General features: G+C 39.2%; 2 protein-coding genes and 5 long non-coding RNA genes across 9 annotated transcripts in view; 5 read left to right on the top strand and 2 right to left on the bottom strand.

The window, feature by feature from the left end:
• The first annotated feature begins 13150 nt into the window (after positions 1-13150).
• Positions 13151-14405, top strand: LOC131253971 (uncharacterized). The gene is made up of 3 exons (XR_009175396.1): positions 13151-13335; positions 13461-13661; positions 13750-14405. It is a non-coding gene; the product is annotated as an uncharacterized LOC131253971 (long non-coding RNA).
• An 18591-nt stretch (positions 14406-32996) lies between these two features.
• On the bottom strand, positions 32997-34354 carry LOC131253970 (uncharacterized). Its single transcript, XR_009175395.1, has 3 exons — positions 34162-34354; positions 33644-33785; positions 32997-33564 (listed from the first exon to the last, which is right to left on the bottom strand). It is a non-coding gene; the product is annotated as an uncharacterized LOC131253970 (long non-coding RNA).
• An 18938-nt stretch (positions 34355-53292) lies between these two features.
• Positions 53293-64929, bottom strand: LOC131253242 (uncharacterized). Its single transcript, XR_009175057.1, has 2 exons — positions 64842-64929; positions 53293-53487 (listed from the first exon to the last, which is right to left on the bottom strand). It is a non-coding gene; the product is annotated as an uncharacterized LOC131253242 (long non-coding RNA).
• A 13468-nt stretch (positions 64930-78397) lies between these two features.
• Positions 78398-82018, top strand: LOC131253968 (uncharacterized). The gene is made up of 5 exons (XR_009175394.1): positions 78398-78962; positions 79684-79759; positions 81454-81675; positions 81761-81861; positions 81947-82018. It is a non-coding gene; the product is annotated as an uncharacterized LOC131253968 (long non-coding RNA).
• A 76-nt stretch (positions 82019-82094) lies between these two features.
• LOC131253967 (uncharacterized) lies at positions 82095-82550 on the top strand. Its single transcript, XR_009175393.1, has 2 exons — positions 82095-82315; positions 82425-82550. It is a non-coding gene; the product is annotated as an uncharacterized LOC131253967 (long non-coding RNA).
• Positions 82551-92914: 10364 nt separating this feature from the next.
• Positions 92915-126502, top strand: LOC131254233 (probable LRR receptor-like serine/threonine-protein kinase At3g47570). Its single transcript, XM_058255228.1, has 6 exons — positions 92915-92981; positions 105900-106132; positions 107715-107836; positions 121479-122963; positions 123102-123733; positions 126117-126502. Exons 1-6 carry the CDS (start codon positions 92915-92917, stop codon positions 126500-126502), a joined length of 2925 nt encoding a protein of 974 aa, XP_058111211.1.
• A 16140-nt stretch (positions 126503-142642) lies between these two features.
• Positions 142643-144179, top strand: part of LOC131253966 (probable LRR receptor-like serine/threonine-protein kinase At3g47570) — a 3784-nt gene continuing 2247 nt past the window's right edge. For all 3 annotated transcript variants that reach the window (XR_009175391.1, XR_009175392.1, XM_058255047.1), the window contains exon 1: positions 142643-143395. Coding sequence is in view for 1 of the 3 variants with exons in the window: in XM_058255047.1 (XP_058111030.1) it covers positions 143134-143395 (262 nt within the window). In the remaining 2 variants the exon portion in view is untranslated. The remainder of the gene's footprint in view (positions 143396-144179) is intronic.

Here is a 144179-nt window from a genome sequence, read left to right as displayed (position 1 = left end):
CTCTATGTGTTTGTTAAAATGCTTATATGAGATTTATATTTGAATTGGTTGCTACATGTTGTTTTGACTAGCGCATATGAATGCCTATTGTATTTGAGTATGATTGGGACTACTACATAGTCCGAGCAATCGGTAACAATTCCTGTTTAGTGGCCAAATTAGTCTCACCACCTTTGATGCGTTCGATGAATCCAAGTCGTACGATGATTGTCGATAGTGGTACCATGTTGATTAATTCAGCGTACGCTCGTACCGGTCAAACTTGTCTAATAAACCGATTGACCTATTTTATGTTTACCATGTATGAACGCTACTACTTTAATCTAAGGTACCACTTACCAATGTAAAACCCGTTTAACCTTAATACTACGATCCGCTAAGACTCATGAGCTGGGCATGCTGGTATGAGACACCATGGTCGAGTTGCTGGCTTACGATGGGGTGACGAACCTCCCCGTAGTGACCAATGAGTAACCCAAACTTGTGAGCCGAATACGGTGGTACGGGACAATGTATTCGAGCTGTCGGCCTACACTGGCGCAGCCTGGCTATGGTCCTCAGTCGGGTTGGTGACGAGCCTTCGAAAATAGACTGTCATTTGGTAGGGCATTGGTAGAATGGCCTCGAGTATGAAATAAGCCTACCCCGGCGCATCCTGGTTGTGGTCCTCAGTCGAGTAGGTGACAAGCCTTTGAAAATAGACTGTCAGTTGGTAGGGCGTTGGTGGTTGTGACCTCGAGTGTGAATTAAGCCTACGCAGAGGTGACGAGCCTCCCGTAACAACTTATAGTGTAAACTCGTGAACTTACCTATCGTATGTAATAAACTACGATTGACGACTCTAGATGGATCATTGTTTGGGTTAATGATATAAAAGGAGGTACCTTAGCTTTCCAAACCTATTGTATGAATGAGTCTAATTAAGAACTTGACTAATCACGCACATGCACCGAATTTTCATGTGCCTTTGACGTTGGAGTTGAGCACAGAGGCAGGGGTGCATGCCACGATCGTGAGATGATGTCACAGAGGGAGTGTAGGCGAGGGCATGCATCATTAATTCATATCATCCTCGCATTAACCAGAGTATCTAGGAATGCTTGTTGTATTGATTTATCATTACTGCTTGACTGAATTGATAACATGTTAACCTTTGCCTTATAGCTCGACTGAGTTGATCACTCACTCCTACTCTGGGACGGTGTTTTAAAATACCAACCAGACTGTTGTAGTCTCAGATGATGACGAGGCTTACGAGATTGAGCCTGTCTTCTATGATGACGAGGAGGAGTTCTCCTACATGCAAACTCTCTGGCGGGTCTATATAGACCTAGAGTTGCGTATCGGGCTACAAGGATATGGATAGATGACATTACACTTCACCATTTTGTATATTTTGGAATTACACATACATTACAAACAAGAGGGTTTTTACTGACGAAATTCTTTTCGACGGTAAAAGTTACTTTTAGTGACGAGTGTTTTGAATTTCTGAAAAAAAACAAAAAGTCGTGAAGTTTCCTTTTAGTGATGAAATTAATTTTGTAGCTAAAGGTGGCTTTTAGCGATGAAACTTTTCATCGCTAAATGATGTTTTGAATTTTTAATAAGGCAAAAAACTCGAGAAGTTTCCTTTGAGCGACAAAATTAATTTCGCAGCTAAAGGTGGCTTTTAGCGACGAAAATTTTCGTCACTAAAGGGTGTTTTAAAATTTTGAAAAGATAAAAAAATCGAGAAGTTTCCTTTTAGCGACAAAATTAATTTTGTAGCTAAAGGTAGCTTTTAGTGACGAAAATATTCATCGCTAAAAGGTGTTTTGAATTTTTGAAAAGACAAAAAAATCGAGAAGTTTTCTATTAGTGAGGAAATTAATTTCGTATCTAAAGGAGGCTTTTAGCGACAAAACTATTCGTCGCGAAAGGGTGTTTGGAATTTTTGAAAAGACAAAAAAATTGAGAAGTTTCCTTTTAGGGACGAAATTAATTTCGTAGCTAAAGGTGGTTTTTAGCGACGAAAATATTCGTCGCTAAAGGGTGTTTTGAATTTTTGAAAAGATAAAAAAAAATTGAGACGTTTACTTTTAGCAACGAAATTAATTTCGTAGCTAAAGGTGGCTTTTAGCAACAAACATTATCGTCGTTAAAGGGTGTTTTGAATTTTTGAAAAGACAAAAAAATCGAGAAGTTTCTTTTTAATGACGAAATTAATTTCGTAGCTAAAGGTGGCTTTTAGCGAGGGATATATTCAATGCTAAAGGGTGTTTTGAATTTTCGAAAAGATAAAAAAATCGAGAAGTTTCCTTTTAGCGATGAAATTAATTTCATAGTTAAAGGTGGCTTTTAGTGACGAAGCTTTTCGTCGTTAAAGGGTGTTTTGAATTTTTGGAAAGACAAAAAAATTGAGAAGTTTCCATTTAGTGACGAAATTAATTTCGTAGCTAAACATGGCTTTTAGCGACGAAAATATTCATAGCTAAAGGGTGTTTTGAATTTTTAAAAAGAGAAAAAAATTGAGAAGTTACCTTTTAGCAATGAAATTAATTTCATAGCTAAAGGTGGCTTTTAGCGACAAACCTTTTCGTCGCTAAAGGGTGTTTTGAAATTTTGAAAAGATAAAAAAATTGAGAAGTTTCCTTTTAGTGATGAAATTAATTTCATAGCTAAAGGTGGCTTTTAGTGAAGAAAATATTCATCGCTAAAGGGTTTTTAAAATTTTTGAAACGACAAAAAAATCGAGGACTAAATTAATTTCGTAGCTAAAGGTGGCTTTTAGCGATGAAGCATTTCGTCGCTAAAGGGTGTTTTGAATTTTTGAAAAGACAAAAAATCGAGAAGTTTCCTTATAGCGACGAAATTAATTTCGTAGCTAAAGGTGGCTTTTAGCGACGAAAATTTTCATCGCTAAAGGGTGTTTTGAATTTTTGAAAAGACAAAAAAATCGAGAAGTTTCCTTTTAGCGACGAAATTAATTTCGTAGCTAAAGGTGGCTTTTAGCGACGAAAATTTTCGTCGCTAAAAGGTGTTTTGAATTTTTGAAAAGACAAAAAAATTGAGAAGTTTCTTTTTAGCAACGAAATTAATTTCGTAGCTAAAGGTGGCTTTTAGCGACGAAAATATTCGTCGCTAAAGGATGTCTTGAATTTTTGAAAAGACAAAAAAAAATCGAGAAGTTTCCTTTTAGCGACGAAATTAATTTCGTAGCTAAAGGTGGCTTTTAACGACCAAAATATTCGTCGCTAAAGGGTGTTTTGAATTTTTGAAACGACAAAAATTGAGAAGTTTCCTTTTCATGAAGAAATTAATTTCATAGCTAAAGGTGGCTTTTAGCGATGAACATTATCATCGCTAAAGAGTGTTTTGAATTTTTGAAAAGTCAAAAAAATTGAGAAGTTTCCTTTTAGCGATGAAATTAATTTCGTAGCTAAAGGTGGCTTTTAGCGACGAAACTTTTCGTCGCTAAATGATGTTTTGAATTTTTGAAAAGGTAAAAAATTCAAGAAGTTTCCTTTTAGCAATGAAATTAATTTCGTAGCTATAGGTGGCTTTTAGCAATGAAAATATTCATCGCTAAAGGGTGTTTTGGATTTTTTGAAAAGATAAAAAAAAAATCGAGAAATTTCCTTTTAGCGACGAAATTAATTTTGTATCTAAAGGTGGCTTTTAGCGATGGAAATATTCGTCGCTAAAGGGTGTTTTGAATTTTTGAATAGACAAAAAAATCGAGAAGTTTTCTTTTAGCGGCGAAATTATTTTCATAGTTAAAGGTGGCTTTTAACGACGAAGCTTTTCGTTGCTAAAGGGTGTTTTGAATTTTTAAAAAGACAAAAGAATCGAGAAGTTTCCTTTTAGCGATGAAATTAATTTCGTAACTAAAGGTGGCTTTTAGCGATGAAAATATTCGATGCTAAAGGGTGTTTTGAATTTTTGAAAAGATTAAAAAATCGAGAAGTTTCCTTTTAGCGATGAAATTAATTTCATAGTTAAAGGTGGCTTTTAGTGACGAAGCTTTTCATCGTTAAAGGGTGTTTTGAATTTTTGGAAAGACAAAAAAAATTGAGAAGTTTCCATTTAGTGACGAAATTAATTTCGTAGCTAAACATGGCTTTTAGCGACGAAAATATTCATCGCTAAAGGGTGTTTTGAATTTTTAAAAAGAGAAAAAAATTGAGAAGTTACCTTTTAGCAACGAAATTAATTTCATGGCTAAAGGTGGCTTTTAGCGACAAATCTTTTCGTCGCTAAAGGGTGTTTTGAAATTTTGAAAAGATAAAAAAATTGAGAAGTTTCCTTTTAGTGATGAAATTAATTTCATAGCTAAAGGTGGCTTTTAGTGAAGAAAATATTCATTGCTAAAGGGTTTTTTAAATTTTTGAAACGACAAAAAAATCGAGGACTAAATTAATTTCGTAGCTAAAGGTGGCTTTTAGCGATGAAGCATTTCGTCGCTAAAGGGTGTTTTGAATTTTTGAAAAGACAAAAAATTGAGAAGTTTCCTTTTAGCGACGAAAATTTTCGTCGCTAAAGGGTGTTTTGAATTTTTGAAGAGACAAAAAAAAAAATGAGAAGTTTCCTTTTTGCGATGAAATAAATTTTGTAGCTAAAGGTGGCGTTTAGTGATGAAAATATTCATCGCTAAAAGGTGTTTTGAATTTTTGAAAAGACAAAAATCGAGAAGTTTCCTTTTAGTGACGAAATTAATTTTGTAGCTAAAGGTGGCTTTTAGCGATGAAGCTTTTCATCGCTAAAAGGTGTTTTGAATTTTTGAGAAGTCATAAAAATTGAGAAGTTTCCTTTTAGCTATGAAATTAATTTCGTAGCTAAAGGTGGCTTTTAACGAGAAAAATATTCATCGCTAAAGGGTGTTTTGAATTTTTGAAAAGACAAAAAAATCGAGAAGTTTTCTTTTAGCGACGAATTAATTTTGTAGCTAAAGGTAGCTTTTAGCGATAAAGCTTTTCATCGCTAAAGGGTGTTTTGAATTTTTGAAAAGACAAAAAAATCGAAAAGTTTCCTTTTAGCAACGAAATTAATTTTGTAGCTAAAGGTGGCTTTTAGCGATGAAAATTTTCATTGCTAAAATGTGTTTTGAATTTTTGAAAAGACAAAAAAATTGAGAAGTTTCCTTTTAGCGACGAAATTAATTTCATAGTTAAAGGTGGCTTTTAGTGACGAAAATATTCGTTGCTAAAGGGTGTTTTGAATTTTTGAAAAGATAAAAAAATCAAGAAGTTTCCTTTTAGCAACGAAATTAATTTCATAGCTAAAGGTAGCTTTTAGCTACGAAAATTTTCATCACTAAAGGGTGTTTTGAATTTTTGAAAAAAACAAATAGTCGAGAAGTTTCCTTTTAGCGATAAAATTAATTTTATAGCTAAAAAACCACCTGTAGCGATGAAAATTTTCATCACTAAAGGGTGTTTTGAATTTTAATGAAAAAAGTTTTACGCTGTCTTAGAAATGTTCGTAGTAAGACTTTTACCGACGAAAATGTTTGCTGGTAAAAGTGTTTATCCTAAATCTTTTTCTCGACGGCTGGAAACCGTCGGTAATATTATAAAAATGTTTTAATTTTTAAAAATTTTTGTTAGCAAAAATGTGTGCGTGTATATATATGTATGTATGTATGTGTATATGTGTGTGTGTGTGTATATATATATATATATATATATGTATATATATATATATATATATATATATGTATATATATATAAAATTAAAAGGTAATATTTAAATGATTTATATTATCACATGAAAAAGAATATTGAGAAGTTTAGAAATTTTAACAATGTTTGAGAAAAATTTTGAGAACAAAATGATGCTTTTGAAGAAAAAAATCGGCAATTTGAAATTTTTGAGAAAAAAATTAAAATATGAGAAAATTTTTGAGATTTTGAAAATAAAAATTCAGAATTTGTATTTTAAATATTTTTTGAAATATTTTTTAATAAAAATGATATTTTGTTAAAAGAGAAAAAATATACATTTTGAAAAAAAAATGTTATTTTTAAAAGGAAATTGAAATTTATCTATGAAAAATAAAATTACTAAATTATTATGCACATCCACTAATTGAACCTTTAACTGTTTTTGGACAATCTGATCAGTCTAGATTGAAGAGTAAATAACTTCAGATGTTTAAATCAAAATTCACTCAAATTGTTGATTAATTTTGTTTGCCTAATATCTTTCTCATATGTAGCATGATCGGGGCAAGTAACTAGTCAAATTGAGGGTAATGATCAGTAAAATAGAGTGAATGGACCAGACATGTAAAATGGGTCAAATATTCTGGTCAAAATTGTGACCCAACTTATTGACCTCGTGAGAACCTAAGAATTGATGTTAGTAAGTTTTGTGGGCCTCATCATGATGTGTGTCGAACATCAACACCGTGAATTTGATGTGTCCCCTTTAGGTTATGAGATATCTCAAAAATCATCGGTAAATGAAACTCAAGTGGGCCATACCACCTAAAACTATGTGAAGACATCTAAAAAAATATAAAAAAACTTGGTGGGGCCCACATGAGTTTTGGATGCAGTTGAAACTTGGTTTGACTCCTCATCCAAGTGGGACACACATAATGAGTTGGTTGGATATGTGAATCACATTTAAGTAGGCCTAATATATAATTATGAATGTTTTAAGTAAATCCTTCTCCACTACATTTAGGTGAGTTACTCATTACCCTTACCAAAGTAAACTCTATGGGATCCACTTTATTTATTTATTTTATCCACTCCATTCATTCATGTTAACAAATAATTTGAGGTCTAAAAAATAAAAAGGAAGCATATCCAAAGCTCAAGTGGACCACAACACAGGAAATAGTGTGATTGAACCTCTACCATTTAAAATTTCTTAGAGGCTATAGAAGTTTTGGACCAAGCTGATGTTTATGTTTTCTATTCATTCATATATTGGTATGCCCAATATCTTTTCTCATATGTAGCTTGATTGAGGTGAGTAACTAGTCAAATTTGTAACAATGCTTTTATGATTGGATAGAATGAATGGATGGACGGGTTGGTTCGATGGATGATTAGATGGATAGCTGGGATAGATGGATGAATGGATGGATGGGATGCTTGGATGGATGTATGGATGGATGGATGGATGGATGGGGTGGTTGTATGGATAGATGGCATGGATGCATGGATGTTTTGATGATTGATGGGATGATCAGGTGTCTGAACGAGATGGTTGGATGTTGGATGGATGGATAATATGTTTGGATGGATGGATGCATGGATGAATGTTTGAATGACTGGATATATAGATGGATGGAATGGTTGGATAGATGGATTGATTGATGTTTGGATGATTGTATGAGATGAATGGATGGTTGGATGGGGAATGCAATGGTTGGATGGGGGACGAGATGAATTAGGCTCCGATGGGCCACTAAGGGACCAATAAGATGTATGAATTCTATCCACATCATCCATCCATTTGTACATATCATTTTAGAGTATGACCCCAAAAATAACGAAGATCTAAGGCTCTAATGGACCACAAAGTGGGGATTAAATTCCTGCCATTGAAAAATTTTTGGGGGCCACAAAAGTTTTTGATTAAGATGATATTTACTTTTTCACTTCATTTAGGTGTATATGACCATATCAACAGGTTGGATGGCAAATAAACAATATGGTGGACCCTAAAAAGGTTTCAATGATGGCCATCCTTAGCACCATTTCTTGTGGGGTGGTCCACTTGATACATGTAGATATGCATTTTTTAAAAATCTACTATAATCTAAAATGATATGAAAAAATGGATGGACAGTGTGGATACAATTTATAAGACCCGTATCCTAGTTCGTACTGTTCCATCAACTCCCGCGATCCTTCCCGTCGAAGTTCGGCAATCCGCGACCTATAATTGATGTTTGCGCGCGACCCTAAGTCATATCCTAAAGATTTGAGTCGGATTAATCTGAGACTTGTACTATTGCAACTGCACTGTAGCCGCGGTGCCAATGCAACGACTCGCGCACCGACCCGATACCTTGGCTGAGAGATGTGGGCCCGCATTCAGTTCAAGGAAAAACACCGTGCGTTTGCAATCTCAAGAGAATTTCTACATCATGTCCCATTAATTAATCACTCAAATCAATCAATCAATCACCTCATGTCAAGTACAAGAGCAACCCATGCTTTCTTTCTCCATAAGTCAAGCAAACCCCAAAAGTCAACAAGTCTCTCACCTCACCCATCACTCACCTCACATCCATCACCCATCACTCTCTCATTTCACAAACACATTTCCAAGCAACAAAAAAAATTACATGTCCAAGCTCTTCCAAGTGTTAGAAAAGGTGTTTTGTGTGGCCCACTTCCTCTCCCAAAAACCTTCATCCTAGCCATTAATTTCTCATCTTCCACCATCAAAGTGAGACACAAGGAGATCAGCTTTCCAACGAACCAAGAAGATTGAACGGTGGGTGCTTTATAGGCTAGATTTTTCATGTTTTAATGATGGGTCAAGTGAGGCCTACCACTTGATGGTATGGATCTCACTTGGACCCTAGATGTGGCTGATGGCCCACCTTGATTCTTATGATCATTTCATGATGGGGCCATTCTCCACGGACCCCATCATGATGTTTATTTTCCTTACATGAAAGAGGTCATTTAGACCGTCCATTTAAGGTGGAGCAAGAATCTCCACCGTTGATCTTTGATTTAGTGGGCCCACATGTATTGAGACCCACTTAATGTATGATTGAATGCAAGGGAGGGCTCATAGTGGCGGAACCCTCTGTCACATGTGTCTATTTCTCTCTCTCTCTCTCTCTCTCTCTCTCTCTCTCTCTCTCTTTCTCTTTCTCTCTCTCTCTCACTCTTTCCCTTTTTGTGATGATGTAGTTGTGTGGCCCACTTGGATGGACCCCACCTTATATATGTGTTGTATCCATGCCATCCATCATTTGGTGGCCCACTTGAGCAGGGCTTACCTTTTGTACTTGGAATGCCTAAACCGTCCAATGTCCCTAGACGCTGGACATTAATTGAAAACATAAATATTAGCTTTGGTTTAAAGTTATTTGGGTGGGCCACATGTGTAGGCCTCACCTTGATGTATGGGACTAATCCACACCATCCATTCCATTTTCCAAATCATTTTAGGCGTTGAGCCGAAAAATGAAGTTGATCTAATTTTCTGGTGGGCCATAGCATAACAAACAACATTTTTACCATTGAAATACACCCTAATGTTTTTGTACCCCAAAATATATCGAATATTGGGCTTGATGGGTCTGTCTTAGGCCATAAAAACCAATGGCTGGGTCGGATTCTCCTAATGCGGACCCCACATACTAAAAACATTAGAAATTCTATTTTTTTAAAAAAATAGCATGCAGCACCTGTTGTTGCTGACACTACAGCAGGACGCTGCTGCGTTTGACGGTAAAGCCAGGGATCATGGGTCCCAGCCATGGGCCCCACGTGATGTGTGTTGAATATCAATACCATGCATTTAATGACCCCTTAAGGCAGTGGGCCCCACCCAAAAAATCAGCCCTATCTGGAACTCAGGTGGCCCACACGGCAGGAAACAGTGAGGGTTGAACGTCTACCATTAAAACCCCTTTGTGGTCTAGAAGTTTTGGATCAATATGATATTTGTTTTTACTCTCCATCCGGGTCTGTGTGACCTCGTCAATAGATTGGATGGCAAATAAGCGTTATGGTAGGCCCTACGTGGGACCCGCCAATGATGTATGTGTTTTGCTCACACCATCCATGGCAGTGGATGCTGGAACCCACCATGGTGTATGTGTTCTTTCGCACCATCCACACCACTAGACGGTGGGTCCCAATGATGTATGTGTTCTCTCCACACCATCTATCCTTATGGGACCCACCATGATGCATGTGTTGCATCTAATCGGTTCAACCATTTTGAAAGCTCATTTTATGGCAGGAGCTAAAGAATGAGATGGATCTAGGATCAAGTGGACCACCCAACAAAAAGGCAGTGGGATTGAGCTTCTGCCATTGAAACTCTTTTGTTGTCACAAAAGTTTCGATCATTAGGAAATTTGTTTTCCTCTTAAATCTAGGTCTGTGTGACCATATGATCAGATTGGATAGAAAATAAATGCTATGGTGGGCCTTGAAATTTTAATGGTGGAAATCATTGTCACTACTATTATTTGGAGTGCGTCCAGTTGATCTTTTGATATGATTCATATATATATATATATATATATATATATATATTACATATTAATGTACTGGTGGCCGTCCTTTGAGACCCACCTTGATATATATAAGGTCCATATTGATGTACTTGTGATCATCCGTTGAGGCCACCTTGACATATATAAGGCTCATGTGATACGGACCATTAGATGTATTTGAGGCCCATGGGTCGAGGCCCAATGGGATGTACATAAGGCCCATTGTAATGTGATTCCACCGTGGTTTATGTGTTGACCTTTATAGCAGGTTATGCCTTGGGAGCAATGATGGTTTGATGCCCACATTGTAAGTACAATGTTGGTTAAATGTCCGCATTGTAACTCTCCTTAGGGCCCATTGATAGGCCCATACTTGTTGAGTATAGGCTGTCTAGGCCCATCTGCATTGTAAGCATAGTTCATTACTTTAGAACATGCTTAGTACAATTCCATGACTCATTTCATATGCATCATATGTATGCTTGATATGAGTAGTGACTGATCATAGCATATGCCATTGGGCAGATTATTTATGAGACTCACTGATAGGAGTTACTCACATGAGCATGTAGTATGCATAGTATTGTTGCATGACTGGACAGTATGATTCATGCATCTCGTATTTGTGTGTCATGATCATTGTACGCCCTAGCGACATCAAGGCCGTGGCTCCATAAGCACATCGTGGATAGCCATATCGGATACCAAAAATACTTGGTTCTAGCACTGTGGGCACTTAGGATGTCCTTGGGTGAAAGTCCCAGAACCTTTTTGGTATTAGGATCTACTCCAACGTCTAGACCGAGTGGATACACGAGCGCCCGAGTGCCGAATACCAGTAGGCCATGTCTCCCACTGTGTCGTGGTCGGTTGGAAGGGGGTGTGGCCTTATCCGCCTGAGGGGGCTATAAGCTAGGCTGAGTTTGACCAACTCGTAAATGAGTTTACTATCGATGAGACGAGTAGGTATTGACAGACTACTGGTTAGGCGGATAGTGAGGTCTCTTCCATTCGTTGGGCTATGTGGCTAGGGAGGCGACAGTTAGTGTGGAGTGTACTAGACCTCGGTGATATCCTAGAGAAGAACTGTACTGATATGTGTACTTGATGAGGACTGACATGCTTGTTTTGCATCACGCACACTACATCTGGCTATATAGGCCTTGCATTGAATGGTCTTGTTATGGCCGATAGCATTCATGCCTTGCATCATATAGCCTTGGTACGGCTGATTGTATTCAGGGACTTACTCGTATATTTGCCAGTAGAAGGATGAAGTGGAGTCCCGCAGTCACGGAACAGGAGTTCCAAGCTATTGTGTTCGCATAACACAAGTTCAGACATTACTTGATTGGGTCGAGGGTCTTTATTCACACCGATCACTTCGCTATCAAATAATGTCTGACCACTAACAATGCTAGAGTCACCAGGTGGATCATCCTACTTCAGGAGTTTGCGAAACCAACCTCTTGTGGAGAAACTAGTTGCTAATCACCGTTCCATTGTCATTTAGACTCAGCGCCCTTGGACAATGTGGTGAATAGTTTCTTGATGAAACGTCGGTTTTCTGTTAACGGTATTACTCCACTAACATTGCTCATTTGATTGTTTCAGGAATCACTCCGATTGGCCTCGTATTACTCTGATATTGTACACTTGGCACTCACCTTATGCACACACTTACACCCTCCCTCTAAGTTTTTATAAGCTTATGCATGACCGTTGCGTGCAGGTGTCGTTAGATCGCAGCAGCGTTAAGGCAGGAGCGCGTATCGAATTATTTTGGAGCTTTTTTATCACATTGTATTACCCTTTCGCACTGTAATTAAAGTTTTTGATATAGTGGATATGTGGTGATGTTGTTTTGTGACTTGGTTATGCTTGTGGTTATGCTCCATTACAAAAAAAAAAAGATTATACTAAAAATCTTTCTTGTAGGATCCCAGGACCAGAATCTGGCATGTGAGTGTTGGGATCCGAGAATTGGGCACTACGAAGGCTGTCGGCACTGGATTCGGCGATCGGAAATTTTATGAATCCGTTTTCTGAGTTTGGGGCGTGACACAATTCATACATCTCTCTGAATTGATGGACGGTGTGGATATAAAACACACTTCCTGGTGGAACCCATATAACTAGTGACATCACTTCAGTAGGAGTCTTGTAGAAAAAGATTGGCTACTCCCCCTACCACCAGGTGCTCTGTGGGCCCCACCATGATGTATGTATTTCATCCATGCCGTCCATATATTTTTCTATATCATTTTATGATATGAGATGAAAAAATGAGGTATATCCCAATCTCAAGAAACAATGTTGAGTGAACGTCGAACATTAAAATATTTTTAGGGGCCATAGAAGCTTTGGATCAAGATGATTTTTGTTTTTCCCTTGATCTGGGACTGTATGACATAATCAACGGATTGGATATCAAATAAACAGTACAGTGGGCCTTAGGAGGATTTTTAATGGTGGATATCTAATCACTATTGTTTTCATGTGGTGTGGACCACCTGAGATTTATATACCTCTAATTTTTGGGATCAAGCCTTAAAATAATATTTAAAAATGGATAAACGGAATGGATGAAACGCATATATCATTGTAGGGCCAATAGAGCATCGACCACTAGCCATTAATATCTGATGTGGTCCACTTGGGCTTTCGATCTGTCTCATTTTTGGATAATTATATTTTAAAAAAATCTTTTAAAGGAATGGATGGAGCGAATGAACCATGTGCATCACAGTGGGCCCCACAAAGCCCCTGATGGGGATAGTCCATCTCTAGGTCCATGCGGAGGCGAACCGTTCCATAAAAAATTGCCCCCCGCTCACGCCCATTTCATTTTCCCTCTCTGTTTCACTCCATCACCTTCCCTCTCTCTCTCTCTCACTCCACCTCCTACCCTCTCTCTCCATCTCTCATCTTCCAGCAACTCTCTCTCTCTCTCTCTCTCTCTCTCTCTCTCTCTCTCTCTCTCTCTCTCTCTCTCTCTCTCTCTCTCTCTCTCTCTCTCTCTGCAGGATTACCTCAAAACCATTATTCCTTTGCAGTTCATCACCGAGGGAGGCTTGATTCTCATCGTCAGAAATCCATGTAAGGAAAACCCTAACCGTGCATCTAATGCATCACCCACCTCCATGGTAATTTTCCTCTCTTCTTTAGTTCTAACATTTCATTCTTTTTTTAGTTTAGTCCTGAAACAATATTCCCCATTGACTCCAATCTCTCTCTCTCTCTCTCTCTCTCTCTCTCTCTGTTTTTTTAGAAATGTATGCATGCGTGAAGGCGGGGCATTTTTACGGCACCTTCTTTGTCTATATATTTTTTAAATTCTTTGTAATGTGGATTTTCAATGAATGAATGGGGTTTGGGTCTGTTTGGATGCTTGGAATGGCCATACATTCGGATCATCTCAAGTCTAGATGATCATCTCATTTTTGGGCTCAAGATGCTCCAGATGCACAAGGTAACTTGGTTAACTAACCTGATTTCTAGTTTATTATTACATATGAAAATGGTCTTCTAATGACTTAACTTTGTGCTGTGTATAATAGATTTAAAGGACAATATCTTAAGAGTAGGGGAAAGGAAGATTTCAATGCCATTTTTGCAAGGTTTACAACTTCAAAAGGGGTGTTTTGTGTGGATGTTGCTGATATTTATAATACAATCTCCCTCCTGTATTTCATGCATGCTAACTATTTGATAAAATGGCTCAATAAGGAGTGTTTTGTGTGGATGTAGCTGATATTTATAATACAATCTCCCTCTTGTATTTCATGCATGCTAATTGTTTGATGAAATGGCTCAAGAAGGAATGAGAAGCTAGCACTACTGTCATTAGGCTATGATCTGACTAATCCTTGATCTTGGGCATGTCGAGAAAAGTTTATCAAGATTGAGCAGGTTTCAATTTTTATAGTGATGCCTCTTATAATAGCTATTTCTTTCTCTATGTTCTGAAACACTTCTTACTAAGACTATGATGACACCTGTAACTTGATTGGACTGGCACTATGTGTCTCAACCTTAAGATCATGGGCCGGATCCTAGCTTATCTACTGAAGCACATGATTGCACAAAATTGGTAAAGAAAACTGATGAGCGATTGTGTCTTTGATTTTTTTAAATGATTGGCTCTCTCTGTCTTACTTCTGCCTACATTTACATCACTAAATCCATAAGGGCTCTTCCATTTACCATAGCCCTTTAGAACCTCATGATTGGCTCTCTCCGTCTTACTTCTTTTATAATAGTTAGCATGTTGGCAAATAGTTCTTTATGGCATTAGCAATGGAATTCAACTCAGTTCTAGATATAAGGCATTATATTGAATGGTCAATCAAAGTTGGTGTAAATATTTTTATATTGAATGGACAGTCAAATTTTGGTTTGGTGTAAAACTTGGCCAATTTTTGTATAGGACTGATGCATAGTATGAATCAGCGGAGTGGTTGCAGGTTTACATATCTGAGGCTAGTGCTTTTTTAGGATGAGGAGTGGCTTGAGCTATTAGTGAGATTGTAGTTGGCAATCTGGTCAAGTGAGATGTTACACATTTCCTTCCATGTTAGCATTTGGTGGTCCCTATTCCATATTAATTTAAATGGTTCTCTTGAAAGCACCTTTATTTCTTTCTTTGTTTTAGAGTGCATCCTAGAGACATTTGTATCAGATTGAATTGATGGAAGGATTGAATGTCATTAAAACATCTCAATAGGCCCTGCACATCAATTTGTAGGTTCAACTTATCCTAGGGACAATTGTATTAGACTATGAATTGAATTGACAAAATTTAATCAAGCGGAAACAGGTACTTATGTTTGGGAGATTTGCTTTGTGGTTCTCATTTCCATCCGTGGCTTGGTTTTATTTTCACTTCTCATTGGGCAATATGTAGGTTATATAGTACTAATTCTCATTTCCATCTGTGGCTTGGCTTTATTTTCAATTCTCCTTGGAATTACTATCTGTGGAGAAGCTTGGATTTGGCACACACATATGGTAAATGAGTGTAATCATGGAAATTTGTGTGAGGATATTCCTTTCCTTTCTTGTTTTACAAATTTAAGCTTAAAGCTCTGTCTTGTTGGATATTATGTTGCTGGTTCTATTTTATATTTGAATGTTGTCTATTTATTTATTTCTCTCTCTCTCTCATATATATATATATATATATATATATATATATATATATATATATATATATATATATATATATATATATATATATATATATATATATATAAGCTGATAAAGTAGACAAGACAGATTGTTATATGGGTGTTCCTTAACATACGGTGGAAGTGTCTTCTTACAGAGAAATTAGCGTTAAGGACCACCATCTATGTGATCTAAGATTCCCAACTAAAGGGAATTACATGAACATCTCTCTGATTGATTGTTGGGGTCATAACATGACAACCTCTCATGCATTTGGAGGTAAGATCATGTCCATAACATCTGGCTCTGATTTCAGTTGTGGCCTATTTGCTGAGAACAGGAATGCTTTTTGTTGGGGGTGATGAAACTATGAGTGGGGTTTGGAGCTTGATTCCTAGACATGCAAGGTTTCAGATGATTTCAGCTAGCGAGTTTCTGTTCCTGGCCCTTTTTGTTTTTAATTTACAGGATGTTTCATCATTTCTTGAATTGCATTCTTTTTTTTTTCTTGGAATGTTTTGAATTTCTTGAAATTTGAAAACATTTGTTTCATCATTTCTTCTTTTTATTGTCTAAAACTAGGAGTGTCTTCCATAATAGCATGTCTAAAAGTTCAATGATGTACGTTCCAGATGGAATTGCTAGACTTGCTTCATCTTCAAATCAGCTGGTATGCAGTTTCAAATTTTCTCTTATTTACATAACTTGGAAACAAGCCACACACATTAATTTCTATCTGATCATCTCTTACCTCTTGTCATTTCTCATGGTAGGACATGGAACATTTTGGAGATGTTGGTTCCTTGGATGATAATGTGGAATCGTTCCTGTCACATGATGATGGAGATGCAAGGGACATATTTGGTACATTAAAAAGAAGTCCAACAGAGCACAATATAGAGTCTTCAAAGGGTAATTAATTTTCTTTTATGTCATTTTTGGACAGACACTGCAATTATCTGAAGCCATTGTAAATTGGGGTGCAGCTTGGTTAGGTGGGGTCGTGTTTAGGGTCAACCTAAACCTAAAACCTAAAACTAAACCTAAAACCTAAATGTATTCTCAAATCCCTAAACCTAAACCTACACCTAATCCTAATCTTACTAATGATTCCTCTTTTGTGATATAGAATGAACCTTGTCGAAGCTCCATAGTTGTGTACGAAATCTTGGATAGTTCAATTGCACAAACTATTATAGTTGGCCTAACAACACATAGGAAATCTATATTTGAATTATATTCATTTCTTTATTTTTCAAAGGGGTTAGTTTTACTTGTTTTTAAAAGCTAGGAAGATGAAATTGTTCATCTTCATGCTCTTAATGATTTGAGTTTCATCAATTCCAGGGTGGATTTTGGGAGTTGGACAGAGAATAGGAGTGGAACATATAATAAGTGGGATGCAGTATCCACAACACATGTATTTCCATTGGTCCATGATATTTGTTCCATCATTCCTTGACTTCCTTTGTTCTGAGATTATAAAGATGAAAAGAGAATTGCTTCTTTTCACTGGCTATGTAGATCCATAGATCTGCTTGTATTGTAACTACTTTTCATGGTTGACTAAAATAAATGATGAATGCTTCCTTGTGTATAACAATGTCAAATCATATTCCCCAAACCTCTAACTTAAGGAAGTGTGGCCTGCCCAAGTTTTTGAATGGGTTGATTAATTCTTTCATCCCATTAGATGCACCTCACAAATATGTGTCTCACTTGATTTATCAAAATCACAAGAGATAGCCTTTGGATTTTGAAGTGGCCTACTCTTACTTACCATTTTTCTTTTTCTCCTCTCACCTGAATGCTAAGGAGACTGCACTTAGGATGTTTGTTTAACTTTTCATTATAGTGGAATCAATGTTATTATGAATCTGATCATCAGGTAGGCCATACGTGTGCAAAGAGTTTGTATAGAGTTGGTTTGATGCTCGTGTTGCCTGATTAGTGGCCCCATTTTTTACACCCAACCCTATAGAATGGGGATTGTTTCTTGTGTTGATGGCCTAATGAATAGTCTGGAAGATTGGATCTCATTTGTTCGTCAATAACTGTATAGATGGAATATTCCATTGTAGGGACTACCCGATGAATAGTCTGGAAGATTGGTTCTCATCCACGAAAAAATAGATACCTAGCTTGTTTTTAAGTGTATTAGCTCGAAATTGATGGAACAGATCCGGATGTGCGTCGGAGCTATCCGGATGTTAAGCGGGGGTCCCTGGAAGGTGGGAACCACTGTTATGACCATGATGAAGCTGTCCATTTCCTATAGACAGCATTGGAGTGGCCTGGCCATTTGGACAGGCCGTGTTTATGTATTAGCTCAAAATTGTTGGAGCAGACCCTAGTATAACCCTAAACCTAAACCTACACCTAAAACTAATACTTAAAACTAAACATCATGGTGGGGATGGTGCCCTCGACATCATGGTAGTTATTTGAGATCCAACATATTGGTAAGTTCATACAGACCTAGACTTGAAGAAGGAATAACACAAATATTAGCTTGGTTGAAAACTATAACCTATAACCTTAACCTAAACCTAAACTTAAACCTAAACCTAAACTGTTTCTAAGGTCATTCCCAATGGGATGAAGTGAGAACAAAAAAAAATATAGCTTGATACAAAACATTTATGGCCATAAGAATGCTTCAACGCTGCTCATTAAATTCCCACTGTTTCCTCTCGTGTGGCTCATCTGAGTGTTAGATACATCTCAGTTTTGGTTGTACGTCCTAAAATGAGCTCCAAAAATGTATAGATGGAGTGGATTTTTCTCAAACATTGAGTTAGGCCTCACCCAGCATGCTTGCGCATGAACTTCTTGGAAAGGCTTTTAGCAGGAAACCGGCGTCGACTGAAATCTCACTACTCATCAGGAAAATCAAATCACCACACTAATTTCTCTTCCTCGAGAGGGCCAAAAGTCACCTCGCCACCATTTCTCTCTTTCTTTCACTTTCTCTTTAAAATGTACTCATTCTAGAGTGAGCGGCAGTGCAAGCTCTATGTGTGAGTTTGATTTCGACCTTCGTAGCGTCACTCACAAGCATGAATCTTTTTACTAAATTTACAACGAAAATGGAAGTCATCTAAACCTAAACCTAAACCTAAACTTAAACCTATAACCTATAACCTATAACCTAAACCTACACTTATAACCTATAACCTAAACCCATAGCCTAAACCTAAACCTAAAACCCAAACGTAAACCCGATCTCAAACCCGAACCCAATTTCTAAACCTAAACCTTAACGTATTCTCAAATCCCTAAACCTAAACCTACACCTAATCCTAATCTCAACTCCCTAACCTAAACCTAAAACCTAAATGTATTCTCAAAGCCATAAACCTAAACCTACACCTAATCCTAATCTCAACTCCCTAACCTAAACCTAAACCTAAACTTGAAAACCCAAACCTAAACCCGATCCCGAACCCGAAACCGATTTCCTAAACCTAAACCTTAACCTATTCTCAATTCCCTGAAGCTATAACCTAAAACCTAAACCTAAACCTATAACCTAAACCTATAACCTTAACCTAAACCTATAACCTAAACCTAAACCTAAAACCTAAATGTATTCTCAAATCTCTAAAGCTATAACCTTAACCTAAACCTATTCTCAAATCCCAAAAAAATTTACTTATAACCTTAACCTATACTTATAACCTTAACCTAAACTTATAACCTTAACCGAAACCTATTCTCAAATCTCAAAACCAATACTTATAACCTAAACCTAAACCTTAACCTAAACCTATAACCTATACTTATAACCTTAACCTAAACTCATAACCTTAACCTAAACCTATTCTCAAATCCCAAAACCTATACCTACAACCTAAACCTAAACCTTAATCCATAACCTAAACCTATGCTTATAACCTTAACCTAAACCTATTCTCAAATCCCAAAACCTATACTTATAACCTAAACCTAAACCTATACTTATAACCTTATCCTAAACTTATAGCCTTAACCTAAACCTATTCTCAAATCTCAAAACCTATACTTATAACCTAAACCTAAACCTATAACCGATACTTACAACCTTAACCTAAACTTATAACCTTAACCTAAACCTAAACCTTAACCCATAACCTAAACCTATACTTATAACCTTAACCTTAACCTATAACCTTAACCTAAACCTATTCTCAAATCCCAAAACCTATACTTATAACTGAAATTTAAACCTTAACCTATAACCTAAACCTATACTTATAACCTTAACCTAAACCTATTCTCAATTCCCAAAACCTATACTTATAACCTAAACCTAAACCTAAAACTATACTTATAACCTATAACCTATAACCTAAACCTAAACCTAAACCTAAACCTTAACCTATAACCCAAACCTTAACCTATAACCTATAACCTAAAACCTAAACCCAAACCTAAACAGGATCCCAAACCCAAACAGGATCCCAAACCCCAACCTGAACCCGATTTCCTAAACCTAAACCTTAACCTATTCTCAATTCCCTACAGCTATAACCCATAACCTAAACCTAAACCTATAACCTATAATCTTAACCTAAACCTATAACCTAAACCTAAACCTAAACCTAAAACCTAAATGTATTCTCAAATCCTTAAACCTATAACCTTAACCTAAACCTAAACCTAAAACCTAGATGTATTCTCAATTCCCTAAACCTATAATCTTAACTGAAACCTATTCTCAAATCCCAAAAAATATACTTATAACCTAAACCTAAACCTTAACCTATAACCTAAACCTATACTTATAACCTTAGCCTAAACTTATAACCTTAACCTAAACCTATTCTCAAATCCAAAACCTATACTTATAACCTAAACTTAAACCTTAACCTAAACCTATAACCTATACTTACAACCTTAACCTAAACTTATAACATTAACCTAAATTTATTCTCAAATCTCAAAACCTATACTTATAATCTAAACCTAAACCTTAACCGATAACCTAAACCTATACTTATAGCCTTAACCTAAACTTATAACCTTAACCTAAGCTTATTCTCAAATCCCAAAACCTATACTTATAACCTAAACCTAAACCTCCGCCTTCATCTTTGTGATTTTTGTATTTTTGTTTATGATGTTAAGATTATGTGTATTTATGCGTGAATGAATGTGATGTGGGTAAGATTTTTTGTGTTTGGATGAATGTAGATGTTTGGATGGATTTACTAGTTTGGGTTTAGATGGATGTGAACGTGAATATGATGAAATATATTATATAACAGGTGTATCAGGATGAATATGATGAAATATATTGTAACAGGTGTATATCAGGAAATTTGTGTGGAATTTTATGCTGGAATATATATATTTTTTTAAAAGAGACTTTTACCTACAAAAATTTTCATAGGTAAAAGTTTTGTAAATATTTTTACCTACAAAAATCTTCGTCGGTAAAAATTTTTTACGTATTTTTTAGCGACAAAAATGTTTGTCACTAAAAGTTTTGTAATTATTTTTAGCGACGAAAACTATCGTCGCTAAAAGTTTTTGTAATTATTTTTAGCGATGAAAACTATCGTCGCTAAAAGTTAAACATTTATTTTTTAGCGACGAAAATGTTCGTCACTAAAAGTTTTGTAATTATTTTTAGCGATGAAAACTATCGTCACTAAAAGTTTAACATTTATTTTTTAATGACGAAAATATTCGTCATTAAAAGTTTTGTAATTAGTTTAGTGACGAAAACTATCATCGCTAAAAGTTTAACATTTAATTTTTAGCGACGAAAACATTCGTCGCTAAAAATTTTGTAATTATTTTTAGCGACGAAAACTATCGTCGCTAAAAGTTTAACATTTATTTTTTAGTGACAAAAATATTCATTGCTAAGAGTTTTTTATAAAAAAATTTTAGTGACAAAACAATTCGTCGATAAAAGTTTTTTTAGCGACGAAAAAATTTGTCGCTAAAAACCTTGCCTTTGCCGACAATTAAAATTTTTCGTCGATAACAACCTTTTGCATCGGTCTTTTAGCGACAAATGTAGCGATGAAAATTTTCGTCGATAAAACATTTTAGCTAAGAAATTTTGGCTTTTAGCGATGAAAATTTTCGTCGGTAAAGGTGGGATTTCTTGTAGTGATATAATTGTTTAACCTGGTAACGTTCATACTCTGGGGACTTACAATCACTTATATGCTTTATATACATATCAGTCTTTCACATGTGTAATCTAATTGTCTTTGGAGTATGATATGCTAATTTGGTATAATCCCACTCATGTTTAATGCACTAATATGGATAACATTTAACCATCGTCATCTATGTTGAATAAGTGATGCGTTGGAACTCGAGAGTTGAGCTTCTACTTGACCCCTGATTTTCAGGGCGTTACAAGTTAGTATCAGAGCATGATTTGGATTAAACTGGACCTGGGTTATGGTAACACGATGCACACTGACGTACTTTGACTTAGGAGGGTGCGATGAAACATAGAAATAGTTATATGATGCCCAATTTCGCCAATCAAAGAAAGTGACCGAAATTGACCATTGAAACTGGGCCCGTAGGCCTTAGTGATTATGTGAGATGGCCTCAAATCCTTTCACAGACTGTCAATCAACAAGTTTAGATGAGAATTTGGTGTGTTTTGCACTCAAAGAACCTAAAAGGTGTGAATATACGCGTGATGGGGCCTGAAAATGCTTCAAACGGACTCAAGGGCCCAAACGACGCAAGTCGGAGGGATTCGAGGTGGGTCCCGTACACATCCGGTGTCCTGGGGGGGATATCATCATCGGTTTGGGGAGGCATCCCCCACTGTCCAGTGACTGGGGATGGCATCCTCGAATTGGGGATGCATCCCCGATTTTGGACAGCGGGCCTGTCGGGCTGTGCCGGGCCGGTCGGGTCGGCACGTGTACATCACCGTGGGGCCCACAAAAAGGTGTGGGACCCCCTTTTCCTCCCCATTTGCTTCCTTTTCCTCTCTTACACACGTCTAAGCTTTCCAATCTCTCAAAATTTTCATTTTTCTCTCTCAAATCTCCCCTCTAATTTCAAATCCTCTTCTTTTCCATCACTATATACCCATTCTCCACCCTATCCCTCAAACCCATCTCTTATCTCCCTTAATCCCTCTCACCCTTAATCCCTCTCATTTGAGTACACAAACATTTCTTTGTGTCTCAAAAACCTCAAAGCTCAACAACCCCTTTTATCCCTCCATCTTGTTTCGCACAAATGGCTCTTTTCGAGCTCATGGCGGTGATTTTCTCCATTTCCACATTTCTTTCTCTCATAGGGAAGAAGATGGCTTCCACGGATGAAGCCGAGCTTAGCCATCATACCCGTTCAAGAAGGCAGAAAGGCATCGCAGCAAGTACAAGCGGGAGATAAGGACGAAGCAAGATTCGATCCCCAGGCTCCCCTCAAAAGAGCTCTAGTGGCGGATATGTCACATGGAAGGTTTTAAGGCCATAGGGTCCTCTTTAAAGCACACGTGGACAAGAAACTGTTTGGGCTTTACCCGGTAATGGATCACCTGTTGGACGCCGGATGGGGTCCCATTTTTGAAGGCAAGTCTTATGTGAATGAGAGCACTGTCTGAGCCTTCTACACCCATATACGAGAACCATCGCTACAGCCTTTACAGTTCAAAATTCCAATGGGAAGGCGGGAAGCCATAGTTGATGTTGGTTTGATAGCCTGAATCATGGGAATGCTGAATGGAGAGGTGCATGCTGATGAGAACTATTTCAAGAGTGCACATGAAAGAGATCGCTGCACGTGATACCTTTGTGGCCGCTTGGTCCACTGGAACCGCGGCAACTGCCTCCCAGGGACCAAGATGACTCCTGATTTCCGCCTACTCCACCACATATTCACATACAATGTATGTCCCAGGTGGAGCAACCGCACCGAGTTCATGCACTTGATGGTAGACTTCTTGTACTGTGTTGAGCAAGGAGACAACTTGTCCCTACCTACCCTCTTCCTAAAGGAGATATTCCTGACCACCTGTTCTACTAAGACGACTACTTCACTTCCCTTTGGCCAACTCATTGCAAGCTTGCTCGTGAGTTCGGCTACAGACTTAGCCCTGATGAGTTAGTGCCGATTCACCTTATCAATGACACCACACTCGCCAACATGAAGATTGGGCTGCGACAGCAACGTGATGGGTCTGAGGATGAGGAAGGCAGTGAAGAAGATGAGGGGAGTGAAGAGGAGGGAAGTGAGGAAGAGGGAAGTGATGAAGAAGAGGAAGAAAATGAGATAGAGGAAGAAGAGCGGGAAGAGATCGAGGAGGCCCAGGACACTGATGAGGGCTCTCCTCCTGTTACACATAAGCACGATAGTAATCGGGCTGCTTTAGAAGCCCGTTTGGCTCAGATTGAGGAGGGCCAGGATACCCTATAACAAGAGGTCAGAGAGACCTGAGCCAAGCTTGAAGAAAGCTTGGGCCTTCATGAAACAGAAATTCAAGAAGGTGTCTCGCACCTTGAAGGCTTTCCTGTGCTGCATGCAGGACAAGGGTGCCCCTCCTCCATCACCAGATTCGGACGACGAGTCATATGTGCAGTTGTCTCTTAGATTGCCTTGTTGCTAGTCTTTATTTATATTAGCTTTGATAGGCTTGGTTGGTTATTAGTGTGTTTTAGTGTTTAAAGCTTGTTTAGGTTAGCTTACATGCATCTTCTGTAATGATCCCTGTGAGGCTACATTATATGTATTGTGACGATTTTGGTTAACTAAAATGCATGAAGCTGCTTTTGTTATAGAATGTGTAGATGCTTGACACGTGTTGCACCCTATGTTGTATATAGGGAATGCCTAAATCTTACACGTGTTGCACCCTATGTTGTATATAGGGAATGCCTCCGAAAACCCCTCGGAGTACGACTTGTCTTACACTTGACGGATTGATTGACGGGGCATCTCTCCTGAACGGTAGCCATACGGACCCTAGCTTAGGCTCGAACTTTGAGACGATGCCGGATTCATAACCGGCCACTAGCCCCACCAATGGGCTAACACCTTATGCACCACCGGTTCCCGAACAGAACCCTGCGTCCACATCAATGCCATGCATACCTCAGTCAGCTCCTCCTCCTGACATGTTGGAGCAGATGATGCTCCTAATGCAGCAGTATCAGCAGGTTTGAACCACCATCATTGGGGCCCTTGCCCAGAACATGAATGTGGTCCCGCCTACACCACCTGCCACCCTGCTGGAAACCCAAATACCAGTGGTCTTTTTGAGCGCTTTCAGCATTTCCATCCTCCCACTTTTGTGGGTACTCATAGACCCGAGGAGGCTGAGTACTGGATAGATTGCATCTCTAAGATGTTGAAGCCGCTGCATTGCACTGAGGCAGAGCAAGTCGAGCTAATCACCTATATGTTTGAGCAGGAGGCTAGTTTATGGTGGGACAACATCCTACGATCAGTTCTCATAAGACATGTGTGGACCTGGGACACCTTTGAGACACTTTCATGGAAAGTATTTTCCCCTCACTTACCATAATGAAAAGGAGAGTGAGTTTCTCCGCCTCCGACAAGGAGGGATGACTGTGACAGAGTACGAGAACAAATTTACAGAGCTAGCCAAATATGCTCCTTTAATAATAACAGATGAACCGATGAAAATGCAGCATTTTCAGATGGTTACGGCCCTATATCCGCACTAGGATGTGTTGCGCTGGTATCCCCAATTACGATGAGTTAGTCAACATGTCTCTACGAGCTGAGCAAGATGAAGACAGAGTTTCACAAACATGTATACCAATGGGCCGGAGGCCTCAGCCCGAATTGCAGCACCGACCAGTCTTAGGTAAGAGGTCACATGTAGACTCGTCTCCCAGGCCCATGGCTCTGCGGTCCCGGCAGAGACGAACGAACCATTGGTGTACATACTGTAAGAAAGGGGGACACACTGACCCCTTCTGTTTTACCAAGATGAAAGACAATGACATCACCCACCTTAGAAGATCGACCATCAGCCACCACGTGATATAGCGACTCCACCTCTATGATCTGCACCACCAGCGTAGCCACTTTACCGACCACCTGTACCCCGAAATAAGTTGCCTCAACGACCTATGGCAGTATAACCAAATCATCCTCAACAAGCTCGTGTGCATGCACTTGTAGTTGAAACACCTGAGTCAGCAATGCAGTGCCTTTGGCCTTTGAGGTCATTGCCCACATTCAAGGTACACCTGTATTCTTATTGGTAGACACTGGGTCTATTAAACCAATTCATATGAAAGAATAGGCCTAACAATGGATTACTATTAAAAAATTATAAAAATAATATGGTAACTAGAGGTGACAAATATGTTATAAATAATAGAAGAGGGTTGAAACAAAAAATTTCTACAAACTTTGAGTTACCAATTGACTGGTCATACCTTTACATATTAAAGTTTAGTATTTGGTGTCTATTTAGAAATTATTTGTAATCATACTAGGAATTATCCTATGATTAAATTTAAATTATACATATATATATATATATATATATTTAATTATTTTTGTACAATTAAATTAGGACCCTTGAGTAGGATTGAGTTTCATAGTTTAATACTCCGTAAGCTCAAGTTAGTGGTAGACTACAGAAAAATATTATAAGTTTCTTATTCCCTTGTAAATTCAAGATTCATACTATGTCGAGGAGATGTCCCTCTCCTTTCCTTTCTCACAGCCTTATGTTGTTAACATTCCGAACTTCTGAAATATTTTAGAACTCTCGACTCTTCCTTCCCTCCCGAAGTTAATGAAACCGAAGTGCAATTTGCCCATAACCCCCTAGTTGTATGATCAAAATGGTGGCATACAAATATAATTTTAGGAGATTGAAAACCCTTCTAGTATAGTCTTTTGACTATGAGCACCATGAAAGAACTTATTATCCACCACGTTAAGCATAGGTTAGACAAGAACTCTCATTGAACAAGACCTGAAGAACAACCTCATAAACATGAGGCTTGAACCTCCTAATGAATTATAATACTCCTCAAATAATTAGAATTATCAGATTTTGGAATTTCAGAACCATATCCCTATGAGGCATTCGTGGCTTAACTTAATTCTCAATCCTGGATGATTACTAAAGGACTCACTATTTTTGACCGAGCAGAAGACCAAGATCCATTAGGATTAGGAAGGAATACAACGAGTTGTCTGCCTTGGTCAGGCGGGCAATCGATGTTTTAGATTTGAGCCTACCACAACTGTCTTTCCGTATTAGCCCAATCACAAAGAGTAGATTATACCACCCTTAGGTAAACTTTGTCATCAAACACTTAGCACAATAACAATGATTTGGACATTATTTTTAAACCTTAAAGGTAGAAACTTTTAAGGGGGGTAAATCTATATGAGCTAGACTAATGTAGTTATTATATACCCTAACACGTATATAAACCTAAAACCAACAAGATTAAACAAAATGAAATAATAAAACCTTTACTTAATACCCTTAGGCAATTTCGGGGATGAAATTGTTCTTTAAGGGGGGTAGATTGTAATGTCTCGAAAAAATTCGTACAAAGACCCAAGTACCACCTCAAGTAGATATCACTCAGGACCAAATCCTTTATGAATTAGACAAAAATTAATTAAGTGTCAAACTAAATCATTGGTGGAATTAGCTTAAACTACTTTAAATACGAACTGTAAGACCCAAAACGAGTAGAACTGCTGAAGCTAGGTTACCTATAAACCTATGATCAATCTCTAAACCCAGTTGCTCTTGGGAGCACTTTGTAACTCTGTATCGGACCTGGATCACGCATCGAAATTCTGATTACTGCGAAAGTATATGGTTATGACCGCCTCACTGGGCTTGACAACCATCTCGAAAATTAAGTCCTAATAGTATCCAAAAGCACACAACTTGAGCCCAGAGCAAAGTATGTAAGAAATGCGAATATCTTTAGAAAATGAACTCCAACTTAAGTGATTTGGGCTGTTCACTTGCAGGCCAAATCTAAGGTTTCAAACTGTCAGATTCTGACCCAACTACACCCTCAGATCAGGGAAATTTTCTAACACAGGTCAATGTACTTGTGGCCCTGATCGAGTGTCGATGACCCTTAAACTAAAACTGGTCCTCTACGGTCGATCCACTAATCTGATCAGACCTAAATTTTAACCTGGTCTAAATCCAATGATAAGAAACTTTCCCCAGACCGTATGCAGGAAATGAGCCTCTAGATAAGCTTCATTGGCCCGAAACAGTCGAGTTTTGGCTATAACCTAAGTATACCATAGCCATGGGGCCATTACCAACAGTTTTGGGCCTATATAAGGGCCTAAACCCACCCCATTTCTATTCCATACGATTTTCTCCAAACCCTAGGAGAGAGAAGAGAGAAAAGGGGAGAAAGGAGTGGAGATCGAAGGGAGGTCCTTAGAGTTTGCTGTCGTAGTTCCTTCCTGCTACTCCACATGTAGAATCACCTTTACATCTAGCTACACCGTCGAATCCAACTTCGATTTGGGTAAGAAATCCTAAACCTAATCTTGTTTTAGGAATCCAAATAGATGAATTGACAAAATAGCTAACCTATTCTGTGATTCAGGTAACCGTCGTTTTGTAGACGGAGACGTTGTGTATGAACCGAGTTTGATATGAGTTTACCGATGAAAGGTGCGGACTATAAATGTTTAGGTTATGATTTTCAAGGTTTTCAATGTCAATCAATGATTTATGACTGACTTGATTGTTGTCACATGTGCCTAGATGTGATGGTTTCCTCGTATTACACATATATATGAACTATGTTGATTTTTATGCATTCCATGTACTTGTTGAAATGTTTAAATGAATATGGAATTATGATTTATGTTTGCCATGTCTATTGATTCAGAATACATGATTGTTGTATGTGTGACAAGTCCTTGTGAAAGGATTTGTCATAATATATGTTATAACTACTTTATTACATGTATGTTAATATGTGGTCTAAGTGTTTAATAAAATGTCTGAATGAGAAAATACTTGTTGAAATGTATGAGGGCATTGAGATAGGATTCTCAATAACCTTATCTATAGTTACAATTTCCCTCATGTAATCTATCTCGTTGCTGCATGTTTTAAGGATGAATGCCTATGTATATTAACATGTACTCTATGTGTTCGTTAAAATGCTTATATGAGATTTATATTTGAATTGGTTACTACATGTTGTTTTGACTAGCACATATGAATGCCTATTGTATTTGAGTATGATTGGGACTACTATGTAGTCCAAGTAATCAGTAATAATTCCTATTTAGTGGCTGAATTAGTCTTACCACCTTTGATGCGTTCGATAAATCTGAGTCGTACGATGATTGTCGACAGTGGTACCATGTCGATTAATTCAGCGTACGCTCATACCAGTCGAACTTGTCTAATAAACCGATTGGCCTATTGTGTGTTTACCATGTATGGACGCTACTGCTTGAATCTAAGGTACCACTTACCAATGTAAAGCCCCTTTAACCTTGGTATCACAATCTGCTAAGACTCATGAGTCGGCCATGGTGGTATGGGATAATGAGGTCGAGCTGTTGGCCTACGCTGGGGCGACGAGCCTCCCCGTAGTGACTAGTGAGCAACCCAAACTCATGGGCCGAATACAGTGGTATGAGACACTGTATTCGAGCTGTTGGCCTACACTAGCGTAACCTGGCTGTGGTCCCAGTCGAGTTGGTGACGAGCCTTCAAAAATAGAATGCCAGTTGGTAGGGCATTGGTGGAGTGACCTCGATTATGAAATATGCCTACCCCGGCGCAGCCTGGCTGTGGTCCCTAGTCGAGTTGGTGACGAGCCTTCGAAAATAGACTGTCAGTTGGTAGGGCATTGGTGGTAGTGACCTCGAGTGTGAATTAAGCCTACGCTGAGGTGACAAGCCTCCCGTAGCAACCTATAGTGTAAACTCATGAACTTGCCTATCGTATGTGATAAACTAGGATTGACAACCCTAGATGGATCATTGTTTGGGTTAATGATATAAAGGGAGGTACCTTAGCTTCCCAAACCTGCTATATGAATGAGTCTAATTAAGAACTTGGCTAATCACGCACATGCACCGCATTTGCATGTGCCTTTGGTGTTGGAGTTGAGCACAGAGGAAGGAGTGCATGCCGTGATCGTAAGATGATGTCTAGAGGGAGTGTAGGTGAGGGCATGCATCATTAACTCATATCATCCTTACATTAACCAGAGTACTTAGGAATGCTTGTTGTATTGCTTTATCATTACTACTTGACTGAATTGATAACATTTTAACATTTGCCTTATAGCTCCACTAAGTTGATCACTCACTCCCACTCTGGGACAGTGTTTTAAAATACCAACTAGACTTTGTTATAGTTTCAGGTGATGATGAGACTTACGAGATGGAGCCTGTTTTCTATGATGACGAGGAGGAGTTCTCCTACATGCAACTCTCTGGTGGGTCTATGTAGACCTAGAGTTGCGTATCGGGGCTATAGGGATATGAATAGATGATATTGCACTTCACCATTTTGTATATTTTAGAATTATACATATAACTGTTTAACTTGGTGACGTTCATAATCTGGGGACTTACAATCACTTATATGCTTTATATACATATCACAGTCTTCCGCTTGCGTAATTTAATTGTCTCTGGAGTATGTTAATGCACTAATATGGACAACATTTAACCATCATCATCTATGTTGCATAAGTGATGCGTTGGAACTCAGGAGTTGAGCTTCTGCTCTACCCTCGATTTTCAGGACGTTATACCAATGCTCTTTGTCAGGATTGACAAGATATCGGCTGAAAACACTAATTGCATATAATATGTCTGGGCGTGTACACACCATAACATACATCAAAATTCCTACTGCTGATGCATAGGGTATCTTTTATATCTCATCCACCCTTGCCTTCGTCTTGGGACACTGCATGTCGCTCAATCTGAAGTAACCATCCAGTGGAGTACTCACCGGCTTTGCTGCATTCATATTAAACCGCTCTAGTACTTTCTCAATATACCGCGCTTGTGACAACCAAAGCTTCCTGCTGCTTCTGCCACGGGTTATCTCCATTCCTAAGATCTGCTTAGCTGGGCCCAAGTCTTTCATCACGAATGACTTGCTCAACTCCTGTTTTAGCTTGTCAATATTCTTGATGTCTTTTCCCATGATGAGAATGTCATCGACGTATAACAGCAGAACTAAGAAATCACCATCTAAGAACTTGCGCGTGAACACACAGTGGTCCGACTCCGTTCTGTCATACCCATGCTAACATAAACGAGTCGAACTTCTTGTACGATTGCCGTAGAGCTTGTTTCATCCCATACAAGCTCTTCCTCAGCCTACACACCATATACTTTTTGCCTTTGACTTCGAACCCCTCTGGTTAGTGCATATAGATCTCTTCTTCCAGGTCACCATGGAGAAAGGAAGTTTTAATATCTAACTGCTCTATCTTCAGATCCATGCTAGCCGCTAACCCAAGCAACACCCGTATGGATGTCATCTTCACCACTGGTGAGAATATCTCTTCGAAGTCTATACCTTTCCTCTGACCAAACCCTTTCACCACAAGTCTGGCCTTGAACCTCGTCTGTGAATTCTTCTGCTCAACCTTCTTTCTGAACACTCACTTGTTGTTAAAAGCTTTCTTGCCCTTAGGTAATTTCACCATATCATAGGTGTGGTTCTTATGTAAGAATTTCACCTCCTCTTGTATAGCTTTCGACTACTCCCCATTATGCTCGTCGGCAAGGGCTTAAGAATAATCTTTTTGTTCTCTCCCATCAGTCAGCATAATGTACTCATGCGGCGAGTACCTCTTGGATGACTGGCTGTCACTAGATGACCTCCTCACCTATGGCTTAACAGGTAGATCAAGTAGAGGTTGCTCCCCCGCTCCATCTTCTGTAGGAACTCCCTCGTCCTCTGCATCTTGTTAAACTCCCCCGTCATTAGGCATTATGGGAGGAATAACCAGATCTATGTCCTCTAGCTCACTTGAAGTAGGTTGGTTCATCTCTGACTTACCAAAGTCTTCTATACAGTGTTCTTTAAAGAAAACCACATCTTTGCTCCTGACGAGCTTTTTCTCGGTCGGATCCCACAATCTGTAACTGAACTTTTCATCATCGTATCCCAAGAACACACACTGCCTGATCTTCATATCAAGATTGGACCTCTTATCCTTTGGTACATGAATGGATGCCCTGCATCCAAACACCATGAGATGATTGTATGATGAAACATGTCCAGTCCACACCTTCTCAGGTAATTCTCCATTCAACAGGGCTAATAAAGACCCATTTATCAGATACACTGTCGTGTGCATTGCTTCTCCCCAGAACGTCGTAGGCAACTTCGCATGGGATAACATACATATGATTCTCTCTACAATGGTGCGATTCATTCGCTCAGCCACACCATTATGATGGGGGGTCTTCGGAATCATCTGTTCATGTCGTATACTCAGGGACTTACAATCACTTTAAGAAAACCTAATTTTACCGACGAAAATTTTCATCGCTAAAAGTTAGTTTTTTGTAGGTAAAAGGTTTTACCGATGAAAATTTTCGTCGGTAAATTCGTCGGTCAAAGACCATTGTAAAAGGTTTTTACCAACAAAAATTTCAATCATCGGCAACGGTAAAAAATAAGCAAAAAACTTTTACCGATGAAAATTTTCGTCAATAAAAAATAAGCAAAAAACTTTTACCGACGAAAATTTTTGTAGGTAAAAATAATGATAAAAATTTTACCGACGAAAGTATTCGTAGGTAAAATCATTACAAACCTTCTTACCAACGAAAAGTTTCGTTGGTAAAAAAATAAGCAAAAAACTTTTACCAACGAAAATTTTCTTAGGTAAAAATAAGCACAAAACTTTTACCAACGAAAAGTTTCATCAGTAAAAAATAAGCAAAAACTTTTGTCGACGAAAATTTTTGTAAGTAAAAACAATTACAAAACTTTCACCGATGAAAATTGTTGTCGGTAAAAAATAAGTAAAAAACTTTTACCTACGAAAATTTTTGTAGTTAAAAGCCTCTTTTTTTTTTTTCAATTTCCAGCACAAAATTCCTGATATACACCTGTTACAATAAATTTCACAGATATTCTTCCTGATATGCACCTGTTGTATAATATATTTCATCATATTCACATTCACATCCATCTAAACCCAAACTACGTAAATCCATCCAAACATAAACTACATTCATCCAAACATAAACTACATCCATCCAAACACAAACAATCTTATCCACATCACATTCATCCACGCATAAATACATATAAGTTTAACATCATAAATAAAATACAAAAAATTATTCATAGCCTATTTCCTTGTGGGGCTCACACAGCTTGATATTTTATTGGCTCTATTTTTTTTTTCTTGAAAAAGAATGCTCCAAATGACAGATGAATCATGTTTAGAACCCAGTGTAGATAATGTTATACCAAAGCACCCTCAATCCCTTGATCCAAAAGCCATGGTTTGAAGGTATTGGCTAAATCTTTGACCCTGCACATATGTTGTATCTGAAAATGATCCACCGCACTCAAAGCCACAATTTTAATGAACCTGCATAGCTCATGATCATATTACATCCAAATCACGTGTTGTAGATTGACTTTGGTCAGCTAATGTAGATCTTGTCTAACAAATCATCTCAATCCATTGAACCAAAATCCATCTATCTATAAGCTTAGTACAAAGACTATAGAAGCTAACTATCCTTTATTAGGATTAATCTAGGAGCAGTTCTAAACTTGCATAGTTCCTATAAAAGACTCTAGAAATACTAACATGGAAAACCTTCTTCAAGTGAAACATGTGCATAATATGTGGAAAAACTGTAGGGCTATCCCTACTTGTCAAATCTCAGTCAAAAGCATGTGTAGCTGAGCTGGGATGAACTGTCGAGCCTCTTGGAAGACCCAAAATAAGCGGAATAAAAAGGTAAAACTAAAAAAGAGTGATCATAAGGAAAGCATGATGCACATTGATTTTCAGTTACGAATTTGAGTTTATTAGTAGAAAGAAAAGGAAAGAGGAAAAAGAAAAGAAAAAACATCCAATGAAATGAGTAGTACCTACAACTTATCCTTGTAAGCAACAAGCAGGTCAAGTGTTGCTCTAAATACACGTTCCAGTGCTTCTCCGGGTAACGGGTCCGCAGGAAATGCAAGAAGTGAAGTCAATCCCAACATGCAAACTTTCTTATCATGTTCCCTACAATCACCATAGGACTATTGAAGCCATAGGAAAAGTTTTACAACATGAGGAAAACAATCTGAGAAGCAGAAGTCACCTTCTAAAATTAGCATGCAAACCACTTTTTTTAAACCTATTGTAGCATTTGAAACCAGAGATTAAAAACTTCTGCTACCACCCCAAGCTTTTGCAATATGCCAAGTGTCATTGTTGCATTGTAGTAAAAGAGCATCAGCAATCTGCAATAAGTTTGAAAGACTTATAACTTAATGTACCTTGTTCATCTACAATTTCAGCCAATACTAAATTGAATTGTCTTTAGTAAACAAAGATAAGCCAAAATATCCCAAGACATGCTAGAATATGTTGAAATGGAAACACAATGATATAAGGTACTTGAATTCAAACGCATTACCACTAGTAAGGAATTGTACTTTGAGAAGGAAACTAAAAGAACTGTAACAAGACTTCTAACTCCACAATTAACTTGAATTGTGTGTAAGGTACTTGAATTCAAACACATTACCACTTGTATTGATTTATTTCTCAAGTCCATAGATATGAAATTATAAGTCACCTCTACATGCCTTACTAGAAAATAAATGAAACTGGTACCTGACTCCACCTTAGAGAGGTCAAGAATGTCGTTGATAAGTTGCAAAACCAAATCTCCAGAAGATAGCATAACATCCAATAGCTGCCATTGTTCTTGATCTAGATTTGTGTTGGCAAGGATCTCAGCCATACTAACCCCGATAAAGTGAGATTTCATGAGACAGTTGCTAACATTTGTTTTGCCCACATCATTTCCTCTAATGAAAGGGATAAAGAAAAAAGAAAAGAAATATAATAAGTGAAACTTGTAGTCATCCAAAGTTCCAATCCAAATTTAGACAAATAGCAGAAATTGCAATACCTGTTATGTGAATTGTTTTATTCAGTTCTGTTTCCTTGGCCTTTTGCACAGCTATCTGCTCTCGAAGCCTTGCCATCTTTTCTCTTTTTATTACCTGTTATAAGATGAGAAACAATATATTATAGAGAAAATAAACCTTGCTACCTGCAAGAACATAGAGAAGAAAAACAAGAAAATGAAAACATGTTTCTTGAAACAACTTGAAAGTTGGACTAGACTTAGACCCAATGATATATACTTGGTTTTTTAGCGAAAAAATCAGGAAGAAAATGGAGTAAGGGTAAGAAGCTGAAAAGATATGTACTCCTAAAATGTAGCAATGGCATTTTAAATAGAGATTGAAGTTCATTCTAAACACAGGTTGAACCATCATTTGGCTCACCACTACCATAGAGTCTCAATTTTCAATACTTGGCAAGCAATTTATTTTATAGTTAAGCTCTGGTTTATGGAGGGGTGCTTTAGAATCTGAAGGTTTTAAAATTAGTCATACTAAACAGAGTAATATACTAAAACAGGCCATGCTGATGTGTCATTTCAGTGGAATATTGAAGTCTTTAATAGGCTTGGCAAACATTTGAACATTAATATATTACAAGTAATTCAAATCAAACCTGAGTTGATTTGGCACAAGCCTAAATTTCATTCCATTGCCAACATACCCACTAAGAAACAATTGAAAAGACGAGAGAATCCTAAAAATGCAAAGGAAATGGATAAATCATAAAAGCAATGCAAATGAAAATATTAGAATACGAGAGAATCCTAAAGATGCAAACGATTTTCAGAGCATGGCACCTAACATATTGTATATATCAGACACATTCAGGGTCCAAACTATAGATCAAATGATTTTCAGAGCATGGCACCTAACATTCTGGTATAGGCATTGATTAGAGTTAAATTTATGTTAACTTGTAAACCTAATAAAAGATGCATGACAGTCACAGATGAAAGTACCCCTCTATTTATGGTAATTGAGAATAGGTTAAGGTTTAGGTTTAGGAAATCAGGTTCGAGTTCGAGATTGGGTTTAGGTTTGGGTTTTCAAGTTTAGGTTAGGGAGTTGAGATTATGATTAGGTGTAGGTTTAGATCTAGGGATTTGATAATACATTTAGGTTTTAGGTTTAGATTTAGGTTTTAGGTTTAGGTTTAGGTTATAGGTTTAGGTTATAGGTTTGGGTTTAGGTTTAGGTTAGGTTATAGGTTAAGGTTTAGGGAATTGAGTTTAGGTTATAGGTTTAAGTTATAGGTTATACGTTATAGGTTAAGGTTTAGGTTATAGGTTTAGGTTTAGGTTAAGGTTTAGGTTTAGGTTATAGGTTTTGGGATTTGAGAATAGGTTTAGGTTATAAGTATAGGTTTAGGTTAACATTGTAGGTTATAAGTTTATGTTAATGTTGTAAGTTATAGGTTTAGTTATAGGTTTAGGGATTTGAGAATACATTTACGTTTTAGGTTTAGATTTAGGTTTTACATTTAGGTTAAGGTTACTGGTTTAGGTTATAAGTGTAAGTTATAGGTTTAGGTTTAGGTTAGGCTATAGGTTAAGGTTTAGGGAATTGAGTTTAGGTTTAGGTTAGGCTATAGGTTAAGGTTTAGGGAATGGAGTTATAGGTTAAGGTTTAGGTTATAGGTTAAGGTTTAGGTTTAAGTTAAGGTTTAGGTTTAGGTTATAGGTTAAGGTTTAGGTTTAAGTTAAGGTTTAGGTTTAGGAAATTGGGTTCAGGTTCGGGTTCGGGTTTAGGTTTGGGTTTTTAAGTTTAGGTTTAGGTTAAGGAGTTGAGATTAGGATTAGGTGTAAGTTTAGGTTTAGGGATTTGAGAATACATTTAGGTTTTAGGTTTAGGTTTAGGTTTTAGATTTAGGTTTATGTTTTAGGTTTAGGTTAAGGTTATAGGTTTAGGTTTAGGTTATAGGTTATAGCTTTAGGGAATTGAGAATAGGTTAAGGTTTAGGCTTAGGAAATCAGGTTCGGGTTCGGGATCAGGTTTAGATTTGGGTTTTCAAGTTTAGGTTTAGGTTAAGGAGTTGAGATTAGGATTAGCTATAGGCTTAGGTTTAAGGATTTGAGAATACATTTGGGTTTTAGGTTTAGGTTTAGGTTTTAGGTTTTAAGGTTATAGGTTTAAGTTAGGTTTAGGTTTAGGTTATGGGTTATAGGTTATAGCTTTAAGGAATTGAGAATAGGTTAAGGTTTAGGTTTAGGAAATCGGGTTCGGGATCGAGTTTAGGTTTGGGTTTTAAAGTTTAGGTTTAGGTTAAGGAGTTGAGATTAGGATTAGGTGTAGGTTTAGGTTTAAGGATTTGAGAATACATTTAGGTTTTAGGTTTAGGATTAGGTGTACTCAAATAGTTTCTATACATAGTAGCATCCACAAGTTTTCCTTTCTAATTTCTCTATTTCTTTAGAGGATAGATTCAAAATTCAAACTAAATGTAAATCCTCTAATGAAACATATTATCTATAATCCTTCCATTCCTAACATTAAATATAAAAAGGAATTTAGTTGCAGGAAGTGCGACAGAATCGGCGTAGAGTAGTTGAGATAAAAAATTTAGCCACATACAAAAAATATTGAACCTAGTATTATCTACTACATACTAGTAACATACAACCAATATTGGGGCACCATACCATAAGCTACAAGAATTTCATGTCCCCCTAAACAAGGTATCCTCCATTGATAACATATATATATATATATATATATATATATATTAAGTTCTTTATTTTCATTTACATTCGCAAATACATTCATCATCCATCCAAGAAAATTGAAACAAGTACTATCACACTATGACTAATAGTTGAAAAGGAAAATCATGCATCTTATCTTACCACCGCAATTGATGGCACATTGGACTGGCCTGGGGAACCATGTGATACATCCATCCCCAGGATGATTGTGGGAACTCAAGAAATCAGGGGAATGGAAAGTGAGTGTTCAACTGCAACTACATATGAAATTTAACAAATTACACATGAAGAAGAAGAAAGGCATCATCAAAAAGATATATGAGAAGACAACATGTATAGCAACTCTTTGTCACAAAATTTGTTTCAATGTGTTGACCTGGTTTAGCATTTATTCCTCACCAAGAAGATGTACTTTATGATTAAGGATATCAATTCTAGGAAGTAGATGTAATGTTAATAAAGTTATTGAGAGATCATTCTTAGTAATTGTCTTTCAAAAGAAAATTATCCATTATAAGAGGGCAAGTTCCCTGTTTCTAAAGAACAAGAAGATCCCTATTATGCCGAGTTTGTACATGTGCCACACGCACGCACACACAAAAATCCCAAATTTGGAAAATCCTAGTCACTAAATCTTCAGTCTTTCCTTTTATAGTTAACATCCCATAAATATAGCTAAAATTAAAGTAAATTGTACAAGGATAGGTGAAATTCCTTTTATAATTGTAAATGCTACAAGTGCAGTTCCTTTCTAGATGAAGAGTGACCAGACTAGGAGAAAAATAAACATGGAGAAACAGTTTATTTTAAGTCTCTACTCTAAACGATTGGTTTCACTTTAATTAAGCATAATACATCCAAACACAAATACACTAATCACAAATCAAACATTACTTAACTCTTTGTTATATTTAAGTATTGAAGATTGATAGGAAAAGATAGAGAAATCCTCATGCTACAATTTGAAAATATCATCCAAATATCTCACACCATTCATAAATGAACTTTCATTGGCAACCATTCACTATATCACATTCAATTGCCTCACATGTGCCAAGAAGCTTCTTCTATAAAAGAAAGACTTGCAAACCAAATCCCTATTTAAAACTTAAAAATAAGGTGTTACTATTTATACTAAAACAACTCATGAGCATGTTCCTACAAGCCGGGCTGGTGGTAATCAAGACTCTAACTCTTGATTATACCAACAGCTATATTCCCTAATGAACTCAAAGCCTGAACAAAGAACATGTAGCCCTTAGCTAAAGTATTTGGTTATAAGAACTGAAAACACCAGTTACCTAAAATGAACTATAAAGGGTCATTTGGGAGCATGTATTTGGTGGTAGTTGGTGTGAATCAGTAAGGTTAGTACATTTGGAAGAGTGTATTTGGTCCCATTTCACACCAAATACACTAAAAACCTCTTGTTTTATAATGGTCGTATTACCTTCACAGCTGATTGACAATTCTCAAAGAAATCAATGATGGAGAACATGCTTTTAAGCATAAGTTCTAAGTACAAGTCACCTAGAGATCGAAACCAGTATCTGTCACCTGACTCATTCCAACTCAGTCAGAATTGTTCAGACTCAGTCTGGTTTTGGAATGTGACTTGCCAATGTTAACAATTGTTTTGTTGAATTGATGGTTCTTTGCCATCTAAATAACACAAAAACTCACATCATGGCCAGCCACAGGTTGAGAACTCTGTTTTTGGTTGGTGGCCCAAGCATGGAAACATGAAATCCTCCATACATGGAGGGTTATACCCTAATGACTTGAGCAATATTAAACCCAACTTCCAAGTATAAAGAAGAATGGAAAATGAAATCCACACTCTTCTTCTTCACTCCGTCAAAGAGAAAACTCAATTTCATTCAATATTAGAAGTATCTGGATAGAACAAATGCAAGTATTTACCCTCAGCCTGAAATTTAATTAATCTAGACATTTCATTCCTACTTAGTTCAATACAGAGAACTACTCCCTAGATCTTGAATTCTCTTCCAAGTATCTCATGCATCAAATTCCTAGATATCCTTGAACATCCTAGAAGCTTGAAAGTTGTGGTCCTTTCCAGATAAACATTGTTATGAGTGATCAAGATCCCTTAAGGCAAAAAAGAAATGCTAAGCACTGATCTATGGTGACTACAACTATATCCTGCTTGGATTTTCCAGTTTCTTGGTAAACTGAAGCATTAGAATCGTGCAGGTGTATGATGACCCATGCATGCACAACATCCCACAAGTTCACATTATTCTGCCCATTTACTAATATTTAGATTTGTCCACTCAACAACTTCACCTGAGAAGTCGTTGCTGAAGATATAAAGGCCTTTTACCCAAGAGAAGGAAGAAGCTGTCATCACCCAAAGAAGGAAACTAATGGAGCAAGCAAGCAAGAGAGAGAGCGAGAGAGAGAGATTGAATCAGAAATCCCCAAATCTATAAGCCCTAAAATCCCCAAATCCCTAAATAGGGGTCCACATCGAATCAGGAATCTGCAAATTACTAAATCCCCAAATTCCTAAATCAACAATATTGAGATTGAGAGAGATTGAGAGAGAGAGAGATACCTTATGTTCAGTGTTCATGAATGAGTCTTCAATCGAGCTTTAGAGAGAGAGAGAGAGAGAGAGAGAGAGAGGGCGTGCATGGGTAGGGAGGGCATCATTTCAGCTCCTCCCTTCTTTAGATTAAACACACTCAGAGAGAGAGAGAGAGGTTAGGGGGTAGAGAGAGGATGGAATCGTGGGTAGAGAGAGACAGAAAGGAGAGGGAGGAGATTAGGGAGAGACAGGGAGGATAGAGAGGATTAGGGCATGCGCGAATTAGCTACTGACAGGTTGAGTAGCAAGACTCTCAACTGAAGTGACGTCACCAAGTTATGTGGGCCCCACCATGATATACGTGTTATATCCACACTATCCATTTATTTAGAGAGATCATTTTAGGATATGAACCAAAGAATGAGGTATATAGAAAGCTGGAGTGGACCCCACCATAGAAAATAGTGGGGAGAGTGATGCCCACCATTAAAACCTTCCTAAGGTCCACCGTGATGTTTATTTGAGATCCAACCTGTTCATAAGTTAAAACATACATTAAAGAAGGGAAAACACAAATATCAGCTTGATCAAAAACTTTTGTGACCCTTAGAAGTTTTTAATGGTAGATGTCATTCTCTCCACTGTTTTCTATGGTGGGGTCCACTCGAGGTTTGGATCTCACTCATTCTTTAGATCATGCCCTAAAACGATCTCTAAAAATGTATAGACGGTGTGAATAAAAAACATACATCATGCTGGGACCCATAAAAGGATGGACGTGAACCACATCTCGGTGGGCCCAAAAAATAATTATGAATGTTTTAATGGAGGGTAACCCCTCTTAACTTTTGTGTTTGGTGCTCTGTGGGCCCCACCATGATGTATGTGTTTCATCCATGTCGTCCATCTATTTTTATAGATCATTTGACAGTATGTGAATAAAAATGAGCTATATCCTAATCTCAAATGGACCACATTACAGGAAACAGTGTTAAATGAGCGTCGATCATTAAAAACATTTTGGGGCCTGTAGAAGTTTTGGATCAAGCTGGTTTTTGTTTTTTCCCTTAATCTGGGCCTGTATGACCTAATCAATAGATTAGATGCCAAATAAATAGTACAGTGGGCTTTAGGAGGATTTTAATGGTGGATATCCAATCACTATTGTTTTCATGTGGTGTGGTCCACCTAAGATTTATATCCCTCTCATTCTGGGGATCAAGCCCTAACATGATCAGTAAAAATCGATGAACACACATAAATCATGGTGGGGCCCATAGAGCACCGACCATCAACCATGGGGCTGGTGGCAAGGGGAGTAGTCAATCCTGAAAAGACCAAGCTATATGTCCTAGAGGGGGGGTGAATAGGACAATGCCAAATAAAACTTATAACAGCGAAATTAAAATGAATATGATAGCCAAAGTAAATTACAATGCAGGAAAGTAAAACAGCCTCAAAATTCAGATCTTGAGAGGTTGATACAAATGTTGTTCTAAGGACAACCTTACACCAAAAACCAGAGTTTATGGTAGGACAACCTTATTTCTAGAAAGATCTTTGTATCAAATCTCAAACCGAAGAGGAATACAAAAATAAATACAAACTGAATTGAAATAAATTGTAATCACAAATGTATTGTTCTAGGGACAGCCATACACCATAAAAATGGCAGGGCAACCTTGCTGGAACAACTTTAAAATGAAATTGAAAATCAAGCTGATAAAAGAATAACAGAAAATAAATTCTAAACTATTACAAAATTCTCACAAAGCTTGAATTAAATGATTACAACATTCACCACCATACATACATCCCACAAAAGAATAATTAAAGATTAGAAGTATAAATCATTCAACCACAACACAAGGGTTTATAGTGGTTCGCTTGTGTGTTCACCAACTGTTAAACAACAGCCACACAAAATGCTACTCCACTCCTAATATCCTCACACAGGGGATATTAGCGTTCACTAACAAATAGGTTTTCCCAGGTTCACCCAAAACCTTTACAATTGTGTCTTTGTCCGTGGGCTTACACAATTAAAAAAACCCCACTTCTGAGTTTTCCTAGCTCTCCTCAGATAACCAATACAACAAGATTTTTCTGGCAGATCTTGAAAGAAACCAAAACAGAAAGAAATTTACAATTAAATGTAAAATACCTGATTATCTCCTTCATTGTAGCAGCCCAGTAGAACCAAATCAGAGTAGATGATTGAATGTCCAAGTTCAATGTCCAGTACTCGATTACAATGGTTCTAATTCTAATAGATTTTAAATTAAACTAAATAGGGCTTGCCTTAATTGATTTTGATTCCAAAGAAAGGGAATAACAATTCCTCTTATCAAATCAGATTAGAATAGTAGAAATAAAATTAATTAAAATAAAGCTAAGGAAAGAGAATATTAAATAAGCACACTTAGCTTAGATGGAGCACAGAATTATCTCTCAGAAGTTCGACGAAGATTGGCTTGAATAGATTAATTAAATCGATGATTTCTTCTGAGATTCGTGCACTATTTATAAGTGAGAAGATCGGGCCTTCGACTGGTCTAGAGTGCTCTTCGACTAGTCGAAGCAATAACAGATATTTGAAAAATCCGGCGGGATATGCTTTGACCGTTCTACGACTGGTCGAAGGTCTCTTACGACTGGTCGTAGGTCACCTACGACTGGTCATAAGTCTCCTTCGACTAGTCGTAGGTCCTGAAAAGCTTCGTTGGAATTCAAGTCAAAGATTTTCAACTGGTCGTAGATGCAGTCAACACTGTTCCTACGACTGGTTGAACAGATTCCTGAACTAGTCGAAGACTAACAGATTTCATCCGGAATTTGTAACAAACTCACGACTGATCGAGGAATTTCTTAGACTGGTCGAAGCAACTCTAGGACTAGTCGAAGAAGCCTAGGACTAGTCGAAGAACAGATCAAACTCATGTAAAATAACATTCGGTTTATGTATCCGAAATGACCTATTTCTAAGGTCAACCTATGGTCAGTCAAACCTCAATCATGAAGTAAGGACATTGAAACATTCGGAACAAGTGACCTTGAAGAATGAGCCTTGAAGTCTTGATGTAGTTGAAGTCTTGAAATCTTGAAGTAGCTCAATCTTAAAAGGGTCTTGAGTTCTTTACCAACTGCCTTGAACTCTTCTTGAAGTACAGCTTGAGTCTTGTCTTATGAGCTTTACTTGTTTATGAATGTTGATCCTTGAGAGAGCTTCACTTATGCAAGTTATATTTAACAGTGATTTTGGCACCACAAATTTGACAACAGACAGGGATATAAACTATAGCACTTACAAATCCTAATCTAGACCCCAAAATATTTTTAATGGTTGACACTCATTCAACACTATTTCCTGTAATGTGGTCCACTTCAGGTTGGGATTACCTCATTTTTGGTCTCATGCCGTAAGATGATCTTTAAAAATAAATGGATGGCATGGATGAAACACATACATCATGGTGGGGCCGACAGAGCACCGACCACTAGCCATGGGCTAGCATCAGGGGTAGCCAATCCGTTCCCCTTGCGTACCGATTGCGTACCGAGTAACTCAGTACGCTTAGCGCACTTAGTAAACTGTGGGGCGCCCCACCGTGAATGCGTGTGTTTTATCCACTCCGTCCATCCATTTTACCAGATAATTTTAGATCATGAGCCAAAGTATGAGGCGGATCCAAGCTTCGAATGGACCCCACCACAGAAAACAATGGGGATTGAACGGCTACCATTAAAAACTTATTTGTGGTATGGTCCATTTAATCTTTGGATATGATTCATTTTTTGGATAATTCTTTAAAATGATCTCGAAAAATGGATGAACAGTGTGGGTTGATCCCAAATTTTTGGTAAATCCATAACTCAAGTGGATCATGCCACACGAAACAGTGTGGAATAATGATTTCCACCGTTGATACCTTCCTTGGGCCCACAGTAATGTTTATTTATCATTCAACCTGTTCATAATATCAGAAAGATATGAATGAAGAGAAAACACAAACATCAGCTTGATCCAAAACTTCCATGGCCTCCAAGAATTTTTCAATGGTAAAGGTTCAATCACACTATTTCCTGTGGTGTGGTCCTTTTGAGCTTTGGATATGCTTCCTTTTTGTTCTTTAGACCTCAAATTATCTATTAACATGGAGGAATGGAGTGAATAAAATAAATAAATAATGGTGGACCCCACAGAGTTTACTCTGGTAAGGGTAATGAGTAACTTACCTCGAGGTTTCCTTAAAACTTTCATAATCATATATTGGGCCTACTTAAATGTGATTCACATATTTAACCCACTCATTATGTGTGTCCCACTTGGATGAGGGGTCAGACCCAGTTTTAGCCGCATTCAAAACTCATGTGAGCCCCACCAAGTGCTTTTATATTTTTTTTAAATGCCTTCACATAGTTTTAGATGGTATGGCCCACCTGAGTTTTGTATATGGATGATTTTTGAGGAATCTCATAAGCTAAAGGGGACACATCAAATGCACGGTGTTAATGTTCGACACACATCATGATGGGCCCCACAAAACTTACTAACATTAATTCTTAGGTTCTCAGGGTGTCAATAAGTTGGGTCACAATTTTGACCAAACTATTTGACCCATTTTACATGTCTGGTCCATTCACTCTATTTTACTGATCATTACCCTCAATTTGACTAGTTACTCGCCCCGATCATGCTACATATGAGAAAGATATTGGGCAAACAAGATTGATCAACAATTTGAGTGAATTCTAATTTAAACATCTGAAGTTATTTACTCTTCAATCTAGACTAATCAAATTGTCCAAAAAAGGTTAAAGGTTGTTCATAATATCAAAAATATATGAATGAATAGAAAGCACAAACATCATCTTGATCCAAAACGTCTATGGCCTCCAAGAAATTTTAAATTGTAGAGGTTCAATCACACTATTTCCTATGGTGTGGTCCACTTGAGCTTTGGATATGCTTCCTTTTTGTTCTTTAAACCTCAAATTATCTGTTAACATGGATGAATGGAGTGGATAAAATAAATAAATAACAGTGGACCCCACAGAGTTTACTCTGGTAAGGGTAACGAGTAACTCACCTAAATGTAGTGGAGAAGGGTTTCTTTAAAACATTCATAATCATATATTAGGCTTGCCTAAATGTGATTCACATATCCAACCCACTCATTGGGTGTTTCCCACTTGGATGAGGGATCAGACCAAGTTTCAACTGCATCCAAAACTCACGTGGGCCCCACCAAGTGCTTTTATATTTTTTAGGATGTCTTCACATAGTTTTAGATGATATGGCCCACATGAGTTTCGTATATAGATGATTTTTGAGATATCTCATAACCTAAAGGGGACACATCAATCCCCGGTGTTGAAGTTCAACACACATCATGATGGGGCCCACAAAACTTAATAACATCAATTCTTAGGTTCTCACGAGGTTAGTAAGTTGGGTCACAATTTTGACCAGAATATTTGGCCCATTTTATATGTCTGGTCCATTCACTCTATTTTACTGATAAATACTCTCAATTTGATAGTAACTCGCCTCAATCAAGCTACATATGAGAAAGATATTGGGCATACAAGATTGATCAACAATTTCAGTGAAATTTGATTTAAACATCTGAATTTATTTACTCTTTAATCTGAATTGATTAGATTGTCCAAAAACGATTAAAGTTTCAATTAGTGGATGTGCCTAATGATTTAGTAATTTTATTTTCCACAGATAAATTTCAATTTTCATTTAAAAATAACATTTTTTTTTTCAAAATGTATATTTTTTCTCTTTTAACAAAATATCATTTTAATTATAAAATATTTCAAAAATAATTTAATAAACATATTCTGAATTTTTATTTTCAAATTTCAAAAAATTTCTCATATTTTAATTTTTTTTCCTCAAAAATTTCAAATTGCCAATTTTTTTCTTTAAAAGCATCATTTTGTTCTCAAAATTTTTCTCAAACATTGTTAAAATTTCTAAACTTCTCAATATTCTTTTTCATGTGATATTATAAATCATTTAAATATTACCTTTTAATTTTATACACACACACACACACACACACACACACACACACACACATTTTCACCAACAAAAAATTTAAAAAATTAAAACACTTTTACCGAGGAACCATTTCGTCGGTAAAAACATTTTAATCGATGGTTTCTAGCCGTCGGGAAAAAGATTTACGAAAGAGGCTTACCACCAAATTTTCCAACACAGCGAAAATTTTCTATCTTAAAAATTAAAACTTGTTTATCGACGAAAATTTTCGTTGGTAAAAGTCTAACCGCCAAATTTTCCAACACAGCGCGAAAATTTTCTATCTTCAAAATTAAAACTTTTTTACTGACGAAAATGTTCGTCGCTAAAAGTAAATTTTCAATTTTTTTTTTTAAATCAAAACACCCTTTACTGATGAAATTAATTTCATCAGTAAAAGTAAAATTTTTGATTTTTTCATTTTTTTTTTAATTCAAAACACCCTTTACCGACGAAGATTTTCGTTGGTAAAGGTGGCTTTTAGCTACGAAATTAATTTCGTTGCAAAAAGGAAACTTTTCGAGTTTTTTGTGTTTTCAAAAATTCAAAACACCCTTTATTGACAAAGATTTTTGTTGGTAAAGGTGGCTTTTAACTACGAAATTAGCTTCGTTGATAAAAGGAAACTTTTTTATTTTTTTTGTTTTTCAAAAATTCAAAACACCTTTTACCGATGAAAATTTTCGTCGATAAAACTATTATTCCTGACGATTTTTATTCGTCGATAAAAGTCTGGCAAAAATTTTCTTACTTAAAATATACAGCACTTCTAGAGACGAAAATTTTCGTCAGGAAAAATATTATTCCCGACGGTTTTGGTTCGTCGGTAAAAGTGAGGGCGAAAATTTTCTAACTTTGATACCACTTTTATCGATGAACATTTTCGTCGGCAAAAATATTATTCCTGATGGTTTTGGTTCGTCGGTAAAAGTCAGGGCGGAAATTTTCTACAACACTTTTATCGACAAAAATAAATATTATTTCCGACAGTTTTGGTTCGACAGTAAAAGTCAAGGCGAAAATTTTCTAACTTAAATATACAGCACTTTTAACGACGAAAATTATTGTCGGGAAAAATATTATTCTCGACGGTAAAAGTACAGGCAGAAATTTTCCGACTTAAATGCACCACTTTTACCGACGACCATTTTTGTCGGTAGAAATATTATTCCCGACGGTTTTGGTTTGTCAGCAAAAGTCAAGGCAAAAATTTTCTACAGCACTTTTACCAACGAACATTTTAATCGGTAAAAATATTATTCCCGACGATTTTCGTTCATTGGTAAAAGTTAGGGCAAAAATTTTCTAAGTTAAATATAGAGCACTTTTACCGATGAAAATTTTCATCGGTAAAAATATTATTCTCGGTGGTTTTGGTTCATCGATAACAGTCAGGGCGAAAATCTCCTAACATAAATCTCCTAGCCGTGAGACAAACATCATGATCTGCTAAAAGAATAATTATAATGTTGTCATCTGAAGCGATCGCAGTGTAATCTGATTCATCTTCCTTCTCATTTCTTTTTCTTTTCTTGTCGTTCGTATTCTTACGACATTCATGCTTATATTGGCCCTTTTTGCCACAATTTCAGCATTTAACATCTTTCTTGGTACTTGACTTGTTTCTTGATTTATTTCGAGCCTTCCCACCCTTCCTGTCCTTTCACTACCAAAAAAAGGGGCAAAGGATTCAGATCACGTTACTTTTTTGCTACGGATATAAACCTTAGCTATTATTACTACGGTTTTAATTCATAACTAAAAAGTTGATACACCATTAATAATTAATAGTGTTGTAAGGGGCTCCATGAGGCCTAAAAAAAACTATATGTTCTATCTAAGCTGTCTATATATTTGTAAATATTACTTTAGAGGATGAAAAAAAAATCAGCTAGATCAAAGCTCAAGTGAACCACACCGTAGGAAACATTGATATTAAATTACAGTTGCTTCTTATGGTGTGGTCCACTTGGGCCTTCAATATACCTGAAATTTTGTGTATTAAAGTAAAATATTTTATTAAAATTATGGATCGGAATGGATTAACTAAATACATCATGGTGGGCCCCATAGAGCCCCTGATCTACGTCCATCCATGTCCGTCCGTCGGAAGACCCCCATATTTGGGCGGGCGCTCAAAACAGAGAGTCACGCCCAAACACAGGTATTTCACTCCCACTCTCTCTCTCTCTCTCTCTCTCTCTCTCTCTCTCTCTCTCTCTCTCCATTCCCTAATCGCCTCTCTCTCCCTCCCGATCTCTGCTCCATCTCTCATTCTCATCCCTCTTTCTGCCGTCTCTTCTATCTCTCTCCATTGCAGTAGCCGTGAAGCTCCTACCCGAAGAAACACATGCCATGAAGCTCCTCTCCATAGGTTTGATATCTTCTTCTCTGTCTCTTTTTGTCTTTCAGATTTGATACATGCTAAATGTTTGATGAAATGGCATGTTATCTGTTTGTTGAAATGGCTGGATGAAATGGCATGCTATTTGTTTGATGAAATGTCTAGATTCCATGCATGTTATCTGTTTAATGAAATGGCTAGATTTTGGTATAGCACATCAACGTAGTTCTTCTAGGATTAAAAGTCCGCAGACAAATTCTTTCAATAGGCCTTGCTGGTTGGGGTGGTCAGCGAGTTGAGTCAGCGAGTTTTAAAACTATGATCATGGTCAGGTTACCTATACTGAGCATAAATGCACAATCTCATGTTTTTTGCTTCATAGTTGTTTAAGGATAACAGATAGTGAAGATGTCATGGTTCTTTAAATATGCATGTGGACTGAGTTCTCTGTATTGCCATTATATTCATGTGTGGGAATGTGAAACTTCTGATTTATAAATGTAAATAGGGTTGGGAATGTGAAATGAACACATTTTAGAATCACTAAAATGAATGCAAATGTGGTTGTGAAAGTTCTGTAATTCCTATTACAAACTGTAAATGCAACTGGTAAAAACTTATCCATGCACTAATTCATTGACCGAATTTTCGTGATTGCAGCAGATCCTAGACTTTGAAACTACTGCAGACGCTTGTGAAGTGATGCAGATCAGTGGAGATGAATGCTAAGTGGTTTATAGATTAACCTTTTTTTTGTGATTGTTGAGTTTGGTTGCAGGTTTTGTGAAGTGGTTGGTATCAATGGTTTTTTTTTTGAAATCAATGGTTACTTCCCTTTTGTGCACTCATTTCTAAACTGATAGCCATCGATGCAGACCTGTCACCACCTATAGGAGTAGTACTTGGGCTTCATGCACTCATTTGTAGCCTGATTCATCAACTCATTTGTGTAACTAATTGACTTTTCCTTATTGCAACAGGTCCTAGACTTTTGTAACTAATGCACATGCTTGTGAAGTGATGCAGATCGATGGATGGTTGTGAAGTGATTCATTGACTTATTCTGTGATTGCAGTGATGGGTTGTAGGTTTTTGTGAAGCGATGCACATTAATGGTTAATTTTCCAAATCAACGGTTACTTTTCTTTCTTGCACTCATTTGTAAACTGATTCATGCACTCATGCATGTGAACTGGATTGTATCATGTGATTGCAGCAAATCCTAATCCCAATTTTCAACTGATTCATAGATTAAACTCCAGACAAATCTATCAACTGAAACTCATTTGTGAACTAAACTTGAACTGGAATGCGGACTATAGCTTTTAGTTTAGAAACAATTAATTGTCCATATACCATGGACTAAAGCTCACCTAGGACTCGGTTCACCTTGTTCCAGGTGCATAGTGAACATGGACTTCATAAAAATTCATCTGTGTCAAAGGTGGGGCATGGCCATTTTTGTAGGATAGGCAAGTCTTTCACCAACTGACCTGTTTGAATTTGGAAATTGAAAGACTTAATTTTCAGAATGAACCCTAAGTTTTGAAGTTTGAACTTGCATCTATTTCTAGAAAAAAAAGCCAGTTGTGTTTTGAAGTACCAATATGCAGTTCATTTTTGTCTTTGCAATAGTTTTGTCACTATGCCATTTGCCGCTCTTTGATGCCATTGAATTTATGATTCATTTAGCTCTAGCAATTTGCAAAATGAGAAGATGACTGATTACATTTTACAATCAATCCATCTCATGACATGTTGTAGTTCATGGTGACTCATGATGCATCATTCGCTAGAACTGTCACTACAAGAAGAAAGATCTCTCTCGGCGCTTGTAGGCGCCGCCAAAAACCCTAAAAACGCCGGTGCTTTCTTTTCGCAGCGCTAGGCAAGCGCCGATAAATGGGAGTGTCGCTAAAAGTTTTATCTGCGCTAGTATATCTTTAGCGGCGCCACTCTTTTGGCGGCGCTCATTCTGCATTTACCGACGCTTTGGGTGTTATTTCTGACAGAAGCGCCGGCATAAGTGTAAAAAGCGCCGGTAAAAGTCTTTGTATAGATTTGAAAGGCCCCAATATATAGGCCAATAATATTTTTTTTATTATATATAATTCAATTGAAAAACCTGCCTTTTTTTAATATTTGAAACATAACAAATGATGCAATACAATTAAAACTGAATATTAAATAATATTTATATTACTTCATAATAAAAAAGTATATATTTATTACAATAAATTAAAAATAGTCACGAATAAATAAATAAATAAAAACAAATCCTCTATATGGTCTACTCGTAGCACGAGTGGCGTCAAAAGGCTGAAGTGCTTGTAGGCCTAAATTCAGGCAGAATTGATTAAAATCCTGCACACAAGGAAAAAAAAAAAAGAGAGTAAAAAGGCAGCATTCGACAAATTGATGCATTGAAAATAATCAATCATTTGATCCTATCCTTAAAAAGTCAAAAACTATCAATCTGCATTTACCGACGCTTTGGGTGTTATTTCTGACAGAAGCGCCGGCATAAGTGTAAAAAGCGCCGGTAAAAGTCTTTGTATAGATTTGAAAGGCCCCAATATATAGGCCAATAATATTTTTTTTATTATATATAATTCAATTGAAAAACCTGCCTTTTTTTAATATTTGAAACATAACAAATGATGCAATACAATTAAAACTGAATATTAAATAATATTTATATTACTTCATAATAAAAAAGTATATATTTATTACAATAAATTAAAAATAGTCACGAATAAATAAATAAATAAAAACAAATCCTCTATATGGTCTACTCGTAGCACGAGTGGCGTCAAAAGGCTGAAGTGCTTGTAGGCCTAAATTCAGGCAGAATTGATTAAAATCCTGCACACAAGGAAAAAAAAAAAAGAGAGTAAAAAGGCAGCATTCGACAAATTGATGCATTGAAAATAATCAATCATTTGATCCTATCCTTAAAAAGTCAAAAACTATCAAGGCAACTACCGACGCTTTGGGTGTTATTTCTGACAGAAGCGCCGGCATAAGTGTAAAAAGCGCCGGTAAAAGTCTTTGTATAGATTTGAAAGGCCCCAATATATAGGCCAATAATATTTTTTTTATTATATATAATTCAATTGAAAAACCTGCCTTTTTTTAATATTTGAAACATAACAAATGATGCAATACAATTAAAACTGAATATTAAATAATATTTATATTACTTCATAATAAAAAAGTATATATTTATTACAATAAATTAAAAATAGTCACGAATAAATAAATAAATAAAAACAAATCCTCTATATGGTCTACTCGTAGCACGAGTGGCGTCAAAAGGCTGAAGTGCTTGTAGGCCTAAATTCAGGCAGAATTGATTAAAATCCTGCACACAAGGAAAAAAAAAAAAGAGAGTAAAAAGGCAGCATTCGACAAATTGATGCATTGAAAATAATCAATCATTTGATCCTATCCTTAAAAAGTCAAAAACTATCAATCTGCATTTACCGACGCTTTGGGTGTTATTTCTGACAGAAGCGCCGGCATAAGTGTAAAAAGCGCCGGTAAAAGTCTTTGTATAGATTTGAAAGGCCCCAATATATAGGCCAATAATATTTTTTTTATTATATATAATTCAATTGAAAAACCTGCCTTTTTTTAATATTTGAAACATAACAAATGATGCAATACAATTAAAACTGAATATTAAATAATATTTATATTACTTCATAATAAAAAAGTATATATTTATTACAATAAATTAAAAATAGTCACGAATAAATAAATAAATAAAAACAAATCCTCTATATGGTCTACTCGTAGCACGAGTGGCGTCAAAAGGCTGAAGTGCTTGTAGGCCTAAATTCAGGCAGAATTGATTAAAATCCTGCACACAAGGAAAAAAAAAAAAGAGAGTAAAAAGGCAGCATTCGACAAATTGATGCATTGAAAATAATCAATCATTTGATCCTATCCTTAAAAAGTCAAAAACTATCAATCTGCATTTACCGACGCTTTGGGTGTTATTTCTGACAGAAGCGCCGGCATAAGTGTAAAAAGCGCCGGTAAAAGTCTTTGTATAGATTTGAAAGGCCCCAATATATAGGCCAATAATATTTTTTTTATTATATATAATTCAATTGAAAAACCTGCCTTTTTTTAATATTTGAAACATAACAAATGATGCAATACAATTAAAACTGAATATTAAATAATATTTATATTACTTCATAATAAAAAAGTATATATTTATTACAATAAATTAAAAATAGTCACGAATAAATAAATAAATAAAAACAAATCCTCTATATGGTCTACTCGTAACACGAGTGGCGTCAAAAGGCTGAAGTGCTTGTAGGCCTAAATTCAGGCAAAATTGATTAAAATCCTGCACACAAGAAAATAAAATTTTTTTAGTAAAAAGGCAGCATTCGACAAATTGATGCATTGAAAATAATCAATCATTTGATCCTATCCTTAAAAAGTCAAAAACTATCAATCTGCATTTACCGACGCTTTGGGTGTTATTTCTGACAGAAGCGCCGGCATAAGTGTAAAAAGCGCCGGTAAAAGTCTTTGTATAGATTTGAAAGGCCCCAATATATAGGCCAATAATATTTTTTTTATTATATATAATTCAATTGAAAAACCTGCCTTTTTTTAATATTTGAAACATAACAAATGATGCAATACAATTAAAACTGAATATTAAATAATATTTATATTACTTCATAATAAAAAAGTATATATTTATTACAATAAATTAAAAATAGTCACGAATAAATAAATAAATAAAAACAAATCCTCTATATGGTCTACTCGTAGCACGAGTGGCGTCAAAAGGTTGAAGTGCTTGTAGGCCTAAATTCAGGCAGAATTGATTAAAATCCTGCACACAAGGAAAAAAAAAAAAGAGAGTAAAAAGGCAGCATTCGACAAATTGATGCATTGAAAATAATCAATCATTTGATCCTATCCTTAAAAAGTCAAAAACTATCAACTGCATTTACCGACGCTTTGGGTGTTATTTCTGACAGAAGCGCCGGCATAAGTGTAAAAAGCGCCGGTAAAAGTCTTTGTATAGATTTGAAAGGCCCCAATATATAGGCCAATAATATTTTTTTATTATATATTAATTCAATTGAAAAACCTGCATTTTTTTTAATATTTGAAACATTAAAAATGATGCAATATAATTAAAACTGAATATTAAATAAAATTTATATTACTTCATAATTAAAAAATATAATATTTATTACAGTAAATTAAAAATGGTCTCGAATAAATAAATAAATAAAAACAAATCCTCTATATGGTCTACTCATAGCACGAGTGGCATTAAAAGGTTGAAGTGCTTGTAGGCCTAAATTCAAGCACAATTGATTAAAATCCTACACACAAGAAAAAAAAAAGAGTCAAAAAGCAGCATTCAACAAATTGATGCATGGAAAATAATCAATCATTTGATCTTATCCTTAAAAAGTCAAAAACTATCAATCTGCATTTACCGACGCTTTGGGTGTTATTTCTGACAGAAGCGCCGGCATAAGTGTAAAAAGCGCCGGTAAAAGTCTTTGTATAGATTTGAAAGGCCCCAATATATAGGCCAATAATATTTTTTTTATTATATATAATTCAATTGAAAAACCTGCCTTTTTTTAATATTTGAAACATAACAAATGATGCAATACAATTAAAACTGAATATTAAATAATATTTATATTACTTCATAATAAAAAAGTATATATTTATTACAATAAATTAAAAATAGTCACGAATAAATAAATAAATAAAAACAAATCCTCTATATGGTCTACTCGTAGCACGAGTGGCGTCAAAAGGCTGAAGTGCTTGTAGGCCTAAATTCAGGCAGAATTGATTAAAATCCTGCACACAAGGAAAAAAAAAAAAGAGAGTAAAAAGGCAGCATTCGACAAATTGATGCATTGAAAATAATCAATCATTTGATCCTATCCTTAAAAAGTCAAAAACTATCAATCTGCATTTACCGACGCTTTGGGTGTTATTTCTGACAGAAGCGCCGGCATAAGTGTAAAAAGCGCCGGTAAAAGTCTTTGTATAGATTTGAAAGGCCCCAATATATAGGCCAATAATATTTTTTTTATTATATATAATTCAATTGAAAAACCTGCCTTTTTTTAATATTTGAAACATAACAAATGATGCAATACAATTAAAACTGAATATTAAATAATATTTATATTACTTCATAATAAAAAAGTATATATTTATTACAATAAATTAAAAATAGTCACGAATAAATAAATAAATAAAAACAAATCCTCTATATGGTCTACTCGTAGCACGAGTGGCGTCAAAAGGCTGAAGTGCTTGTAGGCCTAAATTCAGGCAGAATTGATTAAAATCCTGCACACAAGGAAAAAAAAAAAAGAGAGTAAAAAGGCAGCATTCGACAAATTGATGCATTGAAAATAATCAATCATTTGATCCTATCCTTAAAAAGTCAAAAACTATCAATCTGCATTTACCGACGCTTTGGGTGTTATTTCTGACAGAAGCGCCGGCATAAGTGTAAAAAGCGCCGGTAAAAGTCTTTGTATAGATTTGAAAGGCCCCAATATATAGGCCAATAATATTTTTTTTATTATATATAATTCAATTGAAAAACCTGCCTTTTTTTAATATTTGAAACATAACAAATGATGCAATACAATTAAAACTGAATATTAAATAATATTTATATTACTTCATAATAAAAAAGTATATATTTATTACAATAAATTAAAAATAGTCACGAATAAATAAATAAATAAAAACAAATCCTCTATATGGTCTACTCGTAGCACGAGTGGCGTCAAAAGGCTGAAGTGCTTGTAGGCCTAAATTCAGGCATAATTGATTAAAATCCTGCACACAAGGAAAAAAAAAAAAGAGAGTAAAAAGGCAGCATTCGACAAATTGATGCATTGAAAATAATCAATCATTTGATCCTATCCTTAAAAAGTCAAAAACTATCAACTGCATTTACCGACGCTTTGGGTGTTATTTCTGACAGAAGCGCCGGCATAAGTGTAAAAAGCGCCGGTAAAAGTCTTTGTATAGATTTGAAAGGCCCCAATATATAGGCCAATAATATTTTTTTTATTATATATAATTCAATTGAAAAACCTGCCTTTTTTTAATATTTGAAACATAACAAATGATGCAATACAATTAAAACTGAATATTAAATAATATTTATATTACTTCATAATAAAAAAGTATATATTTATTACAATAAATTAAAAATAGTCACGAATAAATAAATAAATAAAAACAAATCCTCTATATGGTCTACTCGTAGCACGAGTGGCGTCAAAAGGCTGAAGTGCTTGTAGGCCTAAATTCAGGCAGAATTGATTAAAATCCTGCACACAAGCAAAAAAAAAAAAGAGAGTAAAAAGGCAGCATTCGACAAATTGATGCATTGAAAATAATCAATCATTTGATCCTATCCTTAAAAAGTCAAAAACTATCAACTGCATTTACCGACGCTTTGGGTGTTATTTCTGACAGAAGCGCCGGCATAAGTGTAAAAAGCGCCGGTAAAAGTCTTTGTATAGATTTGAAAGGCCCCAATATATAGGCCAATAATATTTTTTTTATTATATATAATTCAATTGAAAAACCTGCCTTTTTTTAATATTTGAAACATAACAAATGATGCAATACAATTAAAACTGAATATTAAATAATATTTATATTACTTCATAATAAAAAAGTATATATTTATTACAATAAATTAAAAATAGTCACGAATAAATAAATAAATAAAAACAAATCCTCTATATGGTCTACTCGTAGCACGAGTGGCGTCAAAAGGCTGAAGTGCTTGTAGGCCTAAATTCAGGCAGAATTGATTAAAATCCTGCACACAAGGAAAAAAAAAAAAGAGAGTAAAAAGGCAGCATTCGACAAATTGATGCATTGAAAATAATCAATCATTTGATCCTATCCTTAAAAAGTCAAAAACTATCAACTGCATTTACCGACGCTTTGGGTGTTATTTCTGACAGAAGCGCCGGCATAAGTGTAAAAAGCGCCGGTAAAAGTCTTTGTATAGATTTGAAAGGCCCCAATATATAGGCCAATAATATTTTTTTTATTATATATAATTCAATTGAAAAACCTGCCTTTTTTTAATATTTGAAACATAACAAATGATGCAATACAATTAAAACTGAATATTAAATAATATTTATATTACTTCATAATAAAAAAGTATATATTTATTACAATAAATTAAAAATAGTCACGAATAAATAAATAAATAAAAACAAATCCTCTATATGGTCTACTCGTAGCACGAGTGGCGTCAAAAGGCTGAAGTGCTTGTATGCATAAATTCAGGCAGAATTGATTAAAATCCTGCACACAAGTAAAAAAAAAAAAGAGAGTAAAAAGGCAGCATTCGACAAATTGATGCATTGAAAATAATCAATCATTTGATCCTATCCTTAAAAAGTCAAAAACTATCAATCTGCATTTACCGACGCTTTGGGTGTTATTTCTGACAGAAGCGCCGGCATAAGTGTAAAAAGCGCCGGTAAAAGTCTTTGTATAGATTTGAAAGGCCCCAATATATAGGCCAATAATATTTTTTTTATTATATATAATTCAATTGAAAAACCTGCCTTTTTTTAATATTTGAAACATAACAAATGATGCAATACAATTAAAACTGAATATTAAATAATATTTATATTACTTCATAATAAAAAAGTATATATTTATTACAATAAATTAAAAATAGTCACGAATAAATAAATAAATAAAAACAAATCCTCTATATGGTCTACTCGTAGCACGAGTGGCGTCAAAAGGCTGAAGTGCTTGTAGGCCTAAATTCAGGCAGAATTGATTAAAATCCTGCACACAAGGAAAAAAAAAAAAGAGAGTAAAAAGGCAGCATTCGACAAATTGATGCATTGAAAATAATCAATCATTTGATCCTATCCTTAAAAAGTCAAAAACTATCAATCTGCATTTACCGACGCTTTGGGTGTTATTTCTGACAGAAGCGCCGGCATAAGTGTAAAAAGCGCCGGTAAAAGTCTTTGTATAGATTTGAAAGGCCCCAATATATAGGCCAATAATATTTTTTTTATTATATATAATTCAATTGAAAAACCTGCCTTTTTTTAATATTTGAAACATAACAAATGATGCAATACAATTAAAACTGAATATTAAATAATATTTATATTACTTCATAATAAAAAAGTATATATTTATTACAATAAATTAAAAATAGTCACGAATAAATAAATAAATAAAAACAAATCCTCTATATGGTCTACTCGTAGCACGCGTGGCGGCAAAAGGCTGAAGTGCTTGTAGGCCTAAATTCAGGCAGAATTGATTAAAATCCTGCACACAAGGAAAAAAAAAAAAGAGAGTAAAAAGGCAGCATTCGACAAATTGATGCATTGAAAATAATCAATCATTTGATCCTATCCTTAAAAAGTCAAAAACTATCAACTGCATTTACCGACGCTTTGGGTGTTATTTCTGACAGAAGCGCCGGCATAAGTGTAAAAAGCGCCGGTAAAAGTCTGTGTATAGATTTGAAAGGCCCCAATATATAGGCCAATAATATTTTTTTTATTATATATAATTCAATTGAAAAACCTGCCTTTTTTTAATATTTGAAACATAACAAATGATGCAATACAATTAAAACTGAATATTAAATAATATTTATATTACTTCATAATAAAAAAGTATATATTTATTACAATAAATTAAAAATAGTCACGAATAAATAAATAAATAAAAACAAATCCTCTATATGGTCTACTCGGAGCACGAGTGGCGTCAAAAGGCTGAAGTGCTTGTAGGCCTAAATTCAGGCAGAATTGATTAAAATCCTGCACACAAGGAAAAAAAAAAAAGAGAGTAAAAAGGCAGCATTCGACAAATTGATGCATTGAAAATAATCAATCATTTGATCCTATCCTTAAAAAGTCAAAAACTATCAATCTGCATTTACCGACGCTTTGGGTGTTATTTCTGACAGAAGCGCCGGCATAAGTGTAAAAAGCGCCGGTAAAAGTCTTTGTATAGATTTGAAAGGCCCCAATATATAGGCCAATAATATTTTTTTTATTATATATAATTCAATTGAAAAACCTGCCTTTTTTTAATATTTGAAACATAACAAATGATGCAATACAATTAAAACTGAATATTAAATAATATTTATATTACTTCATAATAAAAAAGTATATATTTATTACAATAAATTAAAAATAGTCACGAATAAATAAATAAATAAAAACAAATCCTCTATATGGTCTACTCGTAGCACGAGTGGCGTCAAAAGGCTGAAGTGCTTGTAGGCCTAAATTCAGGCAGAATTGATTAAAATCCTGCACACAAGGAAAAAAAAAAAAGAGAGTAAAAAGGCAGCATTCGACAAATTGATGCATTGAAAATAATCAATCATTTGATCCTATCCTTAAAAAGTCAAAAACTATCAACTGCATTTACCGACGCTTTGGGTGTTATTTCTGACAGAAGCGCCGGCATAAGTGTAAAAAGCGCCGGTAAAAGTCTTTGTATAGATTTGAAAGGCCCCAATATATAGGCCAATAATATTTTTTTTATTATATATAATTCAATTGAAAAACCTGCCTTTTTTTAATATTTGAAACATAACAAATGATGCAATACAATTAAAACTGAATATTAAATAATATTTATATTACTTCATAATAAAAAAGTATATATTTATTACAATAAATTAAAAATAGTCACGAATAAATAAATAAATAAAAACAAATCCTCTATATGGTCTACTCGTAGCACGAGTGGCGTCAAAAGGCTGAAGTGCTTGTAGGCCTAAATTCAGGCAGAATTGATTAAAATCCTGCACACAAGGAAAAAAAAAAAAGAGAGTAAAAAGGCAGCATTCGACAAATTGATGCATTGAAAATAATCAATCATTTGATCCTATCCTTAAAAAGTCAAAAACTATCAATCTGCATTTACCGACGCTTTGGGTGTTATTTCTGACAGAAGCGCCGGCATAAGTGTAAAAAGCGCCGGTAAAAGTCTTTGTATAGATTTGAAAGGCCCCAATATATAGGCCAATAATATTTTTTTTATTATATATAATTCAATTGAAAAACCTGCCTTTTTTTAATATTTGAAACATAACAAATGATGCAATACAATTAAAACTGAATATTAAATAATATTTATATTACTTCATAATAAAAAAGTATATATTTATTACAATAAATTAAAAATAGTCACGAATAAATAAATAAATAAAAACAAATCCTCTATATGGTCTACTCGTAGCACGAGTGGCGTCAAAAGGCTGAAGTGCTTGTAGGCCTAAATTCAGGCAGAATTGATTAAAATCCTGCACACAAGGAAAAAAAAAAAAGAGAGTAAAAAGGCAGCATTCGACAAATTGATGCATTGAAAATAATCAATCATTTGATCCTATCCTTAAAAAGTCAAAAACTATCAACTGCATTTACCGACGCTTTGGGTGTTATTTCTGACAGAAGCGCCGGCATAAGTGTAAAAAGCGCCGGTAAAAGTCTTTGTATAGATTTGAAAGGCCCCAATATATAGGCCAATAATATTTTTTTTATTATATATAATTCAATTGAAAAACCTGCCTTTTTTTAATATTTGAAACATAACAAATGATGCAATACAATTAAAACTGAATATTAAATAATATTTATATTACTTCATAATAAAAAAGTATATATTTATTACAATAAATTAAAAATAGTCACGAATAAATAAATAAATAAAAACAAATCCTCTATATGGTCTACTCGTAGCACGAGTGGCGTCAAAAGGCTGAAGTGCTTGTAGGCCTAAATTCAGGCAGAATTGATTAAAATCCTGCACACAAGGAAAAAAAAAAAAGAGAGTAAAAAGGCAGCATTCGACAAATTGATGCATTGAAAATAATCAATCATTTGATCCTATCCTTAAAAAGTCAAAAACTATCAATCTGCATTTACCGACGCTTTGGGTGTTATTTCTGACAGAAGCGCCGGCATAAGTGTAAAAAGCGCCGGTAAAAGTCTTTGTATAGATTTGAAAGGCCCCAATATATAGGCCAATAATATTTTTTTTATTATATATAATTCAATTGAAAAACCTGCCTTTTTTTAATATTTGAAACATAACAAATGATGCAATACAATTAAAACTGAATATTAAATAATATTTATATTACTTCATAATAAAAAAGTATATATTTATTACAATAAATTAAAAATAGTCACGAATAAATAAATAAATAAAAACAAATCCTCTATATGGTCTACTCGTAGCACGAGTGGCGTCAAAAGGCTGAAGTGCTTGTAGGCCTAAATTCAGGCAGAATTGATTAAAATCCTGCACACAAGGAAAAAAAAAAAAGAGAGTAAAAAGGCAGCATTCGACAAATTGATGCATTGAAAATAATCAATCATTTGATCCTATCCTTAAAAAGTCAAAAACTATCAACTGCATTTACCGACGCTTTGGGTGTTATTTCTGACAGAAGCGCCGGCATAAGTGTAAAAAGCGCCGGTAAAAGTCTTTGTATAGATTTGAAAGGCCCCAATATATAGGCCAATAATATTTTTTTTATTATATATAATTCAATTGAAAAACCTGCCTTTTTTTAATATTTGAAACATAACAAATGATGCAATACAATTAAAACTGAATATTAAATAATATTTATATTACTTCATAATAAAAAAGTATATATTTATTACAATAAATTAAAAATAGTCACGAATAAATAAATAAATAAAAACAAATCCTCTATATGGTCTACTCGTAGCACGAGTGGCGTCAAAAGGCTGAAGTGCTTGTAGGCCTAAATTCAGGCAGAATTGATTAAAATCCTGCACACAAGGAAAAAAAAAAAAGAGAGTAAAAAGGCAGCATTCGACAAATTGATGCATTGAAAATAATCAATCATTTGATCCTATCCTTAAAAAGTCAAAAACTATCAATCTGCATTTACCGACGCTTTGGGTGTTATTTCTGACAGAAGCGCCGGCATAAGTGTAAAAAGCGCCGGTAAAAGTCTTTGTATAGATTTGAAAGGCCCCAATATATAGGCCAATAATATTTTTTTTATTATATATAATTCAATTGAAAAACCTGCCTTTTTTTAATATTTGAAACATAACAAATGATGCAATACAATTAAAACTGAATATTAAATAATATTTATATTACTTCATAATAAAAAAGTATATATTTATTACAATAAATTAAAAATAGTCACGAATAAATAAATAAATAAAAACAAATCCTCTATATGGTCTACTCGTAGCACGAGTGGCGTCAAAAGGCTGAAGTGCTTGTAGGCCTAAATTCAGGCAGAATTGATTAAAATCCTGCACACAAGGAAAAAAAAAAAAGAGAGTAAAAAGGCAGCATTCGACAAATTGATGCATTGAAAATAATCAATCATTTGATCCTATCCTTAAAAAGTCAAAAACTATCAATCTGCATTTACCGACGCTTTGGGTGTTATTTCTGACAGAAGCGCCGGCATAAGTGTAAAAAGCGCCGGTAAAAGTCTTTGTATAGATTTGAAAGGCCCCAATATATAGGCCAATAATATTTTTTTTATTATATATAATTCAATTGAAAAACCTGCCTTTTTTTAATATTTGAAACATAACAAATGATGCAATACAATTAAAACTGAATATTAAATAATATTTATATTACTTCATAATAAAAAAGTATATATTTATTACAATAAATTAAAAATAGTCACGAATAAATAAATAAATAAAAACAAATCCTCTATATGGTCTACTCGTAGCACGAGTGGCGTCAAAAGGCTGAAGTGCTTGTAGGCCTAAATTCAGGCAGAATTGATTAAAATCCTGCACACAAGGAAAAAAAAAAAAGAGAGTAAAAAGGCAGCATTCGACAAATTGATGCATTGAAAATAATCAATCATTTGATCCTATCCTTAAAAAGTCAAAAACTATCAATCTGCATTTACCGACGCTTTGGGTGTTATTTCTGACAGAAGCGCCGGCATAAGTGTAAAAAGCGCCGGTAAAAGTCTTTGTATAGATTTGAAAGGCCCCAATATATAGGCCAATAATATTTTTTTTATTATATATAATTCAATTGAAAAACCTGCCTTTTTTTAATATTTGAAACATAACAAATGATGCAATACAATTAAAACTGAATATTAAATAATATTTATATTACTTCATAATAAAAAAGTATATATTTATTACAATAAATTAAAAATAGTCACGAATAAATAAATAAATAAAAACAAATCCTCTATATGGTCTACTCGTAGCACGAGTGGCGTCAAAAGGCTGAAGTGCTTGTAGGCCTAAATTCAGGCAGAATTGATTAAAATCCTGCACACAAGGAAAAAAAAAAAAGAGAGTAAAAAGGCAGCATTCGACAAATTGATGCATTGAAAATAATCAATCATTTGATCCTATCCTTAAAAAGTCAAAAACTATCAAGGCAACAAATGTTGTAACTTGTTTCCATTACATCTATTGGCCCTACATTGATGCATGTGTTTTATCCACACCCGTCCATCCATATGCACCCTTCACACGTGACATTCAAGTGTACACGTGACCAATATCAGTGGTGAATCTGGTTCATTAATTACAATTCTATGATCTGCTTTAGGTGACATGGATGAAACTGGATGGTATCTAAGATGTGTTGAGAATCCAAGCAAGAATCTTCGACATAATGATCACAATAATAGTAGTAAAGGAACATATTTAGAAAGTTAAGAATCTATTAGCATCTACAACAACTCTCAATTTAATTACACTCTAATATTAAAAAAAGAAAAAATCAAAGAAAACCATTCCAAAATATCAAAGCATTACCTCATATATTTCTCTGCATAGATAATGAAACAAGGTTCAAAAACTGAATCTCCAGATAAACCAATGAAAAAGTGAAAAATTGAGTTGATAAAAACTTGCCTATAATCAGAGGAAGACATGGCCCCAAGCTCATGCTCCAACTGCTGCATGGCATCAAGGTTCTGCCTGATCCTTGCATCAAGTCTACAAATCTGCAGGAATTTCAGTTTACTACAACTGAATATCAGAAAAATGAAATGAAGAATGTAGAGAAAGTTTCTTCTTTCTTCTTCTTTTCTTTTGTATTGAAGGAATTTCAGTTTAAGCCATGCTTGAATCCAAGGTTACTTCAAACATGAAGAATTTGAATTCACAAAAATATTGTTTAATTTTCTGTATACCTTTTTAAACTCTAGAAATTCAATTAATTTTACTTATTTTTAGCTGGTGAATCTCTGATTTCAATTTTTCCAAAAACCCATTTTAGGATTCTTTTCCTTATGCTTGGCTGGTCAACTGGATTCCATGTTTTAATCCAATCAAAATTGCATGGCACACAACTGGAGTTGAAGAATGTAATATCAAAAGATTCTCTTCTCAAGAATGTAATATAAAACATGACAGAAAAAAGATCCTAGAATGTATATTTGTTGGAAATTCACTACAGAAAATGGTAGGCTCTGGTAATATTCTCCCATTAAATCAGGTGTGAAATATTCCTTTTCACTGTTTGTTTGAAGGTTACCAATCAGATAAAACAGGGCATGATTTTAGAAATCTACAAAATCTGCATTTAAAAAAGGAGGAGCCAAGCTAGCATTGCAAGGCCCAGCACATTTTCACATTTTTTTTTACTAAAATTTCTATCTAAGCTGTCCCTAAATCATGTGGTTGGAAAAACTTTTAGGAAACAAGTCATCCATGGGCCTTAGAATAGGAACAATTCATAAAGAACTCACATTCAACAAAAAAAAAAAAAGCTAAAAAAGAAAAGCCTAAAAAATAGTGGCATGGCTCTGGATCATTTGGTTTTTATGATTTCGGACATATGGAGTATCCACAGTTAGGTATAATAGATGAACAGTTTGGATCTCATACATATGTGCCTTACATACCTGACATAACTAAGATATTAGCATCTAGCACTGCATACTTGATGATTTATACAACAATGAAGCACTTTGGCATCTGCCCCGTCTAAAGATGGGCCCATGGCTTGAGTTTGGATCAGTACTTGTATGCCCATGATTTGAGCGGCCCGACTTGTATTAGGCTGAAGTGTCCTGTTACCTGTTACAAGTGTGGCCAGTAGTTGTGAGATACAAACTTTAATTTGATAAGCTCTGTCAAAGAATATAGAATATAAATATCAACTGTTTAGGAAAAAGATGGACAGCAATTAGATGGTAAGGTACACCCAATTAGATTGGGTTGGGTTATGGCAAAAAGAGAATTTATAAATTCCTAGATGGCCAAATAGAACTTAGATGGTAAGGTACACCCAGTCAGTTTCTCATAAAGAATTTGTTTCCAGAAAATAAATTCTTTAGCAACTTGTAAATTCCTAGTTTCCAAACAACCCAAAATACAGATTCGTTACATCACATATGGATAAGGAATAGAAGATTATAACCAACTTATTTGGAAGTGTAAACAAAGAGATGCAAGTGAGTTCTACTGTGTGCTTGTAAGTAATCAGATTACATGCAAAATCATTCATGTTGATAGCTTCCAACATTCTCAATCTGCAAAATCATTCATGTTGATAACTTCCAACATTCTCAATATGATCTAACATGAACCTTGCATGTATTTGGGGTTCTTTCGGAATGGGTCTGCTTCCGAAAGAAAACTACTGCAACTGGTATACTTACCGAGACGAGGTTGATTGCCTCTTTACTGGCAGATGGTATGAGCACAGAAAGCTGGACAATTGCACACTGCAATATTAAATCAGCAACATTTAATTCTCTGACTTCAAAAGAACTTCATTGGATGTTAACAGAAAATACAAGTGAGTGTTTTAAATGCATTTTCTGACATAATCAACACCCAAACAAGACATCATGACTTGAAGTGTCTATTTAGAAGCAAGGAAATTGCAATTTGGTCATTTCAGTTTATAAGTACAAATAATTGCAATTTGTTTTGACAACACATCCATACATTCACATCAAAATAATAACAAACCATCCAAGTAAAATGATAAAATCCAACAACCAATCTCCAACATCACTATCTTAATCATGTTCTTTCGCATCTCAACACTTTCTAGTAATAGAATTACTCTCTATTACTTAGATAGCCTGCATGTGGATAGCAGGGCTGCCATGTGAATTTAGCAAACCTCAACTTTTTCCTTTCCAATAGAGTCAGCAACACAATTAAAAGAAATACTAGGAATCTACACATGACATGATGGTTAACTATGAAGGGCAATAAGATCACAGGGTTACTAAAATTGAAACCTCCTAGATAACTAATAATATTGAAATTTGTCACAATAGCTGGAATATCATGAAAGGATCCATAAAAGCATTGTTTTATACAAGGCAACCAATCAAGGAAGTTCTCTAGCTATGCATCTCTATATGAATTGTGACTCAGATTCCTGCACTTGGAAAAAAGATCAGTTGGCAACCACTAAAAAAAAAGAAAAAAGACAATATTCAATAAATGATGTTTGACAATTAGAATCTGAATGCATCAAAGCTACCCCTTTGTTGAATTGAAGGCAGATCATGGGAATTCAATTAGAAGCTGGCCCCCCAATGCGCCAACCCAATCTCACACAGATTCCCAATTTCGACTTTTGTGTATTTGAGATAATATATTTTCATAAAAAATAAAAATAAAGTGGCACTTTCAACACTCTGTAGGAATTGTTCATACATATTAGAGGTGACTTAGTCAAGAAATACAAAATGAAACAGCAAATAAATAAACAAATTAAAAATATCTAATCTGTCAAACTTCTAAATCAGCCAAATGTAAAATGAGACACATGCAGACATGAAGTGGTTGCACTAATTGTTATTTCGTAAATTGATGAAAAAGGTGCAAACATTATTTGGTAAATCTGAAATGAAGTGTGCTAACTAAAATATCATGTTGCAACTTAATTATTGCAATCAAAATCAGTCTATACCCAAACAACGGCAGTCAGTTACAACACACGCACACTCATGTTGGGGTAAAAACTAATCCTTCCTAGTTTACTCTAACCTCCCACAAATTGAAAATATTGTTGGGTTTAGGATATTATTTCACAATCTGCAAATTGCTTTTTTTAAAAATATATTTTTTCATGCTTCTTCAGTTAAAAACCAACAAATAACTAGGCCAGCCCAGAGCATTAGTACAGATCATAGGAAGTGGGTACCATGAGTTCATTCCTGCTTTGTGGCCATAACCAAAGGCAGCAATATGGCTTCTAACCTTCCAAGAAAGACAATAATCTTGGATATTATCTAGGGATACAATGATCTCTTCGAGTTAAACAAATTCCAACTAGCAGATAGGTACCTGCTTGTCATGAGCATCCCACATCCAAACAAAAAATACAACAAAATCTCTCCCAATGTGATCACTAGTCTCACGACATTCCCCTCATCATTTGGGCAACGTTCGACAGTCCTAATGTCCTTATAAAATTTCAACAATTCAGTCATATGATCTGAAAGTTTCAGATTTTAACATGGGTAACATACATACGAAAATGATAAATAGCAATGCAATGTAACAAAGATACTACATTGAGCCAAACTGTGCATCTTCGTCTGCTTCGCCTCCTGATAGGTTTGAGCAGATGATGCTGTTGATGCAGTAACAGTAGATTCAATAGCAGCAGCACCAGCAGTAGCACTAGCAGCAGTTTCTATCTTCCATGGCTGACATCTTTGCTCAGTCGGTGGGGGTGACTCCACCTACTTCACCTATGCACCCATCTGGGAGCGCTAGTGCGAGCGGCACATTTGAGCGATTCCAGCGCTTACGACCTCCCACATTTGCAGGTTCTCATAGACCCGAGGAGGCCGAGTACTGGATTGATCGCATCTCTAAGATGCTGAGATAGCTGCGCTGTTCAGAGGTTGAGCAGGTCAACCTTGCCTCCTTCATGTTTGAGAAGGAGGCCAGTTTATGGTGGGACAGTGTTCTTTGCACTGTTGAGGAAGGGTATCAGTGGTCGTGGCAGGCGTTTGAGGCATGCTTCCATGAGAAGAATTTTTCGGTTACATACCGACATGAGAAGGAGAGTGAGTTCCTTCGTCTCCGCCAGGAGGGATGTCGGTGACGGATTATGAGAACCGGTTCACTGAGCTAGGTCGCTATGCTCCCTTAATTCTGAGCGATCAGCCGATGAGGATGCGACATTTTTTTAAGGGGTTGAGGCCTGAGATCTGATCGAAGATGTGCTGTGCTAGCATATCTTCTTATGCGGAGTTGGTGAGCATGTCCTTGTGAGCAGAGCAGGACGAGGACATGTCGTCCCGTATGCGAGCACCTATGGTTCCCAGACCTGCACCTTTTCTCGGCAAGAGGCTGCGGGTAGATTCTCCTCCGAGGCATTCAGCGTCGCCTGCTCAGCAGGTGCGAGCTGATCTTCGCTGTTCGTACTGTGGGAAGATGGGACATTTGGATCGTTCTTGCTTTTTGCGTATGCGGGATAGTGTATTTACTCCACCGTAGAGGATCAACCGTCCGATGCCTCAGGTTATTTCACCTCCACCTCTTCGTTCAGCGCCAGCTCATCCATCCTTTAGACCTTCAGTACCTAGCTTCAGGCCACCTCGGCCGCCCATGGTTCCTCTGCCGAATCGCCAGAAGCAGGCTCGAGTTTATGCGCTCTTAGCTGAAGCGCCGGTGGCTAACTTGGTGCCGAGATCCTTCGAGGTTACAGCGCACATTGAAGGTATTCCCGTTTCTATGTTGGTGGATACAGGGTCCACTACCTCTCTTATATCATATGCGGCAGTTGGGCGTCTAAGTTTGAGCACTGTTTTTATGCAAGGAGTGACGCTTACTACCACTACAGGGATCTCCTCTGCTATGAGCAAGCGTTGTATGGATTGTTTGATTGATCTAGGGTCTGGATCGATTCTTGTTGATCTTTTTGTCGCACCTCTTTACCATTACGATGTCATTATGGGTATGGATTGGCTCACGAGGATGCGAGTAGAGATTGATTGTGAAGCAAGGTCGGTGACAATCCATGGACCTGAGGGCGAGACAGTTACTTTCCCAGTTCAGGTCAGTTACCCTTTTTATCTTGGTTTTTATACTTCTCTGTTGGAGAGTATGGCTGGATCGGCGTTTGAAAGCACGCCTATAGTTCGGGAGTTTGAAGATGTATTTGAGTCGATTCCTAGATTACCTCTTCAGCGTGAGATTGATTTTACCATCGATCTCATGCCTGGTGCGGCGCCCATTTCTTTGCTCACCTATCATATGCCTCCGAGTGAAATGGAGGAATTGAGGAAGCAGATAGATGGTTTATTGAATTTGGATTTTATTCGGCCTAACGTGTCTCCTTGGGGAGCACCTGTCCTGTTTGTGAAGAAGAAAGATGGTTCCTTGCGATTATGTATTGATTATCGTAGGTTGAATCTGGTGACAGTGAAGAATAAGTACTCTTTGCCTAGGATTGATGATTTGTTTGATCAGTTGAAGGGGGCACGGTACTTTTCGAAGGTTGATCTGCAGTCAGGGTATCACCAATTGCGCGTCAAGAATGAGGACGTGTAGAAGACCGCTTTCAGGACTAGCTTTGACCACTATGAGTTCCTTGTGATGTCGTTCGGTCTTACGAACGCACCGGCCGTATTCATGGATCTGATGAACAGGATATTTCGGCCATTCTTGTTCCGATTCGTCATCATCTTTATTAATGATATCTTGATATATTCTGCGAGTCGGAAAGAGCACGAGGAGCACTTAAGAGCGGTCTTGGATGCTCTCAGGAAGAATCAGATTTTTGTGCAGTTCAAGAAATGCGATTTATGAAAAGAGAAAGTCAAGTTCCTGGGACATGTAGTGTCCAAGGAAGGGATAGCTGTCGATCTTGCTAAGGTAGCTGCAGTTCAGGACTGAAAGCAGCCTGGTTTGGTTACTGAGGTGAGGAGCTTTCTGGGTCTAGCAGGCTATTATCGACGCTTCATACAAGACTTCTCGAAGATAGCCAGACCGTTGTCGCAGTTGACATGAAAAGATTTTAAGTTTGCTTGGAATGAGAGGGCGGAGGTAACTTTTCAAGAGCTGAAGGACAAGTTGACGTCCGCCCCTGTGCTAGTATTGCCAGAGCAAGGGGTTAAGTATATTATATATACTGACGTCTCTTGCGTTGGCCTGGGTTGTGTCCTTATGCAGAAGGACAGGGTGATTGCTTATGCTTCGAGACAGTTGAGGAAACACGAAGAGAATTACCCTACACACGACCTGGAGTTAGCAGCTGTCATTTTTGCATTAAAGCTCTAGAGACATTACCTCTATGGAGAGGAGTTCGAGCTCTTTTGTGACCACAAGAGCCTTAAGTATATTTTCACGCAGCGTGACTTGAATATGAGGCAGCGCCGATGGATGGAAACATTGAAAGACTTTAAGTTCGATGTTTCTTACCATCCGAGCAAGGCGAACCTTATGGCAGACGCGTTGAGTCGCAAGAAGGCTATGGAGTTTGCGGCTCCGCTAATGATAGAAGAATGAGACATGTTAGAGTTTGTGCGAGACTTTGAGCAGAAGCTGACGGTGGAAGAGCCATATGAGGTTATCGCACACATTAGTGTACAGCCCCTCATTGATGAGAGAATCGTTGCAGCTCAGGCAGATGATGAGCTTTTGGCGAAGATGAGAAAGCGGGTTGGTACAGATGAGAACTCCGAGTGGAGTGTTGGTTCAGATGGGGGCCTACGTTTTCGTGGCCGGTTATGTGTCCAGACATTCCTGACTTGAGACGGGAGGTTCTCGAATCAGCCCATAATTCTAAGCTTGCGATGCATCCAAGTAGCACGAAGATGTATCAAGATATGAGAAGATCATATTGGTGGGACAACATGAAGGTTCATATTGCTGAGTTTATATCTCGTTGTCTCACGTGCCAGCAGGTCAAGGCAGAGCATCGCCGACCTCCTGGGCTGCTTCAGCCCATGCCCATAGCAGAATGGAAGTGGGACTTCATCTCTATGGACTTTATTTCTGGGTTGCCGAGAACGAAGAAGGGACATGACTCTATTTGGGTGATCGTTGACCGATTGAAGAAGTCGGCTCATTTCTTACCAATCAGAGTCACAAACTCTACAGACGAGTTAGCTAGATTGTACATCAAGGAGATTGTACGTCTGCATGGAGTTCCCTTGGAGATTGTGTCTGATAGAGACGCGTTTCACATCTATCTTCTGGACTCGTATCCAGGAAGCGATGGGTGTGAAATTGAAGTTTAGCACCGAGTTTCATCCGCAGACAGATGGGCAGACGGAACGTGTGAATCAGGTTCTGGAAGACATGTTGCGAGCTTGTGTTTTGGATTTTAAGGACAGTTGGGATGATTGTCTTCCTTATGCAGAGTTTGCGTATAATAATAGCTTCAAGGTGAGTATTGGCATGGCTCCCTATGAGGCGTTGTATGGTCGCCCGTGCAGAGCACCGCATTGCTGGGCAGAAGTTGGCGAGCATAGTTTGATTGGCCCGGAGTTGGTGCAGGCAACTTCAGAGAAAGTTGACATTATTCGACGTCGACTTCTGATAGCTCAGAGTAGGCAGAAGAGTTACGCTGATACGAGGCGGCGACCGCTTGAGTTTGAGGTTGGAGACCATGTATTTTTTAAGGTCTCCCCTATGAAGGGAGTTGTGTGGTTCGGTAAGAAGGGAAAGCTCACGCTGAGATTTATTGGTCCATTTCTAATTCTAGATCGAGTGGGAGCGGTAGCATACCGCCTTGCTTTGCCCACACCTCTTGCGGGCATGCATAACGTATTTCATGTTTCTATGTTGAAGAAGTAAGTCCCTCATCCTTCGCATATTATTAGTTGGGAGCAGGTGCAGTTGAGCGAGGATACCACATATGTACTGCGACCGACGCGTATTCTAGACAGGAAGGAGCAGGTATTGTGTAGCAAGGTCATCCCTCTTGTGAAAGTTCTATGGACGCATCATAGTGAAGAAGAGGCTACTTGGGAAACCGAAGCTGAGGTCAGAAAGAGCTACCCTCAGATCCTTGAGCAATATGAGAAGGTACGAATTTCGAGGACGAAATTTTCTTTAAGGGGGGCAGATTGCTACAAGTCAATCCGCATCAACATCAAAAGGATTTGGTATACCTAGTTACTGAAATACTGATATCCGATACTAACTATTCTGACTCAGACCCTCCAATGCCCTCCTCAGTGAGTGATGAATGATAGAACTTGTTGACAGTTTGCGTTCCCCATGTTTACTCTTCTCTTCTGGAGGATCTTCTTCAAGCTCAACCTTGGTACATGGAGAGAACTTACCACTGTAGAACTTCGAGTCAATACAAATGTTTGAAATCAAGCCTGACGTTGCCGTGAGGAGGAGGGATATAAAGCCTGTGCGAATTTGTGGGGGATCCAAACAAGCACAAAAATTCCAATCTAACAGAATAAAAAATAGCCAAATTTCCAAAAAGAATGGTAACAAAAAGCCACTTACAGAGCTCAGACGGTGAATAGAGCGCTCCACAAGCAAAGAAACAGCGACAAAGACCGTCAATACGACCACAACAGACCATGTTGGCATCAATGCCAATGACCGCATTTCTTCTCCTCCATCCGCCATCCTCACCAATAAACCTCTACCTTCTTCTCTTTCATTTCTTTCCTTCTTCCTTTTCTCTGTTTCTGAAGATTTCAACGTAGAAGCAAACCACCGTCCCCACAATTGGAAAACCCTCCCCACATTACGCAATTACAAAAACCCCAACTCTGCCTACATTCCGTATTTTGGCATTTTCAAAGCCCTGATTCCTTCAGAAGCAACAGAATTCACCACTGCAAAAATACAGAGCTACTGAACAAACCTGCAAATCTCTTCTGCTTTTGCTATTCTCTTCCCCCAAATCTCTTCCATATGCTTGTATTCAAACTTGCGATTGACTTTTCAAAAATTCTGCTATTGCCCTCCTTGTCTACTCAAAAGACGGTCCAAATACATACACCTACATTTCATTAATGCCACCGCTCACTCGCTCTCTCTCCTTCTGGTTTTGTGGCTGTCGAATGCTCTTTTTTCAACAAGACAGCCGCTTTTTGTAGTATCTTTTCTGTTTTTTGGCTGTAAAAACAGCTAGAGCTTTCTCTTGCTGATTTTCTCAGCCGGCGTGGCCAATGAATCGCCCTCCAGCTTCCTGAGCACCGCGGCCAAGTTGACTATCGTGAATGGGACACGCTCCAACAGGCAGACGGTGACCATGGATCAGATGACAGACAGCGGATCCGCATCTCCATCATCATCATCCAATGGCTTCTTATCACTGTCAGATCGGCGGGTTGCTAAGGCAGATCGGATGAGGGTTTGGCAGAAAGGGACTGGAGTTTTAGATCGCGGCGAGGGGTGAAAGTTCAATTTTCGAAGCCATTTATAAGATTAGGGTTAGAGTTAGGGTTTGGAGTGTAGGATCAGTCGTTGAAGGAAGAGATGAGCTGGAGGGAGAGATCGAGGGAGGAGACGAGGTTGGGGACGAGGGATTGGACGGAGGAGATGAGGTGGTGCTGGTGGAGCCGTCGATTTTCGATCCAGTCCTGGATCTGCTGACCCGTGTCCTTGAGGGATAGGAGATCGTCCTGAAGCTGCTGCCGCAAGTTTCAGAGTTACTGAAATGACTCCATCACGTCGTGGAGTTGCAGAGAGAGAGAGTCAGGGGCGGGGAGAAGGAGAGAGTTGGGGCTGGGATTTTGGGTAGGTTTTTTTCTTTTCTTTTTTTTGTATTTATAGGTCCGCTCAGGAGCGCCCGGTTTTGCTTAGCGCCGGAAAAAGACCACTCCGAAATTGCCGATAAAACCCATTTTTGTTGTAGTGAGGTCAATGCTAGCCAATCTGTTCAAACAGACACAGAGACAGGTAAATGATACTTCTCATAGCAAACATAAACAGGTGGCTCTTTGAAAACAAGTGACAATGATCCAGTTTAAATAAGACATGGATTGGGTGGTGAGGAGCTCACCACTGACTTTGATGATGAAATGACGTGGCCAGTTTGTGGATGTAAAACATGAGTTTTAACCAGTGGCCTTCAGCTGACAAAAAACCAATCACAAGCTATGTTTTTTAACTTTGTTTAAATCATGCTCGGGCATTCTACATGTATGAATCACCATCACCTGTTGATCAGTACTGTTTACAGGAATGCAGACAGTGATTTGTTAGGGAATGGCAATAGGCTGGGCCCAGCAAACACTAGGCAGTTAAAAAAAAATAAAATAAAATCCTACTAATTGCCACACTCGTATGAGAGCAACAAGCTATTGCTAGAATACATCCATATACATCATAGTGACGGGGCAAGAGCCAATGCCTCTGCCTTAAAAAGGAGCTTCTCTAATTTCTCAATCCATAGTGACGGGGCAAGAGCCAATGCCTCTGCCCGGTCAATCAATCCATGTGCTGTAGAAAATGATGCCTGACATCCTCCTCACCACTCATTGTTTCCTGCTTGGCCCAAGTTCCCATCTGAGAAACCACTGTAAATTAAGCTTCCCACAACCTGTCGGGAAAGGAGAACAAGTAGGTGGCAACCTTTCACACTGTCCTTGGCAATCACTGCATGATGTCAAGTAGCTGTAAATGTGAGGAAGCTAAATAATAATAATAAATAAATAAAACAAGGAGATATCCAAGAGGTGAATCATCACACATGTGCCAACATGACACATTTATGTGACATCCTTCATCAGGTTAATCCCACCGATAACATTCCAGGCACAAAATAATGCTAGTCTACTCATTGATGGGCCATGGAATCTAGATTGCTAATCATTTTCTTTCAAATGGTCCATATTCACCACATGCATGTGGCTAACCACTAACCAGATAAGTGGACCAACATGACTTTAGGCCAGGATATGATCAGAATGTTCCCCACCTGGTGACTGGCACAAATCTCAAGGGCATGTGCCCATATCACACATTCAACCGTCCTAGCATTTCTAAATGAAAACACCTGCAACAGGCATTTCTTACATAAAAAAATCAATCAATTACTCAAAAAAATGAAAAAGAAATAAAAGAACATCACCAAATCAACTAGATTTGCTTAATACTAAGCTGATAAAAAAGCATTACTCAGTAAATAAAAACAATTCAAAAGAAATATTTAAAAGACACTCAATGAGAAAGAGGATAGATGTCTTACAAAGATAGCCGCTTCTGCACAAAACGGATGAGCCTAACACAACCGAACTGAATTCCCAATTCATGAATATCCAGCGTCGTCCTACAACACCATCAGTAGTTCTTAAAGGGCACAACTTCATTGCATTAAAGAAAACAAATCGAAGCATCTTTCTTTTTCAAAATCCCAATTTGAAATACTTGTCAATATTCCAATCCACTATCATGTTCCACATTGAAGAAATGCTTCCCAATCATGTTCCACATTGAAGTAGCATGTAGCTAACAAGGTGCAGATGGTGCCCTAGCTAAAAGCATGTCCCCTTATTTGATACATAGAAGTTCCCTTCATTATTATACCATGCCCAGAAGTTGACCCTACTGATTATTAACAAGCTGGAATAAAAAAAAAAAGAAAATATACCATGGTCTGATTCGAGAATGTCATGTAGTGTTAGCATACCTATACGAGTAGTTGGTGATATTGCATGAAAAAGTTAAAAGTTTGAATTGCTCTTATATATAGAATGGTTGGATATTCACCTCAGTATCTTCAGATTCAGCTGCTCCCAGGGTCTTTGGCTGTCCAACTCCAGCAGCCTTTCTTCCAACACTGGGTTTAACCGACCCACTTTTTTTAGTGACTGACGGAAAAAAATACACACAAGTCCATTAAACTAGACAGTAGATATCATGAGTGCTTTTTTCCACTCAAGAGTAGACCACCATGATGAAGTGCTTGCAAAATTATAATTTGAATTGATTAAAAGGAAAAATGAACTCACTGTTGGGTGGACAGGCCTCTTTCCACTAAGCATGCTTGTTGCTGATCTTCTCACAAATGAGCTTTCTGCAGCCTGCAAAGTGATTAACCAAGAGCATCATCATTTTTAATGCAATTGATATACTACCCAACATAGAGAACACAATTGCTTACTACACTAAGTGCCGGAACGAGAAATTGGAGGCAAACAGAGAATATAGATTCAGGAAATTCTGATTTTAAAAAATTTCCTACTGTAGTTACTGGATGATGAAATGGATGCCAGAAACAAGAAACAAGAAACTAGGTGTTTGAGACAAAATGGGTTCCTTCAACCATACAAATGACATGAAGGGTTGTAAACCTTTTAGTAAAAGAATGGGAAAAATATACCATTATCTGTAACTTACCCTACCAATGTTACAAGCTTCTACAACATGTCCAGAACAGGCCTGCCATTCAAATATATGCATGCGCATGTACATATATATACACATACATGAAAAAGCTTATGATTTCAATGACAAAAGAAAGACCTGATAGGGAACTAATCAGGATGATGAAAAATAAGAAAGTATTTGCATGCAGAAGCCTGAAGAAGGAACACTCATTGCAAACAATGTAGCAGTTGCTCTAAAAAATCAGCCAATTCCATGACAAAGATCAACCAAAGAAGACCAATAAATTCAAGCATTCAATATTACAATAAGAAAATAATTTTTGAAGCTTCCAGTCAGCATCTCACTGCTAGACTTTAGCAAGAGTGAGAAGCAAGACAGCCAATATTCGAAAACATGGTAGGAAGTTAGGGTAACGGTTTCTATTTCAGCTATATTATTTGGGCACTCACATATGCCAATTCTGGATTCAGATAGCATGGATATGTTTTTCTAATTCAACTACACCAGTTCTTATTTACTAAGTACAAGATAACATTTAGGTTTTTTACCAAACAAATCATTAGCAATCTGCATCTATGGAACACAACAAGCATCAACATTGTGGTGCTCTTGTGTTCCTTCTCTTCAATCAACGAACGTTCACATTAGGTGGGTAGCTGGTTTTAAACTTTTGCCAAACAATAATCACAAGAAATCCTCTCTCAAATCTAGTTGGTGAAACAAGGTGCTTAACACCAACAGCAAATGGCTTGGACAAGGCTATGATGATGACAGTGATTGACACAAAACTAGATTTCCTTCTTTGCAAGAGGTTGAACTTAGTTTTCTTCTTCTTTTTAATGCCAACATAATTTTATTAGGAAAACCAAAAGCCAAAAAACTACAAAAGGAACTTGGATTGGTTGATAGTGAGTGGCCCTCTTGTTCATCTCTAGTTGCAAAACAGCACCTCTAGCTAGCTAGCTTTTAGCAATATGGGGGCTATCCCTGTGAATTTGGAGCCCCACCATTGACAAAATTAAGATGAGGTTGTCAAGCCTAAGCACCAGCCTCTGAACAGAGGTATCTTTTGCCTTAAAAAATCCTAGCATTTCCCCCGTTGCATAGAAATCACAGAGCATGAACTGTCATGCTCCAAAGAATGTGACCATATGACCCCAAGTCTCCATGGACCAACTCTCTATTTTATGCAATGAAATCTTTACGGAAGAACACTTCCAAATCCAAAATGACCCCTCTTTAAAAACTTTCCTATAGGGCATAAGAATTTTTTTTAAACACAATGAAATGCCTAAAATCCCGTTTTGAAGCAATTGTGAAACCCTTGTGAAATGCTTATGAAATGTAAGAGAAACGCAAGTGAGTTGTTTGTTAAAAGCAAGTGAATCCTTTTCCACCATTCCACTCTATCGAGGTTTGAGTTTCGAATGATATTTTATTCGAATACATGTTGGCAAGTGCCCTGATAGTACCCAATCCAGTCAGAAAAAAAAAAAAAAATCTATTGAAATCAAAATTCGAAAACATGGTCCTAAAAATTCTATTGAAATCAAAATTGGAAAATAGTCTAACCATGTGGGATATGTATGATCCATCCAGCAGGTTGTCCCCATCTTGTTGATGACAATGTCCCAAAAATCAGGCTGGTCCAACCCTTTTTGTGGGTCGCATTGCACGAACCAAAGGATGGCTAAAAGGGAAATCCATTTAGTGATCCGTTTGTTTCTACGACCATCAGAGAGCAGGACAGGCCCAGTTTTTGGGCAGAGCTTGTACACAGTGGGGCCATATAATGATTCTGATCAGCCACACACGTGTGACACAAGCACATGACCAAGTTCACCATGTGGAGCTTGTACATGAATGCTCCAATAATCCATCCTTTCGATTGAACCATCGGTTGCAAACCCAAACGGCCCATTTGCTCCAGATCTAAACACAAATTATGTCATGGAGAAAGAGAAGCAAGCCTATATTCAGCTCCTTCAATCAGTAGCTTCTAAACACCAACAACAGCAAGCAGATTTTTTTTTAATATAAAATTTTTTAATTACCATGAGGATTAGTTGGGTATGAACAAATATAAAGGAGTAAGTAACCCCCACACACACAACATTCTAGACCGAAATCGAACTGTTCCAAGCGCAATTCCAGCATTCTTGGCCTATAAAAGCATAAAGGAAGAGGATCGATGAAACTTACATCACTGACTGGCAGGCATTCTCTGAGTTCTTTGACCACTTGCAATGTGGAATCGGATTGAGATTTCTGCAGCAACAGACAGATGTGAGTGGAAATGCAGAAGCGGGACAAGAAAAAAAAAGAAAGAAACAGGAAAAAGAGATGAAAACAAACATGGAGATTCAAATGTTTCGTACCCGCAAGATGATAGCATGAAGATTCAAATGTTTGGTTTCAACATAGTAAATCCCTAATTAGGGTTTCAACATTGTAAATCCCTAATTAGGAATTCACCATTGTAAAATCCTAATTAGGGTTTCAACATTGAAGATACTTGATCTCAAGAGAGAGATTGAGGGCAACATTCACACACAGAGAGAGATAGAGAGAGACCTAAGAGAGGGAAATCGAGAGTGATTGTGCCACGTATGGAGGTTTCTTCGCCGCCTGATTGAGAGAGAGCTCTTGCTTGGCACAAGGGGAGAGAGAGAGAGAGAGAGAGAGAGAGCCGCGGTGGGTAGCTGCTGGAGTTGCAGCAGAGAGTCCGTTCGGCGTCGTGGAGTTGCAGAGAGAGGCGTCGTGGAGCTGCAGAGAGAGAGAGAGTGAGAGAGTCGGGGGCGTGGAATGAATAGGGTTTTTTTTTGTATTTATAGACTTCATTTAGCAGCGCCCTGTTTTGCTCAGCGCCGGTACAATACGACTCCGTAAGTGCCGACTAATCCCCTTTTTGTTGTAGTGTGTCCTATGTGGTGGCTGAAAAAAAAATGTTGATTGGCCAAGCCCAAGTCAATTATTCTTCTATTGCAAGTTTTATTTTGACACGGCCAAGCCAAATGTTGAAACTGAAAGAACAGTCTCCTAGTCTAGCCTGTACTCTGCACATCATTGGTCCTGTCAAAACAACCTTTATCAATTGTTTACTAAAACTTTTTCTTAGGCAATTTTGTTTAATTGATGATAGAGAAATGGAAAATCGACATTCGGTGGACCATGATGATTGTGAAATCAGTGTTCAAGTTTGTAGTTTCTTTGTTTCATGGCAGTTCTCTCTCTCCCTCCCCCACGCGCACCCCGCCTCTCTTTTCTAATGCTGCTTAGTTTGTGATTTTGATCATAGTCCTTGGTAGAGACGCTTGCAAGATTGCAATGGTGCACCAAGAAGATGCTGGCCTGAACGTCAAGATGGCAAAACTGGCTTTTGCAAAGGGTATATGGAGTTATGTATGTAAGATGGACAATGCATTGTGTAAATACCCTCCTGCCCACCGTATAAGCACAAACTTGGCTGTGACTGCTCTCTAATTCAAAAGGTGACTACTCTATCCTCACTTCCTGCAGCGCAGCCCTTTTTAGCAATGTTCAATAGCAACTGGTCCGCTGGGAACTTGGCTGGGTTAACTCAGTTTGGTTGGTCTATGACCATTGCCTCTGCCAAATCCTATTCCACAAGAATAACTGATGTGCTTTTCATTCACTTGGTTGGGTCAAACTCAGACATCTGAAGACTGATTACCGGGTCGAATAAAATCTCAACTAAAATGAGATGAGCTCATTTTTAAGTGGCAACCAAACAGGGCCTTAGGTTTGTTTTAAGCTGCAGATTCCACTCTTTTATTTTATAAAAGGATTTTTAAGATGTATCTTTCGGATTTGATACATTTTGTTTTGTTGAAAGGTGGTAGGTGGTTTTTTCCTTTTTGGGCACAAGTAAGGCTGTTAGGGGCTAGCTTGGGGTTAGCTTTGCCCTAGATTCTGAACTTTCTGAGTCAGGCATATTAAAATTTTTTAAATTTTCCTAGCCTATTGGCAGGCCTACAAGTAAGGTATTATAAGGTAAGATAACCAGGGATCTAACCTGGATCACTCACACTTGCAGTGGTCTTACTTCTATTTACTTGGACAGCTTAATAGATTGATGAGGATTGTCATTTATTTTTTTTAAAGAAAAAGTTACTCTCTTGTTATTTATCCAGGACTGATCAACATGTAGTTGGATGAAAAAATTAGCAACCTGATTACAATTTGGTACAGGTTCATTATCCAATAGAAGCCTTTCAGAGTGTTCCAATAGCTGATTCCAAAGTGCAGCTTCTAGAAATACATGCAGGTTAGCTTTTTCTCCAAAATGTTTCCTGGTTTTAGTATTTTAATTTTCAGGGAATATTATGCGTATAGCCTAATACTTGGTTTTTATGATTCTGATGAGTGAGAAATGGTTGGAATTAGCTCTCTCCTCAGAAGTAATTTGTTTTTTTGTAATATTAATGGATCTAAATCAATCTTACAGAAGGCTGAAATGATTGCTGAATGGTTGCTGGATGCTTTGTTGGACGCTTTTAATACCTGTTCATCAAGAAAACCAACTATTTTTTGCTGAGAAATAAAAAGCACTTTAATTTTATACATAACTACATATTGAAACATTGCTGGAAGTAGCTTCATGCAAATAAGTTGGCTGTTTTGTTTCTCATAGTCTTGGATTCGCAAGTCAAAATGATATCAGGATTTTGTTGATGCTATGTTTTCTTTTATTTGCTATAAGTTGCAATAACAGCTTCCTTCTTTTTTGTTGATTTAAAAAGTTCACAGATCCAAAGTTGGGGTTATAATGGAAAATTTGTCAAGAAGACAATTCTGTTTTAATCTAACAATGTCTGAAGGAGATGTTTGTTTCATAAATATTTATTAGCCACACACACACTTCCACAGGTGGCTTATATGTCAAATGGTGATGTGTGTGGCACATCTGCTCTATGCATGTCTTGGGACCCACACTGCAGATGACCTAGCACAAAAATCAGGGTATTCACTTATCAGATTGGCCACCCTTTTAAAAACATGGACGGTCAAAATTTTGCCTACAGTCCACATTTGACATCCACATGAAGCCACTTGATTAATCGAGTGGCATATTCTTGAACCATGTGACCTGCATGGTTGGTCTCTCTCATCTTATATTCCATCAGATGTCCATCCACGTGGTTGGCTGGCAACATGTGACAAGTGTAAAGTTGCTTCTGGGGCTCAAAAGCCACCATCTTAGTTATAAACTTATAGTTATTGAACGCAAGCCTCAGTTTGGTGTAGGTTTTATGCTACCCTATTTTCAGATATTGAGTCATCAGATTTTTTTTCTGGTAGTGAGTGTATTTCATTTCAGGCTAGTTAACTTTCATGTAGACCATACATTTTCTGTTAAATAAAATGAAATTGCTGAAATTGCTGCTGAGCCTGAGGATGCGGATGAGGCTGGGGCTTGCAGCCTGGCTACAAATGATTCAGATATGCTTTCTTTCCTTTATATTATGATTTAGATGTATATAGATATTCTATGAGTTTTTACAATCCACGCATTTGAATCATCATATATGCTTATGATTTTAATGCACCAAAAACCACCCATGCAATCTCAGCCTTGCAAATGCGTCAGCATATCAAGCTCATGGACTTGACATGGATATGTTTGATGTCACCTAGGTGTGGAACCAGTTGTCCATTCCAATGTTACCAAGATCACCAACCCACCTCATTCTTTTGACAAAAAAGAAAATGAAAAAGAAAAAAAGGTGGCACTTCTAGCAGTCATAGATATTATTGTCCTCAGCCCCTAGAGTCTGCATTTGGATGTTCTGATTTCTTTGTGCAAGCAGTTTTTTTCCATTGAATTTAATATCAGTGAGTTTCTCAAATGTAGGATGTTTTGCTAGTAGTGATTTCTTTATTCTGATTCCTTTTACTTTATACCAATGTTTTTATTCTCAAAGTTTAATTTATCTATTTCATTATGGCATTTTCTCATAGGATGCAAGCTCTGGTTGAGGACTAATTTTCAGTGGAGATATTTTCTCTATGTCGGTATTTCAGTATACTAATGAGGAAAAAAGCTCTCAAGGTTAGTTCATTTTCACTTAAAACATCGAATAACTAGATAAATCAGCCAGTATGTACATTGATCAGTTGGTAGTTTTTTGTCTTTATCTCGTTTTTCTATAGTGGAGCCTGAATTCATAGATAAATCCACTGGTATGTACATTGCTCACTTGTGCGATACTACCTAAACTGCACTTCTGTTTTGCTGTTGATTTATAGGTTTGATTTGAAACTACAGATATTTCCATGGGATGTGTCTTGCATTTGAGCATCCACATAAGCAAAAACAATCCCAACAAAAACAAGACTGATTCAATTCCATCTTCAATAGATAACAAGGTGCATTCTGCACACACTTCTTATTATAATTGGTGCATTCTTGCACATGCTTATTTTTAAATTTCGATGCATTCAATTGTGAAAGGATTTATGACTTTGAAAATGAAAGAGAGAGGCTCATTATGGAGAAGGACACAGTCATTCAAGAGCATGCTTCCCTGGAAAATCAATGAAATAGTATGATTCAACACCTAATTGATGTTTGGTTTTGCATTCAAGAGCGCACACTTCTTTGTTTTCTTTTCCATGACAATGAAATAGTATGATTCAACACCTAATTGATGTTTGGTTTTGCATTTTTTTTTTAAAGAAGAAGGTTAATGGACATGCATCTCAGTTAATCTGATTGATTGCTTTCAGCCTTGAGAAGAGGGTCAACAAAAAAGTTATGGCAATTTTCGAGAAAGCTGAAGATGAATACAATGAATTATTATCCAAGAAAAACATCATTGAGGTATATTGTTGTATTTCTCAGCCTGTAAAGGATCTCATCTTTTTTTTAAAAAAAAATGAATTTGTTTATGTCTGAAGTTGTTTGTTTACTATATTCTTCTCTTGCTTAGAATGATAAGTCAAAAATCAAGAAGGTGATTGAAGAGCTTGATGAAAAGTAGAAGGAAACACTAAAAGTTACTTGGGTTAAAGTGAACAAGTGAGTCAACACTTCTCTGCTCTCATGTTCCAGTTCATATTTTGTGCTTTCTAGTTGAAAATCAAGAATGCCATTTACTTTTGTTGGTATATTTAGCGAAAGAAACTTCCTTTCCGGATTATGTTAGTGTGTGTGATTTCAGCGTTTCAGATGGTTGAAACTATGGTCCAAATTATAATATTCGGCTTCCTTGGATCCCTAGATCAGACGAATTCAGTGGATGCTGGGGACAGGCCGTGTTTATGTATTTGCTCGAAATTAATGGAGCAGACCCAAATGTGAGTCGAAGCTATCCGGATGAGCGGGGGTCCCTGGAAGGTGGGAACCGCTGTTATGACCATGAGGAAGATGTCCATTTCCTATGGACAACATTGGAGGAGCCTGGCCATTTGGACAGGCCATGTTTATGTATTTACTTGAAATTGATGGAGCAGACCCGGATGTGTGTTGGAGCTATCCGGATGTTGAGCGGGGGTCCCTAGAAGATGGGAACCACTGTTATGACCATGATAAAGCTGTCCATTTCCTATGGACAGCATTGGAAGGGCCTGAACAATTGGAGTAGGCCGTGTTTATATCTATATTTACAGGGACCACACCCTTAACCTATAACATAAACCTATTCTCAAATCCCAAAACCTATAACTACAACCTAAACCTATAACCTAAACTTATAAACTATAACTTAAACCTATAACCTAAACTCAATTCCCTAAACTTTAACCTACAACCTAACCTAAACCTATACTTATAACCTAAACTTATTCTCAAATCCTAAAACCTATAACCTAAACCTATAACCTATAACCTATAACCTAAACCTATAACCCAAACTCAATTCCCTAAACCTTAACCTATAACCTAACCTAAACCTATACTTATAACCTAAACCTAATCTCAAATCCTAAACCTAAACCTAAACCTATAACAAAACCTATAACCTACACTTATAACCTAAACCTAAACCTATAACCTAAAACCTAAACCTAAACCTAAAACCTAAATGTATTCTCAAATCCTTAAAACTAAACCTACACCTAATCTTAATCTCAACTCCTTAACCTAAACCTAAACTTGAAAACCCAAACCTAAACCCGATCCCAATTTCCTAAACCTAAACATAAACCTATTCTCAATTCCCTAAGGCTATAACCTATAACTTAAACCTATACCTAAAACCTAAATGTATTCTCAAATCCCTAAACCTAAACCTACACCTAATCCTAATCTCAACTCCGTAACCTAAACCTAAATTTGAAAACCCAAACCTAAACCCGAATCCGAACCTGAACCCGAACCCGATTTCCTAAACTTAAACTTAACCTATTGTCAATTCCCTAAACCGTAACATATAACCTAACCTAAACCCAAACCTATAACCTACACTTATAACCTAAACCTAAACCCGATCCTGAACCCGAATCTGAATCCCTAAATCCTTATCCTAAGCCTAAAACCCAAACGTAAACCCGATCTCGAACCCGAACCTGATTTCCTATACCTAAACCTTAACGTATTCTCAAATCCCTAAACTTAAACTTACACCTAATCCTAATCTCAACTCTCTAACCTAAACCTAAACCTAAACTTGAAAATCCAAACAACAAAAACTCACCAAAAAGCTGCGGATTTACATGAGCCTCAAAAAGGACCCTACGGCCTTCATAGACTCCATGAAATAGCTCCGCCAACAAAGTTCTTCCAATGGGAGCTTGAGGATCAAGCTCCCGCTTGGTCTGAAACTCACGAGTGGTGATTGTTCTCGCGGCGGCACCTCTTGGCCTCCGTGCACGGGTTGGGCGGCTAAGCCCGGCTTCATCTACGGGTGCTCTCTTCTTCCCCATCAAAGAAAGAAAGGTAGAGATGGAAAATATAGCCGTAATAAACTCAAAGAGGGCCATGGAACATGAGAGCAAGGGAGAAATAGGAAGAATGGTGAAGCTTCCACACACTTGAGATCCCAAAGAAGACTATAGGAGCTCAAATGAGAAGAAAAGGGAGTGAAATCAGCAATGGGGGTGAGGTTTTGAGATGGGTTGAATGGGTGAGCACGAAAAATGGAAGAAGAAGGAGATTGGGGAGAAATTTGGTGAAGTTTTGAGAGAAACTTGAAGAAAAGGAGAGCTTGGGAGGGTGTTTTCTGAAGGGAATAGGGTTTAGGAAGGCCTAATACTGAGCAACCATGGAGGGGTGGGCCACACTAGGTCCCAAAGGCGTCGGCTCGAGCCGGCCCGCTGGGCGGCGAGGTCATCGCCGGTCTCTGGACCTTCCAACGATGACTCGTCATTTGGGCGAGGTCCTCCTGGCCCCTATGCTCTAAAAAGATGTGGGTCCCCCCTGGGTCCCCTTGGAAATGCCCCGATCGGCCCCTTAGCTTGATTCGACGCCTATCGGGCCAGTTAGGATAAAATCTGATACAAACAGAGGTTTACTGACAATTGAAGGGTTGAGATGGGAAGATAAACCATCTAGACTCATCAAGGGATGGTCTAGAAGAGATTTTGGGTCGCTGTGTGTGATCAGAAGTACGCACAGACTCGATCTCGGTGATCATTTTCAGTAAACTTTCGCCAATAGAAGCAACGGGACAAACACAAATTCTACGATAAACTCGCACCCAAATACACTAAGGTGGCGATAGCGTGCGGTGTGTGACCACAACCCAGGTCCGGTTTAATCCAATTCATACTTTGATACCAACTTGTAACGCCCTGAAATTCGGGGGTCGAGCATAACTCAGCTCCCGAGTTTCAAAACATCACTTATGCAACACATTTAATGATGGATGTATGTTGTTTGTATGAGTATATAAAACATGGAATAGATTAAGCCCAACTGCAAACATAATTCAGGGATAAGTGAGAAACGTAAGCGGAAGACTTATAGAAACATATGTGTACATGTGTAAGTCCCTGAAATACGTATACATACCAGGTCATATTACAAGTGTTGCTAGCAAAATAATATAAGTATTAAAGACATTATCTATTCCAAAAGAAACCCAGAATTGCCGCGCATCAGGACATGGCTCACTAGAACCTGCCTGAAAACTGCATAAAAGAAAATGTTGCCTCATCATCTTCGAACTCCTGCTTGCCTCAGAGGTCGCATCAACATCTACAACTGAGATAGAGTCTGGTGGGTGTTTACACACCGCCCCAAAACGTGGGAGTGAGTGATCAACTCAGTGGCACAATACAACAAAGGTTAACATGTTATCAATCCAATCAAGCAGTAATGATAAAGCAGAACAATCAAGCATGTCCTAATTACTCTTGTTAGTGCAAGGATGAATGTAGAATGATGCATGCCCTCGCTTATACACCCTCAGTGTCTTCATCTTACGTTACGTATGACATCACCTCAAGTGCTCTACCTCTTCCAGGCACATGCAATGCGGTGCGTGAACATGATTACCAAGTTGTTATTAGTCCTTTTCATACAGCAGGATTGGGAAGCTAAGATACCTTCCTCATATCACTTTCCACACAGTGATCCATTCTAGGGTCGTTAGTCCTAGACAATCTCATACGATCACATGGTTTTAGGTCGCTGCAAAGGGCTCGGCACCAATCAATGCACGCCTATCATACCTTCATTACTACAATAAGGCTCGTCACCTCAATGCGGTATCCAAGTATGCTCGAGGTCACTACAAAGGGCTCGTCACCAATCAATGTAAGCCAACAACACGAATATAGTGTCCCATACCACCATAATTGGCTCACGAGTTTGGTTACTCACTGGTCACTACGGGGAGGTTCATCACCCCAGCGTAGGCCGACAGCCTGACCACGGTGTCCCATACCACTATGTCCAGCTCATGAGTCTTACCGAATCAAGGTACAACAGTTAACGGGATTTCATCGGTAAGTTTGGTACCCTAGATTCAAACGATAGTGTCCATACATGGTGAACATATATCGGACAATCGGGTTACTTGACGAATTCGACTAGCACGAGCGCACGTTGGGTTGAACGACATAGAGTACACAAACACTCCGCGTGGCCAAACCACTACCGACAACTCTAATACGACTCGGGTTCGTCAAATCACGTCCTTCGTGACGAAAGCAACCTCAGCCACGAATTCAAGGCCGATTACCGATTTCCTGGACTATTTCCTAGTCCCAAACACATTCCACTACAACAGATATTCATAACAACAATTTAAAATAGTAATGGAACAACAATTCACATCATGTAGTATGTGAGCATTTGAAGAATATCAACTTAGCATGGATTTATACATACGTAATGCTTGAAGTTAACAACAAAGAATGTGATTTGCATGTAGGAAATCATACACACCACTAGGAGAGTCGAGAATCGCTTCTCAACACCCGCAAATAGGATAATATATTATACTATAGACTATTCAGACATTTCTACAAACACTTAGAATACATAGTTCAAGATACATGACGCATGTTGAAATACACGCATTTGGACAATTCCTTTTGCCAAGGAGTTGACACACATACATCTAGCACAAATACACAACAAATAATCATGACAAACACATGTTCATATTTTATACGTATACGGTACTTCCTACATATACATAGAATACACAAATCTCAACACATAACATGTATATCAGGAATACGATGTAAACATAACATTTAGCATGTGAAATTTCATCCATAACAAGAATAAACCATTAACTGGCATTGAAAGCCTTAGAAACCATAACCTATACGAATAAAGTCCGCACCTTAAACCAGAAAAGAACATCGAACTGATTCAAACGATATGTCTTCGTCAACGGCGACAAGATAACCTAAAGCAAGAATAGAAATGAGCTACAACAACACATAGACTATTCTAAGCTCTAAAGTAGATTAGGGTTAGGTTAACTTACCCAAGGATGAACTTAGAATCGTCGGAATAACGATTCAAAGTGATGGTTTAAGGATGAAGAATAACGGGAAATAATCTAAGATGATTCACCAACTTCTCTCTCACTTTCTCTCTCTTTTCCTCTATCTTTCTTAGCTAGGGTTAGGAAATTCGTATGGAAAAGAGAGTGAGGGTTTTAAGGTCTATATATAGGCCTAACATTGATGAAAACGGCCCCAAGGCCAAGGTATACTTAGGTTATAACCAAATCAGGCCTCTCTCGATCCAACGAAATACTTCCGATGATCCTTTTTCCACGTGCAGTCGGACTTAAGTTCACTGACCATGGATCTAGGTCAGGCTGAGTTTTTCGTACCGATCGGCTTTACAGATCAACCGTGGCGGACCACACTCAACTCAATGGTCACCGAAACTCGATCAGGTCCACAAGCATAAAGACATGCCTGGGGCACCTTCCCTGATCCGAGGGTGAAATTGGGTCAGAATCCAACGGTCAGATTGCTTAAAATCATCGCGCAAGCGATATGACTCAGATTTCATAAAATCACATTTAATTTCTCATCGTTCTCACACTCTTCACTCCGGACTCAATCAAATCAACCCAAAATATCATCTGGACTTGATTTTTGAGGTGATGGTCAAGTCCAATATGGTGACCACAACTGCTTAAGATAATCGCTATCGGACTTTCGACGCGCGGTCCAGGTCCGATCCAAAGCTTCTAAAAATTCCCAAGAGCAACTGGATTTAGCGTTGAATCCCAGATTTCAGAGTATCATAGCGCTAACTATTCTACAAGTTTTGAGTCATGCTGATCAAATTTAAAGTGAATGATGCTAATTTCACAAGCAATCGAGTTTAGCGCTAATTACCCCACAAATAGCTTCTAAGGAAAATAGAGGTAGTACTCGGGTCTTGGCACAAAATTTTTCGAGTCATTACACTACTGCTACGGATAAAATCCATTTTGCTACAGATATCATCCGTAGTAGGTCCGTCGCTATTGATGGGGTAGCTAAAGCTATTGTTACGGATATAATCCGTAGCTATTGGTATCTTTTGATATGGACTATATCCATAGCTATTGGTATCTATTGCTATGGATATAGTGTATCTATTGCTACGGATTTAGTCCGTAGCTGGATCTTTAACTACCCCACCAATAGCGGCAGACGTGCTACGGATCATATTCGTAGCAAAAGGACTTTTGCTACAGTTTTTGTCCATAGCCTTTGCCCATTTTTCTTCTAGTGTTTCCTCTCCCCGTTCCTATGTCACAAGGGTCTCTTGCTGAGTAGACCCCTGAGACTTCCTTCTTGTCTCATCTTCGAAGAGACAACTATACTTATTCCATGGATACCTTTCCTTCTGGAGCAGAGTTACTTAGAGACACCACCAATGTCTCTCAACTATCAGGCAATGAGCTAAGCAATAGCAAAGCGTGTAATTCATCATCCAGGACCATTTTCATAGAGGAGAGCTGGTTCAATATATTGCTGACCTCATTCATGTGCTTAGCCATAAAACCACCATTATTGAACTTGAGATTCACAAGTCGTTGTATCAAGAAAACCTTATTGCCGGTTGTCTTCCTCTCATACAGCCCTTGTAGTTTCATCCATAAGCTAGCGACTGAGGTTTCCGTATACACATGGTGGAATACAGAATCATCCAACCATTGTCTAATATACCCTACCGCTTTTCGGTTCAACTTCTTCCAATCATCGTCAGACATATCCTTGGATTTTGTTGATATACCTAAAATTAAATAATATAAGTCCTTGCAATAAAGCAAGTCTTCCATCTTAGCCTTCCATATAGTCTAGTTGGGACCATTGAAGCTAATCATCCTTGATAAGCCACCTTCCATAATTCAAGACCAATCCCACTCAGTTTAATGAACTTAGCTTTGATACCACTTTGTTGGGGGCCTTGCACAAAACCTTAAGATTTAGCCTCCTAAATCAAACCAAAATTATGGGATAATAAAGCAATGAAATAAATCAAAGCATAAACCACACCACACAAGAGATTTTTACGTGGAAAACCCTCAAAGAGGTAAAAACCACGGGACCTTGTCCAGATCAATAATCCATTATGAAGTAGAACATTACAACCTTCTTCACTCATGTAGGAGTGGATAAACAATAAGAGAATAAAAGAAAATTGGAGAGATCTCACCGATTACGAGGACGTAGAAGTGTTAAGATATCAAGTGCACAGTAGATCACCTCTACGAGCAGAACTTCCTTTCCACAAGCTTCCTCTCTATCTCTCTCTCACCTTTGATAGCCCTAAACCTTTGAAAAGCTTTAGGAAACTCTCTTACATTACCTAGAAAAGCACTAGGCACCCCTATTTATAGTTTAGGAAACCCTCTTGCCTCAAAATTCTGCAACCCGCACAAAATCATCAAACGAATTTGCATAACCTTGACTGGTCGAGCAGGGTCCTTGACCGATCGAGTGACCCACTCGACTAGTCGAGCACCTCGGAGAAAATATTTCAATTCGTTGTTGGACTTTGAGTCGAGTCCCACCCTCGACTGGTCGAGCTTGGGAGAAAATCCCATTACAAACAACCTCATTCACCACCAGCAACCATAGCATATCAAGGGATGATAAGATTCTGCGTAAAACATACTTTTACAAGCCATGCATGTAATTAAGGGTTGACAAGATTCTTCATAAAAGATTACCTTTACAAGCCATGATTGTTGGACCATGGGTGTTTCTTTCCGAATCCTGGGCAATCCAAGCTGGGGCCCACTAAATCTATGATTCAAACTATAATAGGAAGGCTCTTCCAACAAGTGTTAAAAAAAGAAGAAGAAAGGATTACTTATACGTTTAGACTTGCAGGTATGCAGCTTTTTTTTTCTTAATTTTATATTTGTATTCAGCAGACCATAGACTACCCTTAATTTCCCTTCTCTTTCTCCCAAACTCCTTTCTTTCTTTATTTTTCTCTCTTTAAAAAAGAAGACATTTTATTAATAACAGACAGGGCCCCTATGAGACAACAAGCAAAATCAAGGAGTGAGAGAAGATTGAAATCAAAGTGACATAAGGATAGCCTAGAATGACCAAATAAGATCATTGTCTTTCTCAAGTAATCAAAATCTTCAATCCACAAGGTGAGTACTTCTTGAATCTAGGAGAAACAAGAGAGAATTCAAATATTTTATTAACGAATCATGATAAAATTACTTATTACATCACTTATAAGAATGACCCAAAACCTTAATTTTAATCAAAATTACTCGGAATAAAACAACTCTCCTAAAGGCTAAATTTATTGAAAATAGAAACAACAATTATACCTTCTTCTTTTTTTTTTTCAAAAGGAGGGAGCACTACTGTATTATTGTATCTTTTGAAAAGAGGAAAATTCGAGATATGATAAAAATGAAAATGACTAAAACTAATAAAACTTTCTTAAAATTACCAAGGTTTCAATGGTAGACATTCAATCCCCACTACTTTCTATAGTGTGATTCACTTGATCTTTAAATTTGTCTTATTTTTGAGCCCAAGCCTTTCAACGATCTTGTCAAATGGTCGGACAGTTTGGATATAACACATACCTCATGGTGGGCCCACAGAACTTGGTGACGTGAACACACCATAGGTCGGTGGTGTGTAGTACACCAGCCAATCGCTTCCTTCTAAGTGGCAGGGGTCCAAAGCTATATAGGATATAGGGCACCGGTTTTCTCGCTAGTCTTGTAGGTCTTTTCACATTGGATGAAGACGAGGAACAACTAGAATGACAAATCTACGCCATCCGTCAACATTTAATGAGAAAAATCTTCTCCAATAGTTCCTCAGTTGAAGAAGATTGTGGATTCATTAATCTGTGCCATGTGTATGATTAGGCATTGGTTTTCTCCTAAGGCTTGTATGCCTTTTCACATTGGATGAAGATGGTTAGCGAATAGGAAACACGAGTTTCGCCATCAGTCAATGTCCAGTAAGAAAAAAAAAAAATCTCCAATGGGCCCTCAGTGGAAGAAGAATGTGGATCCATTCATCTATGATGGCATAGGACATTGGTTCTATTAATAGACTCATATGCCTTTTCATATAGGATGAAGACGGAAGCGACTACAAACCCAAACTTACCATCAATATTCAACATCAAATGAGAAAATTCTTATGTGCCATGTATGTGGTGAGATAGGGCATTGGTTTACTCACTAGACTCACATTTCTTTGCACATTGGATGAAGACAGGAGCCAATAGGAAATACAAGTCTACCGATCAGTCAATCCAATTAGACAAATCTTCTCCAACGGGTCCTCAGCCAAAGAAAATTGTGGCTTGATTCATCTCTGCAATGTGTACGGTGATCATGCTAGTTATTTAATAATCTATTTCCGAAAAATCGTATCCATACAGTGCTAGTATTATATATCTCTGTGCTAATTATATACCGTAAAGTCCCTAACAATTGTGTGTTTGTATCTCAATGTATCAAAAATACATTTCCAATAGATGGCATCCGTTTACATTGGAACATATATGAGATCCACCCTGTCCATCCATCAGGGTAGAACATTGGGGTGTGACTTGCACTAATGGACACCACTTGTGTGAATGCACATGTGATCCACGTACCCCGTCCATTGCATGCACCGACTCATTTTTCAATCTGAATATCAAAATTCAGGGAAATCCAAAAATCAGGTGGGACCGCATAATAGGATTGTAAACTGGGACGCAGTCTGACGGGTGACCCAATACTAGCCAGCTAGCTGGTGTCAAAGTTCTGTAGCCCCTATCATAATGTTTGTGTTATATTCATGCCTTCCGTCCATTTTGTGAGCTCATCATTTTAGGGCATGAGTCCAAAAATGAGAGACGTCTAGTGCTCCAGTAAAGCACACCACAGGAGGGATTGAATAATTACTGTTGGAAACTTCTCGGGGCCCACTAAAATGTTTATTTCCATCCAAACTATTCATAAAGTCACGTAATCCTGGATGAAGGGAAAACAAAAATATCAACTTAATCCAAAACTTCCGTAAACAAAAATATCAACTTAATCCAAAACTTCCGTGGGCTCCAAGAAGTTTTGGATGGCAGGTATTCAATCTCCACTATTTCCTGTGGTGTGGTCCAATTGAGATTTGGATCATGCTTATGTTTGGGTTCATACCTTAAAAATATCTAGCAAAATAGATGAACGGTATTAATAAAACACATACATCATGGTGGGGTCCACAGAGATCTGACAACAGCTAACTGGCTGTCGCAGGGTTACGAGCAAAACCACATCCTGTAAACTCTTGCTTAAAACCTCAAAATTCCCATTCCGTGGTCCGCATGATTGTTTAAATTACATTATTTTATGAGGGTCTCTTCAATCTGGTGGGGTGCGTTGGATGAATAGATTGGATGGGATATGCAGGTCACAGTGGATCCCACACACAATATGGAAGGTTTCAAAGTTGGGAGTCCTCGTCCTAACTTTTTGCTTGATTGTCCCTACGTGCCTTTAAGATCGGCCTGATTTTTGGGAACAGGGCCAAACCCATGGATGTTGCACCAGGTGAACGGGTCGATCTCATGAACATACAGTCATTCCCTCCAAACTGGGCAGGTCATGCCTCCCATAGGCCTGCGCTGCTTATTCTAATATTTCTGATGCAATAATAGATTTTTAATAGAGTTTTTGATCATATTACTGCTTATTTTTTGACGTGTTAAAGAGAGAGGCTGCTTTTAAATTCTTTCCCAAAACCTGCCTAACCTTTGCCACGTATGAAATACTGTTTTTTTTTTTTTTTTCAAGAAGAAGATATAAATGCCTTTATTCTAAAATGTTAATTTGTTTTCTTTATCCCACGAAGGTTTTAGGTCTAGCTCTCCATGAATGATTGGGTTGATGATCCGAGCCATCCATCTATGGGGGCCTGTGGATCGACAGTTGTATCATTTGTTGTCGAATAATCTTATCTGTTTGATTATTGAACTTCAAAAATGATTTCGCATGCCCTAAAATGGTTTTAGTTGTCAAAATGTCGTGTGGCACACTTGAGCTTTGTATCTATCTTATTTTTGGGCCCACACTCTAAAATGATATAGCAAAACAACTCGGAAATGACTATAGTCCAAAGAATGTACCAATGTTGGGCGATTAATCCCAACTGTTTTTTCTGTCATCTGGCTCACTTGATCTTTGGATTCATGTCATTTTTGGGCCATGCGCTAAAAATGAGATGGTAGAGCACGTGGACATGGTGGATTTCTCACAAACATTCTAGTAGGCCTCATCACTTAGCTCGACCCCTCTTCAACGGGATTTTCATGTCTCTTGCAAGCTTACATAGAAAAGTGTCATCCTTATCTGCGATGACCAAATGTTCGATTGACCTACAAACCTGACCCCACCCAGAAAGGTCCCACTGTGATGTTTGGTAATAATCCAATCCGTCCATTCATTTTGGTAACTCATTTTAGGACATGAGACCAAAAATCAGGAGGATCCAAAATTGAAGTGGGTCATATGAAATGCTTGGAAAGGTATCTCCCTATCATTGAAACGTGTTTGGAGTCCACTGTGACGTTTATAGGTTATTTAATCAGTTCATAAGGCATACTAGCAGTCCATGAGGCTATTCTCAGTTGGATAAACTGAAAACACAAAACTCTTAGTCTAATCTACAGCTTTTGTACCCCCATGAATGTTTCCAATGTGGCAGTGCAATATTCACCCATTTTCTGTCGTGTGGCCCTTTCAATCTTTGGATCTGCCTCGTTTTTTGGGCTCATGCCCTGAAATTTCTTGTCAAAGTAGAGGACAATGTAAATTTCTCACAAACATTTCGGTGGATCTAGAATAACAACAGCCCTTCTTCCTCGAGAGTTTTATCTCCTCTAGGCTCCCGGTAGATAGTAACCCCTCAGGTTCTCCGTAGCCATGTTTTTGGAAAGAGTTTTAAAATATGCTTTTTTTAAAAATCCGAAAGATACCTGGCCATATGTCATTGTCTCTTTTAAGTGTTTAAGTGGTAAGATCTGTTGGGATTTGTGCTGTGGAATCACACAAATCTAGATCTAGGATAGCAATATTACAGTGACACCAAACACACACAAGAGAACACAGATTTAACGTGGAAAACCTTTATGGGAAAAAAACATGGCACAAAGTGACAGATCTCCACTATGAAAATAGAAATTACAAAGAGAGGACTTACCTTATTCGAACAACCTCGAATCTCACCCTTGCTACACCCTTTGATTTCCCTAGAACTCCTTTAGAAAGCCTTAGAATTATTTTCTATCACCTAGAAAAGCCCTAGGAACACCTATTTATAGTTTAGCCAACTTCCCTTTCGCATCCCAGTTGCGAAGGAACCATTTCGCATCCCAGTTGCGAAAGGACTCAAATTTAAGACATATCACAACAATCTCCACCATGTCTTTAATTTTCAACCGTGTAGCTTCTTAACCTCTTCTCTTATTTCTGCATCACATCATAGCTTCTCTTGCACACTCCATCTTCCTTTTACACCATCGCCAAGCCCAGAGAAGTTTTACAGACCTTGAACTTCTCTACAAGAACGATCTAGGAGAGCATGTCCATTGGATCTGAATCCACATGCCCAACCATCTTTGCTCCTGTCTTCTCAAAAGGAAAGATGTAGTCTTCTTACCATCTCACCACTGCCCAATATTGCTTGCCGGGGTACTTGCTCACAACACTGACAACCTATGAAAAACAGGTCTAATCCAGACCATGGCATACACTATTAACCACATTCGAATAAGGCTCATGAGATATCCTGCTTTTCCTCATCTGTTTTAGGACATGTCCTGAGAAAAACTTGAGGAGAGACGCGTAGGGAACGCTCTTCGTGTGAGACCTGACTCGAGTTCGCATGTGTGCATGTGTGTGTGTGTGTGAGTATGCATTCCGTCCATCTTGATCTCGCGGTCCTACCGGTCGAATCCCAGCGACCCGTGACCCTTGAATAGTGTTTGTGGTCATCCGTGAGCCCAGTCATAAAGACCCAACTCGGATCGAGTTAAGACCTATGCCATTGTGACCGCATCGTCGTCGCGGTTCCAACAACGCGTCTTGTGCATCCATCCGATGTGTAGATCGTAAGTTGGGTGCATTTCATTTTCTAAGTCCTTGATTATGATCATGTGGCCCACCTAGGGGTGGTGTGCACGGATTTCTAGGTAGGTCCCATCTCTTGGAACTATTTCCAACACACACTACACACACACACACTACCTAGGCCCTATCCTTACACCACCCATCTCTAAAACACCACCCACTAATCTAAAAAGCCTACTAACCCTACAACATTGTTTCTAACTCCCTATTGCCATGATTTCTCTTCTCTATCCAAGGTAAGAAACTCATGATTACTTAGCTTAAAAGAGATTTTTCTCTCTTTCCCTCTCATTTCTCTCTCTCTTCTCTTCTTCCCTAGCAACCTTCCTCCAAAAATCTTCAAAATTTCAGCCCCTTCTCCTCCTTTTTCCTCTTAATCCATCCATTGAAAACCTATCTCATCCATATATCTTGGTTCCTTGGAGCATTTGGAGCTTGGTGATCCAAGTTTTATGAAGATATTTAGGTGGGTGCATCTTTATTCCATGCAATCTCCTTTCCATAGTGTAGATCTTCTTCTTCTTTCATTCAGAAAGTGTAGGACCCACCAATCAATGGTGGAGATCCTACACAATTCCTTAGATGTGGCCAAATGGTCCATCTTATGCATGCATGTCCCATGCATGGGGTTTCCTCTTGATGGACACCATCATGGAGGTTTCTCCACATTCCATAACATGATGGGTCATCTAGACCCTTGCATCATGGTTGGGATGGTATCTCATACATTCATCTCAAGTGTACATCATTCATGATGAAGATCCATGGTGAAATATAGATGGAAATGCAATGTATGGGTATGATTGTGTTGGGGAAGGCTCAATAGTGACGGAGCCTTCTCCCAATGGCCGGAATATTTTTTTTTCTCTTCTTCCACCTTTCCTATGATTTCTGATGATGTGTGTGGTCCACTTGGTGGGCCTGGATAGTCCAGAAAAGTCCAGCTAGGGTGGGACATCCATACCCACCTACACTATGGTTGAGTGTCCCATTTGCTGACCTTTATTGATGCATGCAAGTGTGGTAACCTTGGGATTTATTTTGGACATTTGTGGGGCCCACTAGGGAAAGCTATAGCACCTAGCTCTTGGAGTATTTCCCCTTTTTATTTAACTTATACAATTAATTTTATCCAAGTACATGTTGCTGTCCAGAATTTTCTGGACAGTTTCTGGTTGATTTTGGACCAGATTTTGGGACTGTTTGGGGAACTATTCATAACCACCAAATATACTTTTCTAAAAGGTGGGGATCTCATCTTGATGCCTCCCAAATTTCAGCCTCATATGACATTCATTGGGGTCCCAAAGGTGTGGTCCAAGTGAGGTGGACAGTCTGGATTTTCTGAACTGTTCCAGCACCAATCCACCCTGGACAGGTTAGAATTCCAAAATTTATTAAAATAGTTTTGGGTGTGTAAAAATTATAAAAAATTTACATGAAGGTGGACCACCTATGGTAGGACCCAACTACAAAATTTTGGGGCCAATGGACACATGTACACACCATAGTGGTGGCTGGACCGGTCCATTACAACATGGTGTCCAGATCAGTCCGATTTTCAGGACAGATTAATTTCTTTAAATGAATTAAAATATTTATAGAAGTCTAAAAATTTTAAAATTTTACGAGTGTGTGGCCCACCTATGGGAGTATTACTATGTAAAATTTCAGTCCCAACTGACCTCATTTTGGCATCCAAAAGAATGGGCCAAGTTATTTGGACTGCTAGATTTTCTGCTATGCAGTCCAGCAATATGCCTTGATAAAACCATAATTCAAAAATATTTCATCTGATGGTGGGCCACCTTTATGAGTTTCTTGTCATTGTATGCATGATGAGGGGCCTTGGCCCTCAATTTCTAGAGTTTTAGAGGCCCTAGACCCACTCCAATAGAGTGCCCAAATTTAGGATAGCAACATGTTATAATTATGCTTGGCCTTTGGGCTGAAATTTTGAGGAATGAGGCCCACCACATTGTGAAGATCTTAGAGGGAATAATTTATATATTTAATTCCTTAAATGTTGGGCTTAATAAATGCACTTCTGAGGCCCACCACAGTTGAATTTAATTGGGTCCACGAATGTAGGTAGTTGTTGAACTCTTTAGGCCCAATTGAGTTGGAACTTTCCAGATAGGCCCATTGAACTCTTGGGCCATTTTACCATACTATTGTGTTGGGTTAGTGGGCCGGATTACACAAGTAGATGGGCTCTTTGTTGCCCGCCAAATCAACTTTAATACTTGGGCCGGGTTGTAGGCCCAACTTACTTGACTAAGAGCATGACATTTGCCCATGTGGTTAGAGCAATGGGCTGCCCACTAGGTCACCACAATATATGAGATTAGTGGCCTTTATGTTGGGCCCTAACCTTTCCCCTATGGGCCCATAGTGGTATATATGGGTTGGGCTATATGTGTTTCCCTTGGACCCATGTTTTGGATAGGCCTTGGGCCGCATTTCTGAAGCCCAACATGAGTGTTTGTGGTATGATTATGGCTGCCCGTTTCTTATTTCTAATGTTACGTAGGCCATGGCCCTTGATCCATGATCAATTGGAGATGTGCTACCTCTTGGGGACCAATTGTGGTTGGATGCCCACATTGGTGGCCTTAAGGTAGGCCCATAGGCTTCTATGGGTGGTTAAAGGCCCACCATAGACCCCTGTTAGGCCCGTTTCATCTATTTAGGCCTATACCATTGTTTTCCTTAGTCTCGTAGGCTACCCCAGGTATATGGGCCCCCACTAGAGGTTGTATTCCTTATGAGGAATTGGTTAAATACCTAGACCCTTCATGGTTAGGTAGAGAGTTCATCTTCACCTCATTGGCACCCCTATTCATCTTCATAGTCCACTCCCATACGCATCATATGCATGCTTGGTTGAGGTGTGATTGGCCATGGTTGTGCCATTGTGTAGGACATGTTGGTATCTTCCCGAGAGATGGATGCTTGGAATTTTTGCTTGGGTGATTGTGTGATTCATGCATCTGGCATTGCATAACTTGTGGATATCCGCCCTTACTTCATCAGGGCCTTACCTCCACAGGGGTACGCGTGGATGGCTGTATGTCTGGACACCAAAAATATTAGTTGAGCATACCGGGTGCATAGGATGCCCATGGGTGAAATTTCTAAAACTTCCATGGTACCAAGGATCTACTCAACGCCGTGAGCGGGTGGAATACATGAGCGCACGAGGGCCTTATACCTTTAGGCTGCGACTCCCACTGTCGTGTAGTCAGTTGGATAGGGGTGTGGCCTTACCTGCCTGGTGTGAGGAGGCATTGCTAGGCTGAGTCTGACCAGCTCGTAAATGGGTCCGCTACCTTCAGGCCTTGCTGGTGATTGGTTGTCCACAGGCGGGTAGTGAGGTCTCTTACGCTCGTTTGACTGTGCGGGGTCTGCAGAGCGGCAGTCATTCAGTAGTGTAATGGACCCCGGTGATTTCCTTATGATTGGAAATGTACTTGATTTATGGTTTGGATATGAGCACTGACATTACTTGCATTGCATTAGCATTGGCTGTATAAGCCCCCCTTCATGCATTGCCTTGGTATGGCACCCATTACTCATTGCATCGCGTTCATGGTAAGCCTTGGTAAGGCTAGTTATATGCTCATTAATCATGCTTCTTTCCTTATACCTCCTACTATTCTTCTGTGCACCATTGTCACATACTTACACTATCCTCTAAGCTTCTATAAGCTTATGCACGATCGATGCGTGCAGGAGACTCTAAGTAGGCACCGTAGCAGCAGGGCGTGGAGTAGAGTTGAGCAGTGAGGACTCCAGTGTTGCTGATTTCTCTCTCTTTTCCTTTTATTCTCATATATGTCCTTTTGGACATTTTGGATGATGTAAAAGTTCAAATTTATAGTGGATTTTGCGATGTGTGCCTTTGTTATTCTCAAATGTACTTGTTGTGATCTTGGGTATGCTTGTATTGAAAATGATTATACTGTTATGAAAATTCTCCTTGTAGGATCCCAGGATCGGAACCTGCTTCAGGAGCCGAGAATGGGGTATTACGGAGGCTGTTATGGCCAGAACCGGCCATCGGGTTCCTTGTGATTCCGGTTACTGAGTGTCACGCCCCAAACCCAAAAATCGGATTCACAGGAATCCCGATCTCCGAATCCGGTGCCGACAGCCTCCGTAGTATCCTATTCTTGGCTCGCAACGTCTATACGCCAGATTCAGATCCTGGGATCCTACAAGCAGGATTTTTTTTGTTTAACTCACAATAAGCATAACCACAAGATTACCCAATTCACAAAGGCAACATCATCATCACATATCCACTAGTATAATCAGTTGAGTACAATGCTGGAATGAAATAAAAAAAACAAGCCCCAGAAGACCACCGCACGCTCTAAGCTCAACATTGCAGCAACCTAACATCGCCTGCACGCATCTATCGTGCATAAGCTTATAGAAAGCTTAGAGGGTGGTGTAAGTGTGTGCACAAGGTAAGTGCCAAGTATTCCATATCAGAGTAATCAAATTAAGTGGAAGTACTGACAAGTCCATGGATCATACAATGTCAGGGTACACATCACAAATCAACTATACAAATAAGGAGTCAAAGCAAGCCAAATATTAGATGCCGAGGATACAATGTCATAAATCACACAATATCGAAAGTACTGGTAATCCATAAATTGTATAATGTCAAAATAAGCAGAAATACTGACAAGAGCATGAATTATCATAGTAATCAGAATATTGACAAGATTATAGATCATACGATAACAGAGTAAGCGAAAATACGGACAAGTCCGTGAGTCAATCAATGTCAGAATATGTAATGTAGAACAACTATGCAAATGAGGAATCATAGATATCTAAATATCAGATGTAGAGGATGCAATATAATATACATTCCTGATGAGTAACACAAATAGCGTCAGCCGTACGTAGACCATATAAATGCAAGGACACGATAACCCAAAATTTCGTATGCCACAAATGTCATGCAATATGCGGTGCGAATGGGATGACCATACTGGAGTGTGAAGTCGGGATAATAGTACGCAGTATCGCAGGCTATGGGGTCCATCACAAGGGACTTCTATCCAAACCAGTCCCATACCTAAATTTGGATAGCCAGACTCAATGTGGTAAACTCCTGATCTCAGGTTAGTCGCGTGCCCCAACCGAAATTCTAGCCATTGCGAAGACACACGTAACAAGTAATTGTGCACCACCAACCCCAGTGGACAGTGAATGAATGAATGCATGAATGAGTATGCAACTTCTACTCACTAAATCCACATATCAGTACAGTTCATCTCTGGGATCATCACCGGGGTCTATTACACTACGTCAGCTTGCCGCCCCTATCCGAGCGCACAACTGGGTAAGTGGAAGAGACCTCACTATCCACCTGCTAATATTGGGCCTGGCTCGTCGATAGCAGACCCATTCCTCAAGCTGGTCAAACTCAACCTAGATATTGCCCCCTCATTCAAGCGGGTAAGGTCACACCCCCTCCCAATCGACCACGACACAGTGGGAGACGCGGCCTACTGGTATACGGCCCTCATGCGCTCATATATATCCACTCAGTCTCGACGTTGGGGCGTCTCCTGGCCAGGAAGGTTTAGGGATTTTCACTCAGGGACATCTATGGCGCCCGTATGCTAGAACCAAACATTTCTAGTGTCCCATTTAGCGATCCACGATATGCCTGTGGAGGCTACGGCCCTGGTGTCGCTAGGACATACAATAATTGTAACGCGAGATGCATGAGTCATACCATCCAGTCATGCATTAATCATATGCATACTGCTTGCTAAAGTGAGATAACATCTGCCTATCAGGGAGTCTCATAACAACATGCTCAATGACATATGCAATGATCAATCACATCTCATAACAAACATGCAGATGATGCGTATGGGCATGTATCATGATGCTATGCTGTCACATACTCATAACCGGTATTAATAACCGGCATCGACAATCAACCTCGACAATGTGGACATTTAACCGACATTGCCCCCAAGGAATGACCCACATAGATCCTAACATATAGTGGACCCATGACCTCACACAAGGGACAAATAAACAACACCATGGGCCTCTCTCAAGAGCTTAATACACATCATGATGGGCCATTCACATGGGCCTAACATACATCACAATGGCTCCATAGCCTAGCCCTCAAATACACCACAATGAGTTTCGTACAATCATAATGGGCCGCGTCACATGGGGCTAATATGCATCACATGGGCTACATATACATCACAATGGGTCACGCCCATGGGCCTTTATACATCAGAATGGGCCTAACCCAGGGGTCCTAAATATATCGCAATGGGCCTTAACCCATGGGCAGAATATAGATCACAATCGAAATCCACAATCGGCCACGATGATTGGCCTCGATCGATAATCGGTCAATTGGCCACGACAATCATAATCGATAATCGACCATGATAATCAGCCTCGATCGGTAATTGGTCAATCGACTACAACAATCATAATCGGAATCGGTAGTCGATAATCAGAATCGGCAAATCAGTCACGTCAATCAGAATTGATCAGTAATCAGCCTCATTGATTGGTCGAACATGGCCTATGGGAAGGTTACAATATGGACATTCAACCATCATCGCCCATCAAAGTGGATATTTAACCAACATTACTCCCAAGTAGTGGCCCATATAGAATCAAACATAAGGTGGGCCCAAATATCCAATAGGTGGCCTCAAATAGTCATCACAAGTGGGCCTTACACATGCAGCGCGTGGGCCTACGCATCATGGTGGGTCGATACATTGGGCCGCACCATTAGCCTGATATGCACATCACGGTGGGTTGTACCATTGAGCCGCATCAATGGGCATCAATCCAACAAGTGGGCCGCATCAGTGAAACGCACGGATGGGCCTTATACACGTCAAGTCGGGCCTCGATAACTGGGCTGGAAACATGTCATAATGGGACACGACATACGGGCCGAAAATACGTCGCAATGGGCCTCGATCCATGGGCTGAAAATACATCTCTGTGGGCCTTACCAAATGGGCCATAAACATATCCTAATGGGCCTCAACCATGGGCCTCTAACATATCATAACGGGCCTTACATCAATGAGCCGCACTATTGGGGCTCATGCACATCAAGTGGGTTGCATCAATGGCCCGCACAAATGCACAATAGGTAGGTCCTGCACATGCAGCAGATGGGCCCCACCAGATGGTCAGTGTGGATATAGAATGCATACATCTAGTGGGTCACACATCCTATGGACGGTGTGAGTAAAACGTACATCGAGGCTGGCCCTATATGACCTGGACGGTTAGGGTGGGACATATGAGATGGGTTCTGCTCACGGGTTCCAAATATATTACAATGGGCCTTATACATAGCACAATGGGCCTTACCCATAGGCCTAATACGTATCATAATGGGCCTTGCCCATGGGCCTCAGATTCAAGCAGGTGGGCCCCATCATATGGGCCTCAAACCATGGTCTCATATATATCAAAGTGGGCCTTAGTGGGCGACCATGAATACATTAAGATGGGCCTCAACTAATGGCCTTATACAAATCAAAGTGGGCCTCAATGAACGGCCCATAATTAAATCAAAATAGGCCTAGTCACATGGGCCTCATATATATCAGAGCGGGCCTCAACATCGGGCCACAAATACATTAAAATGGGCTTAATCACATGAGCCTCATATGGCAGCCCATGATTGGCAAAATTAGAAGGACAGAGAGTCTGACACACTCATCACAGTCGGCTTGCCTAGAGTGGCCCATATTTGGGGCACATAAATAGGGTGGACCCCACAAAATAAATGAACAGTGTGGATACAAAACATACATTAGTGGGTCCCGTGTGGGCCCAGCATAAGTGTTTATTTTCCACCCAACCTGCTGATGAGGTCACAGGGACCTAGGGCCCACTAAAATGTTTATTTTCTATCCAACCTATGGCCCACCATAATGTTTATGCACCACCCAAACTGTTCATAAGGTCACTTGGACCTGGGCTCACTGTGATGTTCATTGCCACCCAAACCATTCATAAAATCACGTGGACCAGGGGGCCCACGGTGATGTTCGTTTTCCAGCCAACCTGTTGATAGGGTCACATGGCCATGGGGCCCGCTGGAATGTTTATTGCCATCTAACTGTTGATAAGGTCACGTGGGTAGGGAGCCCACCGTGATATTTATTTGCCGCCCAACCTGTTTATAAGGTCACTTGGACCTGGGGGTGGGTGTGGGGCCCACCGAAATGTGGTTCACAAATCCAGCCCACCCATTATGTGTGTCTCACCTGGTTGACGGTCTAGACCAAGTTTTAGCAAATCCAAAAATCAGGTAGGTCCCACCAAATGTTTTTATATGTTTTGGGCATGTCTTCACAAGATTTTAGATGGTGTGGCCCACCTGAGTTCCGTATAAGGCTGATTTTTGAAGTGGACATCTGGTCTGTGGGGACCCATCAAATTCATGGTTTGGATGTTAAAAATACACCACAGTGGGGCCCACAGCTGGGGCCGTGAGGCCCAGCTCGTCCGTCCACCCACCCACTGATAGCGGCAGCAGCAGATGCTGCTGCCTCTTTTCTTTTTTTTTTTTTTAAAACCATTAATCCGATGGTTTTTAATAGGTGGGGCCCACCTCAAACGGATTTATCCTAGCCATTGGTCCCTGTGGCTTGATACAATCCCATCGAGTCCAATATTGGGCTATTTTTGATATACAGGAGCATCAGAGAGTAAATCAAAGGTAGGAACACTGTTTCCTATACCATGGCCCGCAAGGAAACCAGATCAACCTCATTTTTTGGTCCAACGCCTAAAATGATCTGAGGAAGAGGGTGGATGGCCTAGATTATATAAAAACATCAAGGTGGGGCCTACATGAGTGGCCCACCACTCCCTTCTCTTTGGCTAGCCAGTTAGTACACTCCCCATGTCAGTTTACACTTCACAGTTCGCCAACGTCCAGCGTCCGGGGACGCTGGATGGCATACGTAAACACATTATTGTAGTGGGTCCCACGTGGACGTGGCCCACCAACATATATACATATAATATATATACAATATATATTATATTATATATATTATATGTATATTATATGAAATATAACATATAGAAAGAATGATGTATTGGGCCCATCCAAACAGTGGATGGTGTGGATCATCACCTGCAATAGGGTGGGCCACACCATCTGATGTAGATGGATGGGGTAGATATAACACATATTGGTGGGACCCACACCATCACAAAGAAAGAGAGAGAGAAATATATGGTGTGATAGAGGGACCCCGCCACTATGGGCCCCTCTTGCTTAAATCACATACATATAAATGGGTCCCACCCACAAGTGGGCCCTAAAATCGAAACTAATAGTAAATGTCCCACCTTATCTTCCTTCTTCTTGGTCCTTTAGACTCCAATGCTCCTTAGCTTGCCTTTTGATGGAGGTTGATGGGAGATTGATGGTGTGGATAAGAGATGAGAGGGTGGGCCACACTTGTGGTTTGGGAGAGAGGGAGGTTGGACGTGTGAAGCTTGAATTACTTAGGAGGTTTGAGAAATGAGAGAGAGAAAATATTAAGAGATGGATGGAGTGGTGGGTGTAATTAATGAAGTATGGGTTGGTTTGAAAAATGGGTAAAAGAGCCGGTGAGGGAGAGAGAGGTTTGACTTATGGGAAAAGGAGGAGTGGGGTGGTTGTACTTGGATAAGGGATGTATTTATGGTTGATTGATGAGACTTATTATAGAGATTCCCTCGAGATTCGCAACGCACGGCGTTTCTTCAAAATAAACGTAGATCGACACCTTATAGCCTGGGCATCGCGTTGGTGCGTGAGTCACGGCATTGGAACCGCAGTGATGGCGCGGTCGCTATGATATAAGTTTCGGTTCGAGCCGACTTCGGTATGCGGGACCTGGCTTAGGATCACACGTAATCATCGGATACGGTGTGAAGGTTGCCAAAATTTGACCGGTAGGATCGCGAAAGCATACGGAAAGGTATGGACTAGGACACGGGTCTTACACCGAGTCCGGGGTGTAACAGGAGTTGGTATCAAAGCTTAGCAAGTAATTCTGGAATGACTAAGGATAACATCGCATGTTTGTCAAGAACATGGGACAAGTAGTGTCCCGAGATCCTTCCTTTCACTCCGTATTGAGCCTGTAATTGTCCTGATTCCTTGCATCGTCATTATTTTGTAGACGATGCCACGTGGATGTGGCACCCATGGTCGTGGCACTATTGGTCATGGCGCCCGTGGTCGTGGTGCCCGTGGACGAGGCACCCAAGTTACCCATCCTACTCGAGCACATCCTGCTCCCATTGTTGAGGATCCGATTCCTGAGGTCCCGATCCGGCTTGTTCCTCCAGTTGAGCCCATAGTGCCCATACCTTCAGTTGCTCCTGTTCCCCCACCTATCCCCCCTCCTCAGCTTGCTGTTCCGGTTTTGGAGGCTCCTGTTCCGCCGACCGCACCCGTGCCTCCGCCTGAGGCGAGTGCCGCTCCTGCCTTTCCGATAGTACCTATAGGAGCCGAGCATTTTCAGCAGTTGATGCAGCTTATTGCCACCGTATTGCAGACCCGTCAGCCTGCTACTACTAAGGTTTCTGGGCAGTCTGACTTACCGCGTGCTAATGTGATAGCCTGAGAGTTCCGGCAGCATAATCCCCTAAGGTTTAGTGGTGACCCTGACCCTTCTGCCGCCAAGGCTTGGCGCACTAAGGTTGCGAGGATTTTTTACACTATTCAGTGTCCTGCAGATCAGAGAGTATCTCTTGCGACCTATCTCCTTCAGGGCGAGGCCTGCCATTGGTGGTCATCTGTATCTAGGAGGTCGGACCTCAGTTTGTTTGGACATGGGAGGAGTTCGTGGTCCGTTTCGACCAGAAGTTCTTCCCTGAGCACGTTCAGATCCAGCGGACGATCGAGTTTGAGACCCTAGTGCAGGGTGATATGACTGTATCTCAGTATGAGGCCCGTTTCTTGGCCTTGTCTAGATTTGCTCCTCTTCTCACCAACGATGAGAAGATGAGGGCTCATCAGTTTGTGACCGGTTTGTGTCCTGCCCTTCACAGTCGTGTGGTAGGGCATTGTTTAGAGTCATTTGACCAGGTCGTTCATCGGGCACTGGTTTATGAGGACTGGGCTATGACCAAGAGGTCAAGAGAGCAGAGTTCCGGTGGAGATTGGAAGAGGAGGGCACCGGCCGGTAGTTCTAGGCAGCACCGTCAGTAGAGATGGAGGGGCAGGTCAGGATTTCAGTAGCCTACAGTTCAGACAGTAGCTTCATCATCATCGTCAGCACCATCTTTGACCCCTTTTCTGGTGTATGCTTTGGCTGTGGACAGGCCAGGCATCGGAGGCGTGAGTACCCTCTCCCCATTTAGCAGCAGAGGCCACCGCAGTTGCCTCCTCCTCGTCCTCCTCAGCAGCAGCAGAGAGCTCAGCTTCCACCCGCCGCTCCTAGGGCTCCTCCTCAGCACCAGAGGCAACCAGGTAGACCTCCTCAGTAGTGACAGCAGCAGCAGCCGCAGCACCAGCAGAGGGGATATCCGCATGTCCAGTCCGTGGGTCCAGTATATATCGTAACCCAGCAAGCACAGACTCAGGACCCTCAGTCTTTCGGGTTACTTACCCTACCAGCTCAGGGCCGCTTTTATTTTGTGCAACAGGCGCCAGGCCAAGACCCGCAGTCATCGACCGATGGAGTAGTCGAGGGTATTCTTCTTGTTTCTTCCTGTATTGCTCATGTTTTATTTGATTCTGGTGTCTCTCATTCTTTTGTGGCCGAGCAGTTTTGCCAATCAACCGATATTCCATCGGAGTCCGTGTATGAGGCTTTGACCGTTTCGACTCCCATGGGGAAGTCTATGATGTTGACCCTTCGCTGTCCTTCTTGCCCGGTGTTAGTGGGCGAGATGTTCCTTCCTGCCGATTTGTTCATGATGCCGATGTCAGGTTTTGATGTGATTCTGGGTATGGACTGACTTGCAGAATATGGTGCCATCTTAGACTGTGCCGCGAGGACGGTTACGTTTCACATTCCAGGCTTACCAGTGTTCCAGTTCGTTGCTGAACCCAGAGGAGAGTCATTATCTAGTTTCTTGGCTTCAGTCATTGAGGATTCTGTGGCAGAGAGTATTGAGCTGCTGCCAGTTGTTTGTGAGTACCCGGATGTGTTTCAGGAGATTCTGGGTTTGCCTCCACGTCGACAGGTGGAGTTCCAGATTAATTTGGTGCCTGGTACTGCGCCCATCTCGAATGCCCCCTATCGGATGGCACCGTTGGATTTGAGGGAACTGCAGGAGTAGTTGGATGAGCTTCGAGAGTTAGGTTTCATTCGTCCCAGTAGTTCACCTTGGGGAGCCCTGGTATTGTTTGTGAAGAAGAAGGATGGCTCATTGCGACTCTGTGTAGATTATCGTGAGCTCAACAGAGTTACCATCAAGAACCGATACCCTCTTCCCCGTATTGATGACTTGTTCAATCAGTTGCAGGGTGCACAGTATTTTTCCAAGATAGACTTGCATTTTGGTTACCATCAGATTCGGGTCCAAGAGGAGGACATTCAGAAGACAGCTTTTCGGACACGTTATGGTCACTTCGAGTTCCTAGTCATATCGTTTGGATTGACCAACGCGCCCGCTATATTCATGCAGCTGATGAATGAGGTTTTTCGGTCGTTCCTTGATCAGTTCGTGGTGGTATTCATTGATGATATTTTTGTATATTCGAGGACTCGAGAGGACCATGCTGAGCACCTGCGGATTGTGCTTGAGACCCTCCGTGCCCACCAGTTGTATGCGAAGCTAGAGAAGTGTGAGTTTTGGCAGGAGGAGATGAAGTTCCTCGGTCACGTGGTGACAAGGGAGGGTGTCACTGTAAACCCCTCGAAGGTTGATGCAGTGCGTCAGTGGGGCCAGCCCATGAACGCGTCCTAGATTCGCAGCTTCCTTGGTTTAGCGAGATATTATTGACGGTTTATCGAGGGTTTCTCCCGTATTACAGCACCGCTGACCCGATTGACACGGAAGAGCGTCGAGTTCGTCTGGAGTGATGCCTGCGAGAAGGCATTTACGGAGTTGAAGGACCGCCTCACGTCTGCTCTTGTTCTCACTCTCCCTAATGGGAGTGAGGGTTTCGTTGTTTTCACTGATACCTCCAGAGTTGGCTTGGGTGTTGTACCGATGCAGCACGGGAAGCCAGTGGCGTATGTCTCGGGCCAACTCAAGGTCCATGAGCTGAACTACCCCACTCATGATTTGGAGCTCACAGCAATCGTCTTCGCACTGAAGGTGTGGAGGCATTATCTATATGGGGTCAGGTTCGAGCTCTTTTCAGATCATAAGAGCTTGAAGTATCTATTTTCGCAGTCCGAGTTGAACTTGCGACATAGGTGATGGATGGAGTTGCTGAAAGACTATGATTTTGACCTCCAGTACCACCCGGGTAAGGCAAACGTGGTGGCGAACGTGCTCAGCTGCCAGCCACAAGGCCTGGTGGCACAGATGATGGTATTTTTTTATCTTTTATTTTCTCTTAGATTGTTCAATTTTGAGGATGAAATTTCTTTGTTGGTTAGGAGGGTTGTGAGACCCGACTCGAGTTTGCATGTGTGCATGTGTGTGTGAGTATGCATTCCGTCCATCTTGATCCCGCGATCCTACCGGTCGAATCCCGGTGACCTGTGACCCTTGGATAGTGTTTGCGGTCATCCGTGAGCCCAGTTGTGAAGACCCGACTCGGATCAAGTTAAGACCTATACCATTGTGACCGCATCGTCGCTGCGGTTCCAACAACGCATCTTGTGCGTCCATCCGATGTGTAGATCATAAGTGAGGTGCATTTCATTTTTTAAGCCCTTGATCATGATCATGTGGCCCACCTAGGGGTGGTGTGCATGGATTTCTAGGTAGGTCTTATCTCTTGGAACTATTTCCAACACACAATACACTATTTCCAACACACACTACACACACACACTAACTAGGCCCTATCCCTACACCACCCATCTCTAAAACACCACCCACTAACCTAAAAAGCCTAATAACCCTATAACATTATTTCTAACTCCCTATTACCATGATTTATCTTCTCTATCTAAGGTAAGAAACTCATGATTACTTAGCTTAAAAGAGATTTTTCTCTCTTTCCCTCTCATTTCTCTCTCTCGTCTCTTCTTCCCTAGCAACCTTCCTCCAAAAATCTCCAAATTCTCCAGCCCCTTCTCCTCCTTTTTCCTCTTAATCCATCCATTGAAAACCCATCTCATCCATCTATCTTGGTTCCTTGGAGCATTTGGAGCTTGGTGATCCAAGTTTTTGTGAAGATATTTAGGTAGGTGCTTCTTTATTCCATGCAATATCCTTTCCATAGTGTAGATCTTCTTCTTCTTTCATTCGGAAAGTGTAGGACCCACCAATTAATGGTGGAGATCCTACACAATTCCTTGGATGTGGCCAAATGGTCCATCTTATGCATGCATGTCCCATGCATGGGGTTTCCTCTTGATGGACCCCATCATGGAGAGTTCTCCACATTCCATAACATGATGGGTCATCTAGACTCTTGCATCATGGTTGGGATGGTATCTCATCCATTCATCTCAAGTGTACATCATGCATGATGAAGATCCATGGTGAAATATAGATGGAAATGCAATGTATGGGTGTGATTGTGTTGGGGAAGGCTCAATAATGACGGAGCCTTCTCCCAATGGCCGGAATGTTTTTTTTTCTCTTCTTCCACCTTTCCTATGATTGCTGATGATATGTGTGGTCCACTTGGTGAGCCTAGATAGTCCAGAAAAGTCCAGCTAGGGTGGGACATCCATACCCACCTACACTATGGTTGGGTGTCCCATTTGCTGACCTTTATTGACGCATGCAAGTGTGGTAACCTTGAAATTTTTTTTAGACATTTGTGGGGCCCACTAGGGAGGGCCATAACACCTAGTTCTTGGAGTATTTCCCCATTTTATTTAACTATATAATTAATTTTATCCAAGTACATGTTGCTGTCCAGAATTTTCTGGACAGTTTCTGGTTGATTTTGGACCAGCTTTAGGACTATTTGGGGGACTATTTATAACCACCAAATATACTTTTCTGAAAGGTGGTGATCTCATCTTGATGTCCCCCAAATTTCAGCCGCATCTGACATTCATTGGGGTCCCAAAGGTGTAGTCCAAGTGAGGTGGACAGTCTGTATTTTCTGCACTGTTCCAGCAGCAATCCACCCTAGACAGGTTAGAAGTCCAAAATTTATTAAAATAGTTTTGGGTGTGTAAAAATTATAAAAAATTTACAAGAATGTAGACCACCCACGGTGGGACCCAACTACAAAATTTTGGGGCCAATGGACACCTGTACACCCCATAGTGGTGGCTGGACCGGCCCATTACAACATGGTGTCTAGATCAGTCCGATTTTCAGGATAGATTGATTTATTTAAATGAATTAAAATATTTATAGATGTCCAAAAATTCTAAAATTTTATGAGAGTGTAGCCCACCTATGGGAGTATGACTCTGTAAAATTTCAGCCCCAACTGACCTCATTTGGGCATCCAAAAGAATGGGCCAAGATAGTTGGACTGCCAGATTTTCTGCTGTGCAGTCCAGCAATATGCCTTGATAAACCCATAATTCAAAAATATTTCATCTGATGGTGGGCCACATTTTTTATTTTCCTCTCGTTGTATGCATGATGAGGGGCCTTGGTCCTCAATTTCCAGAGTTTTAGAGGCCCTGGACCCACTCTAATGGAGTGCCCAAATTTAGGACAGCAACATGTTATAATTATGCTTGGCCTTTGGGCTGAAATTTTGAGGAGTGAGGCCCACCACATTTTGAAGATCTTAGAGGGAATAATTTATACATTTAATTCCTTAAATGTTGGGCTTAATAAATGCACTTTTGAGGCCCATCACAGTTGAATTTAATTGGGTCCACGAATGTAGCTAGTTGTTGAACTCTTTAGGCCCAATTGAGCTGGAACTTTCTAGATATGCCCATTGAACTCTTGGGCTATTTTACCATACTATTGTGTTGGGTTAGTGGGCTGGATTACACAAGTATATGGGCTCTTTGTTGCCCACCAAATCAACTTTAATACTTGGGGCGGGTTGTAGGCCCAACTTACTTGACTAAGAGCACGACATTTGCCCATGTGGTTTGAGCAATGGGCTGCCCACTAGGCCACCACAATATATGGGATTAGTGGCCTTTATGTTGGGCCCTAACCTTTCCCATATGGTCCCATAATGGTATATATGGGTTGGGCTATGTGTGTTTTCCTTGGACCCATGTTTTGGATAGGCCTTGGGCCGCATTTCTGAAGCCCAACATGGGTGTTTATGGTATGATTATGGCTGCCCGTTTTTTATTTCTGATGTTGCGTGGGCCATGGGCCTTAATCCATGATCAATTAGAGATGGGCTACCTCTTGGGGACCAATTGTAGTTGGATGCCCACATTGGTGGCCCTAAGGTAGGCCCATAGGCTTCTATGGGTGGTTAAAGGCCCACCATAGACCCTTGTGTCACACCCCAGACTCGGTAACCGGACTCACAAGGAACCCGATGGCCGGTTCTGGTCGCAACAGCCTCCGTAGTACCCCATTCTAGGCTCCTAAGGTGGGTTCCGATCCTGGGATCCTACAAGAAGAATTTTCATAACAGTATAATCATTTCCAATACGAGCATACCCAAGATCACAGCAAGTACATTTGAGAATAATGAAGGCACACATCGCAAAATCCACTATAAATTTGAACTTTTACATCATCCATAAGGTCCAAAAGGACATACATGAGAATAAAAGGAAAAAAGAGAGAAATTATCAACACTGGAGTCCTCACTGCTCAACTTTACTCCCCTCTCTACTGCTACGGCGCCTCCCTAGAATCTCATGCACGCATCAATCGTGTATAAGCTTATAGAAGCTTAGAGGGTGGTGTAAGTGTGTGACAATGGTGCACAGAAGAATAGTAGGAGGTATAAGGAGAGAAGCATGATCAATGTGCATATCACTAGCCTTACCAAGGCTTACCATGAACGGATGCAATGAGTAATGGGTGTCATACCAAGGTAATGCATGGAGGGGCTTGTACAGCCAATGCTAATGCGGTGTAAGTAATGTCAGTGCTCATATCCCAACAATAAGTCAAGTACATTTCCAATCATAAGGAAATCACCGGGGTCCATTACACTACTGAATGACTGCCGCTCTGCAGACCCCGCACAGTCAAACGAGCGTAAGAGACCTCACTACCCGCCTGTGGATAGCCAATCACCAACAAGGCCTGACGGTAGCGGACCCATTTACGAGCTGATCAGACTCAGCCTAGCAATGCCTCCTCACACCAGGCAGGTAAGGCCATACCCCTATCCAACCGACTACACGACAGTGGGAGCCGCGGCCTAACGGTATAAGGCCCTCGTGCGCTCATATATTCCAGCCGGTCACGGCGTTAGAGCAGATCCTTGGTACCATGGAAGTTTTAGGAATTTCACCCATGGGCATCTTATGCGCCTGGTATGCTCAAATAATATTTTCGGTGTCCACACATATGGCCATCCACGAATACCCCTGTGGAGGCAAGGCCCTGATGAAGTAAGGGCGGATATCCACAAGCTATGCAATGTCAGATGCATGAATCACACAATCACCCATGCATCAATTCCAAGCATCCATCTCTCGGGGAGATACCAACATGTCCTACACAACGACACAGCCATGGCCAATCATACCTCAACCAAGCATGCATATGATGTGTATGGGAGTGGGCCATGAAGATGAATAGGGGTGCCAATGAGTTGAAGATGAACTCTCTACCTAACCATGAAGGGTCTAGGTACTTAACCAATTCCTCATAAGGAATACAACCTCTAGTGGGGGCCCATATACCTGGGGTAGCCCACGAGACTAAGGAGAACAATGGTATAGGCCTAAATAGATGAAACGAGCCTAGCAAGGGTCTATGGTGAGCCTTTAACCACCTATAGAAGCCCATGGACCTACCTTAGGGCCACCAATGTGGACATCTAACCACAATTGGTCCTCAAGAGGTAGCTCATCTCTAATTGATCATGGATCAAGGCCCAAGGCCCACGCAACATCAGAAATAAGAAATGGGCAGCCATAATCATACACAAATACTCATGTTGGGCTTCAGAAAGGCGGCCCAAGGCCTATCTAAAACATGGGTCCAAGGGAAACACACATAGCCCAACCCATATATACTACTATGGGCCCATAGGGGAAAGGTTAGGGCCCAACATAAAGGCCACTAATCCTATATATTGTGGTGGCCTAGTGGGCAGCCCATTGCTCAAACCACATGGGCAAATGTCATGCTCTTAGTCAAGTAAGTTGGGCCTACAACCCGGCCCAAGTATTAAAGTTGATTTGGTGGGCAACCAAGGGCCCATCTGCTTATGTAATCCGGCCCACAAACTCAACACAATAGCATGATAAAAATGGCCCAAGAGTTCAATGTGCCTATCTGGAAAGTTCCAGCCCAATTGGGCATAAAGAGTTCAACAACCAGCTACATTCATGGACCTGATTAAATTCAACTGTGGTGGGCCTCAAAAGTGCATTTATCAAGCCCAACATTTAAGGAACCACAGGTATAAATTATTCTCTCTAAGATCTTCACAATGTACTGGGCCCCACTCCTTAAAATTTCAACCCAAAGGCCGATCATAATTATAACAAGTTGCTGGATTTTTAACCCAACAAGTTTATGGGCTTATTGGAGTCCAGTAATTATTTCATTTGATTAGGACATCAGCCCAAGTGGTCCATCTATCAAGTCAGAGGGCCCCACCACATAGGGTTACATCATATGACACAAGGGAGTAGGTGGGCCACACTGCTAGACCAAAGTCCAGCAGGTAGCCCACATGGGGCGTCCCATATGGGCCTGGGTATTTGGCCCAAACTGACCCAAATTTACAGGCCGCACTACAGTTAGCTCGAATGTCCGTTGGGCCTAAAATTTTGCAGAGTAACACTTATATAGGTGGGTCACACCCATACAAAATTTTAAATTTTTTGGACACATAAAAATATTTTAATTTATTTAAATGAAACAGACTGTCCAGAAAATCGGACTGATCTGGACACCCTATTGTAATGGGCCGGTCCAGCCACCACCATGGTGTGTACAGGTGTCCGTTGGCCCCCAAATTTTGTAGGTGGGTCCTACCATGAGTAGAACACCTCTCTGCAAAATTTTATGATTTTTAGATACTCATAAATAATTTAATTAAATTAGGAATTTCAATCTGTCCAGTAAGAGATGTTGCTGTCCATGCATTGTTTACCCAATAAGGTGGGCCCAACCTTCATCCAAGAGGGGGGAAATAGAGGTTTAGTATTTTCTTCATAAAATAAAGTAAGGTGGGGTCCATAAAATGGGCCCATCCCTCAGAGAAACCAAGCTGAAGTGTATGTTTTGCCTCCATACATGTGGGCTGGACAGCCCAACAAGGTGGACTGCCCACCCCTATGGGCCTCCTTTTTGGGTATCATATCATGGGCCATCTGAGGTATGACCCATCACACCTCACGGTGGGGTCCACACCTTCTCATTACACCCCATACTTATCAAGAAAATAATGGCAATCATGATCCAAAAATCCATGCCAAAGATTGAACATGACAATCCATGCAACAGTCCAGGTTTTTGGACAGCAATACATGGCTGGACACATCAGCCTATATCTCAATAATCTTAGCCATAAAAAGGGTGTGTGGCCTTCCTCAGTGGGCCCCACATAAGTCCAGATCACATCCTAGGACTAGGACACTTGCATGCAATGATTAAGGTGTCCAATGACCATGGAGTTGGGTGGTAAGGGCATCCCACCTTGCTGGATTTTTATTTTTATTTATTTTGGGACATCCAAGGCCCACTAAATGGGCCACACACACATTATCATCCATACATCAGAGAAAAGAGAAGAAGAAAAGAGAGTAATCCATCCATGGGGGGTAGGGCCCGGCCACTAATGGGCCCTCCCAAGAGTGAATCATACCCATACAGCTACATTAATTGAACATGCAACATAAAATCACTACATGCATGATATATAATTGCTATGGATGGTTGGGATGTCATCCCAACATGATCCTTAGGGTCTAGATGACCTTAAGATGGAGTGGATCATTAAATACATCATGATGGGGTCCATGGAGAATGGCCCCATCATGGATCATAACATGCATGTAGGATGGGCCAAAGGGCCACATCCATGGGATCAAATGGGATCTCCACCATGGATTGGTGGGTCCCATATGATCCATCTAGGAAGAAAAATAAGATCAAAGGGTAGAAAAGAAGATCAGCAATTATAATCACCCACCTTAATGGATCCTACTCCAAGCTTACAACAATCTTCTCTTCATGCTCCAAGGGACATGTTTCAATGGGTGAGATAGATTGTTGAAGGTTAGATGGAAGAGGATTTGAGGGAGAAGGGGCTGGAGAAGAGAGGAAGATGGAAGGGAAGTTGCTAGGGAAGAAGAGAAGAGAGAGAGAGAAATGAGAGGGAAAGAGAGAGAGAGAGAGAGAGAGAGAGAGAGAGAGAGAGACTTTTAAGGCTTGTAATGATGAGCTCTCTCTCTCCTAGGCAATGATGGTGGCCTATGGTGATATAAACAAGGCTTAGGGTCATAGCCTTTCTAGAAATCTCAGCCTAGGGTGAAATGATGACATGAAAAAATGTGCAACCCATGGTGGGGTCCACCAATCATGTAATCAATGGCCCATATCGTTCAATGATCATAACTTGAGATGTACATATCGGATTAACACACGAGACGCGGCGTTGGAATCGCGGCGACGAGACGGACGCAATGGCATAGGTCTCGAGTCAACCCAAGTTGGGTTTACATGACCGAACTCAAGGGTAACCGTAAACACTATCCAAAGGTCGCGGGTCACCGAAATTTGACCGGTAGGACCGTGGGACCAAAATGAACGAAATGCATACTCACACACACACACAAGCGAACTCGGGTCGGGTCTCACACCTTGCTAGGCCCGTTTCATCTATTTAGACCCATACCATTGTTCTCCTTAGTCTCGTGAGCTACCCCAGGTATATGAGCCCCCACTAGAGGTTGTATTCCTTATGAGGAATTGGTTAAGTACCTAGACCCTTCATGGTTAAGTAGAGAGTTCATCTTCACCTCATTGGCACCCCTATTCATCTTCATGGCCCACTCCCATACACATCATATGCATGTTTGGTCGAGGTGTGATTGGCCATGGTTGTGCCATTGTGTAGGACATGTTGGTATCTCCCCGAGAGATGGATGCTTGGAGATGGATGCTTGGGATTGATCCATAGGTGATTGTGTGATTCATGCATCTGGCATTGCATAGCTTGTGGATATCCGTCCTTACTTCATCAGGGCCTTACCTCCACAGGGGTATTTGTGGATGGTCGTATGTCTGGACACCGAAAATATTAGTTGAGCATACCGGGTGCATAGGATGCCCATGGGTGAAATTCTCAAAACTTTCATGGTACCAAGGATCTGCTCTAACGCCGTGACCGGGTGGAATACATGAGCGCACGAGGGCCTTATACCGTTAGGCCGCGACTCTCACTGTCGTGTAGTCAATTGGATAGGGGTGTGGCCTTACCTGCCTGGAGGCATTGCTAGGTTGAGTCTGACCAGCTCGTAAATGGGTCCGCTACCTTCAGGCCTTGTTGGTGATTGGTTGTCCACAGGTGGGTAGTGAGGTCTCTTACGCTCGTTTGATTATACGGGGTCTACAGAGTGGCAGTCATTCTACAATGTAATCGACCCCGATGATTTCCTTATGATTGAAAATGTACTTGACTTATGGTTTGGATATGAGCACTGACATTACTTGCATTGCATTAGCATTGGCTGTACAAGCCCCCCCTTCATGCATTGCCTTGGTATGACACCCATTACTCATTGCATCGTGTTCATGGTAAGCCTTGGTAAGCCTAGTGATATGCTCATTGATCATGCTTCTCTCCTTATACCTCCTACTATTCTTCTGTGCACCATTGTCACGCATTTACACCACCCTTTAAGCTTCTATAAGCTTATGCACGATTGATGCGTGCAGGAGACTCTAAGTAGGCGCCGTAGCAATAGATCGTGAAGTAGAGTTGAGTAGTGAGGACTCCAATGTTGTTTCTCTTTTCCTTTTATTCTCATGTATGTCTTTTTGAACCTTTTGGGTAATGTAAAGTTCAAATTTATAGTGGATTTTGCGATGTGTGCCTTTGTTATTCTCAGATGTACTTGTTATGATCTTGGGTATGCTCGTATTGGAAATGATTATACTATTATGAAAATCCTCCTTGTAGGATCCCAGGATCAGAACCTGCTTCAGGAGCCGAGAATGGGGTACTATGGAGGCTGTTACGGCCAGAACCGGACATCGGGTTCCTTGTGATTCCAGTTACCGAGTCTGGGGCGTGACACTCCGGCTTTACCTAACCCATCACATCCTTGATCAATACCTACACATAAAGTATTCCTCCTGTGATTACCAAAGCCTACTCCTTCTTCAGTCTCAATGCCGAGAACCATCTTTGCAACCCCCCGATCCTTCATCTTGAATGTCCCACTTAACCGAGTCTTCAGTACATTGATTTCAGACATGTCATAATTGGCGATCTACATGTCATCAATTCCTGACTCACCATGAAGGAATCAAACCACTGCCTAGGCGATAGGTCGAACCACGATCTCCTGCAAAGTCTTTTCTCAGCCCCTTTACTTCGAACTGCTCTAGTTGCTTCATGTAAATCTGCTCTTCACTTTCCCTTACAGAAGTGCAAACTCCACATCCATCCTTCCAGCTTAAGATAACATTGGCCAACCAGCGCTAATCACAAATCTAATAGACACCTGCTATACCGTCGGCGCGAATATCTCTGAGAAGCCGATCTCTTCTCTCTGAGCATAACCCTTCGCTACCAACCTCGTCCTGTATCTATGTTATATCCTCCTGAAGATCCACATGCATCCAACCACTCTCTGGCCCAGTGGAAGCTCCACCCGCTCCCATATGTCGGTTTGGTATAACGAATCCATCACATTGCCCATAGTCACCTTTCACTTCTCAGCACCAGGCTCACCTAGAGCCATCTGAATAGAAGATAAATCTCATGCGATATTGGAGTCGTCCATATACCTCGCCGATATCCTGCGATCATGCCATGTGATTCTTCTCATAGGTGGCTGCTCCACCTGCTCTGTATCCCTGTCCGCGCATCTCAGCCTTCCTACGCTACCCGCTCATGTGGCCATGCCCAACATGCCACATACATGCAGAGGTGAAATTCGCTACATCCATTGCAGCTCCACCTTTTGAAGTGCTCCCGATCAACCTATACATGTTACCGAGTCGTTGCGCTTTCATGATTACCTATGCCCCCTTAGATACCTTAAGAGCACTATCAATACTTGTGTACTTGCATCCTTATGACTCAAGTACACCAAGAGAAATCAGATTCTGTTTCAAATCAGGAACGTGCCTGACATCAGTCAAGGTACGCTCCACCCCATCAAACATCTTGATGCGCACCGAACCAATAGCCACAACATTACTGGCAGTGTCATTGCCCATAAATACCTGTCCACCATCACACTCCCTGTAGCTGGTGAACCAACTCCGATGAGAAGTCATGTGAAAAGATGCCCCTGTGTCTAGCATCCACTCGTCCTTACGATCATCATATGGCCGTCTGGGTGAAGACACAGATAAAAGATCACCATCACATCTACTTGATCCATCTGACGTGGCAGCATTGGCCTCCCTGTATGAAGCCTCAGAATCTTCTCTTTTCGATTTAAGATTTTCACAATCCTTCTTCACATGTCCTTCCTTCCCACAGTTCCAGCACTTTACCTTTCCTTTGCCCTTGCCCTTGGATTTAGACATAGAGCCTGAAGAACTTGTACATTGTTCAGAATTCCTACCCCTTGTAAGCAGTGCCTCAGAAGATATCCCCATGTCGACGTTAAGTTTTCTCATAGCTTTCCCTTGAATGACCAAGATAACGGTGTCAACAATTAAGGTTTTATTCGTGCTGCACATAGTGTCCTTGAATGACTCATACGACGCCGGAAGAGAATTCAGTAACATACATGCTTATTCTTCAACTTTTATCACTTCCTCCATATCTAGCAATTTACAAACTAATTTATTAAAGTTGCTGATGTGAGCTTCCAGATCTACACTCTTTGCTATCTTGAAGTTATACCACTACCGCTTCAAGTGTAGGCGATTTTCAGAGGATTTTTTCGCATAGACATCCTCTAACTTTGTCCATAACTTAGCTGCAATTTTCTCCCTCATGACTTTGTAGAGAACCTCATCCGTGAGACATAAACGGATCGATGATAAAGCTTTCTTGTCAAGAGTATTCCAATCATCATCAGTCATAGTAGACTTTCGCTCCTCGAGAGCACCATCTTCACCTTGCTTGATTAAGGAACTCATCATCTTGATCTTCCATAACTCAAAATTATTTTTCCCTGAATACTTCTCAATCTCATACCTAGTACTTCCCATTATTACTAATCCCTCAGATTCAGATCTGTGCCCCAACGATTGCTTTGATACCACTTGTTGGGATTTGTGCTGTGGAATCACACAGATCTAAATCTAGGATAACAATACAATGACACCAAGCACATACAAGAGAACACAAATTTAACGTGAAAAACCCTTACGGGAAAAAAATACGGCACAAAGCGACAGATCTCCACTATGAAAATAGAAATTACAAAGAGAGAGGACTTACCCGATTCGAACAACCTCAAATATTACCCTTGCTACACCTTTTGATTTCCCTAGAACCCCTTTAGAAAGCCTTAGAATTATTTCCTATCACCTAGAAAAGCCCTAGGAACACCTATTTATAGTTTAGGCAACTTCTCCTTCGCATTCCAGTTGCGAAGGGACCCTTTCGCATCCCAGTTGTGAAAGGACTCAGATTTAAGACATATCGCAACAAGATCATTGCATACAAATAAAAAAAATATACAAATTAGTACCTCATTAATTCAGTATTTATATGATGAAACATTTCTAAATTATATTTTCATTAAAATACCTTACTAATTAAGTTATTGTCATACAGACCAAGATGAAGGGAAAAAACAAAGATCAGCATGATCTAAAACTTTTGTGTAAAACTTTTGTGGCCCCCAAATATTTTTTTTTAAAGTAGTCGTTCATTCAACGGTGTTTTCTGTAATATGGTTCACTAGAGATTGGGATATATCTCATTTTTCTCCTACTATAAAATGATCTAGAAAAATAGATGGAGGGCATGGATGAAACAGATACATCATGGTGGGGCCAACGGAGTACCGACCACCAGCCATTGGTGGCAGGGGGAGTAGCCAATTCGTCTCCCAAAAAGAATAAAAAAATCAAGTCATCAACTGACGTGAAGTTTTCCATCTCCATAAATACGGGAGAATCCACACCATTATAGTAACCTCATTTTGGTTTTCCTGGATTCACGAACTCGATAATGGATCTCCCTCCTATGAGCCTGTGGGCAATTTGGTCATTTCTCCTTCTCTCTTCCATTCACCTTCCGTGTTTTTTTGTATCTGCCGCTCACTTATCCAACGAAACTGATATCCTTGCTTTGCTCAAATTCAAACATCTGATAACCGACGATCCTCTCCATTCCTTGAGCTACTGGAACCATTCTCTCCACTTCTGCCACTGGCAAGGTGTCACTTGCGGTGGTCACCGCCTTGAAACTCGCTGGACAGAAGTTGGTGGGCCCCATATCTCCTTACATAGCAAACCTCACCTTCCTCAGGATAATTGATCTCTCAAACAACAGCTTCCATGACGTGGTTCCTGAAGAGAAAGGCCGTTTTTGTTCCGCTTGCGGTATCTTGGTCTGGCCGAAAACAGATTCACTGGAGAAATTCCAGCAAATCTGAGTCACTATTCCGAATTCAAAGTCCATCTTTATAGGAATCAGCTTGTAGGGAAAATCCCAATCGACCTTGGCTCTTTCTCAAAGCTCACCAAATTGAACCTCGCTCACAATACTCTTACCGGAAGCATCCCACCTTCACTTGGAAACCTTTCATCTCTCACAATTCTTGGTCTCACAGAAAATAGTCTGGAAGGCAGCATCTCAGCCGTGCTTACCCGATTGGTAAGCTTAGAGGCCCTTGGACTTTCTTTAAATAAACTGTCACGTACTATTCCGCCCCAGCTCTACAATCTCTCCTCTATTCAAATTTTGGACGTGGGAGAGAACAGATTGCAAGGAAATTTTCCACCTAACTTAGGCCTCACTCTGCCTAATCTCCAAGTACTTTACGTTGGATCAAACCGAATCACAGGACCCATACCGGTTTCATTAACAAATGCTTCAGGACTCGCAATGATTGAGCTTTCTAATTGTAGTTTTAGCGGATCCGTGCCTATGAATTTTGGAAGCCTGAAGGATCTCTCCCTTCTATCTTTGTGGGAAAATCAGCTTGGAATCGGTAAAGCTTATGGCTTCAGTTTTATCGAATCTTTGATCAATTGCAGTAGCTTACAAGAATTAGATGTAGGCAACAATCATCTCAATGGTGTGTTGCCTGACTCCATGGCTAATCTTTCTACACAGTTGAGAATACTGTGGTTAGGGCATAACATGATATTTGGAAGCATCCCATCTGCGATTCAGAATCTTGTCGGTTTAACAGTATTGGATATAGGAAATAGCTTCCTAACAGGTACTATTCCTATTGGTGTTGGGATGCTTAACAAGATCGGGGAACTTTACTTGAATGGAAATGAATTATCAGGGCACATTCCGTCTTCCTTGGGCAACATCACTGGATTGTACGAACTTGAATTATTTCAAAACAATCTATCGGGAAGCATACCTTCGACTCTTGGTAAATGCATAAACCTGCAATTCCTATACCTTGACAATAATAACTTAAGCAGTGACTTACCCAAACAACTTTTCCTCATTTCCTCATTGATTCAAATTTCTATTGAAAATAATTCTCTTACGGGTTATCTACCAGTGGTAGTCGGTTATTTGAAAGCTCTTGGAAGATTCATTGCTTCTAATAACAAATTGTCAGGCGAAATTCCAAGCTCCCTAGGCAATTGTCTCAGCTTAGAGTATCTCTGGTTGGATGGGAACTTCTTTCAAGGATCAATTCCTCCAACATTCATCACTCTAAAAGGCATTCAATCCCTCGATCTTTCACACAACAACTTGTCTGGGAAGATTCTAGAATACCTAGAGAAGCTTCTTGTTCTGCGGTATCTAAATCTGTCTTTCAATAATTTCGAGGGTGAATTACCAAAACAAGGGGTCTTTGGAAACGCCAGTCAAGTTTCAGTGCTCGGAAATAGTAAACTTTGTGGGGGTATTCATGAATTGTAATTACCTTCATGCTCTAGCCAAGCTTCCAAGAAACGGGGGAAGTCTCTTGCTTCCAAACTAAAATTCTCAATCATTGGTGTTGCCCTGTGTCTTATTTCATTATCATGTTTCTTTGCCATTCTTTATCGGGGAAGGAAATCAAGAAGGAAATCTTTTTCTGTGCCTTCTGTTGGCGATCCTTTCCTGAACTTGTCTTATGCGGAGTTCTTTAAAGCAACAGATGGCTTCTCTTCTGCCAATTTGGTCGGCACCGGAAGCTTTGGCAGCGTATATAAAGGGATTTTAGATCGCGACGAAACTATGGTAGCAGTGAAAGTCTTCAACCTTCAACAACAAGAAGCTCTGAAGAGCTTTATGGCTGAATGCGAAGCCTTGAGAAACATTAGGCATCGAAATCTTGTTGAGATCTTAACTTGTTGCTCAAGCATTGACTTTAACGGCAATGATTTCAAAGCACTAGTTTACGAGTACATGCCGAATGGGAGTCTAGACAAGTGGTTGCATAACGATGATCAGCTGAGGAGGAACTTGAATTTTATTCAAAGGCTAAAAATAGCTATTGATGTGGCTTCTGCATTGGATTATCTACATAATCATTGCCAGACGTCAATCATTCATCGTGATTTAAAACCCAGCAACATTCTTCTTCATGATGACATGATTGCCCGGGTGGGTGATTTTGGGCTAGCGAGGTTCCTACCTGAGGTTTCTCAAGCTAGCACGTTTGGGATGAAGGGATCTATTGGGTACATTGCTCCGGATAACAGTTTCATCTATTTCCTTATCATTATTATTATTATTATTATTATTATTTTATATTTATTTATTTACAAGAAAGATGCTATATGATGTCCACCTCACGGGAGCTTCTCATGAGGCCAAGCTTTGTGGGCCCCACCATGACGTGTCATTCATCCTTCAATGGTGTACCACTGGCATAAAATCAGACCACTCCACAACTTAGGAGGGCCACATCACAAACAAAAGTTAGTGACGGTATACCCGCACGTTAAAACCTTCTTGATTGTTTATAAGGCCTAATGAGATGAGGTTGAGACATCTTGCTTATTCATTGTGTGTCCCACTGGGATGAGGAATCATAGAAAATTTCAACCCATTTCAAATCTCAGGTCAGCCAAACAAATGCTTTTATATGTTTTAAGCATGATTTAACATGGTTTAAGATGATGTGGACCACCTGGGTTACGGATACAACTGATTTTTGTAAGGCCCGTCCATGATTTAGGATGGATTTCATTTAAACATCATTGTAGGGCCCACCCTAACTGCCAACTCCTTTGCTAGAAGGAATGGTCTCCTGCAGCAAAACACACACACACACACTTATATATATGCAAAATGGTTCTATGCGCTTGACCTCATGGGAACTTCCCATGAGGTTGAGCTGTGCAAGCCCCACCATGATGTGGGTCGAACATCTACCCCATTATTCAGATGCACCGTTCCATGGTGGCACCAATCTTAAAAATCAAGTCAATCCATGACTTTTGTGGGCCACACCACATACAAAAGTTGAGAGGGATTACCCTCCCATTAAAACATTCATAATCATTTGTTAGGCCCACCATGATGTGGTTCATAAATCCAGCCCATCCATTATGTGTGTCCCATTTGGATGAGAAGTCAGGCCAAGTTCCAGATACACCCAAATTTCAGGTGGACCTCACCAAGTGCTTTTATATGTTTTAGGCATGTCTTCACATTATTTTAGATGGTATGGCTCACCTAAGTTCCGTATATGGCTGATTTTTGGGATATCCCATCATTTAAAGGGGACCCTTCAAATGCACGGTGTTGATGTTTGACATGCATCACGGTGCTGCCCACACAGCTTGACCTCATGGGAAGTTTCAGCGCATAGAACCATTTCCCATATATATATATATATATATATATATATATATATATATATATATATATATATATATATATATATATATATATATATATATATATATCCGAGTCATCAAGCATTTGTTACGTGAACTTTTTTTAGAACTCATCATAGGTGATGTGACACTAAAATCTGAACCGTCCATGGGATTCAACACCTCATGAAACCTCATGGACCTAATTTTTACTTTGATCCAAAACTTTTGCAGCCATGGGAAATGAAAACAGTTTCCTCCCTTGATTTGCATTTCACTTTGTTATGGCCCACCAGAATTTTAAATCAAGGTGAAATTTTGCCCTTTGAAGTTTCATGGGATTCCACATCACCTGGGCTATATATATATATATATATATATATATATATATATATATATATATATATATATATATATATATATATATATATATATATATATATAGGGTCTACGGTAGCTAATTGAGAGGGGATGCCTTGATTTTTACCGGGGCCCAACCTGAGTTGCCAAACATGTTAATTTTTTTACAAGATTTCATCTAAGCCAGATGAAGTCTATATGGCCTGGATTTCCTATACACATCACGTGGCGTGAGGTTTGCAAGCTACAAGCACATATGAGAGGCTATTACACACTATGCATGTGTAAGAGTGCTACACTTGTGATCTAACCCATAGAATCGGGTGGGCCCAGTCAAGTACTTTACCTAGACCAGATTCTGACTTGACCTTAGCTTAAATCAAAATGAAGGTCCAAGGACCTAATGGCCAGTACCTGAAACGATTTTATCTGGATCCAATTAATTTCTAAAAGAGTGACCTCAGATTTGAAAGATTCAAACTTGATAGCATAAAAATTCCATTGATTTCAAAAACCTAGACATACAAAGCTGTACTCACTTACACCCAACATGAATCACACCATAATTAGGTATGAAGGCTTCTTTTCTGATAATGTATTTAGCCGAGATATGTGTTACATACAAATCATAACAATAATTCATATGTTCACTTGATGATTGAAGAGTTGAGTTCTTTCAATTGAGCGCAGTCTTGTTCCATGAAAAACTAATTTGCAAGAACTTACAAGTTCATAGCACAACAATTAATGTTAGAAATTCAAATCTTTAGAATACAAAAAATGCCAATTATTTGCCAAATAGAATATTACTTCTCTTTCCTTTCTCTCAAAATTCAACCTTTGCTATTATTTGTATATAAGTGGTCACTGAAATTCCAATATGAGATGTATAAATTACAGAGTATGCAATGGGTGGTAAAGCATCTGCAAAAGGAGATGTTTACAGCTATGGGATCCTTCTATTGGAGATGATCACCGGAAAGGGGCCTACTGATGACATGTTTAAGGACAATGTAAGCATTCATCATTTTGCAAAGTTGGCTTTGCCCGAACGAGTAATGGAGATTGTTGATCCACAACTACTCATAGAAGAAGCTAAAGTTACTCAAGGCAGTGAAAATCATATCAATGCACGAAATATAATGCATGATTGTTTGATTTCGATGGTCAAAATCGATGTCCTGTGCTCTATGGAATCTCCAAGAGAATTGCATGCAATCAAGGACTTATATCTTGGAGTTGGGATTCATCGAGGCACAGGGATTAGGTCGCAAATATTAGATTAAGGCTCATCTTACCTTAGTCATTACTAAGTTATTATTGATAGTTATTTTGAAAAAGATTTTAAAATAAAATGTGTTTGTTGAATACTTTTCTAAACAAGCTCTAGATATATTTAGTCTAGGCTTCAGAGAGTGTTTGTATTGATATTGAATGAGAAAGTGTGTTTCTTGGTCTTGTGTTAGGCAAAGGGAGATTGTATCATGAATGCAATAAGAAAAAAGACATCATCTTATTATAATAAGAATCATATTGGGTTACTAATAAGATGTTTAATTACTAATATTTTTTTGCAGAAGTTTTCACAATGATGTTACAATCTTAATGAATTGGTTTAGAAGTTGGACTACCAGCTTGTCATTAGTCTGATGAAATCCAGTGAGTCCCAATATGGATTTGACAAAAAAATAAAAAGCATGATCCAATGGTTCCATCCAACTGATGAAGTTCTTTTGGCTAATGAATGAGAATCATTGCTCTGTTTTCAAAGGTATGTTATATGCCACTAATAAGATGGTTAGAATTATCAAACCATGGTAGTCTCCAATGTAATTGATGGTATAGATAGACTGTGAATACAAACATATGCAATTACAACTACCTCTTTGTCACGACTATAAATCCGAAACCAGGGTTAAGACTAACCATAGCCTCGGGTTTAGAGCTGTGACTACTTTAGTTAAGCTACGAAATAATGATTCAGAAAATGTCCACACCCAAACCACAAGATATAATACCAATCACTATGCAATTATTTAATTTATTTAAAATCATAACCAACATTCATCATTCATCATTGTTTTTAATCATCATCCATCAATCTCCACATAAAATAAAATAGCAACTCCTAATATTTATTTTCATTATTTATCCTCGAGCATAGAGCTACGCTATCCTCCTTGTCCGACCAATTTCCCATAATCTTGACCTGTTATTTAGTATGTAGTTTTTCCATCAATCTATTCCTTTAAGTCCATTTAGAAACCCAATTCATTACCCTAGACCCATTGAGCTAATCTACACCCTTCAGATTTATCCAAACCAACATAGGTTCTTAGTTTTATTCATTTCAAAACGTATATAATTGTGATTGTTGGTACACTAGTGGGTCTTGACTATGCCATTAGGTTCACTAGGCGCCCCTCCAATTGCAGGCCCAAAAAGGTCCAATATAAAAAGTAGTGGGCTTGATGTAGGCCCACTGGGCTTTGGCAAATCTGACTTTATTTTTAAATGTCGCCAATTAATGGCCCACCCCTAGTGTCCACAATCACAATCATTCTAACAGGAGGGACAACTACCTTTCCTCAAAATACAAAATTCATAATTCATGGTTCTTTTGCTCACCCAAAGCTGAGTTGGGATGTTAGTCGGTCACACGTAATATGCCCACTTTATTAAACCAGATTTGATTCTTTTTGTTATGAAATTATTCTTTTTTCTGACCCAAAAATGTTGTAGAAGGCAGATTTTATTCTGAAATGACAACTACCACATCTAGTTCATCCAATGTTAATTCCAGATTACGGTCTAACACCAAATTTTCTTCATAATTAGGCTTTAAAACAGCCTTTTTAGATCAGAGATATGAATCAAAAACGGCTGCCAAGTGGTCAGATCTGACTTCTTAATATGGCCATTCAAACATTACATGGAACAATATGTGATCGTACGTACTCCATGATCTTTTGGTTGGCATAACATCTTTCCCTGTTTAAGGATTCCAAGGCCCTTAGATTATGGTTCTTTTGAGCCATTTTAATGTTCAGATTAGTGTCGCATTTGAGTAGCATAACAGCTTCAAAAGTTGGAGAAAAACCGTAAATGAAAAGTCATCCAGGTTGAAGTACATGGTAGTGATTGATGAAGTATTATAACAAATAGTTTTTCAGATAGATTTTAGGATATGGAACTGACCCAATCTTGAATTTCTAACCATCCAGAAAATGCCATCCTCAATGGTCCTGATCTGACCATCAGATTGGACGGTCCAAATCTGGCCTTTTAATGGCCCTTAATTGCAATCGTTCTTGGACTGTCTAGGGTCCAGATTTGCTGAAATTCTTAAGGTTATTTTGTGGTCATTATTTCTTGCAACTGAGAGTTTCTAGATGGTCAGATCTGTCCCATTTCAACAGATTTGATAGCTACAAAATCTACTTTCTACAACATTTTTATAATGACAGATTTTTAAGTAGCATGATTATGGTTCTCAAGGGTGCATTCTGGACATCAGAGAGACCGACTCGACTTGTTCGGACCCCGGGTCAACCCGAACCGAATGGTTGAGTTGGTCCGAACCAAGTAAGCTTCGCCCAATCTTAACTCAAACCGAGTCGAATTTGAGTTATTTAGTAACTCCACTCGATCCGAAACCGACTCAACTCGAATTTGTGTGTGTGTGTGTAAAATTTAATTTTTAATTTTTAAGTATTTCTAATCCTATACACCGCACGCGACCCCACCCCGACCCAATCCCAAACTCACTCTTTCTCCCTCATCTTCCTCCTCTTCCAGCGCGACAGTGATGTTTACTCAACCTGTAGATCACACAGTCATGGATGAAGGGAGTAAACAACTAACAGCTTGGTCCAAGACTTATGTGGCCCCAAGATTTTTTCAACGGTAGAATTTTAATTCACCCGGGTGAACTTTGCACATAATTCATTTTTTGGATTCAAGCACTAAATTTATCTGCTGACAGAGTGGATAAAATACATAAATCACCGTGTACACTCAGTATATTTGGATCTGACTCACTTTTCGTATATGTCCTGTGATGATTTGTAAAATTGGATAGATGATGTGAATATAACAAATATATTATAATGGTGTCCTCATGACTTTTTTTTTTCTTTTCTTTTTCTTTTTTAAGTAAAGAAACTGATAGAAACCGATACCAAAAGCCAATTGCGACCTCATAGCAAAGTAAAGGATAAGCAATAAAATAATAATAATAATAAATATAAAAAAATAAAAAAATAAAAAGAAGAAAGAAATAGGGAAGTTTATAAAAGACTGCCTGCCTATTATTCAATTTACATTCCGGTAGCTTTTAAAAATTTATTTCAATACAGTATTATTGTGAATTTAGGTTATCATCGTTAGAGTATCTGCCGTTAGATTTCATATATATATATATTTCTTAACCCAAGTTGGTGTTAGCAGTGTGAGCAAGGCATTTGCAGTTCGGGTGAGCCTCACTGTGATGTTTATGTTAATCCACCCTCATCACGTATGTACCTCACTAATGTTAAGCCCAAGGCTCAAAAATCAGTCCAATCTATTATTCAAATGGACCATACAATTCAAAACAGTGTACAAGGCAGCCCTCACCTTTTAAACTGTTTTTTTCTTGGTGTGGCACCACTTTAATGAGGGATAGGCCTGATGTTTGGGCCCTGTGAGTAAATTTTGCTGTGTCATCTAATAGTTGGGAGTAGATTTTATATTATTATCACCGTGAGCCCTGTAAAAATCAAGAGCGAACATTTCTCTTAACTATTTTCTTTGGTGTGGCCCACCTGAATCACAGGTCAGCCTGATTTTTTGCCCTTATCATAAATTGGGATTACCCTTATAATGGAAAGGATTTCATGTATACATCATGACAGTTACAATAGGTTCAAGCTGTGTAGGAGCACATAGTGATCTTTGAGTGACATCCAATCCGTCCATTAGATGCGCTCCTCCATACTTGCCTCTTTCCCCCAATTCCAGCCTTAATTTTGTGATCTTGGGCTGGGAACGATTGTCGATTGGGTAGGCCTGGGATTGAATTTTATATCTGTTTTTTTTTTTTTTTTTTCCCCTTTTCTTTTCTTTTAGAAGGGGAATTTTGTCCCTTTTAAAATTGGTTAGATTTCAAAGGCCAGCACACTGGCAATCCTCCACTAACTAAAAACATGTATGGATACAGTGTCTGAGGTGGAGCCTAGCCATAAGCAAACAACCTCATGCACCACAAGCAACCATAATATGTGGAGGGATAACAAGATTCTTCGTGAAACATTCCTTTTACAAGCCATGTAATTGAGTGTTGACAAGATTCTTCGTAAAACATTACTTTTACAAGCCATATATAGGTCAGTTGGTTCTCATCCTTGGACCATAGGTGTTTCTTTCCAAATCCTAGGCAATCAGAGCTGGGGCCCGCTAAATGTATGATTCAAAATATAATAGAAACGCTTTTCCAACAAGTGCTATTTTTTATTTTATTTTTATTTTATTTTTTAAGAATTACTAATACGTTTTGACTTGGAGGCATGCTGCTTTTTTCTTTTTCTTTCTGGTTTTCTTTTGTCTTTTTTCCTTAAATTTACATTTGGATTCAATGGACCATAGATTACCCTTAATTTCCCATCTCTTTCTAACAAACGCCTTTCTTTTGTTTCTCTCTCTCTCTCTTTAAATAAAAAAAGTCAGATTTTATTAGTCACTGAAAGAAACCTGATGCCAAAAGCAGGGCCCCCTGCGAGACGGCAACAAGCAAAGTCGAGCGAGAGGAGAGCGTGGAATGACCAAAGAAGTCCAGATATTCCTGTGGTCCCTTCATCTAGCTCTTCGTGACCTTATAATCAGGGATGGTAGGGCCCAGTGTGATGTATGTGTCTTAGGTGCATGTACATCCGTTGAAGTAGATCCAAATCTCAAGCAGACCACACCACAGGAAACAGCAGTGATCAACCATTAAATACGTCTTGTGAATGGCAAAAGTTTTGGATCAAGCTGATGATTTGCGTAGTCACTTTATCCAAGTCTTTGTCCGTTTATCACCACGTTGGATGGCAAATAAACATTCCGACAGCCCTAAAAAAGTTTTTTTTTTTTTTTTTTTTTTTTAATTTTATAGTGTCAATTGCCCTCAATCACTACTATTTCTTGTAAGTATGGTTTACATGAAATTTGGATCTAATGAGTTGTCAAAATGAATGGACGGCATTAATATATATATATATATATATATATACATACATATAGATGTTTGAAGTGGGTGGATCCCTGACGGTGGGGTCCACTCTGATGTATGTGCTCTATATCTATGCTGTTAATCCATTTTGACAGTTTATTTTAGGATGAGAGTGCTAAAAATGAAGCATATCCAAATGTTAAGTGGAACTTACCATAGGAAATCAACACCGATGGTTGACCATTTAAAACTTTTTGTGAGCCATGAAAGTTTTGGATCAAGCTGATGTTTGTGTGGTCCCTTCATCCAGCTATTTATGACCTTACCACCAGGTTGGATGGCAAATAAACATTCCAGTGGACCTCAAGAAGCTTTTAATGGTGAATATTGTTTCGCCATTGTTTCTTGTGGTGTGGTCCACCTGAAATTTGGATCTACTTTATTTTTTTGTTATAACCTAAAATGATCTGTCAAAACAGTTGGATGGCATGGATGTAACGCACATACATCCACCAAAAGTTTTTGATTAAGGTAATTATTTGTGGACCCTCGTAAAGGTTTATTTTATTTGATCGTTTTTACTGTGGTGGCACTCAATCACTGCTATATTCTTGTGGTGTGGTCTACTGATATTTGGATTTGTTTCATTCTCAGATCATTTGGGGTAAAATGAGCTGTGAAAATGAGCTGACGGCGAGAATACGAGAAACATGCGTAATGGTAGGTTCCACATAAGCAGCATCCTTGGATTGCCTGACCTTTCTAGTGTATTGATGTGATAAAGTTCCATGGGCACTACTACGCTGTATATGTTATATCCACACCGTCCATCCACATCCGGGCAAGATTCAATGGCCCATGGAGTGGGGGGATCCAACCGGTGTTACTTTCCTTTTCGTGTACCATGTTGCATGATTCACGCATCCAGGCTGTCGTAAGTCGTACATGTGCATTCATCGGACGCAGATTAGCTACTGAAGCCGACAGTGGTGAGTTTGCTACTGAAGTGACGTTATCATGTTCTTTGGGCCCCACCATAATGTATGTATTGTATCCACACCATTCATTCACTTAGAGAGACCATTTTAGGTCATGAGCCAAAGAATAAGGTATATTCAAAGCTCAAGTGGATCCCACCCCAGAAAACAGTGGGACAGTCACGCCCACCATTGAGAATTCCTAGGGCTCACCATGATATTTATTTGAAATCTAACTGGTTTATAAGTTAAAACAGACATGGAATAAGTAAAAAAACAAATTTCAGCTTGATCTAGAAACAACTTCCGTGGCTCAAAAAAGTTTTTAATGGTAAGCGTTCAATCCCCACTATTTTCTGTGGTGGGGTTCACTTGAACTTGGTATCTGCCTTATTATTTGGTTTATGCCCTAAAATGATCTTTCCAAATGTATGGACGGTGTGGATACATTACATACATCATGGTGGGGCCCACAGAACGTGGTGACCTCACTTCGGTAGCCAGACTCGCTACCGTCGAGTTGATCAGTAGCTAATCCGCGTCGACAGGCATCTTGATCCTGCTCAATTTTGGTTTCAACGGTAGGAATTTCCTTAACCACCTTTTCCTTTACTACGGCCCACTTGAGTAGTTGATCCTGCTCAATTTTGGTCTCATAACCTAAAACGAGCTCACAAAACGGATGGACAGGGTAAATTCCATACAAACATCACGGTGGGCCCCACCTGGGTTCCCAGTCCAGGAACTTCCTGCGAAAGCCTTTCGCAGAAAAAAAAAAGAAAAAAAAAAGAAGGAAAGTTTTTTCTTCCCTTTCTAAAAGCAGGCTTTCGTTTCTGCAGTTGTGAAATAACCGTCCGCTTTTTACGTCGTTCTGCACCGCGTGCCTCTTAAACTATTATCCATATAGACGCTTGCTGTTGGGAGCCGATTAAGTGAGACATCGGCATTACCCAAGACAGCGTAGCCCTTACCGTGGGGCCCACCTTTATATATGTATTATGTATCCATACCCTTCATTCATTTTTCCCCATCTTTTTAAGGCATTACACGCAAAAATGAAGCATATCCAATTATCGGGGTGAACTAAAGGATAGAAAACAATGGTGATTAAATGCCCTACCAAAAACCTTTCAGGGCATAATGTTTCGGTGGTTTTTATTTTCCCTCCAATCTGTCGATAAAGTTACATAAGGCTGAAATAAGGGAGGAAAAAAACAAAAACAGTCTGCTTTTTAAATGCCCTACCATTAGTTGTTTATTTTCTACCTAATGTTCACTTGCCATCCAAAATATTGATAATGTCACACATACCTGTGGAGAATAAAAGTTTTGGATCAAGCTAGTTTAAAATGAATACTAAGATAGTCAGGCCCTTGTGATGTTTAAGAAAAATCCAATCCGTCCACCAGTTTCTTGAAATGATTTCAGTATGCGCGCAGGCTAAAAAATGACGAGGATCCAAAACTCAAGTGGGCTATACGGTTAGAGAAAGTGAGTATTGACAGATCACCATTGAGAGACTGGGAGGCCACAGAAGTTTTGGAACTGTCTTCTGTTTGTGTTTTAAGCTCGCACCAGTAGAAATTACCTTATGAACCGTTTGGTAAACCTTATCAACAGTGTGGATGACATATAAATATATGATGTTGGGCGCGAAAGATTTCAACAGTAGGCATTTGCTGTCCTCTTTTTCATGCCATGGGACCCACTTGCACTTTCGATCTGCCTCACATTTTGACCCAGCCCAAAAATTGATGCATCTGAAACTCTTGTGATTAGTCACATGGTTAAAAATATTGAGTATTAAACGCCCACCGTTAAAATGATAGTGGTACCATTAAAGTTTTGAATTATGCTACCATTTATGTGTTTTAAGCTCATACAAGTCGGAATGACAATATGAACAATTTGATCAACCCTATCAACGATTTAGATGGCATATAAGCATCATGTTGGACCTCAGAAGGTTTCAATTGAATATATTTTCTACTCCTCTTTTTCCTCTTCCTTGACCCGCTCAGACTTCAGATCTGCCTCAATTTTTCGATGAGGCCATAAAATAATCTGGTGAAACTGGTGGACGGTGTGGATTTATCACTAACATCACCAAGGTTGCCCCACCTAGATTGATGGGTTGCATCAGAGCAATTACTAGAAGTGTGTATTAGACTATTAGTTGAGAAATGGATATTATCGTCGATATCAGCGTTCAAAATGTATGGAATATATTCGTAGCTTTGGCTTTCTTGCATTCACAAACTCGATACTGCTAACCTCATTGCTTACCATTACTAAGCTCGGTACTTGAAGGGTCAAATCCGAGTCGGTCATCAACGGCATTTCTCTATAAATAGAGCAGAATGTAGAATCCACTTCATATCTCTCTCATCATCACTTTGGCTTTCCTGCATTCACAAAGTCGATAATGGAGATCCTGCCTATGAGTCTATGGGCATTTTGGTCGTTTCTCCTTCTCTCTTCCATGTACATTCCATGCTTGTTGGGTTCTATGGCTCACTTCTCCAACGAAACGGATCGGATTGCTTTGCTCCATTTCAAGCATCTGCTAACCGATGATCCTCTCCAATCCTTGAAATCATGGAACCATACTCTCCACTTCTGCCACTAGCAAGGAATCACATGCGGTGGTCACCGCCATCCTCGAAGGGTCACGGTCTTGAATCTCACTGGCCACAACTTGGTGGGCTACATATCTGACGCAAGGATGAACGTGATGAGGATAACTACTCCGAATCCATGGAGCTTCTCTGGACTCCTCACAGAGACTTCTCGAATCCACGAGGAAAGAAAGCAAAAAATAGAAATAAATTCTAATAAATTCAAAATTGATTAATTGAATTCTAAAAACGAGTTCACAACCCTTTAAACAAGGGTACCAAGCAATGGAAAAGAAATTAGAATCAAACTACAACTCAAACTCCTAGAATCCGCGACTTACTATAAATAGTAAACTTACTATTTATAGACGGTCGTGATGTCTACTAGTGCGCAATGTTTTTGGCCAAAAATAGTAAGTGTCCTATTTGGCTTCACCAAACCGTTCTCCTAATTATTCTAGGCTCTTTTCACGTTGGGCGCAACTCCTAAAGCCCGACGGATGAAGAGTTATAATCAAACTAAAACTTACTATTTATAGTAAAAACGAAATTAAAACAGGGAAACAACTGTCGATCCAGGGATTTTTCACAATTCCGAGCTGCACAACCCGGCATAGCGGGGTTGGTTGGCTTCAGTAGCTCGTTCTACCCCAAAATCATATATTTTACGTCAGATAACCCATTCCAGATTACAAGATACGCCTGATTTAAGGTTCGATAGTCTGGATCACTTCTGTCGTCGACCGGGCCTTTTCTGATCCATCTTGGCCATGTAATTGTCCGCGACCCGCTCTACATTAGTCTCCTCCACTTCAAAAGAATTCGTCCTCGAGTTCTCATCATGCTCTAGTTCATGATACTCGGTCAGTCCGCGACATTGAAAGTCTGTGAGATTGCCATGTCATTTGGAAGATCAACAATATAAGTGTTGTCATTGATCTTTCGGATGATTGGGAGGGGTCCAATCTTTTTATTTTTTAATTTGTTGTACGTTCCGGTCGAAAATCTCTCTTTACGCAGATGGACCATAACGCGGTCGCCCACCTCGAACACTTTTTGTTGCCAATGCTTGTCTGCTTGTTCCTTATACTTCTCATTCGCGGCATGTAGCTTGGTCTGCACTTCTTCATGGATGCCCATGATCTTATCTGTCATATGTTCTGCTGCAATACTCGTGTTTGGGTGCTTGGGTAGAGGGACCAAGTCAAGTGTGTGGCAAGGCACTCGTCTGTAGATAATCTAGAACGGTGATCTCCTTGTCAAGCGGTTCACCATGTTGTTGAATACAAACTTTGCTTGGAAAAAGGACAAATCTCACTACTTCAGTTTTTCTCCTGAAATGCAGCGAAAGAGGTTTCCCAATGTGCGATTCACAACTTCGGTCTGCCCATCAGTATGTGGGTGGTAAGCACTGCTGAATTGAAGTCGTGTATCGAATTGATTCCATAAAGTCCCCCAAAAGTGGCTAATGAACTTTGTGTCACGATCAAAAGTAATGGTCTTGGGGACCCCGTGTAGCCGAACGACCTCCCTGAAAAATAAATTCGCCACGTGTGTTGCATCGAGGGTCTTCTTGCATGAGATAAAGTGCGTCATCTTTGAGAAATGATCTACGACCACGAACACCGAATCCATGCCGCGTTGTGTTCATGGGAGACCAAGCACGAAGTCCATTGATAAATCCTCTCAAGGACTGTCAGGCACAGGTAATGGGGTGTATAGGCCCGTATTGTGAGATTGCCCCTTGGAAGTCTGACAAACATGACAACGTTGTACGGCTTTTCCCACATCGCGTACTAACTGCGGCCAGTAATACTACTCTTCCACAAGAGCTCGCGTCTTGTCTCGCCCTAGGTGTCCACCAAGGCCACCTCCATGTAATTCCTGAATAATCTGCTCCCTCAGAGAACTTTGGGGGATGCACAATCGATTCCCTTTAAAGAGAAAATCATCCTGCATATGAAGGTCACTGGGGTGACCTTCTTGACACTTCATCTAAGAATCTTTGAAGTCTTCATCCTCGGCATACAGCTCCTTGAGACAGTCGAAGCCGACTACCTCGTTGCTCATTGTAACTAGTAGTGATGCACGACGGCTAAGTGCATCAGCCACCTTTTCTACTGCCATGACTTGTGCTTTAGAACGAACGTGAATTCCTATAAAAACGTAACCCATCTAGCATGCACACGATTCACGTTAGTCTGACTATTAATAAACTTTAATGCTTGATGGTCAGTGTACAAAACAAACTCTCTTTGAATCAGATAATGCCGCCAATGTCGCAGCGCCTGAACAACTGCGTACAACTCAAGCTCATAAGTCGACCACTTCTTTCGGGATTCGCTGAGCTTCTCGCTGTAGAAGGATACCAGCCTGCCTTCCTGTGATAATACTCCCCCAATTCCAACGTATGAAGCGTCACACTCAACCTCAAATGGTTTGTCGAAATTAGGAAGCACCAAGACCGGTGTTGTAGACAAACGATACTTGATCTCATGAAAGCTCTTATCAGCTTTATCGGTCCACTGGAACGGTCCTTTTTTCATGCAATCTGTTATAGACGCGACTATGGTGCTAAAATCTGGCACAAATTGACGATAGAAAGTCGTCAACCCGTGAAAACTCCTCACCTCATGAATGTTTGTCGGGATCGGCCATTCCCTAATAGCTCGCACCTTTTCATCGTCCACACGAATGCCTGTGGACGTTACAACAAATCCTAAAAACAACAGATTGTCAGTTAAAAAACTACACTTCTTCAAGTTGAGGCACAACTTATTAATTTGTAGGACCTGTAGCACCTGCCTGAGATGTTTCCTGTGCTCCGCTTCATCCTAGCTATAGATCAATATATCATCAAAATATACCACCACAAATCGGCCAGTGAACGGTTTTAGAACTTGATTCATCAAGCGCATAAAAGTATTTGGTGCGTTCGATAGGCCGAAGGGCATGACCAGCCACTCATATAAGCCTTCCTTGGTCTTGAATGTCATTTTTCACTCATCACTGGGTCAAATACGAATCTGATGGTACCCGCTCCTTAGATCTAGTTTAGAGAACACCTTGGCCCCTTCTATCATATCGAGCATGTCGTTAAACCGTGGTATTGGGAACCGATATTTGATGGTAATTTTGTTGATTGCTCGGCTGTCGATACACATGCGCCAGCTTCCATCTTTTTTTGGCATTAATAATGCTGGTACGGCACATGGGCTCATGCTCTCTCTCAAGAGATCCTTACGGATCAATTCCTCCACTTGCCCCTGAAGTATCTCACACTCCTTCGGACTCATCCGATAATGAGGGTGATTATGCAGGCTAGCCCCAGGGACGAGGTCTATGTGATGTTGGATGTCCCTCATGGGTGGTAATCCATCAGGTAAATCCTCCGGCCAGACTTCTTTGAATTCGTTTAGTAACAGTCTTAAACTTGGAGGGATGTTTGAGGGTTCCTCTTCCTCGCCCTTCACTACTACGGCGTATACCTCGCCAGTTTCCTTGGATTCCTCCATGAAATCCCGAATGATCAAGAAGGAACTCCCCTCCGCTTTAGAGGCTTCAGGGTGGTTCTCTGGTGCCATAGGGGCAAGGATTATTTTTCAACTATCCTTGACGAATACGCAGACATTATCCCGTCCCCGATGGGTCGCATCACGGTCCGACTGCCAGGGTCGACCGAGTAACATATGACAAGCTTTCATATCAACCACGTCATAAAGTATTTGATCCTTATAATTTTTGCCAATTGAAAACGAGATAGTGCATTGTTCAGTTATCTTGGTCTCATTCACTTTTTTTATCCAGCCAATTGAGTATGGGAAAGGATGTTTCATTATTGGTAGCCGCAACTTGTCCACCATTACTCTCGAGACGATGTTTTTACTACTACCACTGTCTATAATCACATCACAGACCTTTCCGTTGACGGTGCACCGAGTACGAAATATATTGTGTCGTTGTGGATGTAATTCCTTTCGTGGGGCATACAGTAATCGCCTCACAACTAGAAATTCGCCACCATCCTCGCTCGTCACTTCATCGTTACCTGCTATTTCTTTAGTGGTTTGTTCATGTTCATCAAAGCGATGGTCTTCTTCTGCGGCCTCATCTTCAGTGCCCCCTTCGTTTATAGTCAAGTGTGCTGCGGGACGTTGAGGACGAGTGTTTGATAAGTGGTCTGGTTAGCTACAACGGTAGTAATTGTTCGACCTTGGCCAAATATAAGGATTTGAAATCCTACTCGGACCCGCTGTTGTGGGTGTTGCACGTTGAGGTCAGGATGAGCCGCTCCTCGTATCACGGTTTGCGGTTGTAGGAAGTTGAGGTACTAGATCTTTTCCTCGTGGAGCACTGGATCCTGTGTGGGACCCGTCATGAGGGGTCGATTTGAAGGATATAGACGAGCAGGAGTTCTTGCAAGTTGTGTTTTTGCCCTACCCGCTAATTGAACTGCTTCATCCACGGTCCCGACTGGGTACATCTGAACTCGGTCCTGAATTATCGGTCGTAACCCACCTATAAATCGTGCCACCTTCTGTGACTCAGATTCTGACAGATCGTTTCTTGTAGCCAACCGTTGGAATTCTTCAGTGTAATTGTGACAGTTCGATTTTCTTGTCTACAATTTTGATATTGCTGGAATAATATCTGCTCATAATCACTAGGGAGAAATCGTGATCGAAAAAGACGTCTCATCCGTGGCCATGATGAGATGGGCACCTTGTTCTGGCGGGCTTGTGAGAGTTGTAATTGTTTCCACCATGTAAAAGCACCAGATTTTAATTTAAACGCTACTAATTTTACCCTTTTATGATCTGGCACGTCCATGTAATCAAAATATCTCTTTACTTCGGCTAGCCAATCGAGAAAATCTTCTATACGTAATAAACCGTTAAAACTAGGAAGTTCAGCCTTACCTCGATAGTCCCTTTCAGCATGATCTAGATGATCACCTCCATGAATTGGTCGTCGAGCTAAACTCTCATTAAGGTCATCGTCGCTAAAACTTGAATCATCTGGTGTAGCTCTACGATTTGCCACTGGTAGTGCTCTACGAAAATCGGGGTTGTGTCGTACAACAACCATGGGTGGTGGAGCACCGCATAGGGCTCGGGGCGGAAGTAGCGCATCCGCAAGACGGTCGAGAGTTGCCTGCAGCTCTTGCATGGTCAACTGACTCTCCAGGTGGAAAGCTTCCATTCTTTCCGAAAGATAACGAATCCCTAGATCACCGTCCACAGGATTTTGATTCATACCTTCGTTGTTTACCATCGGCCTGAGGGGAATCCTCGCTTTGATACCAATTGACGCAGGGATGAACGTGATGAGGATAACTACTCCGAATCCACGGAGCTTCTCTGGACTCCTCACAAAGACTTCTCGAATCCATGAGAAAAGAAAGCAAAAAATAGAAATAAATTCTAATAAATTCGAAATTGATTAATTGAATTCTAAAAACGAGTTCACAACCCTTTAAATAGGGGTACCAAGCAATGAAAAAGAAATTAGAATCAAACTACAACTCAAACTCCTAGAATCCGCGACTTACTATAAACAGTAAACTTACTATTTATAGACGGTCGTAATGTCTACTAGTGCGCAAGGTTTTCGGCCAAAAATAGTAAGTGTCCTATTTGGCTTCACCAAACTGTTCTCCTAATTATTCTAGGCTCTTTTCACGTTAGGCGCAACTTCTAAAGCCCGACAGATGAAGAGTTATAATCAAAATAAAATTTCCTATTTATAGTAAAAACGAAATTAAAACAGGGAAACGACTGTCGATCCAGGGGTTTTTCGCAATTCCGGGCTGCGCAACCCGGCATAGCAGGTTGGTTGGCTTCAGTAGCTCGTTCTACCCCAAAATCATATATTTTACGTCAGATAACTCATTCCGGATTGCAAGATATGCCCGATTTAAGGTTCGATGGTCTGGATCACTTCTGTCATTGACCGGGCCTTTTCTGATCCATCTTGGCCATGTAACTGTCCGCGACCCGCTCTACATCAATATCTCCCTACATAGCAAACCTCACCTTCCCCAGGACAATCGATCTCTCAGCAAACAGCCTGCACGGGACGATTCCAGAAGAAATGGGTCGTTTGTTCCGTTTGCAGCATCTACAACTGGTTAACAACACACTTACAGGAGAAATTCCAGCAAATCTGACTCACTGTTCGGAACTCGTATTCCTTCATCTTCGTGGGAACTGGCTCGCTGGAAGGATTCCAACTGAGCTTGGTTCTCTATCCAATCTCACAAGATTGGACCTTGGTCACAACTATCTTATAGGTAGCATCCCGCCTTCACTTGGAAACCTTTCGTCTCTCACATTCCTTTATCTCACGATAAATAATCTGGAGGGAAGAATCCCAGATGAACTTGGTTGGTTGGTGAGGTTAAGTGTTCTTGTCATTGGTGGAAATAAACTGTCAGGTACGATTTCCGCCCCGCCTATACAATCTCTCCTCTATTAACATTTTGGATGTAGGATGGAACAGATTGCAAGGAAATCTTCCAACTAACTTAGGCCACACTCTTCCTAATCTCCAATGGTTTCATGTCAGATCAAACCAATTAACAGGACCCATACCAATTTCATTATCCAATGCTTCAGGACTTGCATCTATTTCACTTGCTGGGAATAGTTTTAGCGGATCCGTGCCCATGAATTTTGGAAGCCTCCAGAATCTCATCAGGTTATATCTGTGGGGCAATGAACTTGGAATTGGGAAAGGTGATGACTTGAGTTTTCTCGAATATTTGACCAATTGCAGTAGCTTAGAAACATTGGACGTAAGCAGAAATCGTCTCAATGGTGTGTTGCCTGAATCCCTATCTAATCTTTCGACCTAGCTTAGCTTCCTGTCGTTAGGAAGTAACAGCATGTTTGGAAGCATCCCATCTGGGATTCAGAATCTTGTCGGCTTAACAACACTGGGAATGGATTATAACTTTCTAACAGGTACTATTCCCATTGGTGTTGGGAAGCTAAACAAGCTGGGGCGACTTGTCTTTGAGGGAAATAAATTATCAGGGAAAATTCCACCTACATTTGGCAACTTCTCCCAACTGTTCCAACTCAGTTTATCTGGAAACAATCTATCCGGAACCATACCTTCAAGTCTTGGTAATTGCAAAAACTTGCAGTTCATATACCTCAGCTTTAACAACTTCAGAGATAGCTTACCCAAACAACTTTTCAGCTTTCCATCTCTGATTGAACTCCAAGCTCAAAACAACTTTTTTCACTAGTCTGCCATCCGAAGCCAGTCACTTGAAAGCTCTTCAAAACTTCAATGTTTCGAATAACAGATTGTCAGGCGAAATTCCAAGCTGGCTAGGCAATTGTCTCAGCCTTGAGTATCTCCAGTTGGATGGGAACTTCTTTCAAGGATCAATTCCACCAACATTCAGTAGTCTAAAAGGTCTTCGATACCTGGGTCTTTCACGCAACAACTTATCTGGGAAGATTTCAAGATATCTGGAGAAGTTTGCTCTAGAGTATCTAAATCTATCCTTCAATAATTTCGAGGGTGAATTATTAAAACAAGGGGTCTTTGGAAATGCCAGTCGAGTTTCAGTGTTCGGAAATTGTAAGCTTTGTGGGGGTATTCATGAATTACAATTTCATCCATGCTCTAGCCAAGCTTCCAAGAAAAGGGGGATCTCTCTTGCTTCAGAAGTCAAATTCTCAGTAATTGGTGTTGTCCTGTGTCTTATTTCATTATCATGTTTCTTCACCATTCTTTATTGGGTAAGAAAGTCGAGAAGCAAACCTTTTGTTGTGCCTTCTGTGGAGGATCCTTTTGTGAACGTATCTTATGCGGAGCTCTTGAAAGCAACAGATGGGTTCTTTTCTGCCAATTTAGTTGGCACCGGAAGTTTTGGCGTCGTATATAAAGGGATTCTAGATTGTGATGGGACTATGGTAGCAGTGAAAGTCTTCAACCTTCAACGACAAGGAGCTCTGCGGAGCTTCATGGCCGAATGCAATGCCTAGAGAAAAATTAGGCATCTAAATCTTGTTAAGATCTTAACTTGTTGCTCGAGCATTGATTTTAAGGGCAATGATTTTAAAGCTCTAGTTTACGGGTACATACCCAATGGAAGTCTAGAGAAGTGGTTGCATATGAAGGGCCATGACCAGCTGAGAAGGAACTTGAAGTTTACTCAAAGGCTAAACATAGCTATAGATGTGGCTTCTGCACTGGATTATCTACATAATCTTTGTCAAACATCAATCATTCATCAAGATTTAAAGCCAAGCAACATTCTTCTTGATGATGACATGATTGCTCATGTGAGTGATTTTGGGCTAGCCAGGTTCTTATCTGAGGTTTCTCAAAGCAGCTCAGTTGGTATGAAGGGATCTATCGGGTACATTGCTCCAGGTAACAATTTCATCTATTTTCTATCATCTTCATCATCATCATCATCTTTGTTGTTATTGCTGTTTGCTCTTATGGTAATCGCCATCATCATCATTATTATTATTATTATTTTCAAGAAAGGTGGGAGCACAATGGCACACCACCTATAACTTTTGTTGATCATAAAAGAGATTTACATATACTTCGTGCGAGCACCACAAAAAGGGCCATGCCTCGTCTATCATATACCCCAACAAAGAAAGATCTACAAAAATTCATCAAATGCTGCAAAAAAAAAAAAAAAACTTTGCAATGGCTAAAAAAACACAGCCCCAAAACAATACCGGCAGAGAGCTTCCTTCTAACCAGAACAGAGTGTCTGAAACCTGAGAGCACACCCACCACAATTCAAACAGCAGAGCGTCTACAGAGTAATGGCTCCCAATAAACATAAACCAACCCTGACCCACCACACCAAACTCAGAGTAGCCGAGCTTCATAACAGAGCAAGAAAACAGATCATAGAGCTTTCTTGCTTAACAGAAAAGGCCCAAAACACAAGGCTTAAGGCCCAAAAATCAAACTGGTTTGTGATTCAGGTGGACCTTACCAAGGGGAACCGTTGGGTAGAGCGATGCAGGCTCTTGGTTTTTTACATTGCTAATTTTATGTTTATGTGAAATACACTCCAACAATTTGATGCGGCATCCTGAGTTAGGTTCAGGGCCAAAAGATCAGGCTGACCTATGATTCAAATGGAGCACAACAAAATAATAAACGAGTGGCAGAGATATATTCACCCTTG

The sequence above is a fragment of the Magnolia sinica genome, chromosome 8 (genome assembly GCF_029962835.1).
Source record: "Magnolia sinica isolate HGM2019 chromosome 8, MsV1, whole genome shotgun sequence".
Lineage (NCBI taxonomy): Eukaryota > Viridiplantae > Streptophyta > Magnoliopsida > Magnoliales > Magnoliaceae > Magnolia > Magnolia sinica.
The sequence above is the reverse complement of the archived record's forward strand: the minus strand, read 5'-3'. Positions and strand labels throughout refer to the sequence as shown.

What these genes read in the sequence shown, in the direction of transcription:
- LOC131254233 (XM_058255228.1), top strand. Translation starts at nt 92,915, where the DNA reads ATGGATGTTGCACCAGGTGAACGGGTCGATCTCATGAACATACAGTCA. An exon ending in GATTTGAGGGAACTGCAGGA is followed by an intron (nt 107,837 to 121,478) that starts GTAGTTGGATGA and finishes GGCCGAAAACAG; the next exon opens with ATTCACTGGAGAAATTCCAG. An exon ending in GTACATTGCTCCGGATAACA is followed by an intron (nt 123,734 to 126,116) that starts GTTTCATCTATT and finishes TATAAATTACAG; the next exon opens with AGTATGCAATGGGTGGTAAA.